This window comes from Haemorhous mexicanus, chromosome Z (assembly GCF_027477595.1).
Source record: "Haemorhous mexicanus isolate bHaeMex1 chromosome Z, bHaeMex1.pri, whole genome shotgun sequence".
Lineage (NCBI taxonomy): Eukaryota > Metazoa > Chordata > Aves > Passeriformes > Fringillidae > Haemorhous > Haemorhous mexicanus.
In genome coordinates, this window is record NC_082381.1 from 63,596,555 (window position 1) to 63,740,733 (window position 144,179).

At 38.4% G+C, this 144,179-nt stretch overlaps 3 protein-coding genes across 7 annotated transcripts; all 3 read left to right on the plus strand.

Annotated features, from left to right (window-relative positions):
* The first annotated feature begins 1,062 nt into the window (after positions 1–1,062).
* FCHO2 (FCH and mu domain containing endocytic adaptor 2) lies at positions 1,063–83,660 on the plus strand. Of its 4 annotated transcripts, none has more exons than XM_059836901.1 (26): positions 1,063–1,219; positions 10,080–10,171; positions 15,993–16,067; positions 17,274–17,415; positions 17,507–17,659; positions 22,425–22,529; positions 24,444–24,542; positions 25,559–25,655; positions 41,164–41,208; positions 43,369–43,441; positions 46,404–46,428; positions 53,917–53,971; positions 56,309–56,487; positions 57,070–57,084; positions 57,484–57,508; positions 58,195–58,237; positions 59,177–59,271; positions 63,644–63,747; positions 66,600–66,729; positions 72,006–72,117; positions 72,697–72,852; positions 73,768–73,900; positions 76,748–76,947; positions 79,041–79,105; positions 80,960–81,124; positions 81,352–83,660. In XM_059836901.1, exons 1-26 carry the CDS (start codon positions 1,193–1,195, stop codon positions 81,372–81,374), a joined length of 2,433 nt encoding a protein of 810 aa, XP_059692884.1. In that variant the 5' UTR covers positions 1,063–1,192; the 3' UTR covers positions 81,375–83,660. The 4 variants fall into 4 exon arrangements, with proteins under 4 accessions (XP_059692884.1, XP_059692885.1, XP_059692887.1 ...); XM_059836902.1 differs by having other exon boundaries at positions 57,073–57,084; XM_059836905.1 differs by lacking the exon at positions 1,063–1,219 and adding an exon at positions 6,967–7,077.
* A 14,499-nt stretch (positions 83,661–98,159) lies between these two features.
* On the plus strand, positions 98,160–111,482 carry TMEM171 (transmembrane protein 171). Of its 2 annotated transcripts, XM_059874210.1 has the most exons (6): positions 98,160–98,270; positions 98,560–98,743; positions 101,960–102,088; positions 102,559–103,252; positions 104,305–104,443; positions 111,095–111,482. In XM_059874210.1, exons 4-6 carry the CDS (start codon positions 102,622–102,624, stop codon positions 111,321–111,323), a joined length of 999 nt encoding a protein of 332 aa, XP_059730193.1. In that variant the 5' UTR covers positions 98,160–98,270; positions 98,560–98,743; positions 101,960–102,088; positions 102,559–102,621; the 3' UTR covers positions 111,324–111,482. The 2 variants fall into 2 exon arrangements, with proteins under 2 accessions (XP_059730193.1, XP_059730194.1); XM_059874211.1 differs by lacking the exon at positions 101,960–102,088.
* Positions 111,483–111,694: 212 nt separating this feature from the next.
* TMEM174 (transmembrane protein 174) lies at positions 111,695–121,883 on the plus strand. Its single transcript, XM_059874213.1, has 2 exons — positions 111,695–118,517; positions 119,928–121,883. Exons 1-2 carry the CDS (start codon positions 117,823–117,825, stop codon positions 120,028–120,030), a joined length of 798 nt encoding a protein of 265 aa, XP_059730196.1. The 5' UTR covers positions 111,695–117,822; the 3' UTR covers positions 120,031–121,883.
* The last annotated feature ends 22,296 nt before the right edge of the window (positions 121,884–144,179 follow it).

A 144,179-nucleotide genomic window follows, 5' to 3' on the forward strand; every position in this document is an offset into this window, starting at 1 on the left:
CAATGAACTGCAGCCCCTCACATTGCTGCTTAGACCTGGCCCCTCTATTTTTAGTCAACAATGAAAACATAATTGCTACCTTGGGCAAGGAATCACCCTAAGGAGGTAGAACAGGAACTCTTTGGAGTCCCGCAAATAGTCCAGTGGTGCTGACTCTGCAACAAAGACTATATATATATATATATATATATATATATATATATATATACACATGCACTCACATATATGTATATATACACACACAGAAAAGGAGAACTCCAGGTACAGATTGGCCACAGGTGGCACTTGAGTGGCCCTATGTTCTGGACCAATAATTGGCATCACCTCTCCTGGCTTATACTCTATATTGAGTCAATGAACGGACTGCAGACTGAACCGTCACTGAAGAAGGTGAAGACCTGAATTAATCAGTTTCTCCAGACACGTTGGCTTTAGATGAGGTGCATCTTGGTTAGGAGCATGCCACTGGAACTGTAAAATCCAGTGGGACAATGCTGTTAGGAGGGCAGACTATGCTTTATCAGCAAAATTCCCTGCAGGATTAGTCATCATCAAGTACCTTGCTTTCAAGGACCTTACCCTACTTGGCTGGAATAAGACTTGGTTGTGAAGCCACTTCACAGAATCACAGAATATTTTGAGTCGGAACGGATAGAAGGATCATCGAGTCCAACTCTTAGTTCCATAAAGGGCATCCTCAAGAATCGCGTTGTGTTCTCGTGACACGTATTGTCCAAACGCTTCTTGAACTCCAGTCAGGCTTGGTGCTGTGACGACTTCCCTGGGGAGCCTCTACCAGTGCCCAGCACCCTCTGGATGAAGAACCTTCCAATAGCAGGCCACTCGTCTCCCCCGTGCGCGGTGTCGCTGAGCGTGGCGACACCCGGCGCTCTCTGGCGCTCACAGCCTTTCACCCGAGCTACCGGGGCGCGCCTTCTGCCGCCGCGCCCGCACCGCTGCGGACCTGCGGCCCCCGCCAGAGGGCGCCCGCCGCACCCAACGCTGCCGGGCCTGCGCAGCAGCGGCATAGGCCGAGCGCAGGCGCGGGGCCGGCCCGGGGCGGGAGCGGCGGCGGCGGCTGCTCCGTCACGGGAAGGGCGGAACGCGGCGGCGGCGCCCGTTTCCTCCGTCGCGTCTCGGCGGCTGCGGCGGCCGCGGCCGAGCTCGCCGGTGGCCTGGCGGCGGAGGAAGGATGGCGTACTTCGTGGAGAGCTTCTGGGTAGGGCAGCGCCGCGGGCCGGTGACGCCGCGCCGTGGGCAGAACGGGCAGGGCGCGGCGCGGGGCAGCCGCAGTCCCCGCTGCGAGAGCAGCCTCGGCTCTTACGCCACCCCCGGGACTGGGCCGGGGCCTTGCGGCCGGGGGTTCGTGCCCGCTGCGCCCGCCACGGCGGGCCGCGGTGAGAGGGGTACCTGCAGCCTGCGGCAGGGCAAGAGGACCGCCGGCCCTGCCCGCGCTGCCGTGCTCGGGCTCCGCTGCGGAGAGACGGCGGGAAGAGGGATGGGGTGGTAGGGATAGGATAGTATGGGACAAAATAGGATGGGGTGGGTGGTTGCCATGAGGCGCTGGGCCGAGAGATGCGCGGACGCCCCTCTGTGCACAGGGGTCCGGCGCTCGCAGTCAGCTCGGCGCCTGGGGGTGGCTTGGGCTGCAGTGAGTCTTGGTGCTGTACGGGAGAACAGCACGGGCTCTCTCAGCTTCACACTTGCTCCACTCAAAGGCAGAGCCGCGCCTCGGCGCTGCGCGCTTTTGTACCGGTAGCTCGTCTCCGTGTGCCCGTGAGGAGATACAGCCGAGCAGCCGCCGGCTTAGGGAAACAACAGGCTTTCCAGCTTCCTTTGGACATGCGATCTTAAAAGTAATCTCAGCGCATATACCAGGTTTTTGAAGTGGGTAAATGTGTAAGGATAAAAAAGTTAAATGGATTGAATTTCGTGTGAAATGCAACTAGTTTTCATTGTGACCTTTGCTAGTTTGAAACATTAAAATAACTGTTCTTGTAGTCACCAGACTGTTTACAAAGTTGCTTCTCTTTTAATTTTTCGTGTGCCTCTCTACCAAGAAGTAGCAGAAACACAGAAATTGTAATTGCTTGGGACTGAAGTGAAAAAGAGACAAAATATCTTTAGACTCATGCTTTTTCAGTTGTAACAGTTGTGCTTAAAGTTCAGGAAAAAACTAATTTCACAATCACACTGTTCTTGAGTATAAGGCATAGCTCAAGTTTATGTTTTGTTTGCAATCTTATGTTTAGTTTTGACTCCTTTGCTTTCAACATACTATTAAAATTTAATGTCCCAAGATACTAAATTTGCTCTCTTGGCATACAAACCTGCTTAATTTGAAGCCTCAATGTGGGAGATCTGTATTAGACTAACAGGTGGAAGAATTTTACCTTTCATAAACATAAGATTAAAATTAATATACAAAGATGCATTTTCATTAGAAAAGCTTCTATCTTCTCCTAAGATTAAGGCAAAACAGAGGTTATTTATTCGGCTGTCATAACTGAAATTGAGCTTTTCTATTAAGCTTTGTTATGTACTGTGGTATGTTCATTTAACTGTCTGAACAGTTGTGTTTTCTTTTGTTAGTAAGTCAGTTACACTGGTGAAGGCAGTGGGCCATTCCTGTATGTCCTGTTTCCATGTCTGTGTCTTCACAAATGCTTCCAGCAAGTATGAGGTGGAAGATATCTGCCTCAAATTCCTCCTTCTCTCTGCTTTAGAGTCTCTACCTATAGCTTTGTTAGCAAAATCCCTCATGTGGGTTACCAATGAAGTGCCAAGACATGGGTAATTCCTTCTGTTAGTACAGGTTTTTCTCATACGTCAGAAATTACACAAGGTAGGACAAGAAGTTTGTTTGTGTTTGTCTTGCAGTGATGGCAAAGACATTAGATGGGGTCTTAACTTGCAAAGTTTGACCAAGAAATTTTTGTGATACTATAGACAGGGTTTTATTTTTTATGGAAGTAAAATTAACAGGCGTAGGGAATGGTTTGTCTTTCCTGCTGTGGGTGAATATTTTCCAAGATTAACTGTAATGATGGATTTGTAAAATCTGAAAGTATTGAGTTTCTGTATATCCACAGACTTAGGCATGAATTATAGGTTTGTGCATTTTTAATCATTAGTCATCTTCATTTGCACTAACATTTCAGAATAGGTCATTGTTCAGAATTGCTACTGCTTTGGAAGACTTGGGAAGCAATCTGTGTACGCTATGAATTGTGGTGAGAAAGTTAAGATGGGAATTAGAAGATACATGAAAAGGCATTGAATGCATAATGACTAACAATAATGAAGAGAAATTTGTAAGGAGAAAGGAAGGTGGTAGTATGTAGAACTTCAGAAGTATTGTCTTGTCTTTTCTTCCTTGCCCTTCTAGGTAACCCCAGACAATTTTTGGAAATATGAAATAGGATAGTTATGCTTTTTAAAACACTGATTTAAAAATGTATCCAAAACATAATTAATATTCAATTATTTGACATAGGTGCTGTCATAAACTTGAAATTGTGCATTGGAAATGGAAGTCTGGATCTTAAGCTGTATGATGCTCTCTCTTGATTTAGTAATTTGCTGTAAGTAATAGGAAAAGAGATCAGAAACCTAAGGGACTTAAATGATTTCTCCAGCAAGGGGGAGTGACATGTGTATGAGTGTATCAATTTCTTATACACTAATTAAGCTACTGTTTTCCTAAATGTGCTCATGTAAACAAAACAAATCTTACCTTCTTTATTGTAAAGAAGGTAAGATTTGAAAATTTCCTCTTGCACTGCTTTAGAAAGCGTTCGAATAAATAATTGTGCACTTTGGTTTTGTTGTTAGAGGATGTAGGAAAATTGGATGAGCGTGATATGCCTTCAGTGTCCTGTAAGAGGTCAATGACAGATAAATAAGACTGTTTTCAGGATGTGGAAAGCTAAAGTACAGACACCTCTACTGTCACTTTAAAAATTTACTATCACTTTAAAAATGTAAGGTTCTGCTAATGCAGCATGACGTTCTAGAACAATTTTCCAAGCCAGGAGGATATCAGGGTATCAAAGTTATGAACTAGTAGAACAGGCTGTAATTGGCTTTGATTCTTATGACTGAGTTTTATGCATTCAAGTCACATGTCCAAACATTCCCAACTCCTAATTAGTATTGTCATAAAACACTGTATGCTTGCTGCTGTGTATGTGCTACATCAAAACAATGCCAATTTAAAGGGAACACTATCATAAACCATTTCAGTTAAACATAGCTGCATTTTGTCACTTCAAGTACACTGTTACTGGTATAGGAGTATAGAATGTGTTGTTTATCGCTGACTTATTGTTTTCTTAACAGAAAATAATGCTTAGACTATGACGTTGTATTTCAACTGACCAGAGCAGGTGATTCTTATGACTTAGTTTAAAGGAATAACTACTGACAAGTCAAGAAAAATAAGCTCCTTCCAAACCAGTCAGTGATTGTTTATGAATTGTTTAAAATTAACCAAATGAATTAAACTATTGGAAGTTCTGTGAATAGCTGAAGCTGGTTTCTGTGTAACTCTGTGCTTGGTTACTTTGGAAGTTCTGGCATATAAAAACGTGTATAAATTGGATTTGACAGTTATAAATTTTTTTTAAATTATCGCTTTACCTGTAGCTTTTGAAAATAGCTGTGTTGAAGATTTGGGGTTTTTTCCCCAAATACTTTTTGTGTAGCATAAAGGTTGGCAGTATCCCAGTTTAATAATTATAGCTTTGTGAAGAAGCTTGTTCTATTAAGGGTATGAAGTACTGTCTTAAGAACTTGTGAAAATATGAGTGACACAGAGACTTGCCATGCTGACATCTGGAGTTACATTCATGTGTCTGTGCAGCACTACTCTTCTGCTGAGCATACAGCTGGATGCTCTGTGTCAGGAGAGTTGTTGTGCAATATTTACTTGGTATCCTCTCTGTATGTATGCATGTAGTATGAGTTGGCATCCTTCCATCTGTTAGTTTAAAAATATTTGTATTTACCTATATATGGTGGGAAATATCTGTCCTTCCTCATATGCATACAGCTTCTCCAGAGCTGATCTTTATTTGATATGTTGAAACAGGAAGGTGAAAATTGAACTTGACAGGTTGTTTTTGTGTCCAGTCTTCTCGAAACTTTCAGAACTGAAGAAGATGCATTACCTGTGTAACCATCAGGTGACTGCTTTTCTTCCACATTTCAGTGCTCTCAATTTTCTACAGCTCTTTCAGATACTCAGAAATTGAAACTTATAGATGGGTAACTTTCAAAAATGTAAGACCATAATATTGATCACATGAGTATTTTTATGTATTCAGGGCCCATTAAATGAAATTATTTTCTAGGTAGAAAGCATGGAGTACATGTTATTTATTTGAAACTGTTACAAGGATTAACAGTTTAAAGAACAGTGACAACAGTGTTTGTCAGAGCATCTAAAATGAGTTTACGTAGTCCTAAATTTAGTATCTGACCAGAGGCACCATAATGTAACCATTTATTTGTAAATAAATTTGTAAAATTTGGGTAAATTGAAAATGGTGTAACAGGGTACAGCCTTTTTACACTAATAGATATTAATGTTGAACAGTTTTAATCCAAAGGAGACGGAGCTTGCACTCAAACAATTTGATTTGAAATACACAAAATAAATACTGATGCAGATTGCCTAGAAATTTCTGGCTATTTTACTAAATGCAGATTTTAAATTCAGAATTATTTTTATTGCAACAAACAAACTTATTCTCAAAAACGTGAAGTATTTTAAGTAGTTCAGTCCCACAGAGTTCCTGTAATGTGTTTCCTGTTATGCACAAGTCATGGAAATGCTGATTTCTGACTACACATTTGCTGACAGGGCTACTTTCATTTCCATGAGGAAATCTTTGCAACCAGTTCCTGATGAAGGGAAATGGAAGGACTAGTTGCTCTTGCTTTCCATGACTTAATTTGTTTTGTATACAAAGTTGGTCAGTAATTCTTTGTTGTAGGCTTTTTTAAGTGTTTACTTGTATTTGAAGTCTTGCTTTCTCTAATGGCTTGCTCTTGGAGGACATCTATGCTGTAGATACAGAAGAGATTTCTTACAGTAGTATAGAATAGGAAATTTCAGAACACCATCTTCTGAAGAGAGTTTTGTTAGCTCTGAGTAAGAAGGAGAAAACTGCTAATGGATTTCAGGGTAATTAAATGGTGCCTATATAGAGAGAGGACCACTTACATTTTGCACTCTCGTACACAGTTTTACATTTTTTACACATTTTTTATTGAGTAATGACAGGATCATCCTCAACAGATGGTGGTTTACCTACAAAATGACACTCAGAATGTTCTTTTAAACTGATCTTGAAGTCTGTTACCTAGAGCCTGATGTTTGACATAACAGCAGAAGATTGTCTTTCTGTTCTGTGCAACTTGTGGAAGAAGAATCTGCATCTGACTTAACTGTCTGTTCCATCAGTGAATGGTAATTCCTTATGAATGGGAGAAGAAGGTTTCATCAGTTCCCTCTGCTATATGCTGCATTAATTTACTTTTAAGTAGGCCAGTACTGGTCTTGCAGTGATCACAACTATCACTGTTGCCACTAGTAAGGAGCAGGTAAAAACACCCAATGAAGAAAAAGTGTCTAAGACACAAAATTTCCAGGTACAGAATTCTATACAGTATGTGTGGGAAGAAGAAATGTTGAGAAAAGACAACCAAAACACACACAGTGTTGCTGGCATATGTGCATGTAAGAGGATAAATACTTGGCTTTTGTGAATTGAACAAGTTCTCCTTTTCCCACCACATACATCTGTCTCGTTATGCTAAATACTGAGCCTTAACTCTGATTGCTGCCCCTCATGAATATAACTATGGAATGGAGAAGTTGTGGAAAGGCTGTATAGCTTTTTCTAAAGCAGAACATCTACTCTCTGCGTTGAGCCACTGTACTGAAATTGATTTGGTTATGTGTACGTCTCCAAACATGAGCAGAAACTTTCATCAGGTCAGTCATCTGAATGGTCATGTGAAGAGTTTTGAAGACTGGATGTTTGTGCTTTTAGATAGAGCCTGATACAGGTAATATGTGTTATACTTCATATTATATTTACAAGTGAAGACATGTCTTTTAAGTGTGCCAGACTTAAATCAAATAGGCTTTCAAATCTGTGAGCCTGCTTTTGACTTGCTGCTTTGTTTAAACTTTATTGTCTTTTGCACATAGGTTCTTAACCTCTGATAACCATTGATAGTGTATAAGAGGTGAGGCTTTCAGGGGACTCAGTTGAGGAAAGTATCTGTTCTGTTTCTCTGTCGTGCTTGCTACTATTCATTGTGAAGTCAGGAAAAATAATAGAACTGATTAGAAAACCTAATTTAAGTGGAAAAATTATTTCCTTTGCAGTAACCTTCAGTTACAGTTAGAGAACAAGATAATGATGGCAGTTGGTTGTTCAGGCTCATTTCATTCTCTAAAGATTTGCGTGGTTACATTTCTGACGGTTTATCAGGAAGGCTGCGGAGGCTGGGTCACGGCTGTGCTACCCTTCCTGCATTTCTAAATTGGCAGGAAATTTATGGAACTCCAGTGTAGAAAAGGCCCCTTTAAAAGCTTCCATTATGAAAAGTTTAGAAGCAGCCTATCTTCAGCACATTTTGGTAACGTGTTGGTTTACGCTGGAAGAAGCGCCTTAAAGCAAAGAACATTTCACAAAGGAGAATATTAGTTTTTCAGGAAGAAATGCCTAACATTTATTTGTAAATGTTTACCTATAAATTTGGGTACAGTAACAACTTTGGAGAAGTTAAATAAGAATTAAATTCTGTATTCTAATTGAAAATACCAGTGAAGTCTTAATTATAATGCAGCGGCATTCAGGGTTTATATTAAGTAACTACCTAAAGTTAATAAGTTAGTGCACCAGTATTCAGAGTTATTGTGGGCTTTAAACTACAAAGAAAAATGTTTAAATAGAGGTGAAAGAAGAAAGAAACTAGACTGATATTTGAGTACGACTGCATTTAAATAAAGTTGAATTTTTTACTGATTGGTGTTCTTATCTTTCTTTTACTTTCCAAGTTTGCAAAAGCCTTGCTCTGAGAGTCCTTTTAGAGTTTGCTGTATTTTCATGTGTTCTGTTTAGTTTTGTTTGTACTTTCTATAGACTGTAATTGCACTTATACCAAAGTAATCTGAATTTTGGTGCACCTTTTCAGGTTATGGCTTACTGCAACTATGGAAACTATGATTTTTAGGGTGTTTTTTTTCCTTTGGTTTTGTTTTTCCCAGTGCTTGGAAGAAGTAAAGCAAATAATCCAGACTAGTAATCTGTATCAAATTACCTTCAGTTATCTATTATTTGTAAATTATGTGTCTCTCTATGGTGTCCTATAAGGCAACTTGAAACTTAGTGGAAGTGGTCTTAATACCACAGCTGCTGTGAAGTTTTTCCATCCACCCATGACTACTTCTCCTTATTTAAGACGGCAGATACATGCATGCCTTCTCCTCCTAGCCGCCCCCCCCTCCTGCTGAGCAATACAGCTTGTTTCCTTGCAGTGATCTGGATCAGTGATTCTTGGTTTTATTTGCCAACTTTATTTTTCAGCTGTATAATTTCCCTGATAAGGCTTGCTTTATGGCTGCACAAACAAATTTTTGCAGAATTAAACAGGCAGAAATATTTGGAAGGGCATAAGACCAAATTCTCAGGCTTTTCTCACTGCCAGTATAGACCTGCCTTTGTTAAAAGTTCAGGATTTTAAGAATGATGTGAAGCTATTTGAATGCATCCAGAAGAGGACAACAAGGTTGGTGAGAGTGCTGGAAGACATGTTCTGTAAGGAGCCACTAAGGACTTTGGGCTTATTTAGTTTGGAGAAAAGGAGACTGAGGGGTGACATCATTGCTCTCTATAGCTTCCTCAGCAGGGGAAATTGGGAGTGTGATATCTGTCTCCTCCCCCTGGGAGGTAAGGATAGGACATGTATGAGTGGTTGAAAACTACAGAGGAAGATTCAGATTAGACACTAGGAGGCATTTCATTACTCTGGGAGGGTGGTCAAACACTGGAATGGGGTACACCTCCAGATGGTGATCAGTGCCCTGAGCCTGTCAGTATTTAAGGGACATTTGGACAATGCCATCGACATCATGATTAAACTTTTGGTCATTCCTGAAGTGCTCAGTCAGTTGGGCTAAATGATTGCTGTAGATCCTTTCCAGCTGAAATAGTCTATTCCTTTTCTATGCTGTACCATCCTGTTCTTCTTTCCCTTCCACTCTTAACATGCATGCAGTTTTCCTGAGGGCACACTTCACACCTTACATAGAAGCAGGATTATGGATCTGAACCTTTTGTGAGGGAGAAGGGGAATGGATAGTCTGACAGGAAAACTTTAATAGTAGCAGTGCTATTATGCTGTGTCTTGCCTTTCTTTCTGTTGTTGCTTTTTGCTGTAAGGAGGAAATTCATCATAGTGCCAGAGGTCATAAGCTGGCTGAGTTTACTAGTCAGTGCTTAGAGCAGTGTCTCAGTTTTAATAGTGAGGTGTGCCTTACTCACTGGAAAATGTCTTAAAACTAAACTTAAGAATTGACAGAGAAGCTATGAGTGAGAAGGAAAAGATTAGTGATTATTTTTTTTACTAGTTTTACAACAAGCAGGGGAAGAGAAATGAGCTGTGAAGGGTTGGGGAAGTAGGAGATCAAGTAATCCTAACTGAAATTTAGTTCGTGTAAAATAGTGAAAGAGATGAGAGAATAAATGGAGAGTACAGTATTTAGTATGTGTTTAATATGATGGAAAGTGAAAGAATACAAGACCCCTAGAAATCTACAACAGAAATGTCTTTGACTATAGCCTAGAAATATATAGATAGTAATGGTAGTGGTAGCAGCTGAGGTGGTCTTAGTTTAATTTACACATATGGGATTCATGGAAACTAACAGCAATTGCAAAAAAGCAGAAGCATTAGAAATAATTAACTTCCTGATGAAGTGATTAAAATGAAAAGCAGTTATGAAAATGCATAGGTTCAGCATGTTGTGTTTCATAGTTCTACTTTCTGTTTATCTTTAGGGAGAAAGGAACAATGGCTTTGATGTCCTCTATCACAATATGAAACATGGACATTTGTCAACAAAGGACTTAGCAGATTTTATTAGAGAAAGGTAAGTATTCATCCTCTATTTTTAATATAGTATTTGTGGGTCTTATTGTTTGCCATTGCGTTTAACAGTAGCGTGCAAAATATGTAAACAAAATTAAATTATCATTTTAATATACCCCTCACATTCTGCAGGAATATCTATACTTATTCCATGAGTTTAGAGTGGAATAGGAACTCTCAAGCATAAGTTAATAACAAGCTTCTAATTTTTCAGGTTTCATTTAAAAGATGAGAATGAAAATATACAAGTGTCATATTGGGTGTCTGGCAGTTTTTTTAAATTAATCCAAATTTTTCATTTGGAAGAAAAAGGAAGAAAAATGATAAGTTAAAGTTGCAAAAATTATTAGGCTTACAAAGTTTTTACTATAGATTTGGAATTAGGCTATTAGCAACTGCTGGTATAAACTTTAAAAAAATTATACTTTCAGAAGCTGAGACAGGTTTGTTAAAGAGAGTAATACATAGGGATGAGAAAATAATATGCAGAAAATAACACAGGTTCTTCTATATTGGATAGAAGGAAAAGGACTGAAATCTGAAAATATGACAACTTCCAAAACAGGTGACCTAGTGCTGCATTTAGTTCTTTGTGAAAGAAGACTGCTGCTACTACATTGAACGTATGGATTTCCCTTCTAAAAACAAAATTACTTATATGCCTCCTTCAGAATTTTGCCTTTCCTCAGTTCCTGACACTAGATAACACACGGAAAATAGTTGCAGGGTATTGATTGAGGACCTGTTTTGCTGCTAGCTTCTTGCAGCAGAAGCTGTCAAACTGGAATTCTTCAAAATTTAAGTTTTGGCCTCAAATAGATCTAAGTTTAAAAAGTACTTTCAAATTTCCACAAAATATAACCACTGCAAATCTGACAGATACTCCATTGCACTAACATCAGCGTAATTTCAAAGTGAACTGGAAAAAATTACAAAAAAACCATTTTACTAAGTAGAAACGGGTTAGTTCCAGAGTCCAAATGTGATGTCTCCTTTCGGAAAGACTGCACAACCAAGGAATCTTCCTTTTTTCAAGTCCCCAGTTTCAGAAAATGAATTATGAAGCCACAGAGAGTTCTAGTGAAATCCTGAGTTGGATTGAGCGGAGGGATATCACACTGTTCACTTTTAGTATAAATGCTTAATACTTCACAAACTTGCACTTTTAATATTTGCCTTTTATTATCTGAGTTCCTGAATCTTTCCTTTGATCGTTTCTTTAATTTTTGGAATCTTTCAGTTTTTATACCAGCGCATCATGGACCTAAGCTGTACCTTACCTGGACACATTTAAGTTTATTGGTTTTACAACCTTTGTGTTTAGATTTACCTCCATATTTAGATGAGAAACCATCTCACTCTCTCTGCGTCTTGTCTTCTGTATGTTGTATTCTTTGGGCATGCTCCATTTTATTCATATTGGTGCTAAGGTGAAAAGTCTTACATAAATGGGTAAAAAATAACTTGCTGCTGTATCTGACTTGGTTTCTTTGCTTTATTATACTGGCATAAGTGAAACTTGACAGTTCTTTCTTCACAAAATCCCTAGTAAAAAGAACGTGACGTTCTGTTTTTTTTTCTACCTATAAGCTTCTGCAAATTAAATTTTTCATTTCAATATTTTAAAAATTAAATTATTATTTTTACATAACTTTTAAGTTATGTGCCTTTGCAGTCAGTAAAGAAAATCTTTGAACCTTTTTTTACATGTTAAAATGTTTCAGCTCAGGTTTCTGCCAATTATTTCTAGTGTGTTAAATTACATTTAAAAATTAATGACTGTGTATGAATACATGAGGATCCTCATGAGTACTTTATCCTCAATAAGAGTTCAAGAAATGCTTTTTCTGTGCATGGATCAGGATGTGCCAAAGAGATATGCAGCCATCTTACAGCATCTTTTATAAGATCTATGAAAAAATTCAGTTCTCATTAACTCAATAAGATAGAATCTGAGTGCTATATTGCAATTTACTTGACAAAGCTGCAGTATTGTTCCTTAAGGGTAAGTTGCCCGTGTCAATGATGCAGATCAGCTGCACTAAATTCAGTCCTTTCTAGTGACTTTCTTCCATCAGGATATTAAACCTGCCTTGTGTATTCTTCAGCCCTGTTTTTCTGCTGCCTCTTGATAAGCCAGGCTGCAATTAACAAAAAGCAGTTGAGGAACAAATTGATACTTCTTTTCCATAAGGGTTGAATGATCAATCACAGCTTAAGCTAGTAGTAGTTTGTGACATACAGTTTAGATTCAAAGAAATAAGAGAGACTTCAAATATTAGGTGTCCTTACTTAGATAAAAATATTTGAGAGTCCAAATGTGTGCAGTGAAGCCCTTTGCTGCTGTTGAGAAGTTACTGTGGGATGTCATTCAACTTCCTGGGAAATAAAAATGGTTCAGTAGAACACATTTTTTCACATGGGTCCACTTCTTGGTCTCAAAAAGAAATTGGATTAGGCAGTACTTGAGCAGTATTTTACAATGGTTCAGTTGTCTTGTCCATTATCTATTTTGCATATTTGTTAATTATAAAGAAGTTAAGAGATGATGCATACAGTTATCTGTTCTCCTCCTCATTCTAGAATATAGTTTGAATATTGTTTTATGGTACTGACTTCTGCTGGAAATATGTTAAGTGGATGAGCAACATGTATTAGGAGTCATCTAGATATAGTGTTTTTATGCCTTGGCTTTTGTGTACCTGAACACTTCCCTATGAAAACTAAATTTACGTGCATTTGAATTTCGAATCTGTTTTTCCATTTCTTTTTACACATTGGCCGTTTTCTGTCTTTTTTTTTTTTTTCAGAAGTGTATACAAAAGAGAGTGGAAACTGAAAACTATTGAATAGCTAGAGACAGATCTGAGTTGGTGGTAGTACTTTTAACAAGTTGGAGTACTTTTCCGTGCTAGGTAAAGCAGTCGTCTGGTCAGCTGGGTTTTCTGGAGTCTCCAGACTAATCAGAAAATATACTTTTTATAAAGTGATTTTGCATGGAAAGGAGAGATAGGTCAGTGTATTTTGGATGTACAGACTGCTTAGGGCACAAAAGACACGTGTCTTTGTGAAGCCCATCTCTGTTACTTGTGATGTTCAGAATAGTGTTTTAGTTGTATGTAGCCTAATTGGGGAAGAGCATTGTTTCCTCTTCTCTAGACTTAGAAATGGTAATGAAAAAATGTGTAAGATGTAAAATAACTTTTAAAATTATTGTTATCTTGACCATTTCTTAAAAAAATATTTCAAAATTTCTGTAAGAACATTCTGAGATTGTAAAGTTTTTTGCTGAGAAAAACAAGCATTTGAAACATATTAATTTTCAATAACATTTCCATGCTGTATCTGCCATTCCTGCTTGATATCCTAGAAGGAGCAGAAGTTTTCCTCCTTGTCTGTGTTCGGTGACACAGTATTGTTCCTGATCACATATTAAAAGAACCAAGAGCCAGTTGGATCTGTGGTTCAGAAGTTTGTCATCTGAAGGAGTGAATTTTCTGGCAGGCAGTCTGCTTAATTTTGTAAATCATGAGTGGGACAGGTTATCTGTCTGCTGAAAGGTTAGACGCCAGTTCTTAAAATCCTCTAATCATAGAATGGTTTGGGTCTGTTCTTAAAACCACCAAATCATAGAATGGTTTGGGTTAGGAGGGATCTTCTAGGCAATCAAGTTCCAACCTCCCCTTTTGTGGTCAGGGACATCTTTCACTAGACCAGGTATCTCAGTGCCCCTTCCAGCCTGGCCTTGAATAAAGGCCGTGCTTCACTTATAAAGCATGTAGAAATTTTTGTTTGTTAAAGAAGTCAAAATAAGAAGGTTGAGCTGCCTGCATAGTCAGTTTTTTTCTTTATATATGTGGAAGATTTTGTAGGTGAACTGTCATGTGTTTGCATGCATTTAAAATCTAAACTTTTTGTGTCTAAGAAGTCACACTGCTTTTCTAGGAGAAAAGTAGGTACAGAAATGTGTTGTTTTTCTCTCTAGGAATCTTTCTAATGTTTTTCTGCACCAATTGCCTGTAAGCATCATAGAATGAATCTTCTAGATCAGATGAAACTAGTAATGCATATGTTTCCATTTAACTTTTAAGTGTTTGGCAGATCCCAGGCAAAGACACACATTCAAATGGATGAAAATTAATTTGCTAAGAAAATCATAGTCTGTTACCTGTACAACAGAGTGCTCTGTGAAGTCAGTTGATAGGACAAATGTACTAACTGGTCATCTTTGGGTTCTTAGTCTTTTTTTCTAATGTATGTTAATACTCTGTGGTGATTTGCAGAACTCCAGTTTTGTGTACATAGTTCAGGTAAGTATGCTGTAAATTGGTTCAAAGAAAAGGATATGTATTTTGGTCAAAATTATTGTGTTTAAACAGGAAAAATAAGTCACTGAGTTATAAAATCTGGAAAACTTTGATAGACTATACAGATGATTAGTCAAAAAATATTGTTCATCATGGTAATTTTTAAAAAAATAATAATTGTCTATGCTTGGTGCATGTGTGCTTGCCATTGTGCAGTGTACAAGATTTCCAAGCCTTGGAAAGTCAAACTTTTTCTTATTATCTAAGATATGATCATATGTGGAACAAGGATAAAGGGAATTTACTTTCTTTTATGGTGAATAACTTTACAGTAGGTAATATTCAAAATGAAATTTATCTGTTGCATGTTGCAGTTTAATCGCCTTCTCCAAATAGATTTCCAGCTAACTAACTGGATAGTTATTTTGAAAGTTCAGTAGGTTTTAAGATACGCTCCTCTGTTTCAGGTGAATACCCCTACTTTGTTTTCATATTTTCACAAGACAATTCTTTTTGCTTGTAAACTGTTGCTGTACAGGAGAAATGAAAACTTCTGTCTCAGGTTATAGTCATGGTATAACTTGAGAAAGGGATGAATTCATCATGTGCCTTTTTTTCTTCTCTTGTGTCCTGTGCAACGGTATTACAGAGCAGGAAAGAAATTGCTCCAAGTCTTTCAAGAAAAGACAATTACAGTATTTACTCATATCTAGGATGCTTCTAAATCTAAGTTGATACTATATAGTGAATATTGTTTAGGGTGAAAAATTAAAATACTGTTTATTTTTAATAATGGGAGGGTGAGAAAGATTAATGGAAAAGGGCTTGCACAGAGTCGCTGCTATAGTAGGTGATTCCATGGCAATTGCCCCTGCAGAGGCTCTAAGGTTGGAATCCTGTGCTGACCCTTGGATTTTGCATCTCTAAAAGACAAGTGAAACTGTGTGTTAGAGGGAAGGAGAATATAAGAACACTTTGTGTAGTTTCTAAGCTCAAATATTAATATGTGAAGAACTTAAAGGAAAGAATAGCCTACCCACCCCCAATAATAATACCAAACAAGACCTCATTTTGTTTTACGTGATTGCTCTGTAAATATTTTTTGTCTATTGTAAAGTTTTCAGAATAAATACATTTTATTCTGCTGCTTTGTAACATTCTCTTGCTTAGACAGTGCTGGATAGATGATTGTTGTGATGCTTTGTTCTGTCTGTTACTAAGGAATATTAATGGCAGTTGAGAACAGCAAACAGAAAGGAAGGAATTGTCTTTTTCAATCTTTGAGTTCCTGTGTTTAACTTGTTCTGCTCCCTGCAATGTGTTGTCACAGGGTTCTTAGATTATTTTTTTAATATATTTATGTGATCTCTTTTTTTGTACAGCTTTTGAGAGATCATTTAAGTGGAATAATTTTCAGCTCACTTAAAAAGTCTTCTGTTTCGTACCTTTAGAATGCATATTCAGTCTTCTTACCTTCAAAATTTTGATTGTACTTTTGATGGCTGTCTTTGGCAGGGCTACAATAGAGGAGACATATTCAAGGTCGATGACAAAACTAGCCAAATCAGCAAGCAATTACACACAACTTGGGTAAGTAAGTGTACATAAGAGAGAAATAAGTGACTGTATACATGGTAAGAATCAAGTCTGATTCTGAATATTTTATTGATGATGTTGAAGGTTAGTTAACTTTACCTTTAAAAATAGTTGTTAGGTCTTTAGTAGCCATGCAAAAATTCATGCAGACAAAGAGAAAGGCAGCTCAGTTCTTTGAACTGAATAAAAAAACCAAAGCCCAAACACAGATAAACCGTCTTTTCTTCTGTGTTTAAAGCAGAGTTCTTTTCAGACATAGTTACTTCTATTATGTCCTCTCAAGCCTATGGAAACTATTTTGAAGGGAGAATACATGGCCTGCAAATGTGGCGGTGAATTTATTTATTTCTATTATTTCTGGTTTTTGGAGTGTTACCTGTTCTCAGAGATGTTTGAAATGAGACTTTTCCATAGATTTATTCCATAGTTGAATGGAAGTTTCATACTCTGGGTATGTTTTTAAAAACTAGAATGATTAATGGATACTTTTGCATTAGAAAGATTAGGCCAATGAAAACTAAGACTTCTGAGAAAAAAATTGATTCTTTTTTAAATTTATGGTAATGTAATCTAGAAGTGTGGGGAGCTTTCATCAGTGAATAATTTGATAATAGTTGTTTCTGCTCTTTAAACTAACTGGAGGATACAGAACCTTTGAACATAAGAGCTTTAAAGCCTATAGTTATTATTGATTTTTGGCAGCATTAACCAGAATAGCAAGGAAAAGTATGTCTTTGGAACGCTTGGAGAAAGTCCATTCAGCACAGAAATCTGAATCTGAGATATGATCCCACCTCTTTGTTCATCTTTGTTAATCAGTAAATTCCTTTTTTCCTTTTTTCCTCTATCTTGTGGCTGCAATGATGTAAGACAACTAGAGATGTAACTAACCAAGAAATTCCTCATTTGTTGACACTGTTCAAGTATACACATAATAGTATTTACTACATGTTAAATTATTTTAAGCTGTTCTTGCACTGTCTTGATGCTTGGCGTTACTTTGCTCTCATCATATTGTTAAATGAAATTTGTGGTGTTTTACTTATTAGAGCCAATACAAGTAAAACATTGGATGTTTTGTTTGTTCAATTTTAGGAGGAGACGTGAACTGTAAACTTACTGATTTTTCTGTAGCACTACTAAAAAAATTGCCAACTGAAAATTGCCAAAACCAGATTAACATTATTTTCCTCAATCCAGGACGTTTGCACCAGTTTGGGATGTTTTCAAAACCTCAACAGAAAAACTAGCAAGTTGTCATTTGGATCTCGTGCGGAGATTACAAGAGCTAATAAAAGAAGTTCACAAATATGGAGATGAACAGATCAAAGCTTATAAAAAGGTTATTAATTCTTTTTCTTATGTATGTCTAATGACTTGTTAACACTAAAATTAAAGTGGTTTGGTTTTGACAACCATATGATATTTCGCAGACTAAAGAAGATGTTTCAGGAACTTTGGAAGCAGTGCAAAATATTCAAAGTATCACTCAGGCCTTGCAGAAATCAAAAGAAAACTACAATGCAAAGTGTGTGGAACAAGAACGCTTGAAAAAGGAAGGAGCAACACAGAGAGAAATTGAAAAGGTAGCTGTCACATCTTACTTTAATTGTGCTATATTATTATTGCCACTTTTAATGAAGGAGTGGGACCACCATTGACCTAAGAATGATTTATTGCTCAGATAAACATCAGAGGCCGTGAGATTTTAAGGGAGCAAGCCATTGGCCATAGCTCAAAGAAGTCACAAGTTCTTTGTTACAAGACAATGTATAACTTTCTAAACCAACAGACAGTGGACACAAGGTCTATTTTGTTTTTCTAACCTATCACCTTTACTCACTTCTACTGCACTGCGGATACTTTTACCCAGTGGGTTATCACATGTATACACATATACTTCCATTATAACTTTTAAACTCTTAACTTACTTATACAATTACATTACTATACTACAGACCCTTCACCATCTTACCCAATAGTTTCTTTCTTACTTAAGGTATTCTTACTTACAACTATAGAGACATAAGTTTATGATTTTTCTACTTAATGTCTGTGTACTTTATTTTTACATCAATCCAAACCCCCCGCATTTGTGGAAGTTTCTATCTTTCCAGTTCCTACAATGCTACTAATTGTCTTACTTGTTCACCTTATTTTATTAAGTGGAATGCTCAGAAAGAGTTAAAGATAGTTGAAAGTTGTGACTATTTTGCAATACGCATGATATCATGAATATACTTACTTCCTTGTCTGTTGTTACTGTACTGTAGTTCTAATTCCTCACTTTGTAAATACCTGCATCAAGTGATAGTTTTGTGTAGTGTCTTGTTGCCCTGATTTTTTATGATTTTCTATGCTCTCTGATGTTTATATTCTTGTAGCAAACTTTCTCAGACACTTTCTGTAAATAACTTATTGTTTTGCATTCTTTTAAGGAGGAGGAGAAATTTGATAGACTGTTAGTTTGTCCAGTGTCATTGGCGAGGTGGCACTTTCACCCTCCAATCCACTGTCACTTTTGGAAAACTACAAATGTTAGAGTCAGAAAATAAACTTCCCCTTTTCTTCACCTTGAGAGCAGCGGTGTGTGCGCTTGTGTTGTTTTGTGTCCTGTAGTGACGGTGTCTTTAACAGAAATTGTGCCCAATTGTTTTAGCAACTTTTGCATTTTTTAATTTATTTCCTTATGTGAATGCTCAATGCCCTTGTAACTGAATTCAGGAGTAATTGTGTTATCCCTTCAAAGATATAAAGTAACTGAGCACATGAGTATTTGAAGTCTGTTCAATAAAGAAAAATGTTATCAACGCTTTCACTGCTGTTTTAAAAGGTTCCACTCTCATGGACCATATATTCAAGGGATCTTGAGTCAATACAATTAGTATCTTGAGGTGTATTTAGTACTGTCCTTGGGTTGTGGTGGGGGATTGATCCATTCACAGAATCACTCAGTATCTGGGGTTGACAGGGACCTGTAAAAGTTATTCTCTCTATTCCTCATGCTCAGGCAGGGCCATCTAAAGTCAGTTACCCAAGACCTTGTCTAGATAGCTTTCTACTATCTTCAGGGATGGAGATCCCATGGTCTCTCTGGGCAGCCTGTGCCAGGGCTCAATCACCTTCCCAGGAAAAAGGTATTTCCTGCTGTTTAGAGGGAGGGAAGCCTTTGTGTTTTCTGTTAGTGCCCATTGTCTCTGGTTTTATCACTGGGCACCACTGAAAAAAGCCTGGCTTTGCCTTCTGTGTAGCCTACCTTCAGGTATTTATATCTATTGGTAAGATTCACCCTCAGACTTCTGTGCCCCAGGCTGAACAGTTCCAGCAGTCTCAGTTTTTTCTTATGGGTGAGATGCTTCAGTCCCTTCATCATCTTCATGCCCCTTTACTGGACTCTCTCTTGTACGTCCAGGTCTCACTTGCAATGAAAATTCCAGAACTAGACACTATTCCAGGTGGGGCCTCACCAGTGCTGAGTAGAGGGAATGATCCCCTTCCTTGACTTGCTGGGAAAAAAGTAACTTTTTCCTCTTTTCAGGAATCTAATTAGTAGAGGAAAGAAGTCACTTTCCTTGTCTCTAGTTATAACTTCTCTTATTAAATCATTGATCCTCTATTTCCATTTCAATTAACTGGTCTATGTAGGACTTTGTTCTTGATAGAATGATGTTTTTGCTTTTAGTCCTGCTATCTTGATGGAGAAGATAGCTTTGGTTTTTGTCTTTTTAATGATGATAAAAGTTATTTTGTTGACTATGTTTCAATTGTTTTTTCTTGGTATAAATCTAGCTTTTTTTCCCTTCAACTTCTGTCTCAAATGAGAGTTCATGCTGGATTCAAAGTATAATTTTTCTAAATTCTTGTAAATAGAATTTCAGTAGGAAAGGTTGACTTGAGGGAAGGTTTTTTAAGATGTAGCATTATCTTTCATTTGGAAACAAAAAAATATTCAGCATGACAGATGTTTGCATGAGAAGGGGGAACAAGAAAGCCCTAGAGGCGGAGGGTGATATTTTTACTGTTTTTTGCATCTTCTTTAGATACAATTATGTCATTGAATAGTACTTGAATGCAAGTACTTAAAATATGTTTCCAGTGGGAGTAGGTAACTGACACTGTCACATCTCTTCAGTCATGCCTCTATTCAAATTTACACTTGTAGTTTTTTAAACAGAGTGACTAAAAATAGTATTAATTTACTTTTTCTTTGGTAGAAAATAGATATATTACTTTCAGTGCAACATGAAAACTATTTACTGGCAAAATTGCAGATTCACTACTTTCTCAGAAAACAAGGGATCTGCACTAGTATACTAAGAGTTTATCTCAAAGCCAAATGTTTGAAGAGATACTTTATTGAGGAATCTAGGGAGGTATCTGAGACCTTGCAAGTCTCATTGCAGCTGGAAGTTAATACTAACTTGCATAATAATTTCCTGTTTTTCTCTGACATGCAAACTTCTCTATTTAAAGTGACTTAACAAAAAATCAGTTGACTGATCCTTATTCTTTCACATACTGTAAATCTGGTCACATACTGTAAATACAGTTCTAGCAATTGCTGTGCCTGAGAATAGTCACATCCTATTTTCAGAAGATATTACTAGTTAATCTTACAGTGTCCATGTGTCCTTCTGAGTACTTAGTTTTTAATTGCTCTTCAACATGTAATACTGGCGTTCTGCTCATCATTGAAAATGATGGGAAATGGAGAATGTTCTTGTTTTGTCAAACTCCCTTGCACATAGGGTTCAATTAAAAATGCTTTACAAAAAAAACCACAACATTTTTACATCTTTTAGCTTGACATTTCCTTCCTTTTCTGTGATTAAATTTGGAATCAACTTCAAAGCAGCCATAATTTTAAAAGCAAGATTTCAGGGAGCATGTTGTATTTTCAGCATAGTAAATGGCAGTTGAGAAACATGATAGCACTCTGCTTCTCAGTGATTTTCCTGTGTAAATGTGTGAGTGAGAATCATGAAGTAAAATTCAGGATAATAAACTGATAGGTTTGGTACAACTTTTCTGAATAATCCATATTTTTGTTACTTTAAGTATTTTCACATTCGATTATGCTGAGTTTAGAAGACCTTATGACTAAGAAATGCTTAGGCTTTTTTTGTAACTGGACAAACAACTAGTTTTGATTCCTGTTCCTTTGAAGTGCTAATGGTATACTGTTACTCATGATTATCAGTTCTTTTTCTCTTGAAAATGGCAGAATATCTATCTCTCTCTCTCTCTCTCTCAGAGTCTCTCTCTCTCTCTCTTGCCAGAGGACATCTTTCTATTAATTAATTTGAAATTATAGGTAGCAGTCAGCTTTACAAATCATTTTAAGTAAAAAATAGTTTCTGTTTGACAGAAGAAATTGATTTGCAAGGGGGAGGAGGGCTACAACTAGAACAAATAGAAAATACACAATTCTCTTTACTGATCTTATTAACAATTCAGGAATACTTCTCTGTTTACAAATGATGGGAAATTTCAGAGAGATAGTAAGCATGTTGAATAAAAAAGCTATGAAAGAAAATGGTTTTCAAGATGATTTTCACTGGCATTTAATTTTGAAATACATTATCAATGGTTTTGAAAGACTTCATCTCATGCATCATGCTGTAAACTTTGAAAATAACTTTTTCTCTTCCACAATCAGTCACTTCATTTAGTTTTGCTGTCCATGTAATACTGAGATTTTCCTGTATTTTATGTTCTTCTTAACTCCCAGAAAGAAGATTTTGGTTTATTAGCAACAAATAATGAAAAGTATAAATCTTCAAAGGACTATTAATAATAACACTGGCCTGCCTAAATCTGACCTTCACTGTTTTCTGCACTAGCTTTACTTTCAAATATCTGTTAATCCATTGATGTAACTCTCATACTTCTGAGTTTTTTTCTTCATTTCTAAGAGAGCTTCAGCATCATGGGTTTTTGCCATTGATTCTTTCAGAATTGCACTTGTAACTGCTCTGTATTCTAAGCCTTCTTTTTTTGCTATTTTGCTGTTGCAAATATAAATTTGTTGTTCCTGTTTGACAAGAGCTAATCTTCAGCGATAAAAATTTGATTTAAAAATAAGTTTTATTATAAATATTCTAATACAATTTTCATTGCTTATAAGGGGAAGGGATTTGAGTTAATTTGTTACACTTGTATGTGATTTATATATAGTAAAATCTCTAATTGCTCTTACCTGAGATATTTGGTGTTGAAATTTTGTTATGATATGTCTCTGTTTTGGTATGCCTCTGATAATTTTTAGAGATCATCCTAGGCTTTCTTTTAATATTAACTTTAAAAAAAACTTGTATGTGACATTTGCCACATTTTTGTATTGATCTATAGGCAGCAGTTAAATCTAAAAAAGCAACAGATACCTATAAACTGTATGTGGAGAAGTATGCTGCATTTAAATCTGATTTTGAACTGAAAATGACAGAAACAGCACAGGTAAGTGTTGCATTAAATGAGTTACTTTTGAAGTGGCTTAATGTATTTATTTAATTTCTAGAGCCATCTGAAATTAAAGATTTAAAAAAACTAGTCCCTTTGGAAACTGATTTGTTTGAAAGGCAAGCACTGACTATGTGCTTGTGATAGCACTGTCCTTCAATGACACTGTGCTGGCACACTAGGAGGTGTTTTGACGAAACTTTTTGGAAGAAAGCAAAATTAACTTCTGGAAGTATTGTATATGCATTGTGTTTATGTGGAAAATCCTCTGAATTGCTGGGCACCCTGGACTCATTTACAGGAATTTTAATATTGGGATCCATTGTCGCTTTTCATTATTATTCCATCGAAACACTAAAATTACAATTTGTTCAAATGCCTAGCCAGGATTTACCTGAGGTTATGAAAAGCCATTACAGCTGTTCAAGTTTCTGGGATTTTTTAAAAGACTACGTTCTGGAAGATTTCTGGTTCTCTGTGTCAATGCATATGCCATTTCTTGCTACGTTTTAAACCATATTTGGCTAAATGTCCTTAGATCCTTAAGTGTAGCTATGTTACTAGTGTTATTATGGACACTTGCAAACTTTTGTCCATATTGGAAATGAAATTGTCATTCTGCCAATTAAAGATGTACGTGTGGAATTCATTTTAAGTATAATGGTGTAGATGCATTCACAGTTTGGTTGCACAATGGCTATTTTAATGATGTGATATAAAAAATGACATCCATGAATATGGAAGCCCACTTCTATGTGGAGAACATCCTGTGTTGTCTTAATTCAGCATACATTTCGTTTCAGAATATGCTGATTAAAATTAAAGTTCTCAAAATTAAACCAGTGAGGAGTCTGTCTATTTTCATTTCTTTCAGTGCAAAATCAGTTGGTTTAGCTTAAATCTGTCTTACAATGTCCAGTAAAAGAAGTAAAATCATAGGTTACGCTACAGAGGGTGACTGTATCTTCTGTAATTAGGATGAAGGCTGCTGAAGAAAAAGAAAATAGTTTTAATCTCCCTGAGTGATGACTACAGAGGTACATAAGTATGGCAGAAGACTGAGGGTCTAAGCTAGAGATATGTGTCTTGTATGCATGGAGTCATGTTAGAGAATCAGAGTAGCAGGATGTTCAAGATCGGATTTTCACAGAATCCTGTGCAAATTGGAGAGAGGATTAAGTGGTACTGAAGTTTGGACACACTTGAAAGGGTAGTTACAGAAATAGGCAGAGAGCTAGGAAAGAGCAGAAGTAAACAAAGGTCTCAAGACTGTTATGGTTGACTGTTGGGGAGGATGAGAACATTTTTAGTTCTGATTTTTGGCCAGGAAGGGGCCATTGAAAACTTTGGAAGTGATTTTAAAATGGCTGTCAGCTGACAGCCTGGGTAAAAAGGAACTAACTGTAAAAATGATGTATGATGAGTTTAAAGATCAAACAAATCATATTTAAAGAAGCAAAGAACATAGATTTAACTAGAGAAAGTGTGTGTATGTTTACGAGTGTTCTAAAAAGGAAGTGCAAAACAGATCCAGACATAAGATTTCTTGGTTTTGATGAAATAACAAGACTCTTCAGTTATGGAGAAAAGAGGAAATTTGAACACCTTCTAAACATATTTTGGTAGAAATAGATCAGATTTTTTTGAAGGGCTCGATCAAAGTTCAAAAAGTAAATAGAAAAAGTTCAGTAATGATTCTGAAATGATCACTTGCTTTCTAAAGTGGATTATTTCATAACTCTGAATTCTGGACCTTACTGTCTTACATGTAACTATTAGGTTTAAGATGTGGAGGAAAAAAGAGGCTGATTTGTTATTTTTTCATTTTTAGTGTATTTAATTAGTGAAATTTAAGATATAGTGTTTCAGGAAATTTTTTCATTATGATTAATTGCTCATATTTGTTTGCAGAAATTTCAAGACATTGAAGAAATGCACCTTCTTCGAATGAAAGAGATTATACAGTCATTGTCAAATACCATAAAAGAAATTCATTTACAAATAGGAGAGGTATTTTTATACTATATTTAGATCATGCTTTATGTTTTTCCTTAATTGTTAAATGGAATATTTCTTACTTTGTGAAATTCAACATTATGTCAGATTTCCATGGCTTCCTGTTGCATTTTTAAGTTCAGTGTTTACCAAAGTTTACCAAATAAGACTGGATAAATTTTGTCTTCAAGGAAAAAATGTTCGGACAATTTGAAGAATTCAAAAGTTGAAGAATTATTAGTGTGTTTCTAAATTCTGCTTCCTGGATATTAATTTAGCACTCATTTCACACAGATTTAGGAAAATGCTTTTTTAATTAAAACTAGAAATTATATCACTCTGAGAAGTTTCCAAATATTTCATACTCTTGGATTTTAGGAGCAAAAGATATTTAGTAACAGAAGATTTTATATCTTTTGTTTACATATAAGTTGATTTATTTAATAATCTTTATAAGCAGTCCCTTTTTTTTTTTTTTTTTGAAATGTCACTTTATTTGCTTACACTTTAGTATTGTGGTTTTCTGCTAATAAATGATTATCACAAGGGTGATGCTGTTTATTTCTAAAGTATATACACATCCTGCCTGTTGAAAAAACCTATTAACGGCATGTTGTTAGACCAAAACCACATGTTGCTAGACCAAAACTATTACAACAGTAAGGCTTTTTACTCAAGCAGGTGGGAATTGTGATAATACAGTAGTAACAGTTCACACCCTAAACTGGTGCTGGCTGAAAAAACTGCCTGTCTTCCTGACATTATAGTGGGATATGTTGCCAAGAAATGAAAAAAATATATATACTGAAGTTGTTTAACATGGAAGAAATAGAAGTAAAACCTAGATCTGTCATTTCATTTTTTTGTCTGTAGTGTACCCACACTTGCTAATACTACAGAAAGGAGCAGGTTTTTCTAGATAAAATATCTGTTGATTTTTCTAAGTCCTGTAATGTATTTTAGGGGAAGGTTTTTGAATTTTAACTACTGCAAAATCTACTTCTTAAAGTTAATCACTTTTTCTCTTGAAGGTGCATGAAGAGTTTATTAATAACATGACAAATACTACAGTTGAGAGTTTAATACAGAAATTTGCTGAGTCAAAAGGAACTGGCAAGGAAAGACCTGGTAAGAAATTAAAACTAACAGAATAGGAAATGTTAGCTTTAAAACTGGAAATTTCCATTCCTAATGAAATGTCAAACCCATATTTGTTGATGTGCTGTATTTTTAACATATGTTCTAATTCTTAATATTTGTTAACTTTGATGTTAAATGGTTCATAGAAATTGGTAATACAGAATTCATTATGTGCATGTAGTATTTGTGTTCATGATGCTTGGTAGTTTATTGGTCTGTACTGCTAAACTGTGCAGTTTCCTGGAACATCATGGAAATTGAACAAGAAGCTGTAGTTCCTGGTACAAACTATGTGTTGTCTGCCATGTGTTTTTGTACAAACTGTGATTCTGCATAAATTGTACTTCAGAACTTCATTGAATATAAACATATTAAGAGCAGATGTCTATAAAGCTGCTTATTGAACTATTGGAACAGTTTTATCAGTTTGTTCAGCTTACTAAATTATCTGTTTAATAAATACACAATATCTATTTTTTATAAAATTTATTTTAATATACAATAATGTGTATTGCTTCTTTAGTAAGAAGCAAATTGAATAGTACTTTTTGAAGGTGCTCTTGATTTGGTGTGGTGAGACTTTGCTGGACTGGCATAAAAAGAAATTCTCACAGTACTGCCTATATAGTGGCACTTTAATATTGGCATGAATATACAGTCACTAGGTGTGTAAACACAGGAATTAGTAGTACTGTTTTCTTCAGTGCTAGGAGTCCTTACAAGCATCTCTGTCTTCTAGTAGAGGCAAACAAAGATGGGTTTTTTTTTCCTAGAGCAAGAATGTACGTACCAGAGTAGATAATGAAAATTTATAATGAATTGTTAAATATTATTAGGTATCTTGCAATGTGTGTGTGAGGTGTTTTTAACATAACATTGTTTCATATTCTTTCTGTGATCCTGTAATGCTGATTTCCAAGTGGGCTGAGGTAAGATTACATATGGAACGATTTTTGAAAGTTTCCTGTGTATTTATGAATTTCTCAGTAAAGATCAAAAAAGAAAATGTGTCAACTTCAGGGTATCAAGTTCAGTTGGTCTGAAACGGGACATGTGACAATTTGGTGTTCAGACCTCTTGGATTAGCTGTTGCCAAGATGTCATGGCAAGGGATCTCCATCTTACGTTTAAGGTTCTGACTGCCTGGGTTACAAAGACCCTTGCTAATTTGTCCTAGAACATTGCACACTTCAAGTCATGCCATCTGGCATGGGTTTTCCCGTACAACATTGTAATTTTTAGAGAAATAATACTTCACTTTTTAATTTAATGGAGAATTTACTTACGTTTATACTTGCTGCTTTACAGTTCTTCAAATCCCATCTGTGCTCTCTGAGGACAAATAAAAACTTACCCAAATATATTCTAAGAAAGTTAAGTAAAGTATTTTAAGGAACAATCGCACATTTAGTGTGTAAATGTATGCACCTTGAATTTTCTTTTACAGTATTAAATTTTTTCATTGATGTGAACTTTATCAAGCAGTCATAGTGCAGGGAGAAAGCATAGTCAAATTCAGCAGCAAAAGAATATAAATTCACAAGAAGTTTTGAAGTGTTAAAGACTAGCAATACAGACTTCTAATGACATAATTATGCTTACTGCTTCTAATATATTTGTGTTATTGACTTAGCACCATAAAACTTTGGTAATTCAAAAGATTTGGAAGGCAAAGTGAGGTATCAGTCTTCTGAGAATGAAAAGGAAACAACCACTGTTAAGGACTGCTTTTTCTTGATTAAACTTCCACTTTTTTTGCATCTGTGAACTGCTCACGATGCAATGAAAAGATAATTCACAGAACAAATGTTGAAAGTCTGTGGAATGTATTTATTAATTAGGTTGAAGAAGGACATGGCTCCTCAGAAAAATCTAAATATTCACTGTAAAAAATTACACTGACTTGGCTTACAAAATAAATGCAAAAAACCTGTCTTCTGGATATCACTGTTGGTTGTAACTTAAATCTGTTTAAAGGCAATATTTTTAAATTCCCCAGGACTATGTAAGCCTTTCTTCATCATTTTCATATTATTTGTGGGTTACTATGATAAGTGAGATGGTGGGTACTTTCAGACAAAATAAACTAAAAAGTCAATGCATAACAAAGTATTTTAGTTTATTTTGGTATATTCTATCTGTTTATAGTTATTCACAGCAGAGTTCAGTTGCTTTTATTTATATCTGTAAAAATAAGAATGAATCTGAAATGAAGAACTGATGAGAACTACAAACCATTTACAGTCAAGTTAATTGCGTATCTGAAGTGTATCTGTGCAGTGATGTCTGTTTTACCAGTTTATATGGGCTCCCTCTGGTGGCTAATTTCTGTCACCTGGAGTAAGAATGTACAGGGATATCTAGAATTCAAGTCTTTCTTGTACAAATTACAGGTTTTCTTTCAAACAGTAATGCTTTGTGAGAGTTTTTTAATTCACTCAGGAACTTCTTTACAATGGCTCTTTTGCACTGCAATCTAAATAACTTATCTAGTCAGCTTTTTAACCTGATTCTCACTGAATTTAATTTTTTCTTTATTAAATCAGTTTAGAATTTAGAGTTTTTAAGAACACAATATTTGAAGAAGTAATAATTTTTTCTTTTCTGACTTCCGTTCAGTGAAAAAAAAACCCAAAAGACCAAACCACTTACATCCAAAGTTGAAAATATTTAGTTTTAACTGAAAAGAAAGTTAGTGTAAAACACCAAAAAACAAAGCTATCAGGACCAGTAAGGCTTCATATCAGAATTTAATGTGTTCCCTGAACTGCCTCTTACACCCAGAGGAGCCAGGATGAGGTCAAGGAATTGGGCCCATGGAATTCTCATGAGGTTTAACAAGACCAAGTGCAAGGTGCTGCACCTGGCTCAGAGCAGCCCTGGTACCAGCATAGGCTGGGGATGAACAGATCACAGCAGCCCTGCCCAGAAGGATTTGGAGGTGGTGAGAGGCTGGACATGACCCAGCCATGGGCACTCACAGCCTAGAAAGCCACACGTGTCCTGGGTTGCATCCAGAGCAGTGTGGGCAGCAGGGCATGGAGAGGATTCTGCTTCTCTGCTCTGCTCTGCTGAGACCCCAGCTGCAGTGCTGCATCAGCTCTGGGGTCTCAGCACAGGAAGGACATGGAACTGTTGGGGTGGTCCAGAAGGGAGACACAAAGTTTATTAAAACACCTCTCCAATGAGGACGGGCTGAGGGAGTTAAGGCTGTATAGCCCAGAGAACAGTGGGTTCCAGGAACAGCTGATTGTGGCCTTCCAGTACTTAAAATGGCCTTATAGGAAAGATGGGGACCAGAAATTAGAGCCTGCAGTGATATGGCAAGGAGTAACATTTTTAAACTAAAAAAGAGTAAATTCAGACTATAGATATAAGTACGGCATTTTTTATGATGAGGATGAAGAAACACTGGAACAGGTTGCTCAAAGTAGTAATTTTTCCATCCATGGAACCATTCATTGTCGTGTTTGACAGGACTCTGAGCAACCTGATGTTGTCAAAGACGTCTCTGCTTATTGCAGGGTGATTGGACTAGACGATCTGTAAAGATCCCTTCCAACCCAAAACATTCTAGGATTCTATGATATGTTCCTGGTGTTAGGTTTAATAGCAGATTTGATCCCATCAGTTGGAAGGTGCTTTAGTCGCTCATATGGTCCTGCAATGTTCATCAAAACCTAACCACTTCTGATTGATTGGTTTTGTTGTAGTCTGTTGCTTCATATTCCTTGGAAAATTATTTTATTGTATGGCAGAAAAATCTGCTTTTCTTCCAGAGTTTATTTAAATCAATAATGGAAGTGATACCAGAGTAATCTTCTTCCAGATTAATGAGATACCAATGAGCTCTAGCTCTAGATACTTTATCTATTAATCTGTTAAAAATTTAGTTTGTTCTAGTGTGCAATATTGATGCACAAGACATAGAAGCTGCTAAGAAGTTTAAGCTCATGTTCTTTTTAGTTCTTATATTACTGAAATTTTCAGGTTAATATCAAATGTCTTTTAAGAGGTTAGTGAATGTGTATGTATTTGTAGTTGATAATGAGTGATTTTTAATTTTAGTTACTGAATTACCATGTCCACTTCTCGTATATGGGGAACTAAATGTGTGTGGTTATTCATGTATTAGTTTTTGCCCACAACACGGTTTACTTAGAAGATTCCCTCCAGCCCAACCTTGAACACTTTCAGAGATAAGGCATCCACAGCCTCTCTGGGCAACCCATTCCTGCACCCTCACAGTAAAGAATTTCAGCACCTTCACAGTAAAGAATTTCATTCTAGTATTTAATCTAAACCTGTCCTCCTGTTAAGGTCGTTCCCTCCTTCCTATCACTACATGCCCTTGGGAAAAGGCTCTCTCCAACTTTTTGTGTAGGCCCACTGTAAGTACTGGAAGGTGCTCTAAGGATTCAGTTTGCTTTCTGGATTGTGAGTGCCTATGGCTGGGTCACGGTAAGCCACTTGTCCACGAACACCACCACATCTTTCTTTCAGAAGGCTGAAACCTTCTCAACCCATTCTCTGCTCAGCCTATATTGGTTCTTGGGATTGCCCTGACCCAGAATCGTGCAGTTGGTCTTTTTGAATTTCCAGAGGTTAGCACAGGCCCATCTCTTGGGCCTATTCTAGGTCCCTCTGAATGGCATTCCATCTCTCTAGTGGTTCCACCATGCCACACAGCTTGGTGTCATTGGCAAACTTGCTGCGGGTGCTCCCAACTGTCCATATCACTGACAGAGATGTAAACAGTACCAGTCCTAATACTGTCCCCATGGGAGCACCACTTGTCACTGCTTTCCACTTGGACATGGAGTTTTTGACGGCAGCTCTTAGAGTAGGACCATCCAGTCAGTTCCTTATCTACCAAGCAGCCCATCTGTCAGTTATGTCTCTCCAGTTTACAGACCAAGATATCATGCAAAACAGTGTCAAATGCTTTGCAGCAGTCCAGGTAGATGACATCAGTTGCTCTTCCCTTATCCACCAGTGATTTAATCCCATTGTATAAGGCCTTTGTCTTCATTAATTTGTTGTGGTATCATTGTTAGTGGTTGTTGGTAGTTTGTTTGTCTATTTTTTTCCTTTTTTCTTAAAAAATATTGAAGATGAAATCAAGACTTTTACTGTAATGCAGATTGAAAAATGGAAAGCCATAATCTTGTTTGCTCCCTTTGTTCTGCAATAAAACAATGATGTGCACATGACAATTACTACATATGCTGTGCTGTTATTTACTGTCAGTGAGAGAGCCATTGGGTCATTTTCAGCTGTAGTAATTTTTTTAAGGTATTGGTTTTGTGCTAGCTTAATCCATGTTTCAGAATCTGAGAGCCTGTAGAAATACTTCTTGGCTCTTTTCATTATCCGTTCAATAAATTTGAGCTTTTTACAGGGCCTGAAAGAGGTTTGCATTTTTTAAAGTATTGAAAATTTGTGCCTGTAATTCATCTATTCTTTGGATTAAATTATAACAGTAGTTTACAATGTTTATTACCAACAGTTGCTGTTGGTCAGCCATCACTGGCTCTTGCGTATATAGTAAAGTATTTGACTTTTGTTTCTCTTGTCATTTTAGATACCAGAAATATAGTATGAATATTTTCAATAAAATGGCAGTTCCACAGATAACAAGATTAAGAAAGGACAGATATATTATTCCCATTCTGTTTCTTCTCTCCACCAATTGCAAAAATTGACAATTTGGTCAGTAATCTGTAATGCTGATTTTAAAAAAAGTTTGGTTTTTGATTTTTGGAGCTGTTGAAGACCTGTTTCACTTTATTCCATGCAGAAGAAATAGTCTCAAGGCTCCTAGTAAACTCCAGTCATGGAACAGAGTAAGGTTGTGCATGTCAAGTGGAGACATAATTTCAAAATGACAAAAAAATTCCTGAATTACTTTCTGGAAATGGTATAAAGTAGACTAAGTTGATACAATTTTCAGTGAGTTAGGGCTGCTATAATGTCAGGATCACTACTTTTTCACAAGGTAGCACATACTAGAAAAAAATATCCTGGCATCTTCTTACTTAGTGTGCTGGTGATCCTTTTCTGTTCTGAGAGAACACATTTGGGAGCTCTGCCTGTTAGCAGAGATCATGAAGCATTAAATCTTAAAGTTAATAAATATCTAAACTCCAAATTTTACCTAGCCTTTAATTCAACTGATTTCTGACTCTGTGAACTCAACTGAATTATTGCTTATTTGGTTAGAATAATGTTTCATGTGGCTGTCTGTTGGGGTGGCATTAGTAAAAAGTTTGGTGTGAGTTTATCACATGCTTTTAGGCCTTTTGTAGTTGCATATTGTGAGCACTTTAGTCCTAAATGTCCCTGAAAAGTACTGCTTATGTGTTTTTTCCAAAACAAACACAAGAGTGTAGTGTGAGCTGCACCACATCTGAAAGGTAGTCCTGGTAGTGTTAATGCACAGTTGTGCTCGCTCCATGTTAATAATTCTGTTAAGTGTGTTGTGTTAAATGGCATGTTTTGTATCTAATGAAGAAATGTACCAAATGAACAAGATTAGGCAGTGGGGAAAAAAAGAGGGTTAAGAATAAATGTATTGCTGCTAGAAATTTTTAGAAACAAGTTAATCCTTTCCCAGACTTTAAGAGGCAAAACAAGGGCCACTGAATATTGAAGTTTGCTTTGATTAGAGCTTACTAGCATTTTATGTGGTTAAATAATGAACTCTGTTTTGAAAGAAAGACTTTAAACAGTGCTGGGTGTGGCATTTATTTTTTTCCATGGGTTTGTTTGATAACATAGTAGTTTACAGCACATATATAAATACTGTTCTAGGACACTAAACAAGTTACAAAGTAGATGTAAATAAACACTGAAAATGGTTAATACTGACTTTTGAACAGCTCTGCAGGACATCTTTGAGCTTCTTTTCCCCAGAGAAGGGTAACAAAGCAAGTATTTATTTTATGTTCTTATAAATTATTTTCTTTGTATTTTCTTTAAATACTGTGAATACTTTAGTGCTGCTGACGCTTGTGGTTAAATGCACAAATAGCTTGGAATGTCACAATTTTCAAAGACTGTGCCCACATATAGTTCTACACAGACGACTGACTGAGGAATGAGCTTAGTTTATCAACACTGACAGTGTCCAGGGGATTCAGCAAAGTATTCTTTGTAAAGGAGAGCAGACTACTGCTGTGTTTCAGAAGTTAATTAAAGAAATTAAGTGTAAATATTTTTGAGGATTTTATGAGAAGCTGGGCTTAAGACAGATAGAAAAGTCTTTAAGGGTCTTATGCTGTAGAACTGATTTTGAGGAGGATATACAAGCTGGAAAGCTATACCAACAAATGTCTTTTAACTGCTGTCCTAGATGTCTGTTTTATTTTGCCTGCAAAAATTTGGTCCTTTCAACAAACTGCCATAGCTTCTGTGGGCTTCTAGTCTGAAGATCTGCCAGCATAGGTTTTTAATAATTACATATCTCTAAATTGTAAACTTGTTTTAGAATGCAATTTATTGATTTTAATGGTCTGGAGAGTTATAAAGGAGCAAGTTTTGTTGAAAGAAATATTTGAATGCAAGTGGAAGAATCATAGCATTGATAAAAATATCTTGGACAACATCAGTAGACAAAACAGGGCGAGAGCTAGATTGTGAATGATCTGGAACATGAAGTGAGACAAAGTACTGTTGGGCGCACTCAATTTTTTTTTCTTACAGGCAAACAATTCAGTTGCAGCCTGACTTTTAAAAGAGATTTTTGGGATTGCAGGAGCAAAGCAACATCCATTTCAGTAACTTAAATAGGAGGCATATATTAAGTAGGTGACAGTCATCACAAAATGCAGTCAGATGTATGCTGGATTCTACTATGAGCAGAAAAATTGAATAGCTTTAAAACAACTGAAAACAGAAAAAAGACACTGAAATGCGTTTTATGCTGATAAAGCAAATAAGACCTGTACTTTACTTATATAAAAACATAACTTTATATATAATTAATAGGTAGGAATGGTTTGATATTTTGAACTTATTTATTTGGGGTATATTTTTCTTTTAAGATAGGAAATGTTCTTTGTTTTCTAATGGGAAAAAGATCTTTTTGTCTGAAAGTTCTGGATGCTATAAAATATATTACCCTATTTTGCTCCATAGGGTCACATTAAACATCTTAACTTTAGTGGATTTCATGGGCTTAAGTTCAGTACTTCAGTAAGGAACCATACCTCTCTTCATTTCAGGGAGAATATGTGAGTTTTAAAAAAAGATGTGATTCTTTGAAACTGTCTTTGAATATGTGGTCTATAACTTGACATATTTATAGTGTCTAGTGTTCCAGAATCTTAGCTGAATCTTCTTAAAAGTAAAAGCGTCTGTACATTTCTTTCATCACTGCATACTTGTGTGGTCTGTTTTCAGCAGGTGCATCATGCACTATGTAGACAGGCAGAGCCTTTTGTTACAGATGCTTATATTTATAGACTAGAGTTGTGCTGTTGTTAGTACTTTTTCCACAACTCTCCTTCAGTTTTCACTAGACTGCTACTTTCTACGCAATTTGATGGAAAAGGAAAGTGTAGAAATGAGGAGGTTGCTAGAGGAAGAAGAAGCTTCCAAACTACTAATTTAGAGAGTCAGCAGACAGCTGAGTATATATTTGTATGTATTTTGTATGTTGGCCTGCCACTTAACTTATGAAAACTTAAAACCAGTCATACTTCACGTCCTGTTGTTTGTGCTGTCAGAGAGAAAACACGAAGTGAAGCTGAAGCAAAAGCAGGAGTAGAAGAAGATGAGAAAAGGGGTTGTAATGCTCTGCAGATTGGTGTATTAGCTGACATTATTTTGCTGCTCATAGACCTCACAGTTTCATAGATCATAGCTTTTGTTGATCATAGCAGTGTTTGTTGTCACACTCAGGTGTTGCAGGCTAGACAGATCTCTGCCTTGAATCATTGCCTTTGGTACATGTTTTCTGTTTCTTTTGAAAACTCTTGTGTTATCACAACAATTAAAAATACTTTTTTACTGATGTTTGCTACCTTTTTATTTTAGAGGAAAAAAAATATGGTCTTCCCTTCTGATGATAAACATCCTAATTGATAATTGTATGACCCTTTTCTGCTTTATTTTTGGTCTATTTTCTATGTGGTAAGCCACATAGAAATAGTGTCCCTTAAGTACTTGCTGTATTCACATAGTTTGTAGCCAGAGGACCAGAAAAGCCTGAGGTGGATAATGTTGCCTTTGATCTGGTAAACTGAGTGTAGGGCTGGAAGCCTAATATCAGAATCAGAGTAAAAATTCTGCATCTGAAAAAATTCTTTCCATGGAAGTGGTTTATGGTTCTACTGATAATTGTCATTATTTCTGGTGCCAGTATCACCTCTACCTTTCCCTTTTTTTCCCTTAATTGAATACTATTACTGTGCTATAGTTTTCTTTTTTTAAATTTTTTTTTTTTTAGAGGAAGATTTGATGAGGCATTCAACATCTCTAGAGGCTATGTATCAGCTAGGCTGATATATCATTCTGAGTATATAACAACGAGTAGTCAGAAATTCAGTGATTGGTGTGGTGGAATGGTATTTATCAAATTAGATTAAAGGATAATGTTTTGCCAGTACTATTTCAGTGGTTTCCCTCAGACTGACCTGTTAGCAGGCCAGTTTTATTTTTTTGTCCCTTATGCTCTTTTCGGCAAAGAAGAGCTGGCCAAATCCATAAATTAAGATTTGCTTGTAGCAGTTTGGTACTAGCATGACAATTGTATCACATGTATGAAATTTAGCTCAAAGAAAACAGCTGCTCATCTTTACTCTGCATTCCTCCATATAAGATAGGCTTTTATTTGGTTTTTTCCTTCTTTTTTTTTAATGTAGAATAAAAGTTCCTTTTCTAGGAAAAAAACCGTTCTTATTGTTTATAAAATCATTTCTCATGTATGGACAGGCAATAAAAAAGGGAAGTTAGTGTTAGAAACACTCATGTTGATGGAATATGTTCAGGCTTCCTGGCTTCTGAATTTGAAAGCTTGAATTTTTTTTGCTAAACATGTCACAGGATCAGATGATGGCAAGAAAAAGATTGCTTATATGTTTGTGTACATACAAAATTGACCTTTGTGATGCAGCTTGACATCTAAACACGAAAAGCAGTCATTTGTTTTGACAGCAGAATTAATTGAGGCTAAAACAGTCGAAATTCCACTTGTATCAAGCTGTTCATTAGGAACTGCTGTCTGGCTTTAGTGCTGTCAGAAAAATAACCTGTTCTGCTATGATTAAATAGCAGAATGATGGTCGGTCCACTGAATTTGAGAGAGAGGTTGAATAAACTTTCTACTGCGGAAACAATTCAGAAGTGACACGCTGCAAGGGGGGTCAGAATGTGCATTGATATCCAGCTGAGCTGTCAACTGGCACTGAGCCAGGCACGCAAAGCTTTGCCATTTGAAGCAGCATGTGAAGCATATGCAGTTTAAAAAAATTGTCCTCCTTTCATGCATGATTTACACTCAGAAACAAACTTTTATTTTTGTTGAAAACAAGAATATGGTTTGTTATTGCATTTGTAACTACAGGTACAGATTTATGGAGTATTTTTAGAAGATTTTGCCTGAAACGGATATATTAATGTTTATGTGTGTGCATGCATGCCTCAGGCTACAGGGAAAGGCAGTTTTGGGGGGTGTTCTGAGGGTCTGAATGTTTCTAGTTACTGAGAATTATGTGAAGTTAATACCAGTGTAATGTTTCTTTCTGTCATGCATGCCCCCCTTAAGATGGAAAGGACACAGTTTTCAAAAGCAGATGCAAATGTAAAGCAGTTCTTATTTGAATTGTTGACTTCTTGGTTTGTTTAACTTTTTAGCTCTGTGGGATTTTCCAGTTCATTGATATACTTACTGAGGGCACTTTTTCAGGGTATGACATAATATTATGTTTTCATTACTAGTCATGTTGGTTGGCTTTTGCATTTGACTTGTTTATTTAAGAATTCAAACAGTAAAATTTTTTTTTCCTCTCAATTGAGAAAGTGGGAGTTATTTTTTACATTAGCAAAACATTCTTCCAATGTCTCCCTCACAGAGGTTTTATATAAAAGTTATACAGACAGGCTAGAAAACCTGTATCTAGGATTTTGTGGAGAGAGGTTTTGTCTTGTTGTTTTTTTTTTTTTTTTTTTTTTTTTTTAAGTAGCAGGTATAAGATAGTGGTTATAAAGATAGTTTCTGTAGTTGCCTTGAATATACTCTGAAAGTACTGTTCCCATAGATGTGAGCTAAATACGTAGGCGATTCTATAAGATAATGTACAGTGCAATTATATCTTCTTCATTTGTCTATCAATAAGAACATTATCTTCTTATTGCTAGCTGTATGCTCTACATTTATGGGCATGAAATCTCACATGCTCACATGCCACTTGTAACAAGAGAAACATTTCATATAGTTACTGAACAGTCCAGGAGATGCATTCTGAGATGCATCCTTAGTCACTGTTGCCTAAATTATGCAAGTGTCACTTCTGAAATTATGAAATTATGAATTCAGTAAATTATGAAATTAATTAAAATAAAAATTACACTTTATTATATTATTGTATGATTTATATTTATACAAATTACTTTTTTCTCTTCCAGCAAACAAAAGCTGCTTTATTTTCAAGAGCCTAAGAACTGACCCAATCCTGGTGTATTCGCTTTAGTCTCTTGTCAATTAGCAGCTGTCTGCCTCCATGTGTTTGTGAAACCATACTCCATTTGCTTTCTCTTCTTGTCCTTATTCTGTCCCCACTGGTAGAATACTGTGAGCATTCAAAAACTCAGTGCAGCTTGCAGTGATGCTTGCTAGGAATTTGCATGTACAGTTAGAGGAGCTTACTGTTTTTTAATGTCTTGCTTCCTTTGTAGAATACTACTATTTCTCATAGCATCCGGATAGCAAGGTATATATACTTAAGTGACTGAAATCCCACTAGATACTCATGTCTCTTTCTATTACAAAGGCTAACCTTCATTTATGCACTGTATTTATTGATTTTTTTCTATTCTGTGTGTCTACAGTATCAAATACATGCAAGTCTATATAGAGGTATTTGAGGTGTTATAGCCAGTATTACCAAAGTAAGGATTAATATAGCAGCAGGGAGAGTAGACTTCTGAAAATTGTGGTCTCCTTGCAACAGAACATTAAATCAGAGACCTTAGCAAGGATGGGCCTGGAGCTCAGCTATAACGTTTTATTTACTCTGAAAAAAGTCTTGAAATGTCTTTTTCTTTTTTACAGTACTGCTGTAGTTTTAGAATTTGGTTTTGTGTTCATATGAATGCTTGAGAATGGGCTTCCTTTTCAATTTACGTTATTGTCTTGTTATGAGAAGAAGACCAAAGGAAATTTTAGTGCTTTGATTGCAGTACTGCCAAATAGCTGTGTTTTCAGTATTATCACCTGCACTGCAGTATGGCACCATTTCGATGGTTCTTTCAGTGCATTAGGCTATCAGGCGGCATGGACTCTAGAGACTGCTTCAGGGAATGACTTCAGTCCCCAACATCAATATTACTTCTTAAATGTGAAACAACTGATTTTCTTTCTTTTAATGCTGCAATGGACAGTGAATCTGTTTACTTGCACAAAAAATTTTAGCCAGTGTAATCATCCAGATTTTGAGCTGAAGTCCTTGTTGGTGTTTAGCCTTTGTCTACAGTACAATTATTGGGCACAAGTCTGTTCTGAAAACTTTTTGCCTCCTAGAGGTAATGCATCCACCTTAAAAACTTCATGTAGTTGTTACAGGAGTTATTGAGATACCAGAACATCAGTTTGCATGCTTTGACTTCTATTTGTGAGTGTAGAGTGCCACTATAGACAGGAAATGTCTATTCCTGAAATATTACTTGGATTAAAAATACTATGCCCAAGGCAAAATATGGTACTCTTTATGGCAGACATATAGGAAGCAGAACTGTTCAGAGGTCTGAAGTTACAGAACAAAACATGTCAGAAAATATAAAACTGTTAAAAATTTCACTCTGCTCCACTCAAAAAGGCAAATTGGATGCACAGAATATTCTTAGTTGGAAAGCACCCACAAGGATCCTCAAGTCCAACTCTTAAGTTAATAGCGCTCAGTGTTAATAGCACCATGTAATAACCTTAGTGTTAATAGCACCCTGTAATAACCTCAGTGTTAATAGCACCATGCCCAAACCAGCTGAGCTAATTAGAGACAGCCACTGGCATGAATTTCTGAAATTCCAAAGAAAGAAGGGGCCTATATAAATTTGAGTAGGAAAGGTAAGTTGTTACCAAAATAGGTTTTTGAATTGTAACTGGTTCACATGATATCTATGTGTTTCTGTAGTAAGGAAGAATGTGTCTTCAAGTATAAAGTCTTACAAGGCATAAAAAACTCACCTTTAAAGGCAAGTGTTTTAGGCAAGCATAATAAAAAAAAATAGATCAACTTGGATGTCTTGTTAAAGAAAATCTTTCCTTTCTGGAAAATAAGCATTTTAGAAGTGGAAGTTAAGATACTGATCTGAAATATGAATAAGATATATTTGAGCCTTCATTATTTCTTTTAATCATTATTGTAAAAACTTTAAAATTAAGGGGATCGTTCTTAAAGCGTAAAGAAATGGTTGAATTCTGAAAAAGCCCGAGTATTTTATTCCTCTGAAAATGTATTGGTAAGTCTCAGTGTTTACAGGTTCCTTTCTTTTGCTGTAGGGATGAGTGTTTATGGTTGTTTTGGCTTTTCAAAAATTTTTCCTAGCAAAATAAGAATATGTATAGAAGCAAGAAACAGAAGTAGGTGAATCATTAGCAAAGTGATGAAAAATATGTGATCTGAAGTGTAGTTCCGAAAAAGTAGTGGTTGTGTTTTTCAGCTTCTACATTTTATGGCGTTTTTATGAATGTCTTGCTTAATATCCTGTGAACAGTAGAGTTTATTTTTGTAAAATAAAATGTTGATTAAATCAATATGGAGATGTAGACACGTACTGTTCTAAAAATCAGTTTTCCTGGATTTTCTTTTCCTGTTCTTTTGTCTAACAAGATACTCATGTTTGCTTCTTTTTGGAGCATGCTGATTTTGTTTTACTGTAGATTTAGTGAAGAGCAAAGGAGAAAGTATTGCAAGACCAGTGTAAAATGAGCATATATTTATGACATGTAGCAATTTGAGAAAGCTGTAAGGAATTTGCATCTTGTCTTTCTGTATTGAATAATTACACTTGCATTTGAAGTAATTTACTAATTGAAATTTAAATGTCTGTTAAGAGTGCTATTTGAGATTTGTCTTTTAATATTCTGCTTTCAAGAGCATCATTTGGAGACCACAAAATTACATTATGATAAGTGAGATATTGATGGATTCTAGTCCAAAATTCTGATCCTGCTGTTTTACAAACTTTTAAATTTGTTTTTACTGACTGGGAAAATTTTGCAAACTCAGTCTTAATTACAGTAAATATAAATTAATACTTACAGCATGCCATAATTAAAAAAGAAAAGTCATTAGAAGTATATTTTTCCCCTCTATCTTATCTGTAACGTATCTCTATATAAACTTCTGTGCATGCTATCAAATGTTTGTAGAAAGGTAAGTAATAACCCCTGTGGCACAGTGATAGCATGCTAAACTTTTTCTTCTGTGGATACAGATACAAGGTAATCCAACATGGGCTGGAAGAAAAGGTGCCTGCCTGCATGTGCTCTCTGTTTTCATTGCACTTCCATAAGTGCTGGTATGATTCTATCATTCCCTGAACAAGATCCTACAGAAACTCACGCTGTTTTCTGTACACATGCTTCCTGAAATGTCTCAGAGTGGAATTAAATAAATTCTAGGTTTAAGAATATATAGGAATAAATGAGGCTTAGAATATCAATTTGCAACGGCAACTGACTGTTAATTTGTGGCAAATGTAATGTGAGGAATTTCTTTAGATACAAAACTTAGCTAGTGTTCTCTTTTGGTTTGGCCTTGTGGGGTCTTAATGATTTTTGGAAAAAAATTATTTATTGCTGTGTTTAAGGTTTTACCTGTCACTTCCAATTGTATAAACTATTGGCTGTGGAGAGGAAACACTAGATTTAGCAATGCAGGGTTAGAAAAAGTGTGACTTTCAAAATTAGGGCTAAGCTTTTCCTTTTTCATTTTTACTTGTACAGTTCTTGTTCATTAAAAGAAGGTAAATTGAAAACCTTACACTGATGCTGTATTATAAATGCTATTTTGAAAGAGGACACCAATTAGATGTAGGCAATTGAATTGTAGTTAGATGATGACTAGTATTTTAATTTTTCAGTATGAAGGAGTGAAAAAACTGCTTTACATATGTGATTTTGCAGTATCTTTGGCCACTGGCAGAGTAATTGTGCTTTTCAGTTACTACCAACATTTGTAATTCGATTATCTCATATTTTCAGGAAATATTAGTTGTCATTAAAAGAGATGAAATTTGACCTAATGTTTATCTTCATTGTCATTTCTTTAAGGCCCTATTGAGTTTGAAGAATGTAACACATCCAGTGTGGCCGAAGGTGAGTTGCTGTAGCATAGCTATTTACACGAGAATGCTGTGCATTAGGACCTGAACTGTGAAGCAAAGGGTACTCATCAGTGTGTGAGTCTGTATAACTTTAAAGTGCTCCAATAGACCAAAGTGCCATTTTTCTTTTGAGAAACAAATGTCAATGACAATAAGACTGGGGTTTTAGCTTTTATATTTTTCAGATTCTTTGCTGCCTGGTATGTAACTCTGAAACTTCATATTCGGTATTAGTAGGTTCTCTTCACAGGGTAGTTAGAAAAAACAATTCCTTCCCAAGTAGACAATCAAGGACAACCATTACCCCAAAAAAGCATAAACAATGGGGAAGAGAAGAGTGCGAGCCAGGGAGTTGAGTGAGACTTCATGACCTGGAGCTGAAATTGGACAATTGAACCCAATATGTAGATGAACCAAAAGTTATAAGAGTATAAAAACTCATGACCGGGATCTATCTTGGATTCATCCTGGGTGTAGCCCTGGCCAGGCTCTTGTAGTGTCCAAGGTGTATCCTTTTAAGGCCTTTCAATAAATACCTGTTTTGTCCACTTAGCTCTGTTCCTAGTCTCTGTTTTATAGGCATCAAGGCCTATAAAACCTTTATGAGACTAATGCATAAAGGTCAGATAATTTGAGTGTTTCCTACAAGTATACTTTGGCTAATGCTTTGTCTTTGCAGAGGTTTGGATTTTATTCAGTTATGAATGTGTTGTAGCTTAATTTGCAAGTTGCAAAACAATGGGCTCTTCCCATTGTTACTGTGTCAGTTAAACTAAGCCTAATGTAGTGTTATGGTTGGAAAGACTTTCTTTGTTGGTGCAGCTTTTTTTGCTTAGGGGATTGTTTAAAGTGGTTAAGAACTGCTTTCTGTCCATAAGCTATGTCTTTACTTGTGGGACAGAGGAGTCAGCAGTATAACTTATAGCATCCAAAAACTTTTTTAAGTTGCCAAGATTTTGGCTGAGACTTAAAATATCTTCTAACTGAAGCAGAGAAGATCCATGTTCAGAAATTACTCTCATACTCCATTTGCCATTATTTTGGTCTGCATAAGACACAGAGGAAAAACAAAGCCCAGACATATAATAATCTTGGAGAAAATTATGTTCCTCAGTTTTTATTACTGACTCTACAGCTACCTGATTTGAGAAGTTTGGAGTTACTGAAAATTTCTAGGAGCGGAGAGGTTCCTTATGCGCTGTGTAATGTATTTTTTGTAAAGGTAAATATAATAAAGTGCTTGAATTAAGAGAGGTTTGATTTTGGAAACCAAATTATTTCTACCACTCTGCTCAAAAGCATGCTGTCAGTAGTATCATGCATCAAAACCAAATTGTAGACTAGTTGGATCAGATGCTTGCACTTAGTCATTTTGTTTGGCAGTCTGCTTTGCCTCAGCAAACATTGTGAAGAAGCAGATGTGGCAGTAAGTCTGAGGAAATATTTAAGTGTATTTTAGTTTTAGTACATTAAGTGGGAATGAAAGCAATGAAAGTACTTTTTTCAGTACTTTAGCTATATGTATCCAGTGCTAAAAGCAGGGAAGAAACAAAAGGGGAGAAGTGTTATTCCAAACTCAGTGAGAACCAGTCTTGGAGCTGGATACAGCTCTGGGAAATTGTGAACTCACATCAGCTGGAAAGCCAAGAAAAACTCGTAATTTTAACAGGACCAAGATCCTACTTTTGAGGAAAGACAGGAGCTTGCAGCTCCTGGGAGCACACAGGGCAGAGGAAATAAAAACAGGGTAGCTGTTGAACTGCAGTAGCTGGGGAAGGCAATGTTCAGTTTCTCATCCATGACTATTCAGGATCCCCTGGAGCAACAGCTCCTGTTGAGATTTTGTGAGCAGAGTCCTCTTCCTCAAAACTGTCTATTAAAGAAAACAGAGTTTGTATACCCAACCTCGAGATCCAAGTCACTTTTTAAAGAATTTCGTTACTAATGTGTTGAACCCTATTTTGATTTTTTTTAAATTGGTATTTCACTTAGAGTAAATTGGAATAATGTTCCCTTAGTTTGGTTCCATACCTGTCTCCACTGTATAACTGTGGCAGCATTTAAAACTTTGGATTCATATGCATCTGTGTTTAACATTGCTAAATATGCCTTTACCTCTTTGATCTATGAATGAAAAGCTTTTGTTCCATAGGAATAAAACCACGGAAAAGGAAGCCTTTTGGTTTATCGGGAATAATGAAGAAAGAAAAAGATACTGAATCTGTGTAAGTATATTTTCATCCTGAAGCCTTGTTTTGTATGAAAACTAGTAATAGTTTTCATAATACTATTTTTTATCCCTAAAATAGCCAGTATTTAAACCAAAAAAAAAAAAAGGGTTTATAACAGCCATTTGAAGGAATGCATTGAATACAAAAACATCACAGTTATTTACAATTTTTGTGACCAAGGATTTTAACATAAATAACAACAAATAACAAGTGTATTCACAGTAGTCAGCTCCTGTTTCGTTCTTTCCTGTGCATAGGTAAGTAGTTTTCCATTCTTCTACATGTCAGCATTGTAGATAATATAATTCACATTAATCCTAGTAAAATACGTCTGTACGTGGTAAAAGTACTTGATGGCAGAATTGAAGCTTCAGGTATTCTTCGGTTAGAGGAACTTCTACATATACTGTTGAAGGACAGAAAAATGCAGTATATCATGAGCACACTCCCTTCTCAAACACCTTCATTCTAGATCAGAACTGATGTCCCTATGCCGTGTTCTTTGCATGTACTCAGTCTTCCAGGAGTTAATCTGTGCAAAAAGTGAATTTGAATAACAGTTTTGAGGTGAATTAGTCACAGCATCTATATTAGTATCTTTGGTCAGTGTATTTTTTTCATAATTTTTACATGTATTTTCTCAAGAAGACAGCTTACAATTTGACAAATTAGACAATACAGAAATATTCCCAGAAGCAACATCTGTACTTTTTAAAATTAGTTTTTAAAGTATTTTACCAGTGTTAGTTTTTTTGACATACTGCTGAAAAATTCATGACCTAAGGACAGAAGGTGCTAATAGTATTTTGTTTCTATATTCGCACACTCTACAAAAGTGTCATAGGCATTTACAGAGATCCTTGCATTAAACTATAACTACTAGATTAACTGGAACATCACAAATAAATAACAGAGGATTCATTATGTGTTTACATAATATATTCTAATACTTCTTTTATGATCTCTTTAGAGATATAGATTGCTAGTCTGTATTTTGTCTGATTTAATCTTCAGGTGATGATCCTGTTATGGACTGGAAAAGGTGAAACTGTCATCAGAAACTTCTCTGCACAGAGAAGTCTAGTCCTCCCTTCGTGTTGTGTTTTATTAGTCTGTAAGCTTGTTTAGTTTGTGTAGGGCAAGTTTTCTAAAACTAGAAAAACTCTCGTGGTTAGTAGGCTTTTTGGTTTGTCAAGATAGTTTTTAAACTGTTGATGCCTGAACCAGTGTGTCTAGTAATGATTTTATTTCAAGGAAATATCACACAGAGTGCATTCTCTTACATATTACTGTAGTTTAGCCAGGGATTTCACTTCTAACCACTGCTTTACATGATTTGGTTGTTTCACTTTCTATCTACAATCCTTAAATTCCATTATAAAATCTCCATTTTCTTAAAAACTGGCTTATAGCAGAAGCATAACCCAGTTCTTTAATTTAAAAAGAATGATCTAGTAAATCTAGTGATTTAAAAGTAGTTTTATCTACAGCTTGATGTCCTCATTCTCCACCTCACCAACATTTGTAAACTGCTGTGTTTTCCTTGCATCTATAGAACAGATCCTGAGAGATGCTGGTAGTACTCCTCTGAGTCATACTAGACCTGCCGTTTCTGTTTGAGATGTTTTACCTCACTAATTTTGGGAATCTTCATTGTGGGCTGAAATATATTCATTCACTTGCCTCATATTTCACATTTCTCAACTTTTATGTACCTCAGGCTATCTTGTTTGCATACAGACACTTTTTGAAACCACATCTCTCAAGGGAAGAATATACTTTGTCTTTTCAAGCAGTAAAATATCTTTCAGAACAGCTCTATTGCTATGAAAGACGTAAACCAAGTAGAAATTTGATCACTTCTTCTTTTGTGTCAGGCCTTTCAGAGAAGATGGAGTCCTTCATCTCACTGTCATTTCCTTAACAAGCTATACTGAATTTTGTATTAATGCTTCCATGTTAGCAAGTTTTTTGCACCTGTTTTTAACACTGTTGTAAAAGCTACATTTTTGCTGTTAACCAATTTATTTTTTCAGAGAAGATGTTTTAGATTACAATGCATTTTATTTTTTCCACGTTCTTTTTTCTATACGTGCATGTGTAGGTTATTCAAACTAATGTTATAAAAACACTCTTGTTTAGTTGCACCATCACGATGTGTCAGGGTGGAAATTAGAGAGGACTTGTATGCTACTCAAGTATTCCCATGTTCTGTAAATCTAATTGCTTCTGCTTTTTGAAGACATCAGAGAGAATCAGTGTCATTCATTATTTTAAGTACTACTACTCAAATTGAAGTTGCAGTGGAAAAGTGTAACACTTGTGAATAATGTGCTTGCAACAACTGCCTTCTTGCAGACAACTTTTTTTTTTTTTAAGTGCTTTTTAGGAGGGTACTCAGTTATTTTGTTCAGCATCTTCTAGTACTTGACTGCAACTGTGCTTGACAAACACAAACTAAGAATGAAACTATAAAAGAGGAAGCTCTGAATTCCTCTGAAGAAAACCTTTATTTCTTTGTGAACTGGATGTTGTCCAAAACATTTTGCACTTGCAGGTAGACTTTCATTAAGATTGGTGACTTCTACTTATTGCACCCATCAACCATGAAGACCTGAAACTTAAAGTATATTCATCCAGAACACAGTGTGGTAGTCCTCACTTTCCTTGATTTTTTGTTATTATTTTTAATTCTTTTCAGTAATATGTGAGTTTGATTTTTCATAATTTCTTCTGAGTTTTTCTTCTGCAGTGTGTTGAGCATAAACTGTCATCTGTTATTTAAATCTTATTCAGTTGAATGTGGATTATTTAAAGTAAAAGTTTCGAGAGTCTGAGAGGCAAAAGGGTCAAATGCGCTGTTTTAAATTATTGAAAATATTGAAGGAGACTTTGTGTGAATAAAATAAGTTGTGCGTTCTATAATTGTAAATTTTCTTTTTTTTTTTTTTAATAGGGAGTGTCCAGATGCCGATTCAGTTGTAAGTAGACTTATTTCCAAAATAAATGCATATGCTTATACTATCAAGCCCTACAATCTGATGAAAGTTAACTTACATACAGTCCCTGCAATACATAATTTATCTGGTAGAGGATTTAGTATTTTCATAGCATACTCAAAGTGTTAATTTTGGGCAGTACATGATCTTCAGCGGTTCAGCAGTATGTACAAACAAGTGTCAGTAATACATTTTTGTTTCCTAACAATATTAGGTTTTAAGCAAGGTGTTTTCTCTGCAAATATATGTTGCTTTATTTTTCAGCTAATATTTTTATTATTATTTTTATTCCTTGGCTAATAGATATTACGAAAGAAAAAATATTTATTTTATTGTGGACTCAACTTTGTGTCATCATATTCCTCTGCTTACTACTGTTTGTTTTGAGAAGTCCTTCTAATATTGACTAGGTTCTGCTTTACCACTGGCAATAGAGTGTGGGAATATACTGTTTAAAATATGGCTTTAAATGCAGCATTTCTAGATGCACTTTATTAATGGTTCTAGTTTTCATTACTGTTAGATCTGTGATATGTCTTAGAATTTTTTTTTAGTCAATTCAGGTAAGTGACCATTTCAAATTAAATTAAATAGGTTAATGATTTTTATTTCCTTAATTTAGTCTTTTCTTTTTATGCAAACATGTATGTTCTCTTGAATTAACATATAACAAAGATTGTTGCTCCCTGTAGCTATGTTTGGGAAAAATTTACAGAGTAATTTAAGTGATTTTCTGTAGGCTTATTTATTTTTCATTCATACATTTAGGTGCAAATTGTACTACACAATTTAAGTTTTCAAGTTCACTTCTTTTGTGGATTTTCTGATTTTTATTTGGTAACTAGGAGGTTTTAGTATACCTAATATTAAAATTTGAGAAACTTGGTTTGAAACATCTGGTAAAACTATCCTTCTACATGGGGAAAATTAAGTTTTGCCACATAACAGAGCTGTATGTGTAAGAACAGATGTGTAGTTCTTGCCAAGACACTTATTTTATATTGTTCAGTCATCTTGACTTAAAGCAAGTTCCTTTCCTTGGGTGCATTTAAAAGAAAGTAACAATAGAAGTATCCTTGTAATTATCAAGCTTCTTATGTGGCAGCTTCTCATGAAATAAAATCATGTGACAGTTCAGGCTGAGTCATTGGAGTGAACCACAACTGGATTTGACTTGCAGTGTTTATTTTCTATGCTTATATTGGTCTCCATATATTTTGAAAACAATTAGTTAAAAAAATTCGAGTATAAATTGGTTTGGCATTCTATCTGGCTGCATGAGGCACACCATATGATCATCTAGGTTAATTGTTGATAGTTTTGTTTTGGTTTGGTTTTTTTTGTCTGCTCAACATTTTATGACTGCATTTGAAATTTAAAATTTGTTCTGTGATTTGTGCTTGCTTTTTTCAAGCCACAGTAGTGTTCTGTATAGTCATTGAATGCTTTAAAAGCAGAAGTCATTACTCTAATTGTAGTGAAAAAATGATAGAGATTCATTTAACCCCTAACAAACAAGCAATCCAAAGTGCTTTTATGTTTTAAGGTTGGTGTCCTGTTCTGAAAGGTCTCATTTCAAATGCGTTTAATTTTTCTTGGCTTTTACTTGTGGGTTTCCTTTCTGTTTAATTTTTCAAAACAGAATCTAAATACTTTTAACAGTCTCATCTCTAGGAGGATTTGTTTTGTATGGATATTTGCAACAAAGTAGGCATTTCAAGAAACTGAACTTGGAAAACTATTATTAAACAAAAAAGATTAAAGTAATATTAATTTGTGTTTGATTGCTTAGAAATACTGGGGAACAGACTTCAGAAAATTCAACTAAAGATGTCCCAGTTATTTTTTTGTCAATTTTGGTCACTCACAGAAAACCTGTCTGGCAGATATATGATTGACTTGATCATTTTTTAAAAGGTGGCTTTTGTTTATTTGTCAAGAATTTTAATTGTGTGAAAGGAATGTATGAGATAATCAGTCTTCAATTATATATAAAGATCAAGGTAAAAATATTGCAAATTTTCAAGTTAAGGATGTAGCAAGAACTGATTTCTATATATTGTCTACCAGTTCTGTGTGCTACTGTGTATCTTTGAACATACTATGTAGTAAATATCATGAAGGCCTTCTCACTAATGCAAAATGTGTAACACGTCTGTCAAACTTCTATTCTGTTTCCAAAAACAAAATGGTGAGATGGGTCAAAAGTGCCTTTTGTCCCAAAATCCTCTCACATTTATATGTGGTGAGACAGATGTGCTTATGCTCATCCTTTTTGTAGCTGCCAGATGATATATACCAGAAAATAAACTAATAAGACGTTCATTCCAGTAAGTATTTTTTTGTAATGGCTGTAAGAGGTTTTCGTGTGCTCATTAGTAGGCAGCTGTGGACTGAGAACTGGTATTTGTTAAGAAGTTGCCCACTTCAATAAGCAGTCTCTGTTTATATATAGGTGACACTATCAATTAGATTTAAAATTCCTGAGTTTTTTATATGTCAGTCTATAGTGTAACTTCTATTAAGCTAAACTTTGATAATTAAGAAAAGTGGAAAGTCTGGAGTAGGAAGTGTATGCCCTGGAAAGAGATAGCAATTGAAGACTGACTCTGTATGGGGGTTTTGCCTTAGAACGTTTTTCTAAAGGCTGAAATGTCTTGTTTCCAATGAGTTTGCCATGTCTCTAGAGATGTTCTCTAGGAAGATATGAGATCTAAAAGAAACTTTCATTTCAGGGAAACATTCCACTTGTGTTCAGTAAGATCTGAATTGGGATTCCAACGCTTCCCTTGGTTAGGATGCTTGCTGATCTCCTTCTTCTACTTCACTGCCTATTTTCATAAAGACTGTAGTAATGTAATTATCTTTGAGTTCTCTGTTCTTTCTGTCAAATCCATTTGAAACTGTCCAGTAAGTTCTAAAGTAATAAGTTCAAAAGTAATTAAGAAGGGAGTCACCGATGTACAGAATGTAATATTGAAAGTTTTTTTTTTCATGGGAAACTGAAATGCAAACATGTATCAAGACATCCAAAATTTTTCATTAACCTCTTCATATGTGAGATTATATAGAATTATAGACTGATTTTTTTTATTGCTGGGAACTGGTTGAATTTGGAACCATCAATTTCTGAGAAGTGGAACACAAGTGTAATTAATATTTATTGAAATTCAAGTATTTTTCCTTATTTGCATTTTATAGCATTTTGTTCTGGCATTTTTCAAATAGTTGCTATTGAGGACAAGGCTTTCTATCACAGCACAAGACAGGGGCACTTTGAATTCGCATTTTTCTTTCTTTTTACATTTCTAATAGGAGAAACTGACTGTCTGCTCTCTTCTTCTGTGTCTTTTGTGTTAATAAGCACCCTAAGGAGAGGAGGCCAATATTATGCCTCTGTCTTAACCTAAGCCTATGCCAGAGTCAAATTTACCTCTCAAATATATCAAAAGTGGAGAGCCTTTTTGTTCTCTTGTTCCAACCTATGTGCTTCAGCTGCTTACTTTGAGTCCACATCCAGATTACAGGAAGCCATTTGAGTTCTGGCAGAAAAAAATAGAGTGAGCTGTTCAACTGCACTGCATCTTGAAGCATACCCTCAGGAAAACTTGATAAAGAGCTGCCATACCCACTGTAGTTATCCCAGGAGAAGAGAAAATATAAAGAAATCAAACTGGTGCATGGTGAAGGTTCTTTGCTTCTTGACAGCTGACCAGCCTGTCAGCAGTGCTAGTGTTGCAGAGGAAGGGCCACATGAAGTAGCTAGACTATATATGGTCCTCCCTTGTCCTTTTTATGTAGCCCAGAGACACAAGTGACATGGTAATGGTGTGGCTTCTTCAATCACTTTTAGATGACAGATGGGACAGAGCAAGGAAACTGAAATAAATTATTCACCAAAGCTAAAAAATGTGTTTTGTTATTCTTGATCCTCAAGCTTCTTATGCAGGAAATATTATTTTATTTATCAAGGCCTGATGTTTTATTTCTTTGAAAATTTATTAACCCCAGAAAGCTTGTAGAATATGCCACGGCAAAGACAAAGGTATACGACCTAAGTCTCTGGAGGATGTTTAAAGCTATATAACATCTCAATTAATACATTACATATGCAAACACAGGGAAAACTGGCTTTTATAGCTACATGTTTAGTTGCTTAACAAAACCTCAGAAAGGCTTCCTGGAAGTCCACCACTTCCAGTTGCTTTTGCAGTTGTTTTCTTTCTAGTTGCTTTGCAGATTTCAGTTCACATGCATAATGAGGTCGTTGGGAGTTTTTTAACTGCAAAGAAACTACACTACACATCCCCATTGTATTAATAATAACTTTTCCCAAAAGCCGAAGGTTGCAAAGATCATCATCTTGTGTGTTGAAGTTCAAAAATTATACAGGTAGGTTGTGAACTTAACCTGTGATCAGCATAGTAGGCAAATCAGGTTTTACCTGTGTTGTGTGCTTGATATTTATGATATGCTGTTATTCATGACATAATATGTACTCCTGTAATTGTAGGAGTGCAGAAAAGGGAGTAAAAATTAGTCAAATAAATGTAAATGCCTTCATTAACATCAGATCTGTGAGTTTGGTCTCTCTCAGGTTGCTGTGTTAATCTACTGCTGTTATTAAATGTAGATTTGCAAATGAAATGTTGGTATTTTAGAAAGCACATTCATCGGTTCAACCATTTGAAATATTGAGAACAGTATTTTGAAATTACTACTCAACTTGTAAGATTACGAAGTATCATTTTACTTGTGTAATCCATATTTAGACACAATCTGCCTTTGTCTATACAAAGGTATATCAAGTCTCTATTCTACCCATTTTTTACGTTGGTTTACACAAAAATATAAATTCATTATCTAGTTAATTAAAGCAAGTGTTAATGGTCAAAGATTGGCACAACATCAATCTGGATTGCTGACAAGGCTGGAAACACAAAGCAAATTATCTATGTGTATATATGCTGTTTCATGTCAGATGTTTGAAATTATTTAAATTTCAAACATCCGTGTATTTAAATTTCAGATATAGGAAAAAACTACAAATTAAGTTTTCTACACAGGGTTTGAAAAGAAGTGGTAATATAGACTAGCTGAAAGAGAAAGAAGGAATTTTCTTCTCCTATGTTCAGAACTTAAGCTGTAGAGTATTCATCTCTGTTATATACATGAAGTTGTGAAAACAGACTGCATGCTGAAGGGCTATTTCTGAGGAACAGATGATTCAAGTATATTATCAAGATCAGAAATAATTGTCATGAAAGTATTAAGAAAGAAAGTTTAATATTTTAAGATTTTGGTGCTTTCTTCATCCTAGAGATTATTCAGTAAATTAAAAATAATACAATGAAAATAACTTCTACAAACTTAAGTTCTCTCACAATTTTATATCAAAATAGTGAGTTTTGACAGCTACAATTTGCATGCTGTATCAGCCCAGTAATAGTATCCTGTACATATATGGCCCAGTTGTAATAAAAAGTAAATGTTGTATATTTAAAGATTTTTGTTGATTTTCAATTCATCTTAACCATGAATGTCCCTGATCTATGGAAAATCACCTGGTGTGACAACTAAATTAATTTTAGAATTCAGAATTTGTAGTATTACAAGAAAATAAACTTACCCTGTAGCTGTATGTTTTTGTTCTGTTTACTTTGATGTCAAGTTCCATTAGTGGTTTTTGGTGTATAAACAAGGTCAGCTTGAGGTCAAGCGTAGCTAAGAACCCTGATTTGAGCAAGTAGAGCTAAAGTATTGGACCGTGTGATTGTACTGTTATTACTTTTTTGTTGTTGTAATTATTTATTTATTTATTTATTTATTTATTAATCAAAGAGCACTGAAGTCTAGATCTTGAAAATATTTCAAGAAATTGCATCTATATGGTCTATATTTTAAGGTTAGAGAGCTTCAATGTTGATTTTTGGCCTTAGTTTGATGCAGTATTTAATTTGGTATGTCTTACATCTGTACAGGACTGAATTTCTTATACTTTTCTTAGCAGAAAGTTTCAGCTATGTGTAAATTCCATTTGTTTCAGAAGTTCTAAATTTAGGGAGCTGTACAGAGGAGACTCTTTCTTAGTGAATTATCAGACATGCCATTTGTGATATCTGTAAAAGACACAGAAGGATAACTACATTTGAATAATTTTAATGTTTATGTTCTGTACTTCCAAAGCTATTCAGAGATATTCTCTTTAAACTTGGCTTCAAATTTTATCCGAAGTCCTGAGGTTACTTTCTTGTCCACTTGAAATCACCAGCATACGTAATTTTGTTATCTCTCTTGACTTCTAACAAATTACGTTTTGGCCATATTGTGTATACATATCTATATCTGTTGGTCAAATTGCTTCCCAGTACCTGTTTTCTGATAGAATGTACTGATGGTATGCTAGAATAAATTACTTTTATATGTATACATTTTCTCATTTTTATAGCATATTAGTAACTACTGAAATCTGCATTTTGAAGACACCTTGATTGTGGTTTTTTGTGATGAATTTACTGAGACGTTAAGCAGTTCACATACACTGCCTATGCATACAAAGTTGTGAGCAGATTTTTTGGCTTCTGAGTGGGGAAAGTATCTACGTATCCACGTTTCTCCTGTATATGTAACACATGATGCAGCAGTTTTGTGCATTTTTAAAATTTAGATTATCTTTGAGACTTGTTTTGCTCGGCCTCAAAGTTATTTTAATGAAACTATATGCTTAGCTGAGCATTCTAAGTTATTTTAAAATCATTCTTTTCAATTTCTGTTTAATTGCCTGCAAGAACAGAAAAACAGAACTTGTCTTAAGTTCCCAGATGCTTATTGGCTTTGAAGATTCTGGATAGTGTTGGAGATGTGTAAAGGAAAACTTGGGAATAAAATTTTGAATATCTACTTGTGATGTGGATATTCTCTTCTGAAGTAACAGTGCAGGCATGCTGCCCTTGCTAGAGGAAGTGGAATTTGCAAGCAGTGCTTTGGCTAGAAATTAAATACTTAAATATTGACTAGTACTTAGGAAAGGTTTTGCCTCTCTACCATCAGAACATCGTCTTAGCTGAAAGCAGTAAAAATTGGGATATTTTTCTGGGGCCAAGAGAATTATAGCCTAATTTAACTCAATATCAAACCTAAATTAATGTTGCTTTCTGTCCTTTTTGATAAAGTAATTGATTAATAATTAATCAGTCATTAGTAATTACAATTAGTAATTAAGTAGTGATTGATTAGTAAAAGCAGATGCACTTCAAAATTGCCAGTTTTCACAGGAAATTTAGAGCTTGTTTTGTTACATTTTGTGGTGAGATACCTTGTCACACAACTTCAGATAAATTGTAATAATGTTGAATAAAAATCACTTTTATGAGTTTTTGCGATTTTGTCAGTGATGTAAAACTCAGTCTGATATAAGAATGACTTGGTTTTTTAGTTATTTATTAATAGCATAATTTTTGTTGTTTTTAGAACTTTCCTGATGTAGATGATGAAGGATACAGCATTAAACCAGAAGCAACACAGGATATCCTTTTTACTATTATTGAGCCACATTATTTTTTGCTACTATAATTCTATGGAAAGAGGAAGTACTGACTAAAGAGTTAAGGAAGATGAATGACATTTATGCCTATGTTGCAACCTTGTATTCTTACCTTCATAGTTTTTGTAAAATGAACCAATTTTTTTCTTGGATGTGTGTGTGCAAATGTTAACGATTAGATTAGATCAGATCAGATCAGATCTGATCTCTTGGTAACTTTAAAAGGACAGTAAAAATGAAAAGCAAAAAATAGCCAGATCCATTGCAGATCCAAAATTCCATGCAGATCTCTCTCCATGAAAAGTTCTCAGAGAGTTTATAAAGTTTGCAAACTTTTTAAAGCGTATTGAATGGTTATCTGTTCTATACCTCTGCCCTCACTTTTTTTTTTTTGTAGCACTAAAGCAGTGTAGAAATAGAATTTCTGTTACTTAGTGAAGTTATTACACTACGTGCTGTTTCCAATTTGTGCTTTTAGCTTTTTCTGTCTTTTTAATAGCTTCATATTGAAAGCTTTAGTAGCTTTCATATACAGAGCAGATTTTGTTCTGAGTCACCTTTATTGAGGCTGAGGATTTTTCTCTGCCGTTCCCCTATTGCTTTGGAGGAAAATTCTTGCCCACTTTTTTTACTACTGCCACAGAGGAAAGTTCTGCTTAAGAGCTGGGAATAGTTACCATAGAACTAAGCAAGCTTAGTATGTTGGCAATACGGCTAATTTTTGAAAATGTATTAACTGAATTTTCTGGGTACTTCAGATAAAAGGTGAATTTAGGCTGTTCCATTCCCTTAAATTGCAATAACTTTTAAGCAGTTAACAGCTTATTACAGTAGCCTGGTCATCATAATAACTTCTTTGTTTTCATCAGCTTTGCAGAATATTCCTCTAAAGCCCACATGGAAGAGTCCTGTAACAATAAAAGTGGTTGGTGTAATCCTCTGTTTAAAAAATTGATATAAAAGTGACAGACTTTTATCCAGTTCTAAGAAGAGTATTGTTTCATGTTTTGCATGTATTTCTGAAAGTGAGAGAGAAGTGAACAACATTCATGTTCATGATAAATGATTCATTTCGTCCTATTTTTTATTATCTCTTTTTTGTTGTGAAACAAAAGAAAAGGCATACATTCTGTGAAAAATATCCATGATTTGCAATCTGTCATGAGATAGTACTTCAGCTGCTGAAAATCTTGACCAGCTTCAGGAACTTATCATCTCCCATTCTCTTTTCCTCCCTTAGGCTCTAGAAATTTATTTTGTTGATGGGAACTCATGAGATAATTTGTTGGAGGACATTGTTTTATTATAATGACAGTCAATCGTAGTAAGTCTGACTTTAATCTGCATTGGCCAAACACTTTGCAAGAACTGTCTTATTTGTAGGAAATGAATCTTGAAGGTCAGTGATAATGTTCAAGACAAGAAATCTTTTGATGAAATTAGAATTTCTTTGAAACCTTTTCTATAAATGCTTTCTTTTGAAGGAGGAGAGGTGTAAGTTGAAGATACTTGGCATTTCACCACAACTTTCAGATCTTTTCAACTGAAAGGGATTTGGAATGTCAGGTTTAAAACTTTGTTAGGGAATAGTTTGAAGGAATTTAATGCAAATGTCTGTCATATCTGTCATATTTTCAGGTGAAAATAACAGAAGTGGCTTAGAGAAGATGTACATGTCTTCAAGGTTGTACAAAACTTTTGTGTTTCAGTAGAAGGAAATTTGAAAATTTTTTTTTGTCGAAACAAATGCAGGTTTTAAGACTTAGCTTGGGTCTTTCAGAGCTTTTCTTCAGTGCAGCTCCGGTGCATATAAAGTGCGGTTTATTTTCCTTATTTTGAGGTCTGGGATGGTGGCTCCTGCTCTTTCCTTCACTGTTTATGCTAGGTAAAGGTACCATGGGCATTTCACTGCTCATCAAAAAACCTAGGCTTTTCTTCATTTGATTTAAAAGACTTCTACATTTTTCATACATCTCTTAGAATCCCTGTTGGAGTCTTGCAAATTATGATTTTACATGTGGAAGTGTTACTGCTTTAGAATCATAAATTTAACGTCATGCCTTCAAATAGGCAGCTATTCATTTATATGACAGATACTGCCATTCTTCAGGTATATGACATCATGTTTTCTGAACAGAATCCTCATTCTGAAGATAAATGGAATAAACCCCTAAATTTTAACTCTGAACTCTGCATTTTGGACTGTGGATGTATATAAGTGCACAAAGAGGTCACTTAAAATGAGCATTTTGTAGATCAAAATTATAAAGTAGATTAAGCAGGTGACTTTGAGGTATTTCCACCTTAACTGAGACAAACATACCAAAGAGAACCATTTCTATTCATCCAGTGAGTCTGACTCTGAAGATGATGAACCTAGGAGGTTCCATGTGGAAATAAAACCTGTCCAGCCAAATAACAGCTCTCAATACACTATGCCTTCTTTGGATGAATTAAAAGTATCCATAGGGAACATCACTCTTTCTCCAGCGATATCTGTAAGTCTTTTGTTCCTTGTATTTTTGATATGTAGAAAAGTGGTAAAAAAACTGTAGTGTAAACATATATTATAATGGTCAGAATTTTTTCTAGGTTCAGTATTCTCTTTTTTTGTGCACTGGGTCATTTTTGGTACATTTCATATTCCAATATATATAGATTGCACTTTTATATTGCAGTATAACATTAAGTACTTTTATAATATTTAAACTCTCCTTTGAGACTTTTGAGTGCTCAGTTCTTGTGTTTGTGCTTGTGCCATCATAAGACATTAAATTACATCTTAGAGTTAGCTGAGCATGTCTTTTAACTTAATTTGAAAATTAGTTTTCAATAACATACAAGTCTTTTAAAACAGATCATATAATGAGGATACATGTAACATTTGCAGTGCTGCTTTATTGATTTATCCTGCAAGTTCATGGAATAATCCTTTATACCACCAAATGATAAATAATGTTAGGGTATGCTAGTACAGCATTCAGATCAGAGTGAGACTGGTTCTGATTTTAAGCAAAATAGTGCGCATAACGTATTAAAATAATAATTTTTCTCTTTTTTCCCTCACCACATTTTGAAAGCAGAGGCACAGTCCTGTAAGTAGAGAATGGCTTTTTATTTGCATTTGTAGTTAAAACTAAGTAAGTGTAGTGTGTGAGGGGACTTGTTGGGAAAACATGAGGAATGTTTCATTTAACAGATATGTAGGCTGTTTAATTTTCTGTCCCAGACAGTAAAGAGATTTTAAAATGCTGCTCCCTTTGTCAGCTCTACAGTATTTATTCCTGCGTTTTCAAACTGGTATGGCAGATGTGCTCTGGTTGTGCTGTCCAGACTCATGTTCCGTGGTCTTCCACAAGCTCATTACGTTTTTGCCTGGTACTGAAAACAAAATATCTCATAGGAAAGTTGAGTGGAAATAAGAACTCTGGGACTGTTAAGTGGTTTATTTCAAAGTAGAAGAACTTACTACTATTTTTTTTTTCCTGTTGCAGGCACAAATGAATCAAAATTCATCCAGTAAGTGTGAATCTTTTAGTCTGTTAGTTTTTTAACATAGAATGAAAACAAATCATTTTTTTTATTGTTGGAGACATAAACTTCTTAAATATCTGCATTTTAAATTGAACAAAATGTTTCTCTTGTTAATTTTATGTAACTATGCCTTATCTATGTACTTTGATGTTCCCTATTGTGGGGACCTATCTGACAGTAATGAAGTACAAGTCCAGCTGCTAAAGGGGTTGCCCCATAGGAAAAACTCATGTGCAAGTTCCTGAAACTCTTCCACCTGTTCAAGTTTAGTATGCAAAACCAGCAAAACACACCATGTTTATGATGTAAAATGCTGACATAGAGGAGAGAGCATTAGCTTCTGTTATTCAGGGTTGTGTTTTTGTTTTCTTTGGCCAATGCAAAACCAGTCCAGATTTGCTGAAGAACAGTGTTGATGTAAACTATATAATTCAAGGAGGAAGTTTTAAGCAAACAACACTTCCTTATGAAGTGCATTGGTCTATGCAGTCTTCTCATAGTTCAGGAATATCTAAACTTAAGTTATCAGAAATTATACATATTCTTTTTTCCATTTTAATAGTAATTTGTTTGAACTGCCAACATGAATATTAACAATCTTTTTATAATGAAAATGAAATTTTTATTTTATATTTCACACTTTTAGTGATAGTATGGTATCTTTTTCTTAGGTGAAGAGTTAACAAAATCAAAACTTTCTGCTCCAACTACTGAGTAAGTTCAAATTTAAAATTCTATCAAATGCTGTTTTGCAGGAATTTGTTCATATTTTTCTAAACACAGAAACTCATTGGAAATGACAGCTTAGTCCTATCTTAAGTTGTACATCTATTGTGTTGTTAGCCTAAGTGTATCAAGGAATATGTCCATTCATTTGTTTACCCCTTCTAATACATTTGATTTTTTGTCATCAATCTCAGTTGGTGTTTATAATTACATAGCTACACAATGTTTTTAAATAAGCCAGACTCAGTTTCTATCCAAGAGTGTTCCATGGTACAGTGTTTAAGATTGCATAACCCAAATTTACACTGATCTGCATACATTGCTTCTGTGTATAAATGCTGAAATGAATTAATTTGAAGATGTAGGTCTCAAAAATTACAGTTATTTGACTGACATTATGGAATATGTCCATACACAAATTTTCACCAAAGTTTTGGCTAAGACAGTCTCCTTATGTGTAAATCAGATCTTTGACCTGCAAATTTTGACTAATTCTTTTCTTTTTAGATGCAAAGACTAATATAGACTAATTTGTCAAAAGTTTTTATCATATTATTGAGGGACTTTTTACAAGAGTTATGTAGTAATAGGACTAGGAGGAATGGCTTTAAACTGAGAATAGTTTTAGGTTAAATACATGGAGGAAATTCTTTACTGTGAGGTCTGGTGAGATGTGGAAACAGGTCACTCAGAAAAGTTCTGGATGCCCTGTCTCTGGAAATATTCAAGGCCAGTATGGAAGGGGCTTTAAACCATCTGGAGTAGTGGATGTCAGCGTGGTTGAAACAGAATTTTCAAAGATCCCTTTGAAGCCAAACTATTCCTTGATTTTTATAATTATTATATCATCAAACTACTACTGAAGTTTGTGATTTTTATGAGTGCATAAATCTTTCATTTCTATTCCAATTTTAACTCTTAATATAGAAAGGGGAACAGTGACTTCCTGGCATGGGATCCACTCTTCAGCACTTCTCTTGAATCTTCCTCTTCAGCTTCTTTGGCATCCTCGTCTTCCTCAGGTAAAATATTTCATCGTAGATATGGTGTTTGCCATACTTCTGGATGTTCTGGTGTTGTTTTTTCAGTTATTGCAAGGTGGCGTGCTTTGATGCATAAATTATAGAATTTTATAAAGCAGTAAATGGTCTTACAAGTATTACATGACTGAGAAGGCAGCATATAAGGCTTTCAAGCTAGAGAGCAAGAAGGAAGAGGGAGTGCTAGACACTTTAGGAAAATTCTGTTTTGCTCCTGCCTTTTTTTACTGCCTTCTCATACTTACTGAATAATTGCTCACCATATAGAATGTAATCCATTTTATTTCAGCTGGTAAGGCTGGGAAATTAAATGGAGGTTGTTGCAGCAACTATGAGACAAGCTGAGCTTGCATGATGAATAGGGATGGGTTTCTTATTTCCAAGAAAGTTGGGTGGACTTTGTAGTACAAAGTCATTGCAGAGCTTTGCTGTGAGGAACTTCTTTCCTGGAGGAAAGTATGATTGTGTTAGGAGTTGTGAAGGCATAATTCAAGGAGAGATGGATAAAAATGATAGGACTGAGACACGAATTTAGCTGATATCCTGAAAGCAGAGATATTGCAAGGAAAATAATGGTGTGTGGCATATGGGAGGTGGAGGGAGAGAGCATGTGTTGCTTGGGAATTTTGGGTTGCAGGATATTAGTGTTGGTAGGACACTGGCAAGCTTTCCTGAAACCTGGTCTTTGCAAAAAATAGTTCCATACTTCTTTTCAGTGTATCTACTGTGTATCTTTACACCAACATCTTGATTTTTTCTTAATGTAGACACTTTCCTCCTCCCACACACCTGAGAAAGGAAGTGTGTTCGCTGATTTTTTTTTAACTAAGTACTTGTATTCCAAAAATAGTCCTCACTTCTTTGTTCATTATGGCTTTCTAGTGGTTTTCTTCTGTGCATAATCATGCAGATTGAAGAACAATAAGGAAGATTACATGTATCAGTAGGAGAATTCTGAAAAACTGGTGTTATTTCTTGGCTTAAGTAATGTTCTTTTAGCAACAATCAACATTGCTTTGCAACACTTCAGATTTTAAGAACTTAGTCTTTCACAACAAATTGGTGTTCCTTAAAGGTTACAGTTTTAATAAATCTGACTTAGAGAATTCATTATAACTCTCTCATCCTGACTTACATAATCAGTCAGTAGTATTGGCAAGTGAATCCACCATGTGTGGTAACACATTTAAGAATAAATTCTTGAGAGACATATATTACTGGAATACTCTGAAAAGAAATGGTGCTTTCTTAAAATACTCTGTTTTGATAATTTTGGTCTCGTGTTGGAGTCTGAAGAGAAAGGCAGAGGATACTGAACTTGTGCTGGTGGTTGTAACTGTATTCAGGTGTTTATTGTTGTGCTTGGATGAGAAATTAAAACAGGTTAGGAAGTCGTCATACAGTTCCTCCTGACAGCAGAACTGTGGAGAAAGTAATCTCTGGCTGATGAGTAATGGCAGAGGTCCATAATGTCGTCTGTAGCTGAATCTGGCAGGGAGTCATCTGCCCTAGTCATAACCATTAGGCTTTTACACAGAGCCCTGCAGTTCTTTGGTGCAATAGAGGGTCTTGTGGGCATAAATCACATTTAGATACATCTGTGCCTTGGCAAACTTTATCTGATAAATAATTCTTTCAAGGACTGTCGTTCTAGAAGTTCACTAAAATATTTGCATTTGTGAAATAATCTGTAGAATTAATTAGAAACTAAGTGTTCCAAAGTATAACATTTCTGATACATTTGGGGTAAAAAAGAAAACTGGATCAATGTAAGTCATGTTGTTTAAATTGAGTTCTAATGCTTGCTAACTTGCAAATAAGTTTTTGAAGTACTTTTAAATACTTATCAGATGGTATTTTCCTCAAAATCAATGTTTTATCTTCAACTTGAAGGTTAGTAGTAAGCTGGTGATTAAAGTTTTTGAAAATCTCAATCCTAAACTAAAATTACATACATTAATTGTGTGGAATACAGTATATGTCCCTAATGGTTTAAACATTTGTTTAACTATTGTTTTATAACCATGTTAATCATTGAACAGTTAAATTACCTTGGTATTTGAGCAGACAGTGGTTTATGCAGTGCAGAAGTAATCTTTGGTCATCCATGAATAATCGCACTTTATTATAAGTTTAAGCTAACTTTGTTATCTTGAACAAACACAACAGACATTTTTTACCTAGTTCTTGATATTTAAAAAATGCTTCTATTAGTTATCTTTCTTATTTTCATCCATATGTATTTTTTAGATAGTTCTTAACATGTCCACATTGCTTTAAAACAGGATTTATCGTAGTATTTTAAAGCTTTTGAATGATAGTAAAATATCTGCTTGAAAGGGAAAGGCGTGTTAAAACTCTTAATGTCTAGGTGGACTTAGAGAATGTATTTGTTTACGGCAAAAGAACCACTGTAGAGAGGACAACTGTACTTTTGATCTGAACTTTTAAATGTGTTTCTTTTAGGAGCAACTTCTGTTGCCCCTAGCTCTGTCAATCTGCAAGATGTTGAGAATTGACTAACCTTGCATTTTCGGCTTCTATCGTCATCTAGAGCAACAGGCAACAGCAAGTGCAGGGAATACTTGTGGAAAACTCCTTTTTTCAGCAGTCAGAAGATTATAGGATGAGAGAGGGGAAAAAAACTGAGGTGGATGATGCCTCATCCATTTGTTACTCACTAGACACAGATTGATAGACAGAATAACTATTGGACTGAATCTTGTGGCTCCATTGTCTTCATTCATTCACCTGGAAGCCAAATCCATTGGACCGTCCTATTACAAATATTAGGACTAAGAGGACCAAAGTTTTTGGTAGGAACAGGATAGGTTTGATTAAATAAAGAACGAAATTAAAAGCAGAAAGCTGTGGAGAGGAACCATAGATGGAGTAGGATCCAAGAAAGAAAAGACAAAGATGAGAAAAAATTAAATCACAACAGGTAGGAAGTCAAAGGAATAAGAAAAGTTGTGAGAAATGCAGCAGAGTGGAGACATACACAATAATTTTTTTAATATACTAAAAAATGGAAAGGGACATGGTTGGCAGTGTGTATGAAGTACATATGATATGTGACTGGCTTTTTCTTCTATTTGTGAGTTGTTACTTTAGTAGAGCAGTTATTTTTCATACTGGCTAGTAGTCCTTGTGCAGTGGATATTGAATACTTTTTTGAATATTGAAAATTTTATCTTTTCATTGTTGGTCCTAGTTTCAATTCTTCCCTTTTCCTTCAGCTACCCTAACAGAGCACAATAGGAGCTCCTCATCATCTACCACAGATTTGCCTGGGTGTAGAATATCTCAGTCTTTGCTTGGACACCAGACAGATTCTGGGTCTACAAGCCCATCCTCGCCAGGCTTTACCATTAGCACTTTGTGCAAATCTGGTGTTACAGCAGCGCCATCAGGGAGTACCAGTACTTTATCCTGTTTTTCACGGTCTCAGAGTCAGTGGATTTCCTTTGCTGATGAACTTCTTACAATTAGACACACAAGCACAGACAAGAAGGAGCCCCAAAGATTGCATTTTAAAACTGAAAATGCCTGCCTTGCCTCTTCTGCTTTGCTTGGGAATTCTTCCAACAGCTGTGCTTCTGAGGATCAAAGTGACCTTTTCAATAACTCTATATGCCATGAACAATTATTCATTGAAGAAACTGGCACTGCTACTGAAATATCTTCTGCATCATCTTCAGCACTACTGGACTATAGTTTAGTGTCTTCTTGTGCTCATACAAATAAGGGTATGCCAAGCATGCATTCTGTACTGCTCTTTGCTAATAACTGACTCCAAAAAGCAAGCTTTAGATTCATTTTTTTTTTACTTATTATTGCTCAACTGATATTAAAATTAACTCATCTTCTTACTTAGGATGCACTAAACTGCTTGTTAATACCAGTTGGGACAGTGAAGTAAATATTCAACTTTAAATAAGAAGAAAATTCAAATTATTCATTTAAAGGCATTGCTTTTTCTAACTATGCAGTGTTGTTTTTCTAGAAATGGGAATGTATTTTTGTGGGATGTCAGATAGCAATGAGATCTCAAAGATCATGTAATTACACTTGTAAAAACAATTCTTTTTATGTACAAGCTTCCAAGAGTGGTTGGTATAAAATCACTTGAGAGTAATGAGAAAGCCCATGATGCTGTTTTTAGATGCACTTTTCAGGGTATCACGTGGCACTATTTTAAAAGCACTTATGATTTGTGGTAACTCTTTAAACATGGCACTTGTACAATAGGAACCTCTAGTAGAAAGGCCACTTCTAGATATTCTGCTCAAGTAAATAACTATTTGTGTTCAGTGTGATCTTCTAATATTTTCTTAACTTTGCTTTCTTTCAGCAAGGCCCACCACTCCTCTTTCTGTGGGCACCATTGTACCCCCTCCAAGGCCTGCTTCAAGACCAAAGCTGTCTACCGGGAAACTTAGTGGGATTAATGAAATAGTACGTATTGATTTTTTTTTTTTTTTTATTTGCCATTTTGACTTGATTTCAGATACACCATTCATTTTCTCTGTTACAGTAGAGTTACTTTCTAGCCAATGTTCAAGGAATCACATAAGCAGGTTTTCAACATTGCCAAATAGGCATGATAATAGCTTATGGTAACTATCTCATTATAACAAATAATTATTAATACAAGTACTAAGGTCCAAACCATAATTTTTGCATCAGCTGAATGTTTTTTATTGAGTAAATCAGTAATTTGATAATGAAAAACAAAATACTATTGAAGTTATTAACAAACCTCTCTTGATTTAGGGATATCACCGAAGCTCTGGGAAATTAGTGGGGTTTTTTTCAAATGTATGTTGACAGAAGCAGCCCTGTTGTGACTTCTCCCTGTGCTTGGTGGTGCTTTGTGGAGAAGGGAGGTGGTAGATCACAGCAGTTGCCCATGAGGATAGTGAGAGGTTGCACTCTGTCTGCACGTACCTGCAATGCGGGTTCACCTGCCGATAAGGAATGTGCTAAAGAATGCAAATAACCCAACAGCCTATCAGACTAGGCCATGCCTCATTTCTTCTGTAAATATTAGTATTCTGCAGGTTTCACTTGACTTCCTGACTTGGAAAAATATTCCTGTGGTAAAATCTTCTTATTGTTTTTCAAAGTAGCAAGATATTTTCACCATATTCTGGTACAAACAAAATTCTCATCTTATGTTTTGACAAAACTGACAGACTATTTTCAAACTGTTTTGCTTTTCTGTAGGATCAGAACAGAGATCATTTTGAAATACTTTTTCCAATATAGAATTGTAGTAATTGCTCTTAGCCCAAGGAATCTGTTCTTCATGTCATTTATCTGTTCTACTATAAAGTATGATCCTGAACAAAGCTACATTCATTTTATGCTGTTGTTTTTGAAATTTACTTTTATCTGGATACAAGTAGAAGGTTATCAGTTGTCTTCATTATATGTTAACTCCTTTTACAATTCTCAGTCACTATCAAAGGCAAGAAGTGCAATAAAATGGGGGGGGGGGAAAAGTTACTGTGACATCCTGCTCTTAGGGGAAAAGAAACACCCAAGATTCACAAATGCTAGTGGTCAAAAGGAACGACTAAAGTCAGAGGGTCCACAAAACTCACAAAGCTTTATTATTAAATTATTCACTTGGCATGGAAATTGGTATGTTAGTCCCTGACCTACTATATATGCACATGACAGTGCATTCTGGATAAAGAGGTAAAAAGGAAGAAACAAATGAACATATGAAATAAATAGGAAGAGAAAAGGAGAAAGAGAGTTCACCAATCCTGGTTCCAGTGTCTGTTCAGCTGATGGAGTATCCTGGAGGTATCACCTAGGCTTGTTGGGAGTACCGTTTTCCCCACCCTGGAGCTAAGTTTCTTGTTTTCTATGCAAATTAGTCATTATGCACAGTTCATTCTTTCAGACCTTTCTGGAATTCAGTCAGAGGGCCCTGGAGTCCTGGGTGGTCTTGTTACCCCCCCCCCCCCCATCCCAGTCCATACCCACTTCTCTACCTCATTCCTACAATTTAGCTGTACCTGTTCTTGTGCTTATCTGCAGGAGCTAGAGCAAGATGTCACAGAAAAGTGCTGCCTACCACTGCATAGCACCTTCTCCATTCAGATCTTGTTATTTTTCACTTTGTTTTTAGCAAAAATCCTTGGTTATTATCAGCAGACATCATCCTTTAGTGCCAAAAGTCCTTGGTTATTAACAATGATCTGTGGTCATTACCAGCAGGCCTTGTCTATTAATACCACCAATCCTTGGTTATTACCAGCAGTCCTTGAACAGTATCAACAGCCCTTGGTCATTATCAACAGTTTGTCTATTATTACCAACAATCCTTGGTTGGTTCCACAGTCATGCAGCTATCAGTGTTTCAGACATACACATTAGCCCCTTATCTTCTGGGATTCTACAGTTATCCTGCAAAATGATGCTTCAGGGGTTTCAGTACCTTTCAGATAGGTTAACCCCAGTATGATCACTGGTTAAATACCTTAACAGTTAGGTGTATCCTAAAACCATCTAGAGATTTAGAGTGAAAGAGACTTCTAAGTTCTCTAGGCCAACCTGCTCAAAAAAGGGCCGACTTCAAAATTGTATCAGGTTGCTCAGGACCATGCTGAGTTTTGAAAAATTCCAGAGTGGGAAATTTTACAGTCTGCCAATCTGGCAGCCTGTCTCAGGATTTTACCAAAAGGTTGCAAGAAGGACTCTTTCCCAAAGTCTGGCTGGCATTTCTTCACTGTAGCTCTTGCATCTCTTAGAAGAGCCTGACTGACTTCTTTGCGTGCCCCTTTTTACCTAGTAGGAGCCAGCTAATAAATCTCTTCTTAGGCTTCTGTACTCTGGGCTGAAAAAACCCTGGTCCTACAGCCTGTTCCTCTCTTGCTCCTGTACTCCAGTCACAACTATTTTAGTTGCCCTCTGCTGCTCTCACTTCCAATTCATTAGTAGCTCTGGTTTAGCTCTCTAAATCTATGTTTTCCACACACTCAGCTCTGTAGTTTTAGTTTCTGATACGTGTTCTGTTATTATTATTGACAGGCTGTTGCATAATCCAGTATATTAGACTTGACTACTCTGTCAAAAAAAACATATAATCTATTAAATAATGGGATGTACTCCAATGGAAAATGCAGGTTCTCTGTTTTACACTAAAAACTAGGGTAGATAAAACATTAAAGAAACTATGTTGAGAAACATTATGAAATTGATTGGGGCATGAAATAAGAACTTTTCTATTTACAATATTTTTGTCATCTCTTTGAACCACTTTGTGTTATATTCTTGTGATCTCTTTTGTTCAGCCTAGGCCATTCAGCCCTCCATTGACCTCTAACTCAAGTCCACCTCCAGCAGCTCCTTTGGCACGTGCAGAGAGCATTTCTTCTATATCTTCTTCTGCTTCCCTCAGTGCAGCAAACACACCTACAGTTGGTAAGTTTAATTAACCATTTTATTTTACTGGAGAAATAGGACAACTCAGCCACTAGGCTGCACCTGCTGCAAGAAACATTTGTTGGAGTTAGTTGTTTCATTAGTTGAAGTCCAGGTACTTAAGCATTCTTTGCAATGTCTGCTTCTAAATGACACTGAGACACAGGAAAATAGATTAAATTAGATTAGGCCATAGATCCAGTTATGGCATGTTCTTTAGAGAAATATTATTCACAATTAACATTCCATGAATTCTTATTTGGTATGCTTGTATATCCATCAAGTACAACACATTATCATATATTTGTTCAGAAGATGTTATTGTATAGGTGCAGAAATACTTAGGTATACTGAAAAATTTGAATGAATACAAATGTTCACAGAACTGAGTTCTTTTATGTTCTAATGCTTATTTTTCTGCAAGTTAGTTAAGAATATAAGCTAAGCAGTAAAAGCAGAACAAACAATTAAACAAGAAAGATTAAGATGGAAAGGAAATTAGTCTTCATGTGTTGCCACTAATTTCAGAAGGTTTTCTCTTGTTTTTAGAAGGAGGAAGGCACTTCAGTTTGATATTTGATTATAATAAATCAAAAGAAGGCATTGGGGCTTTTTTTTAGTTATTTGGGGGTTTTTGTTAGTTTGGGAAGGGCAGGGCCTAAGACATTTTAACTTGTTTATTTAGCAGTATTGAACTATTTAGTTTCCGAACACAGTTACACCTTTAGTCACAAGTTAAATCAAGTTGTCAAGTTATCATTCAGTTTTATGCAAATGTCATTGATGCCAAGGATTCCTCACTCAGGCTCAGCAGCTCTGAAGAGCATCAGTGCAGCATCTAGTGGGAGTTCTGCAGTTTAGTCGTTTCCACCCTGCGCAGAAGCAAAGCTACTTCTGCCCAACCTTAGCTCTTGCAGTTGTGTCCACCAGTTTCACAAATGCTGAGAAGCATCACAGAAACACAACTAATATTTTGTTTGCCAGAGTCTATCCAGGCTCACTTCCTCAAGTCTCAGCTTTGGTGTTGAGGAACCAAAAATTGGTGGCAAGAGCATCAGTATTCCCCAGCTCTGGGGAGATATGTATGTATGTTGTTGGAAACAGTGGCAGAGTGAAGTCATGAGGTGAGGCAGGAGGTAAGGAGGTGTGTGCTGACAGTGGAAGCTTGATGTGGTTATTATTCTGGCCTAGGAAAAATAGATAAGGCCAGTTCCATCTGCACCAACTGTATGAATTAAATATTCCTGGGAAAATGGGAAGGGCAGTACAAAAATCTGAAATACTTTGGCGCATAAGAATATAGTTCGCAACACATTCTCTATTCTTTGACTTTTGCACAATCCAGTGTTCCCCTTACCCCATTTGTTCCGAGTAATTGAGATTTGACTCTGATTATCTTCTTCCAAGTGAACTTTCAGGGATGCGTAATTGAGTGCTGCTTTTATGCTTTTGCCTAAATTTAATTTGCAAAATATTTTTTAATATTAATTTTCAACATCTATTTTTGCTTGAAATATTTTGTTTTCTTGCAACGTTTTGTTTCATTTAAATATGATAGACGATGATCTTTTGATTTGAAATCTTCCTACAATTGAAAAGCTTTGTGAGACAACGCCAGGTATTGTACTCAAAGCACATTTATGTCTTAACTAATCATCCTAATATACTACATTTAATAAAATTGTATTTCTTTTGAAACAAGTTTCTCCAGATATTTCTGGTATCTGGCACATACAAGTTGCTTGACATCTCAAGTACATAACAAGTTGTATGTTGCTGAAATGACCAAAACTTGACATAACCACTTTTTTATAATGTTATCTTCCGTCTATCCACTTCTCTTCTCCATAAACAAGCTGAAACTTGGCCTTGGTTCTTCAGTTTGTCATTCCTACTTTCTTTCAAGTAAAGTGAATATATTTTTACATTGACAATCCTAATTGTCCTAACACATGTAAGGAGAATGTTTCTATACTTACATATAATACAAATCTTAGAAGACAGATATCATAAAGACAGTGCTTTTTAAAATAAATTTTGTTTTCATGACAGCTGTTTTGCCAGTATTAAAACTGTCTGGATCTTTGTTCCTAAACTGAACTAAAGCCATTTGATCAGCTTTATTCAGCTGTCCTTTTTATGACCAATGATGGAGTCTTTTGTTCTGCAGTTTTGGTCTGCACTTTGAAGGTGTCAATGCAACCGTTTGCATGGTTATGTTACTAGTTCTTGTGTCAGCACAGCTCAGGAGCTAATAGTGGTGATCAGGGTGAGAAAAGTAGCAGGGCATTTAAGCCAGGTTTGCTATCACTACCAAAGGTGATAGACCTGGAGCCTTGATCTGGGCTGCAGCCTGAGATGAAGTTAGGATACCTTTATGCATCTCTGTCTCTTCTGTCTGAGACCTCACAGCAGGTGTAGAAAACCCTGAAGCTGAATGTTGCTGCACTGAATTGTACTCTCAGCAGCAAGGCAACAAAACTGTGACTTTCAGCATCAGGACAAGCAGTTATATTCGTTTCATATGATAGAATGACAGAATCATGAAGTATGGGAAAAGACTGCCAAGATCATCAAGTCCAGTCATTGAACGATCACCACCTGGTTAACTAAAGAAAAGCACTAAGCACTCCAGTCATTTCTTGAACACCTCTAGGGATCATGACTCCACCACCTCCCTGAGTAGCCTATGCTAAGTGAATAAATTCTTGCTGTTGTCCATCCTGGATTTCCCCTGGCACAGCTTGAAGCCTTTTCCACTTTTCCTGTTGCTGATTGTCTGGGAGAAGGGACTGTCCCCTACCTTGCTACACCCTTTTTCAGGCAGTTGAAGAGAGTGATAAGGCCCCCCTTATCACTCCTTTTGTCCAGGTAAAATGTCCTGAGCTCCTTCAGCTGTTTCTCATATGACTTACTCTCCAGACACTTGTCTTGCTCCATTCCGCTTCTCTGGATGTGCTCCAGCACCAAAATGTCTTCCTTGAGTTGAGGGGCCCAAAACTGGACACAGAACTCGAGGTGTAGCCTCACCAGTGCTGAGTACAGGGGAACAATCCCTGCCCTGCTCCTGCTGGCCACACCATTGCTGGTACAGGCCAGGGTGCCATTGACCTTCTTGGCCACCTGGGCACACCCTGGCTCATGTTCAGCTGCTGTCACCAGCACCCCCAGGTCCTTTTCCTGTGGGCAGCTTTGCAGCCACTCTGCCCCAGCCTGTGGCACTGCCTGGGGTTGTTGTAACTCAAGGGCAGGACCCAGCAGTGGGCCTTGTTGAATGTATAGTAGTTTATTTATTTTTCAGTTTATTGGTTTCTAGGAGAATGCATAGATTTTTGAGTCAAAGGGTGATAACAGTGGGAGCAGAGCAAAGAAGAGAGACATGATCTCATTTGTGGTTCCCCAAATAGGTCTCAAAGGAATATATAGACATACATATTTGCTTCGGTGTTCCCTGGAAAAAAGTTAAAAGCATGTTATTTTTTCTAATAAATTTCCCTTTTCAGTCAAGCAAACAGTATTTATCTTTTACCAATAGGAATGTTAAGAATATGTTTGCATTACTCTGCATAATTTTTGAAATACTGCTATAAAAATGTACATAAGGCCATTAAGTAAAAGATTTTTAAAAAATTGATACACCTGTATACAAGGTAATCCTTTTGCTCTCCAATTGTTTGTTGTTCCTTAGTAAATTGGCAGAAAAAGACATTAAAACAGCTCAGCAGCTGTGGTGACACATTCATCAAAGGTACACTTTAGTTTTAGTGAAGAATAATTCTGGAGTTCAGTATTTCATCAAAGAGAATTCCAAGTAATTGACAACTGATTATTTTGTCGTACATTTGCCTCTTGAAATAATGGTTTCTGGATTCCTGAGACTGTTGAGAATCACGGCTTTTTATTGGTAGTTTTCAGGGACAGAAAAAACTTTGGAATCTTGATCCTTTTATTGTCTGAAAGAATAAAGAAAAACAACCTACTGAAAAAAAAAAGAATGAATCAGTGTTTTTTAGCCAGAATCATTATAATTAGTTCATTTAAGAATTTTTGATTTTCAACACTTTTTGACTAGATCTTTTGGATCTGAGGAGGCCTAAGTGTTGCACAAATGTTTTTATGGCACTGAGAAGAATTCTGAACATTTTACTGCCTTATGTGAAATATTGTAATGGAGAGATAAGTATGAGGTAGCAGAATTAGACCAGCTTCTGTCTTTAGCTGTCTTTCTTTCACTACTTCATTCACTTATCTCTTAATTTAAGGTCTAATATGAGATATTAGGTGCTCTGTGAAGAGTAAGGTCGCAACTTTCTTTTTATTTCTGAGAGAGCTCAGAAAGGACAGCCACGTAGAGTAAATAGGTTTAATTTGCCATGGGCAATATTATACAGAAGCATTTTGTCTCTGCTTTGTGGTATGAAAGAGAAATTTTTCAATTTGCTTATGAAAATATAAAGACTGTACCTCCTTTGTGATAGGTAATACTATGTGATGCAGACCATTTCTTCATGGTACAAAAAACATAAGATGCTATCTACTGCTGCACTAAGAAAAAAAAGAAGAAACTTTCAGTATTGTCTTTTGTATTCCATACACATGTAGAAAATTTGTGAAAAATGAAATCCCATGACAACCTGTTTCATCAACTGTATATGTGCATTTCAAAAAACCTTCACATGAGGTCTTGTTTGATATGGCTCTGTATTGGAATTGTGTTGTGTTGGCACAAGCAACAAGTGAAGACTTCTCCAACAATTTCTGCGTGGGAATTGCAATGTTTGTTAGCTGAAAATGTTAACAGAATGTTAAACAGTTCACTTATGTGGGGTAATATTGATGAATTTCAGTTCATTTTTACTGTAAGAGAATTCTTTGTATTTCTGTGACCATTTTTTCATGCATTTTTCCATACAAAGAAGCATACAGTAGGGATTTTTTTTTTTAAGCATTCAAGTCAATTTGCTTTGGATCTGTTGACTTCACCGCCACCCGTAGCCATTTTTATGCAGTGTTCCTCTGTCTCATGTATCTCCTTCTGTCTGTTTGCATAATGTCGTACCAATAGTCATACCTATGTTCTTATGCTGCTGAGCAGCATTTTAGTGGTAGCATTGTACTGTACTATGCTTATCTATTTTCTACACACTTTACAAGTAATACCTCAGTTGAGACTGTGATGTTGGTGTAAACTCTTGTGAGAATTACAGATGAAGTCAACCATTCTGAAATCTATTAAGCTTTTTGAAAATTAAATTTATACACTGTATGTATTCTAGGTGTTTCACGTGGTCCCAGCCCTGTCAGCCTTGGAAACCAGGACACCTTGCCTGTTGCAGTAGCTCTTACTGAATCTGTTAACGCCTACTTTAAAGGAGCAGATCCCACAAAGTTAGTTGAATAGTGAATTGTGTTAAATGTATTAAGTTGCAATGGGAAAAGACAATGGGTCTACTTTTCTTGCTGGGGGAGGGGAATGAGTATGCAGTAGAAGGGGAATTCAAAGGGGTTTTTTCCCAGGGTATGAATGGGGCTTATTGCTCTGTAATGGCCTGCATCCTGCCAGGAATTCATATATACCTGCTTTACACAAATATGTTCAGTGACAACACTGAGAATGACAAGGATTGTTGGATAGGTATTACATGTAATTTTGTGCAGTGCAAAGCATTTTGTTCCATGTGACATCCATTGCTATGCTACTTAGGCCTTGCCTAGGTAGAGCCATTGCCATGTTTTCAAAGCTTGAAAAATATCCAAGACTACTGTATGCTTAAGCAGTTAAAATTTTTTAATTTCTTATCTCATCTTACTTCCAAGCTGAAAGTGGCAGTACATAGTCACATTGCCCTCATTTAAGATTGATTTTCTGTTTTAAATTCGGTTCATAAGGTCACAAAATTACAGTGGTTGCTTTAAAATTAGGCAGTTAATGAGTTGCAATGAAGCTGATTTTTTATTCTCTTCTAGATGTATTGTGAAGATTACTGGAGATATGACAATATCATTCCCAAGTGGGATTATTAAAGTATTCACCAGCAACCCATCTCCTGCTGTGCTCTGCTTCAGGGTGAAAAACACAAGCAAACTCGAGCAGATTCTTCCAAATGCACAACTTGTATACAGGTTTTGTATTTTTTTAACATAATTGTAAGCTACATAATTTGTAGAATTGTTGGGTATGTAAACCAAAATTCTTTGCAGTCTGGTTGATTGAATTACATATAATTTAATTTTCTGAATTAATCTTGTTCAGCTTAGTTCTCTCCACTGCCACTATTAAAAATCTCAATGATTATTGGACTTAAAATATGTGCAGAGTATAACAGGAGCCATAAAAAATAATTTGTAAATGTGTCTATGTTTTCGTATGCATTTTATAATTCATTTCTTTACACAGTAGTAATAATGATAAAACTAAATTATGAAATAGTAGGCTTAAATGGAAAGCAAGTAGTAGGAGATTCATGTAATCTCATTTGCCACCTACTAGTGTATTTTGAATCCGAATCATTACACCAATCAGATTCTTTACATAACTATCCCTCAGATGTGTAGCAGCATGCTTGGAAGAATCTGTAGGAAAAAAAGGTTGCTGATTGAGGAGGATACTTGTTGAAATTGCACTTGGAGATATTGTTTTTAAAAAAAATAGAAAAGCTGGAAATTTTTTAGCAGAAATCCATTTAAGTTGAGCAGTTTCTATTTCATTTATTGGAGAAATTATTTGAACACTAAGCTAAATTTTTTTTAATGCTGTATTTTTTTTAATTGCTGAAATAATAAATCAAACCATATGCATGTATTCTTTTGTATTTAATTTAATTTTGTTCGTTCATACTTAATGTAGTGAGTAATTAATACAAAATTAAGTTTAGTCACTGTTTGACATGACAGTTTATAACTGAAATGCTAGCAGAGATGTAACTGACAAAGTGAATTATACTGAAAAAGCATATTTTGCAAAAAAAGGTTAAATGTCTGGTATTCTTGAATGTCTGGTGTAATATTTCACCCCTAATTAGTGATCTTTCTTTGTAGTGATCAGTCACAAAGTGACTCCAGTACTAAAGACTTTTGGATGAACATGCAAGCTATAACTGTCTACCTCAAGAAATTATCAGAGCAGAATCCATCGGCATCCTATTACAACGTGGATGTTTTAAAGTATCAGGTAAACACTTTTGAGATAGATATATATAGATATAGATATATATAGATATATAGATAGATAGATATATATATATATATATATATATATATATATATAGTGTGTGTGTATATATATGTGTGTGTGTATATATATATAAAAAATATATATAGTACATGTATACTTATATATATAAAATATATATATACTCAGAAATTAAAAGAATTATTCTTTGTCTGCCAGCATGGAGGTGAATTGTTACCCCTCATCTCTACTTACGATTCGTAGACTCTGCCCAGGCTTAGCTATGCTTGCTATTCTTGCTATGCTTCATGTCATTCCCTAAGATACAGGGCTTGTTTCAGGTTGCTCATGCTTCAGGTCAATCCTACAAGCAAGCTTCAAACACTGCTTTTTTTGACATTTGTCAGCAAAGTCAAATTCTCCTTTAAGAGATTTTATGGGAACTTCTTGTCATTTGCACTCGTACTGTCTTTGATTTTGCAATTGCCTAAGTTTTGGATGCTGTCATTGATTAATTTTAATGCGTGGTTCTGGTTTGCAGTTGAAAGAGAGTAGGTTTAGATTAGATATTAAGAAAAAATTCTTAGAGGGTGGTGAGTCACTGGCACAAGTTGCCCAGAGAAGTTCTGTATTCCCCATCTATCCTTGACAGTGTTCAAGACCAGACTGGGTAGGGCTATGAGCAACCTTGTCGAGTGAAAGTTGTCTGTTCCCATTATGAGGGTGGATTGGAGCTATATGATCTTTAAGGAGGGACCTCCCAACCCAAACCATTCTGTGATTCTATCTGAGAATGTATGACATTCTGATTTCTCACAATGAGAAATAGAACAGTAGTCAGAATGGATTTACTGAGTGTAAGTCAGGCTTGACCAAGCTGACAAACTGCTGTGGTGACATGACTGCCCCTGTGGAGGACAGAGAAATAAATATTGTCTGCTCAGACTTCAGGGTGCCTTTCCACACCATCTACCACAGAATCCATATAGAGAAGCTGGTGAAGAACACACTGGTTGAGCAGACACTGAGGTGAACTCAGTGACTTTACAGTTTAATAGCTTCATTAATGATCTGAATGATGGGATGGAATGTATGAATCCTTGGCAAGTTTGCTGATGATACCAAATGGGGATGGCCCTCAGGATAAACCAGAGGATTATTTTGCCCTCCTAAAGGGGCTCAACAGGCTGCAGAAATGGGCTGAGAGGAACCTCATGAAGTTCAAAAAGAAGCACACTTGAGGAAACCAAGTGGACATTATCTTGGCAGAAAAGGACATGAGGGTCCTGTGGGTTACCATGTTGAACATGAGCTAAACAATTCGCTGCTCATGCTGCAAAGGCAGCAGATGGTCCCTGAGCTGCATTAGGCAAGGTATTGCTAGCAAATGGAGGGAGGGGATCCTTCCACTTAATACTGGTAACACCACACCTGGGTGCTGTGTTCAGTTCTGGGTTCATTGCTAGTGAGACTGGATAGCAAAGGGCCACAAAGATGATGGTGGGAATAGAGTATCTGTCCCATGGAGAAAACCTAGGAGTGTTGGTGCTCCTAAGCCTGGAAAAGGGAAAATTCAGGGAAATCTCATCAATATGTATAAATACCTGAGAGAGGGCACAGAGAGGACAGAGTCAAGCTGTTTTCACTGTTGCCCAGTGTCAGAATCAGAGGCAATGGATGCATGCTGAATCACAGGAAATTCCCTCTGAACAGCCAAAACCGCTATTTTTCTTGTGACAGTGGCTGAGCACTGGGCACAGGTTGCCTAGAGGGGTAGTGGAGCCTCCATTCTTGGAAATGTTCAGAAGTTGTCTGGAGCTTAGTCAGCCTGCTAGAGGTGGCCCTGCATGAGCTGGAGGGCTGAACCAGACAGCCTCCACGAGGTCTGTGTCAACTTCAGCTGTTTGGTGCATCAGTGAGATGATGTTCTGTCTGTTAATAAAAAACCTTCATGAATATTCACGACATACTCACCTCAAAGGGAGAACAGAGATTTTTGAGGCCTGCCTTGAATGTCTGAACATCTGAGACAACTGTCTTCACAATAAAAAAATCCTGAATATTACCTGTCAGTCCAGCTGCTCATACCTGTAGTTTCCACATCTGCCTAGCTTGTTTTAAAATCCTGGCATACTGAACTTGCAAAAAGCATGGCACACAAATTTCTTGAGAAAGGTGGGAGGCAAAAAACATTTAGTTTGCTGAAATGAATACTGTGTATTCTTGTAAAAATGAGGCATTGGCACATGGAAGCCCAGACAGATAAAAAAGGTTTTTTAGGGTCTGACAAAAAAGGCAAGAGTGTGCACTAGGACACAGGAGATTCCTCAAATAGATTGAGAAGGTGGTTGAGATGCATCAGCACAGTAGAATGAGCTCACCTACAGAAGCAGCATTCAGACCTCCTGCAGCAGGAAAATAATGCTTTGAAGAGGTTAGAACTATTCTGCTGGCTGCCTGCCCCACAATGACAGGTATTGTTCTCCGGTGCTGGCTTGTTTGGCAGCTGAATTGGCACAGCACACAACTGCTAAGGATGAAGTCATTTTGCTGCAAGCATGCATCTTGCAAACGGCAGAACACAACAAAAACAAACCTTACAAAAAGTTATAAAAGAGCAGGAAGGAGCCTCATAGGCCAGAGGGAGTTCAAACCTTTTCTTCAAGTATTTTAATTTAAAATTAAAATAACAGGAATTCCTTTAGGCAACAGTCTTCCAAATTCTGTTATTAAGAGGTCAGTTGTTCTCTTTTGTCAGCACTGAGACTTATCTTGATTACCATCATCCCCTAATTCTGCCCAAAAGGTGGATATCTTAATTGTTTTCAATGGTTTATTCTTTTACAGGTATCTTCAAATGGCATACAGTCCACTCCCTTGAATCTTGCAACTTACTGGAAATGTGATGCTAGCACTACTGATGTGAGAGTGGATTATAAATACAATCCAGAGTCTATGAATGTGCCTTGTATGCTGTCTAATGTCCAGGTTGTGGTACCAGTAGATGGAGGAGTAATAAACATGCAGTCACTTCCACCTGCAAAATGGTAATATTAATTCTTTTCAGCATTTTTTCAGATACATTTCAGTGCATTCTTTAGTGTCATAGCCTGAAAATTTACACAGGAAGAAATAGCAAAATGTGTAGTATCAGATGTCTAGATATTTTGTGGTCTAAAACAGAGATCATATGCCTCCAATTCACACAAACTGAAACAGTCAGTGAGTACGCATCCCAACTGTGTAATAATACAAGCCTTTATGAATTTTCCAATGTTTGCTTTCTTTTGTCTGATAGAATAGACAATTTTAATACAGTAATTTGAAATGGTTTTAAAGCCATTTTCTCTCTATGTGTAACAATGTATTCTTATAAGGCGATTATATAGAAAAAGTAGCAGAAAGTAGGTATTTTAAAAATTTCCAGATTGTTCTAACATAAAAATTAACTTCTAATGGAAATAGTTTTAAAACAAACATGAGTAACTGAGGAGCTCTCCATAAGCCAGGTAGCACTATCTCTCAATTTAAGTGTCATGCAGATTATTAGACTAGCAGCTACCTGACACCACCTTCTGAGCCTGCATTTACAGCAGCAGTTCAAAGTGTGACATAGGAAGAAGGAAATTATGTTACAAGTTTGTGGAAACAAGGAGAGGGTAGTGAGACTAGACAAAGTAGTACAGCCCTGGAGCAAATATGAGCGAATTCAATCACTGTGCCTGTGCAGCATGTACATACTTGTCCAGGTGTAACATAAATCCTGGACTGTTTACTCCCAAAATGGTCTTTTTAGTGTGAAGAGGGCAAAGAACACCAAGTTGAAGGAAGTTAGGCTTTGTTAACATTATTTCTTATAGATCAGTTTACCTTACAAAGCAAGGTTTAAAAGAAAAATAAACATGATGCATTTATTGGGTAGATTCTGATGTTTCTGGAGGCAATACTGTTACAGGTGTTTAATGGACAATGTAGTAACAGAGTATAGTTCTAAGTGGAAAAAATTCCTTACAGGATTGAATCCTTCTTGACTTGGTATTTTAAGGAAACAGTACTTTTAACCAAATTGTAAGATGTTTTGAACAAGAACATGTTTAGTATCCTATCTGAACAACACTACTACATTACTACACTGTGGTGAAGCTAGTCTCCCTGCCTAGGCTTCTTCCACAAACCCTCTGTAATGAAGCCGGAGTAAAAGCAGGAACACCCATCCAGAACATGCAGTGTTAGCTGGGAAGGCTTAGGGACAGTTGCATTAGTGAGTTCATGTAGGCAACTTTCAAGACCCAGAATTTTGAGCCTGGCAAGGTGACCAAAGAAAAAAAAATCAGTTATGTCCCAGGCAGGTATAGTGTTTGTGATATACTACCTGTTCCATTTAGTGGATTGGGTGGAGGGCTTTTGGTCTTTTTTTAGGAAAAAAGACCTCTATAACCTGACTTCCTGTGAGTAAATGCTACCATATATGCTACTTATGTGAGCATTTCAGTCCTGCTACATCAGTTGCAAGAGCAATTTCAAACCTATCAGCACTTCATGCTGCTCGCAGCTTTTAGCTGTTGACTTTCCTCTAATGCAACTGCTAGAAAGTCCTCCAGGAGTTAAAATGCCCTGTCAGCTCTTGGTATGGTTTTCTGCCCTTTCCAGTGTCTCAAGTTAGCTTGGACAGAGTGTTACTGATGCCAATTAGTTTTACTAGAGTGGAAATGGAATAAAATTCATGCTCTCAGGACTCTCACTTAGGAAAGATCAGTCAACATTGCTCCCCATTCTACCTTCATCATGAATCATCAAGGCATAGCTTCCAGACTGCTTCCAGAGTAACTTACCCTTTAAGACTGCAGAGGGGTTTGGATTTTGGAGCCATAGGTGGGGGACACAGGACAGTGTTAAATGTGTAAAAAATTACTGTGTAAAATGTGTAATGGAGTCTGTTCTGACCTCAGTGCTCTGGAGTGATGCAGACACACCCTTCTCTTTTCCTCTTTTCCTCCTGTAGTTTTCCACAGACTTACCTTAAAATATGCAAATATTTTTACAGCCTTCCATTTAGAGATGTTTGTAATATACCAGTCTGAATTAAGGGAAATAAAGTTCAAAACCTAGTAGTTGTAACTAACCTACTATTCTCTTACAGGAATGCAGACCAGATGAAAGCATGTTGGAAAATATCTAGCATTTCAGAGAAGTCTGAGAATGGAGGCAAGTTGAACTCTTTTGTTTTGCTTTCTTGTATAGACAATTTTTATCAGTAAACAGGTGATCATTTTAGCCTCTATGCCCTCTTAATTCCTTTTTACACATTTTCTTATGCTGTAACCTCTTTACTAGTTCACCTTCTTTTCAATTAATTGCCTCCTGAGAGATTCCATTATGAGTGAGATGTCAAAATATAAGTTTAGTTATTAGATATATAAGGGAAAATAGTGAAGTACCCTGAAAACAGTTAGTTGTTCTAAAATAGAGTTTAGATAGGATAGGAAATTTTTGCATTCATGCAATTTGGAAGTGAACAACTACTCAAATGAAAATAGGTTTAATATCTGTGTCTTTCCACACATAGATAATTTAAATACATTAGAAGGAGGTAAGTGGAAGAACTGGGGGTTAAAAAAAAAAAAACAACAAAAGTCCTGAGTTTAGATATATTATTCTTGACCAACATTTTGAGTCTTGGTTTTGACCATAATGACTCCAGGAAAAGACTTAATCTATGCACATCTGCTCAGACTGGCAATTTATACAATATTGCATAAGGTAGCAATATTGTATAGGTCCTCTGCCCCCTGCGATTCTCTGAGCTGTAGTTCATGTCACAATCTCTGCAGTCTCTGCAGGTGCAGTGTTTTTGTAGTACAGCAACTAAAGCATCTCATCCTCAAAGCCTCTGTGGAGAAATGAACTGCTAATGTAAAGGAAAGGCCTTTAGTCCTGTTAAGAATTTAGTGAAGAGGATTGTGAAATTACAGATTTGCCTGTAAACGTGACTGGTTTCATATAGAAACCACAAGCACAGAAAGAGAAGACAACTTGGTGGTCTCTAAGTACTTACTACCTTCTATCTTGTGGTAGATGGTATCTGATTGATAGATAGGAGATATTATCTGCCTTTCACTAGCAGAACATTTAAGAGTTGTCATGATCTATCTGGATGAAAATACATGAACAAAAACATTGGAAGAAATGCAGTTCTACAGTAATGTACCCAGATGAAATAAATTACTATGTTTCTATAAAAGAAAAGGTCTGATTAAATATTTCTCTCAAAGTTCAGTTGATGTTTTCAGAGACAGTGGTGAAGTGGCATCACTTTGATAGTATTATAAAGCAGTAATAGTTTAAAATTACTTTAAGTACATTTCTGTAGGCAATGAAAGGCATTTTCAAAATCTCCACATTGCTACTACTTTTTAGTTTTAAAACAGGTCTTTTTTTGCTCTTGCAAAGTGTGCTGGGAAAATGAGATTTAAATTAAAATTAATGGAATAATTTTACTTTAAAACAGCTTGCTATTCCTATCAATAACAACTGCTAAATTACAAGGAAAGTTAGTAACTGAAATGGTAGTGAGCTAAAGGCAGGAACTAAAAGAAATTGTTTCACACAGTGGCTTGTTCTTGATAAATTTAGCTTAAGATCAATTTAATTTCTTCAGTAGGTCTGCCTTATTTCAGTAAAGTGGAAGTTCTTTCTACTCTAACTATGGAAACTCATATAATCTAGTGCTTTGAAAGTTTGTTCTGTGTTTTATCTCTCTCCAGCTGACAGACCATATAATGATTATAGGGACCAATCGGATAAGTAGTAAGTGATTACCAGGCTGATTTTGGGTACCTACATCTTGCAGAAATTTATATTGTTTCTCTTTAAATCACTCACTAGTCATTGTCTTAAACAGACTTGTACTCTTACCTATTTTGAAAGCGCATGTAGGACTGCCACTGGGAATAGATGTCAGAGGTTACCATATTAGTTTCACTTCTTACTACTAAAAATTTGGGGAGATCCTTTTGTTTTTGCAAAATAATCAGCTTCTCAGTTTTGTTGTTTTTATAGGTTCTGGATCCCTCAGGGCAAAATTTGAGCTTTCAGGAGGACCCAGTAAACCAGCAACACTTGCAGTGCAATTCATCAGTGAAGGAAGCACCCTTTCAGGAGCAGATGTGGAACTTGTAGGCACTGGCTATCGGCTTTCCCTTCTTAAGAAGAGATTTGCCACTGGTAAGACATTGACATGCTTATATATTCAAATTAGTCTTATATATTCTCTAGTGTTAAATTCTAAAATATGAAACTGTTAAATGAGTGATGTATAAATAGTTACTCTTTATTGAAACACTTACGACAAGTCAGTTTGTTTTTCCATAGTTTTTCAGACTGCTGCAAGGAAAATATTGATAAAGTCTGGTTTATCTATTGACAGCAAAAAACTTGCCTTTGTTTTTCAGGACGGTATATGGCAGACTGTTGATGTACCTGTGAAAGTCATTGGATCAAGAGTGCAAGAAACACTTGTGACGATAGGAACTCTGCCCTCTCTATTTTTCAAACACTATTTTAACATGCATTAATTTTTAAAAATATTGACGTACTTTGAGGCTAAACTACATCAAGTAAATGCACTTTTAAGAGTCATTTTGAAAACTTTTTATTACTTTACAATAGCACTGAAGTTAACTTCAACACTGTCTGTAAATGATCAACTGCAATACTTGGGAAAATTTGTTGAAAAATTAGTAACTTTATATAGATGAAGTCAAAGTAGTAATCCACAGTTGTAACGGAAGTATGAAATTTTATGTTGTACTGTAAACATTAAACCTAAAATGTAGGAGATCTAGTAAGAAATATTTGAGCTTTTCATAATACTCATTTTTCAGATTCTTTAATTGCCACCTTTTAATTGACAGTTTATAAAGATAGCAGGGGCTATGTCTTGTGTAGTTCTTCTTTCCATTCATACCACAAGAACAGCTGAGTTAGACATGTATAAAAATAACTTGATGCCCATGTATCATATATTATTAAAATGTAAGATGTTTCATATAGGATTTTTTTTTAACTAAGTGCAATGTGTTACAAATTGCAAAACACAGCAGAGATTTACTTCTGCAGTTGGTAAAATTTTTTGGGCCTTGTTATTGTTTGAGTTAATGCAGTAGATTTAATTTATTTTTATATTAATTGCATAACTTTTGTGCCTTTTAAAAATGCCTGTGCCTATCAAATTTGATACTCATGTGCCTCACTTCCTTTTTCAAAGTTTGGCTCTTCATCAAGAAAGCATGGCGTTTGTATTACGCACAGAACTTTATAAAAATTCTTTTTACTTCAATTTATTTAGAAGACAGGTTTGCAAAAACTGTAGTTTGTTATAAAAGAAATTTAAAACACTGAATTATTTCCTCGATGAATAATTGCAATTAAATGTGGTTTTAGTAAAGGGAGCTGCATCATGCAGTACTCAGAAACTTCTTCATTAACTAATTTTAATGTCACCAAAGAAAAGAATCTGAAAAATCAGTGAGGATAGGAAAAATAAACTTCTAAAAGCAAACAGCATTACTCTGCTTTGGCTATAAGCCTTCAGACTTTGAGTGGTTTTGGGGATGTTTGATGTGAATGTACACATAGTACTTCAGGAGACATTGTAAAGGATATTTTATGGCTGCAGGATGACAAATCCTGTAATGTGTTCATTTTTTTATAGCTACCAACTTTAATATTTGTATTGTAATCTAATATGCTTGCTACAGCCTAAGCACAGGGAATTGACATATCAGTAACAATTTTTTAAAGCAAGTCACTAATTTAGAAAATTTTCTATGTATTTGTATTACCAAGCTTTTTTTTGTAATGTTGAAGTGATAAGCATTGGGGCAAAATAATTCAATGACCTGCATGGGGCAATTTCAAATGAACATTTAGCATACCAGTATCTATTTCAAACTCTCTATTAAAACAGTAAAACATGCTTGAATTAATTCATGCAAAGCCAGTAATGAATTGGACTGCTGAAGCTTTACAAGAAATTATGCCTTTGTAGAAGCTGCATAAATTGTTGTGTACACTAGACACTTTTGCTGGTGAGAGTTTCATTGTTAGTACTAAGAACATAGTGTACTGTAGATTTGATTGGAAGAGTATATTTGGCTCCTATATTTTGCTAATCTTATTGATGATAAATTTACAACTCATAAAATGGTGGTCTTTTTATTGGAATTTTAATTGTAACCTGCTTTACAATCAAACTGATTAACACAACAATATTTTATTAATGAAAACCCAAATCTATTATTGCTATTTTTAATCAGGTATTACATTAATTTCTAAGATAAATGAAGTAGTTAATGTTTCAGCACTTTTAAACTAGCCTTCATTCTGGTGTTTTTCATACATTTGCTTTGGGTGCAGGTTACAATTTTGAAGCCATACAAGTTTATATAGACATTTTGTAAAGAAACTCAAAAACAATGTAAAAAGTATGTGTAGCTATCTGATTTAAAATAAAAAAAACTTATGTAGCAAGCTGGTTCTTGCTTGTGTATACAGCAATGTCCCTTGTAGCTGCCCCCTAAGAAAATTAATTTGTAAACACAACTCTAAAGGATCTGAATTTTTATGAATTGTTACTACGTTAGACTGTAAATTAGAACATACAAGTTTATCTTTCAAAAATTGTAAATACACTGAATTTTCATAAAATGTAAATTTTAAAAATTTGCACCCATAATAAACATGTAATATATAATTTAAATACTTATTTATATTGCCTGTACTTTTGCAGTTAAGTTCTTCTAAGCAATAAGGTAATAGAGAAAAACCATGCCTGCACTGAACATTTGAAAATATTGATTTTTAAGTGATAAAGTGTAGAGATCATTATGAACTCTTTTGTATATTTAAAAATCATCACAGAGAAGGTGGATGGGAAGATGACTTCTCTAGAACATTTCATCTTTACTAAACTGTAATGTCTGAGATGTCTGTAGTGCCCTATACCTTTACTAAATTGATTTGCTTCACTAATAAATTAGACTAGGCAAAACTGTGGATATGTTTATGAGAAAAATCTTGACTCGTGGACATGAGCTGCTGTCTGTAAATAGTGTTATCAAATGCTGTGCATTAGTGCCTTCTGCACACACAACAAGCCTATATCTTCTTGTGTGTGCAGAAGAAGAATTAGTGACAAGATTAAAGTAATTCCTTCTGATATCTAATGTTTCACCAGTCAAAAAGAGTAGACAATTTAGTACTTCTCAGCAGTCTGAATGGTTTAGTCCTTTTAAGCTTTGAGCACAGAACAGAAGCTGAAACTGAACAAATGTTTTTGAATCTGTTTCCTACTAATCTCAAGGCCTGCAGAAGCTTAGTAAGTAATTACTTATTAAATTCACTTTCTCAGCTGGTTGGATATGCAATAGAGGTACCATTCTTGTCATGCAGGAAAGCAATAGTCCAAGGGCTTGATTCTTATCTTCTGCTGGCAGGCAGGAATGAAGAATACAAGTGGTCAGACTGAGTGGTCCATCTAACATGGTAGTCTGGTCTTCAACACTTTCAAAAAAAAGGCTAGAGCCTTGGAGAGCTAATGTGTCATTTGCTTTCTGATCCCCCAGCACCTCATTTATTGGTTAGAAATGTAAAAAGGTGCTGCTCAGTTCTTCAAGTATTCATTGAACTTAAAGTGTAATAGAACTGACTGAGGCTGCTCTGGCACATCTTATAACACTTGACTTGTACCCACATATTGCTCACAACTGCTACAAACTGGATCTCTACTGTCCAAGCAGGTTTGTGATTATCTAAGTACACAATCAGGTAGTTTTCAGGGAAACCTATCTCTACCACTGCCAAATAACATTTATGTAGAGTATTTGAAGGAGCTAAGGTATTTGATTATGAACTGGAACAGCATGAGAGTTACAACTGTGGCAAGTTTTGCTATCTAACATAAAACAAGATCTTGCATCATGGCAAAAAGTATTACATTTCAAGTCTTGAATGTTTTCAAAGCTTAAGATACACAGATGTTAAGATGCCTATCTTAAGTTTTGCAATTGCTACATAATTGGTTTCCATTTCAGTTGTTATGAAAGGGAAGTTATACTTAAGAGCATGCAAGGAAGAAAGTCAGGAATTCTTCCAAGCATAGCATAAGCTAAAAACAGTTCAAAGTACTAAAGCATCAGATAACACATCTAGTGTTGAGGTACCATTGATTGGACTGATTAAAAAGTCTCTCAACTGAAAACATAATTTTTATCTTTAATTGTACATAATATTACACCAGTATATCCTGCTCAGCCCACTTTGACCTCCGTGTTTACTGACATTCTTGATTTTTGGATTGTCCCTTAGTTTGTTCAATAACCAATATAAGGAATACAGTCTTAAAAGAAGAGGCCTCTTCTGGATTACTTATTGAACATTTAGTACTCTAATTCTGCATTTTCTATAACTGCTTTTTTTCACTTCCTTTGGAATAAATTCTTTTTGTTTTTCAATCTGAGAGGGCTGTTTTAATTACTGTAACCTAAAATATCTTTGTTTATCATTGTCCCAGCTGAATTTATTTCTAACGATCTTGTTCTGGAACTTAGTTATTATTACTCAGGAGATCTTTTTTTTAAAAGTTAATAATCATAAGCTGTAAATCATGCCCATTTCACTACTCTGATTATTCAACTTTTCCTTTTATCATGTCACAACCTGTTTTCTTGAAGTTCTCAGTTCTTAAGTCATGTTTTCTACTCCAGAAAGTTAGCAGTGATAATGTGTTCAGCAATGGCTCAAATCTTTCTCCATCCTGGTTGAGGAAGCAGCTCATTTTTATAATAATTGTTTATTCTCTTCTCCAGATGTCCCCTCCTGCTTTGCTACTTGATAAGCTCCTTATAATATCCAAAGCCTTCCCTTCTGTTTCCCACTCTTGCCATTGATAAGTTATATGAACAGTTATCACTGAAATGAAAGAGTCATAACAGAAATGCTAAGGCTACCCCAGTGTTAGTACCAATAAATTGCGTCCAGGTAAGATGCGCCAATGCAGGGAAGGAAGAAAACCAAAACCCAACTCATAAGTTCAAAAACTGTTGTTCACCTTCCATCTCTGTTGAACTCTCTTTCTCTGGCACCTTACAGGACCATGCATTTAGACAGAGAATGAAAGACAGAGAACAGACAGAACTTTAAGCCCCTAAGCACCTGACCTTATTCTTCAATGCAAGTTTCTCCTTCACAGGTGAGAATTCCTTGGCCTGTGTGCATGAGTCCTTTCTCCCTTCTGAGCCGTTCCTAGATTGACAGCACACTCTAAGTGCCTGGGTACGTGAATGCAGGAGGACTGTTCTAGTCTGTGATCTGCCATCTCTGCAGCTGTCATCCCTCTGAAGTCTCACCAGTCTGTTCCCATGGGTGGGCCAAGTGTAGCCACACCTTTTGCCCTGCTGAAATCACAGTTCCATGCTCTGAGTCACTTGATTGAAAACAGTAGATTGGATGCCTGCTTCTAGTGAGATTACAGAATAAATTTAGTTTTATTTGAGAACTAAAATGCAGAAGATTTCTCAATGTAAAAACTGCATCTTGTACATCTAGCATCTACATTTCTCAATGTAAAAACTGCATCTAGCACAAGAAACTCAGCCCTCAGATGACCACTATTAGTCTGGCATAATTTATTTAGATAGAATAGAATACTATAGAGCAAATACTACACTCACAGGAGAGAGAATAGGGAAATTACAGGGAAAAATTTATGTGGGCACAAGCGTTCCCTACAGATTAAGGGAAGAATATGTATTTGCCACAATTTTCCCACAGAGGAGTTGAAAATTTAATAAAATTCAGGATGATGGGCCATTAGAGCTACTTTATTGGCATTTTGCAAGATACTTGAGAAGACTATCAAACTTCTCAAAATAGTAATGTCTTTAATATGATGGGAGAACATGGAGGATGTGTTCTCTGTCTACCTGGCTATGAGCTAGAACTTGTCAATACTGCACTCACCTAAGTACCAGCCTTTGCTTACAGGAAAGTTTCCCAGTGAGAGAAATATGGAACCTGTACCCCCATTTTCCTCAGCTATGACCTTTACAGATTGCTTAAGGGGACTGCTTTTGCCAGCTACTCCCCAAGGCATGCCACAAAAACACTCATTAGAATTCAAGAGGTTTTTGGCAAATGTTTTTTGGCAAACACCATTTTGTAGTCATTCCTCCAAGTGATCCTCCAGCTCAAAACAGTCCTACAGTAACATGGTTTTGATAAAGAAGTGTGAAACCTACAAACAATCTGTGTTTCAGGAAGGAGTTCATCCTTCATGTAGACAACAACAGTGCAGTCTATGGCTTTTCATGCTACTTATGATTAGGAAAAAACAGCTGTTGTCACAAGTTGTAAAAGACGCTTTCAAAAAAGTGTTACACTGTTCTTGAAGTGGTAACTGTTACCTCAGCATCAGTTTATAAGCAAACAATGTTCTGAGTTTTACCAGGTTAGAGTCTTTCTGGGCCCAGGAACATGGACTCAGCTATACCTTCTGTCTAGGTCCTCAGTAAAGGTGTTTGTACCAACACACAGGAGGAGCAGTAGTATCCATAAGATGTTCATTATTTCAATTACTGACAACAGTCTACTGTTGCCATTATTTTAGTATGTGGAGAGAAAAAACTTTTGTTTGTATGACAAGTAGCACCATTGTCCTGCTATGCCCTCTTCACAGAAGCTGTAAAGTATTCACAGCATATGGTGCCATACACAACAGAGTCTGAACAGAAGACAGATTTTTGCATCAACCCTGTAAAAGCTAAGCGGTAACTTGGTATCTCCTGCTACTCCATTCAGTGATCTTTTCAGTTGAATCTTTCTGGAATTGTAAAATATTGTAGAACAATAAGAATATTGTTAAGACCTTGGTTGGTGTTTGTAAGGAACAATATCTTACTCATCTGTTCAAAGATTGGTAATAGAATTGTTTTAAAATTCTTGTTAAGTCTCTTTTGAACACACTTGCCTTTAGTTAAAGGACCTTCTATTCTCTTCCACATTTAAAAGTGTTCCATATTTGCTCTGTATTTCCATTAAAGTTTAGGAAGCCCTTTTTTGCCTCTCACCCAGCAAGGCAGGTGTTTTAATGGTTATTGCTGCCACTATCTATATGTAAAGACACATGAATTGTATGTTTACAACAGATACACAATCGGATCTAACCAGATGTTTTCAAGTAATGATTCAAATGAGTATTAGATCACATCATGTATATCTTTCATTGTTCTCCATATGTGTAACTGGCTCTATAGAGAATAGTGTTAGCATATACTCCACTGTCATCTCTATTACCCAACCACGGTAGTAGTAGCAATCTTATGAAGGTGAGGAACATGTTAAAAATAGTGTGGGATTATTTCTGTGGTGAAGAAACTGATATAAGCCTCAGGAAATAAGGCACACTGCATCAAACCTCCTTGCTATAGTCAGTATTCATTCTTAAATCAGAACACACAGCTGCTGGTAAGGATCATATTGGAACAACTTACAGTCTGTTTGCACCTTGATTTACACAGATACTGTTAGCTTTCAAGTGGTCTTCTGTCATCCGTGTCTAATCTTGGAGAACTCCTTTGGAACACTTGCCTGAGTTAAGAAAGTCAGTGCTCTTGTGGAGCAAGCTGTTTTCTTCTAGGAAGGTCCTAGACTGCAGAAGCTGCCAAACTTGCTGGCTGTCAGCAGGTTATGGGCAATTCATTTGTAGTGCCAGAATGAGCTCAAAAGTGGGGGTGGGAGCATAGCAGTTGTGGAAAGAAATTAACATAAACGAAACTCTGATGCAGTTGACCAAAAATCATAAATAACACCTCATCTTAAGTTGCCTACATGAAATGCACAACCAAACATTAGTGACAACCAAGTCAGAATTAGTTGATTGCATTTGTTGTTAGTAATCAGATTCAAATATTATGGCCAGGTGCTACTACAAATGGTCAACTTTTTTATTTTTGGATGCGCTCATAATGCAATAATCATTTGATTGAGATGCCTACCATAACTGAACACTACCCAACTGGTTTCCACTACAGCTTCATGATGTGCCAGTTTCCTCAATAGTTCAATATTGTCAAAAGGCAGGGACCAAGCTGTCCATCTTCACTCAACACCCCTTGTATCAGCTCTGTACCACCTCTGCACACATCTGCTTGTGATTCAACTTACCAACCAAATAAAAATCAAAGCCAGAAAACAAGAAAATTCTGTTCTAAGTTAAGCCAACTGAACCATCTTGCATGAGGATCTGGCAAATAGGGATTCCTGACCTAGGAGTAGAGATGGAATAGGGAATGAGATCTCCCAATATAGACAACACATCACTAGCCTAGGCCTACTAAATCACAGTCAGAGATGGGAACTAAAAGCAGCTGGCTCCAATGACATAAGGGAAGACTTCTCTTAATAGTGGCATTAAATCCTGAAATTATAAACTATACAAGATCGATAAGAAAAGCAAATTAAACACAGGGGTAGGAAAGTCCATGGAAATAGTTTGACTGAGGGTGAAAAATAGGTGTTTGCTCTAAAAAAACAACAAAAATGTTTAACTTCCACTGTGCTATGGGATCCATACTAGCTGGAAATGCCAGAATTGGTAAGAACAAAAAGAGAAAGATAAGTATTCAGTAAATATTTTGCCATATCTCTTAAAGGCTATCTAGGTCATGAAGTCACATGGTGAAAATACTTTGCAATCCAGGAGTATCTAAAGAGAGATATTAATACATCATCTACTAAAACTAAATATTTTTAAACCAGGCATATCTGATAAACAACATCCAAGAATTTAGGAAGTTGAATAAGCCATACTATGGATCGTTAATTTTTATTTCAGTGGTTCACAAATACTGGAAAGTATTAGAAGATTAAAAGAAAGATAACACCTTTACAGGAAAAAAAAAGGGGGGAAAGAAAAAAAAGGTGTCAATCCAAATACCTGTAATATAGAACTTGGTGAGAAAATTAAAAAAACATTTAAGATCATTAGTGGATGTACCAAATAAAGGTCTTAAACTAATTTAGGATTAGGTTGAAAATCTGGATCATAAGAATAACAGGGTCAAAGGAAAAAAGGATTTATGTAAGATGCCTGATTTAGAAGTACACAACATTGGGTTTATAACTAGAGCAATGCAAGAACATAATTAAAAAATTAGTTTTAAGATGAAACTGAAGAAGGAATCAACTTTAACCACCATTCTGGTGGATTCCTGTAGACTTCATAATATCTAATATTTTTCCAATTACTGATTTTAAAAAACCTGAAACTTTGCAGACGACAAAAGGTTGGAGGACAAAAAAATAAGCTAGGTCTCAAGTGCAGTTTTTAACTACTTCACTGTCATCCAAAATGGCAGGAGGATGCTATAGTATCAAATAAGTAGGGACAAACAAACATCATTTGGGATTACTAAGGACTTTCCTGAACTATTTTTAAAATGTCATCCAGTGCTAGATCTTGTGAAAAGTCTGTAGATCTTCATGGAATCACAGAATATCTGAGGCTAGAGGAAACTCTGAACATCACCTAGTCACTTCCCAAGCTCAAAGCAGGGACGAAGACCCAAAGTTTTACAAAACGTCCTTTAATCTCCACCCATTTCATGCATCCATGATAGATCATATGAGTCCCTTAAAGACAATTAAGATGTCTGATATGATTCAGGCACATATTATGGACCAAGTCAAATGTTCTTATCCCTCCAATAAAAGCTATACCATGAAGCTGAATTCTATACACTATAATAGTTGTGTACTGTGCAGAGAAGACACAAACCTTGGTGTAGCAGTCTCCTAGGCACCTTTTTCTTATGTTTCTGAAGTCTTTCCTCAGATAATGCAAGACGTATAAGTGATTCCCTGTTGGTGTGTAGTATAAAAAGGGAAATAGACCATTTGTCAGAAAAAAAAATATGACCAATATTAAGAAATTTTCCATGGCACATAGACCAATTCTCTCCCTTTGTCTCAAGGCTTTCAGAAATTACTTCTGGCTACAAGTTTCCTGAATAAGTAAGAGAAATCTGAGTTTGAGAGAATTCAACAACCTGTAGTGCCACGCAGACATCTAATATCTTTTAAAACTGGGCAGCAAGTAGCTTAGGTGTGCTGCAATAGCATCCTATAGGTACTATTAGTTAAAAAAAAGGCTTTCAGCTCCTTTGTCTGGATACATCCATGCACAGATGTGCACCTGCAACACTCCGAAAAAACAATAACCTGCCTTACTTCTGTGATGAATTACTCAATATGGGAAAACAAACTTTGAGATTGCATGGAAATTAATTTTCATCATCTACAACAGCAAAATAAATAAATAAATAAATAAAGCAAAATATCAGCAAAAAATCAGGTTAGACAAGGCCCACATAAAAAAACAAAACAAAACAAACCCACAAAAAACCAACAAAAAGCAACCAAACAAACAAAAAAACAAAAAAAAAACCCCACCCAAACCAACTTATATTGCATTTATAATGATGTGATGAAGTGTGAAAGTACTGGTCATGAATAAGATAAAAAGCCTTCTTTCTTTTTTCAATTTTTAAACAAAATGCACTAACTTGTTAAATGCAAAGGCAGACATGTTAATATTATTCATTTACCTTCCTTTAAAATCAATATGAAGGCTATTGAAAAAAAAACAAACTGTGGGACTTGCAAAACCAGTGGAATAGAACACCAGTGATTTGATTCTATTTTATGCTATCAAACCCTAAGGAGTTACTTCATCTCAACTGATATGAACCTAGGTAGCAAAATAGTATTCCATGTATGGCAAAAACACTGTCGTCAGAAAAAAAGTTGTCAGAAGCTTTCCCCATGTCCTTTAGAGCCAATGCCAGTCAGCTCTGAGATGGACCTGCTACTGGACAAGGCCAAGGCCATCAATGACTGCGGTGTTATTGCACAGAAGAATGGAGGATCTCAAGATCCATACTCCTGGAAGGACTTGTGACCCTGCGGAGAACTCACACTGGAGAAGCCTGTCCTTGAAGAACTGCGTGCTGTGGAAGAGGGACCCATATTGGACCAGACCCGGAGAGCTGTTGCCTGTGGGATGGACTCACATTGGATAAGTTCATGGAGAACTGTCTCCTGTGGAAGGGACCCCATGTCGGCATGGGAGAAGGACTGTCTACCTGAAGGGCAGGAACAAAGCATGACTGTAATCCTCATGCCTCTTCTCTCTGCACTGCTGTGAGGAGGAGGTAGAGTCCGAGAGGAAAGTGGTTTTAAGATTTACTTCTCATTCCTCTGCTCTGATTTTGAGTGGTAATAAATTCAGTTAATCTCCCCAAGTCAAGTGTGTTTTGCCCATGACAGTAATAAATGAATAATCTCTTCCTGTCCTTATCTCAATCCATGAGACTTGTTATATCCTCTCTTCCCTGTCCAGCTGAGAAGGAGAATTACAGAGCAGCTTTGGTGTGTGCATGGCTTCCAGCCAGAAAGGGAACAAAATATTTATCAAGCCAATAATGTTTGCACACAACCTCATAGTTCTGCCCTATACTTTAATAGAGATATTCTTTTCTATTCAACATGTCAATCCAAGAGGGCCAAGTACAGCATCCTTAGGTCTGATAATAGCACACTGATGGTAGTGGGTGGCCATGTCTCTTGTATAAACATTGATCCTTTCACTAAGATAGATGTAAACCAGCACATTTTGACCACTCAACTCAATCATTTTTGGTAGTGCAAATATCAAAATGATAGATCTTATTGTATACTTCCAGACAAATCCTCACCTCCCTCACAGCTGAGACTTGTTCTTAGTCCAAGAATTCAAGGTCTTGCTTTTATTTAAACAATGCTGTAATTTGGTCAAGAATAAAACCAGCGTCTACAGCTCTGTAAAACAGATTTGGGTGGGAGCACAAAAACATCTGGATGCAGATCTCTAGCAAACCAAAATACAAATGTCCCAGGTCACACAAAGTAAGCAGTCCGACCTTGTAGGAATGAGCAATAAGTCCCCAGAGTCACAGAATCACAGGATTGTTTAGATTGGAAAAGACTTAAGGTCATTGAGTCCAACCACTAACCCAGCACTGCCAAGTCCACCATTAAACCATGTCCCAAGTGTCATGTCTGCATATCTTTAAATTTTCTCCAGGGATGGTTTCTCCACCATTTCTCTGAGCAGATTTTTCCAATGCTTGGTAACCCTTTTGGTGAAAAAATATTTCTTGATATCTAATCTAAATTTCCCTTGTAACAATTCAAGTCTTTTTCCTCTTGTCCTATTGCTTTTCACTTCGGAGCAGAGACCGACCCCCACTTCCTCACTCCTTTCAGGCAGCAGTAGAGAGTGATAAAATGCCTCTGAGCTTCCTTCTCTCCTGGCTAAACAACCCCAGCACCCTCAGCTGCTCCTCACAGGAGGTGTGGTACAGACTCTTCATCAGCTTTGGTGTCTTTCTTTGGACATGCTCCAGCACCTCAATGTCTTTCTTGTACTTTCTCTGACCTGGTGCCACATACTTATTTACCTTTCAAAGCTAAGAGAACTCAGTCAATGTCATACAATCAATGTGCATTTTTTTTTCCTGGTTAAGTGTATATCCAACCTACAAGTCTTGTAATCCCTTTAAAAAAAGGCACCTATGATAAAATCTTGAACAGAAAATTACATGTGTTTTAGGATTTTGAAAATGCCTTTCTAACACATAGAAAGATTTTCTCAAGTCCAGACTAGATCTCTACCTGCACTGGATGAGAAGTAATAGAAGACTTCTGCATTCCTCTTTCCTTCCTTCCTCTGCATGACCAAGCTGCCGTTCTGCACGATTCAATTCCTGACTGCGAGAAGCAGCATAGCCTTCAGCCAGGGAAGGTCGTCTGCCCCAGACCCCTGTTCTGATGGGTGCAACATGTTGTCTTAGGCTCACTTCCTCATTCCAGTGTCATCATAGCACCGTGCAAGACAGATTTCCAGTGCCAGCAACTGAAACAGCTATCATGCCATTCATTTAAAAATCAAATCCAAGCAAAATAAGCAAACCCAACAACTTAAGATACACATTTGAGATATGGATCTACCTCTCCTGGCCAAAACAAAGCTATTTGATTTTTATGAGGGTTAATGCATAATCTCTCTGAATTTCATTAATTTTTAATCACTTCTCTCTCACTTCCTTTCAATACTTACAGGGGGCTTATAAGGAAAATGGGTATAGATCTTTCAGCAGGGCCTATTGCAATAGGATGAAGGGTAATGGTTTTAAATTGAACTAACGGTAGACAGAGAGTAGCTATAAGGAAGAGATATTTTATGATGATGGTGGTGCAGCACGGAAACAGGTCGTCCAGAGCGGTGGTAGCTGCCCCATACCTGGAACCATTCACAGTCAGAAGTGACAAAGGGAGCCTAGAATAGGTGACCTTTAAAGGTCCCTTGCAACCCAAACCATTCTGATTCTGTGATTCTATGATTTACTAACAGGAATACTGACCGAGTCTGTTGCATTGACACACCTTTTAGATAGATGGAGCAGAGAGTTTTGGAAAGATGATTTATTAAGAGAAGATGGGTACCATCAGCCAAGTCATAGTCACTCCTGGTATGCCCAGGCTCTGAAGAGAGCAGTCAGCTTGGTCTTCCTATTGGGTCTTTCTCTGTTGCTCCTGAGAAGGGATCATCACAGGTCACAAGGATGCACTGCCTGACCGTACAAATGCCACAGACCCAGGCTGCTGCTGTTTTGTTAGGAAGGTTGAGTCCCCCATTTATCCTCCCTTATAGTATAGCCAGAAACATACTCTTTCCTGTGGTTCTTTTGTAGCTATCCGCTGAAGAACACAGAAGAACTATTTCAGGATTAATTAAATTTGGTTCCAAAGCCTACTGAATGTAGGCAGCAAAGCTTTTGTAATTTCTAAGCTTATAAATGGACAATTTTAATAAAATAAATGTTCTACAGAGTTGTTTTTCTAAGTGTAGATCTTTTCAGTCTACCTGACTGTGTTTTGGTTAAATACACCAAAACACACAGTTCTTCACTATTAAGTCAAACTTTGCACTTTCTGTGCACAACAACTTCTTAATGTGAACTGGCTGCACAGAACTGGGTGGGAGCCGCACAGAACCGGGTGGGAGCTGGAGAGCTGGATGACTCTTGACTTCTTTATCATAATCTCATTTGTACCATACCATCACAGCAAGCAAATAGTGATTATAAAGTGAAATTTACCATGCATTTCCTCCATGCACTCTTCAGCAGCTCCTGCTTCAAAGCATACTAACAAAAGGTCAGCTGTCATTGAAACAAAGCAAGTAGCATCAGCCCTGCTGATTAAAGGATCTTCTACAAAGCTTCAAAGTGTGCTGTGAATTCTAAACACTAGATATTTCTATGATGGCTACATTTTCACCAAGACAGTTTAGGACAGTCTGGATTCTCTCTCTTTGAAAACATTCTGCAGATCACACAATGTTTTGAGCTGAAGCACTGTCTAAGCACATCCAGTATTTCACATGTCTAATTGCAACAGCTGGGTTTTATTGACCCATCTTATATTGCACACAACATATTAACATCTCTTCCATATGGTGGAATTTTAATCTAGAAGTGACCAGCATTTAGTCTTACTTGCTGCATTTGTGCCCTTGTTTCTAGAGACTGTCATCTTTAGGCAAATAATTCAAACCAGCTGTCTTTGACATTTATAAACATGTTTGCTAAATTTAAAAAAAATTAAGAGGAATACAAAGTTAGTAATTTCATTTATATTTCATCAGATTATTGCTATAAGTAGTGGTTTCCATCTAAATAGCCTCAACTAATTCCCAATAAATAAATCATGAGCACATATTTCTCTGCTCACCATCCCAAATGGTAATCTTCTTGTCAGCGTCTTCATGAGCATTACTGACTGTAACCCCAGAAAAAATGTCAAAAGCAGTGACTTTCTGGTAGCTCTGGGTTCCCTGACATACTCGAGCTGTGAATGCACTGCATTTTTTCATAGCTCTAACACTACTTTCCATGCCAATCAAAAATACTTTCTCTACTAGCACTAACGCCCAAAAACTACTGTCATACAACTATGTCCGGTCTTAACATAAAAAACTCTCTCAGTACCTTTCTGTATAGTAAAAACCAATATGGCTCTGTTTTTGCCAAATAGTATCACTTACGGTGCGGACTTAAAATATGCATTACTTGTAGTTCAACTGTTACTATTTCAAAAGTTTAAAAATTATAGTTTTAAAAAATTCTTATCTTAAATCACAGTATATGGCTCAAGATTACAGTTTTATGACTGCAGTTTTATGGCAGGAATCAACAGCCACTAAATGCACTGAAATCTCGTATCAGGCTGAGTCAGAATCTTAAGAACTGAAGAATTATATTCTTTCAATCCCTTCTTTCATTATGGAGGTCAAGTCCTTAAGCTCAAGACTATGAGAAACCCAAATGGTGAATGGTGGGGAAAAGCTGATGACAGGCTTTGTAGACAGAAATAATTTTTAGGTAGATGCTAACAAACAAGCTTGGTAACTGTTATGACTAACTTTTTTTTTTTTTTAAGTGAAATTCTTGACATGTTAGGTTTGGTACAAGAAGTATTTACACAAAATAAAAAACTATTGATGTAATGGGAAAAGAGAACATATATCACAGCAGTGGTCCAATAATTTACTAGTATCAGAGAACTGAAGAAAGCTTAGCCTGACAAAATTCTTCATTCAGAAATGTGCTCCACATATGTGTTTTCATTAATTATTTAAGCTCTATGTTAAAAAAACAATGGAACCAGAATCAGGTATTAGAAAACTGATATATAAACATAACTAAATATCTTTGTGTCACTGTTGTCCGACTTCACAAAATAGTCTGATTCTACCAATGATGCTCTGTCACTCTTGGCAAGAATTAATCTTCAGCTTGTGTTTTTAAACAAGCACAGCTCATTTTCTTTTGCTGTCTTCAGACTTTTAAAAACCTCTTTACTGGAATATTTCCCTCATCATAGAACATAGGACACGTTCCTTCCCAATCTCCTTTCCATGAGACCCTTCACAGTAGTACTGTGAGTGTTATACAACTGAAGCCCTTGCAGTCAATGGAGTCAGGATGTAACGCAGTTGAGACAGCAAAGGGTCATTAACACTCTGGAGCTTACAGTTCTGGAAACCTCAAAGCCTTCTACCCCCTGACAAGCTCCTTCCTACACCTAACATATATTTTTATACACTCTTTGGTTATCAATTCAATTCCAAATTTTCCTTGCTCTCTACCCAAATGCAGATTGCCTGTGAAAAACTATATAGAATTTTCACCCAATCATACTGTCTAACCAAAGTATCTCGCTGTCAAGCAAGACTTTAATCACCCTCTTTTCCTCCTGCCATCTATTTTCCCAGCATTGCTCCATCCCTGTTCTGGCTCATCTTGTTTTGACTCACATAAACCCAAACGGATTCACCTACACCTCACTGGCTACCAGGCTGCTGCTAACCACCTGGGCAAACTTCAGTCACATTGTCTTGGTCCTGCCACTGCTACAGCATTTACAAATGGCCCATCTTGATCTTCCTTCCCTGCCTCCTTGTCTACTCATGCCGCTGCTTCTTGCACGTCTCAACTCTCTCATCTCAGCAGCCAAAGCCAGCTTCTTCCTCCTTCCACTGCCTGTACCTGGCAAGCACCTTCTTCCATTTCCACCGTCACTACTGAAGCAGATCTGTCACATCTAGGCTCAGCCTGTGTTTAGCTTGCCTAACAAGTTCCCAAGTGTGTGGAGTAAGGCAAGTGTCGTCCAGGGACTACTACAGGCTCCTGAAACAGAGCCTGTTTCTAGTAATGCCAAGGCTGTGAGCTCAATCCGTGTGTGGGTCATTCACTGGAGAGGTGCACCCGATGATTCTTACGGGTTCCTTTCAACTCAGAATATTCCGTGATTCTGTGAAGTGGGAAACGTGGCACTACCATCCTGAGGGGGGCTGCTCGACTGCCTCACCTCGAGGCCGCGGTATTTCAGGGGCCCACTTGACTTTGGCCACGTAAAGCCGACTCCAGAGTTGCGTGCCACAGCCGTGCCCTGCGAACTGCACCGACACCGACACGGACAGCAGCTCGGCGATCTCCCAGCGGGGCAGCCACGCAGCCACCCCGCCCGGGGCCACCGGGAGCCGCGGGCAGGCCGGGCCGGGCCTCGCCGGGCGGGGCGCTGGGCATGGGGGCGGTGCCGCCACGCTCGCCCGGGGCTGGGCCTGGCCCGGCCCTGTCCTGTGCCGCCGGCCGCAGGTGCTTAAATAGCGGCGCCTGCCGCGCTGCTGTGTCCTTCGTTCCGCCGCTAGGTAAGGGCTGGGTGCCTGGAGCCCTTCGGCGACCGCGCTTTCTGGCCGCGGGGCTCTGCGGCTGTGCAGCCGTGCCGTGGCGGGGCGGGAGGGAGCGAGGGAGGCAGCGAGAGAGAGCGAGCGAGCGGGCGGGCGGCCCCCGGCCGGTCCCGCGGGGGTCGGGAGCGGCCCGGGCGGGCGGCTCGTCCTCCGGCTGCCCCCGCGAGGGGCCGCCGCCGCCGCCGCGGGCGGGGTCGCGCCGCGTCTCCTCGCAGCCGCCGCCATTCCCGTGTTTTCCCTCTTATCACAGTGTGTGCGGGAATTATCCGGGGTTAAGTGTCCTGTCTTCTCCCTGGAGAACCCACACTGCTTCCCCTCTGCAACCTCTACGCCATCCCTGAAGGGGGATGGAATATCTCTGAAGGGATTCTGCAGTCATTCTGGCGTGCGGTACCCCGGTGGCTGAGGCTGGCGTGCAGCTTGGGACGGCACAGGTGAGGAGGTTCAGGTGCTGCTCCGTCACGGGGAGGTGATGGAGAGGTTGCCCTGCATCGCTCCTTGCTCCGACATGATGCATGGCGGCTTTTCGGGCATAGTTCATCTTCTTGAAAATCTTACTGTGACTAAGAAGGCCAAGTGACTTAGAATAGACTCTGCCTAGTGGGCTGGTGCATGAGGAGGGGTGTGCCATGGAATGCTGCTTTTCCTAAATGGAGTAGAGCTTAATTGCTTGTCTGTTAAATTGCCTGGCTTAATGCTCCAAGCTAGCCTCAGGAAACTGGGACAGGATGGCTTTAGGTATCTTTTGGAGCCCTGCATGTCCCTGATGGTCACCATGGCCTGTCCTATGGTCATAGATCTGTTAATCTTTTTGTCTTGTGCCTTTTCCTGCTTTGAGATATATCAGCCCACTGGGGTTGCCCTTCCTGTGAATTTCTGGAAACTGGTCTGTCATGTGTTACCTGTTTGAAAAACATCAGCTTTGGTGTTAGCAGTATCTCTCTGCTTTCTCCCGAATACAGGAGCTGCTCTGCCATAGCTCTTGTGTGCCTCTAGTGTGTCATGTAAAAAGCATCCCACCAACAAGCATGGGACCCTTCAGAGCTCATTTTTTAATCTAGGTGCTGTCCTAGTTGCCTGAATGGCATCCAGTCAATGCCATGCAAGCTCCTTGCTGTTTAAACAGACTTTTGGGGTCCTTCTGTCTGACTGTGGTGTCAGTATTATTCCTGATGAAGTGAGTGAGGGACATTTGTGGACCATCTTTCAGTGTAGCTGCTTTTCTCTTGTCCCTGTCTTGCAGGGACATGAATTGCAGAATGCAGTTCTGTCTGGCACAGTCAGAATCCCTGATTTGTGCTAAGAAAGATCCCTGGTGCACATATCTCTGGAGAGTGGCAGGATTCATCCCACTTTCTGGAATTTCCTACTGCAGCTGCTTTCCCGTACTTCTCCAGGTGGCTCCTGCCCCACCTGCAATGATCATAAATAACTGCACAACATTACTCTTCCTATACTGTAAACTGAAAAAAATAATTTTCTTGACCCCTATAGGCAGAATTCCTGTGGCATCCACTCACAGCATAGGAATCTTAATGCACACTGTCTAAATCCTGAAATCTTTTATGATATCTGAGTCTTATGTTCTGTGAGATAAGAGCACTGTCAGGTACATAAGAGACCAAGATGCACACATTTGGCATCTCAGAACTTGTTACTGCTTGTAGTTTTGTTTCTTAAAAGTAGAAAACTGGAAGTACATCCTCTTGGGCATTTCCCACTAGCTCTTCAAATAAGTGGTTAAAAACACCATGGGGAGGGAAGAGTGTTGGAATGAAGGTTGCACATTACAATTTTGTTTAACCAGCTGCACTCATGGATGAGTGTCTCTGAATGCTAAGTTAAGAGTCCAGTCCAGGTGGAAACTGGGATTTAATGAAGAAGATGGTGTGGGTACAGAAGCAGATATGAACAAAGAAGAAAATTCAGACATGAGGAGGCATTAATGTTTTTATATGGAAGTTAAACTGAATGAATTTGAGAGCATTTTTCCTTACAAGCAGCTTGACTAATAAGGAGTCATGGTTTTATTTGAAACCTGGGGAAAAAAATAAAATATCACCAAAGGAATTGCACAGTGGCAATGGCAACTTCCCAGTAGTGGTTCAAAACTTGGAAGCCTAGGTGCAGAAAGGGAGAAATTTGAGTCCTTTAAAAGGATGACTCATAAATTCTAATGGGATTTCCGTTGTGGACTACAACTGACAGAATATGTAGTTTTTGAAATAACACAGACTAGACCTGAAACTTCTGCATTAAATTATTTGTGTGCTTTTGCAAGCAACAGCAAGAAGAGGGGGAATGGAACCTACTCTGGGAAGGATAAAACAGAGGGGCAGTAGTGTTTTAATTGTTACAATGCTTTCCTTTTAATTCTCTTCCTGAATTCATAATGTCTGCATGAAGCTATCAAATTTCATAAGATTCAGAGTGAGTAAATTCATAGCCCTGGTGTTTGCAGTGGAAATCTTGGAAAATGTGAACTTTGAAGGCTCAAGAAGGATTGTAGTGGAAGTATTTTTTTAGTGGAGTTGTCCATAATATGAAAGTTGTAATACAAATGTTACACAGAAAAATGACAAGGAATTGTGAAGTTATTTCCTGTTCTATATACCTGGCATAGGCCTGACTTACAAAAAGGTAAAGAACTACATGATTTGAGCTTATAACCAGACTTCTTTATAAGCTATGTTTCCAATTCCCTCTTCCCGTCATACTTAACAGCTTCTACACTACTGGACTATGTTATAATGGTTTCTGAGCTGTTATTTTCATGTCTGCTTTCAGACTTGAGTTTAATATGAAGGGAAAATTCCTTTACATCAGTATGCCTATGAAGATATGAGATCTAGTGGCAGTATTTCAAGCACATAGGCAATAAAATACTTGCCTCTTTGTTAAAATACTTTTTCTTGAAACACAGGAAATAATTTTAGTCTTGCTTTGTTTTCTGATAAAATTTCATGGTAGTATAAATGGAAATTAGTCCTCCATTGGATTTTTCCAGCGTAAAATCTATGGCTTTCGTCTTCAAAGCCACAACAGACTGTTCTGAATATTCCTTCTTTGAGCCTGAAAGAATGAAGAAAATGTGTACATGCTTAATTTCTAATGTGTGTTTTAGCTTAATCTCATAACAACAAGATTGGTGGAAGAGAAGCAGGCACTGTGTTGGAGTCAGGGGGACAAGTCTCTAGACTTTTCTTTGTAATGGATATATATTTGAATTTAATTTTTTTTCTTTTTGCCTTCACATTATTTTATTTTGTTTTAATTTGCTTGTATTTAAGACCATGTTTTCTTCCCTACAGGGAACTGGGAAGAAAGGATTCAGGGCTCTCTGTAGAGCATTGGTGTTACAATGGTTAATGTGCCTCAGCAGAAAAGTACCTCAAGACAGTTGTGTCTGAAAACAGGTTTTGCTGGCGTTTATTTTCGTATATGTGTGTTTCAGAGGTGTTTTACTCAGCTATGTACACTTAGTAAGTTGGGAAACCTGAGCCAGCTCAGATAATTTATGAGAATGTTCTCAGAAGTAGGGGGAGTTGAGAGGAAATGTAGGAGCACTTATGCTTACCAACTCTAACTATGAAATCAGTGAGACTTGAACTGGTCTTTAGAAAGTTTCTTTTTTTGTTTTGTTATTTCAGAACGGAACCAAAAATCATCTCAGTATTTGCTTTTGCAGTAGTGTTGGACAGGAAGCTCATTTAATGAGAGAAGCAGATGGCTTCTCTTTGCCTGTGGAAAGAGAAGCAAAATTTATAAGCTTTGAGAAGGTATGTAATAGAAGGTTTACTTGGTTTAGAAGTCCAGTAGTCATTGCTTATTTGCATCAACATAGTATCGCTCACAAGCTGTCACTTCCTGCAGTTCAGCACAGAAATTTCCTGTAGCTTTTTCTTTTCATGGGGAAAGCTAACTTGTCCTTGTTCCAAATATTCAATCTTTCAAGGTAAGGTCCCGTTGATCATAAGACTGTTTCTCTAAAGAAACAATTAATTTAGCTGTGCAACAGCAGTTACAATGTGTTTAAGTTGACCTGTAAAGCAAGTTCTGTCTTTCCGTTGGCGTTTAACATCAGCAAACCTGAGTAGGCCCTGTAATCCATAGTGGAGGTACTGCAAACAGAAAGTACAGAAACATACACAATAAAGGCTGAGTGACAAATTTGAGAGTAAGAAATATAATGTGGCTAATCTTGCTGGGTTGTTTTCTTCTTTCAGTTTGTGTATTTTCATGTTCACAGATCTACTGTAGTTTGCTGCCATTTATTTCTAACAACTCATCTGCCTGAGGAGATTCTGTTGTAATGTATCCAGTGGCTGTTCCTGCACCAGGAGGTGAAGGAAGTAATGGACAACATGGGAAACTTATTTTTTTCCTTTTTGTTTTTGGAGCTGTGTTGCTCTGTGCTGGATTCCTTCTTTCAGTCTTTATTCTCCAGTCATGTCCATCTGGAAGCTTCAGTGACTGTAATGAGCTCCTTAAGGCTGCTGGGCCAGTGCTGGCTGTAACTGGACTGATTTGTGTTTTACTGGCGCGATCAAGGGCCAGGATGTATATAAGACAAAGACAATTGCAAAATGAGCAGGTGTACAGCCTTGTTTTTTGTCGTGGGAACTGTCAGTTTGCCCAGTTTCTCATATTTGGATTCCTGTTTTTAACTAGTGGAATGTTAATTAGCATCCTGGGCATTTGGGTTCCTGGTTGCAGCCCTGGCTGGCATACGATACAGCTCAACCACACTGGCACTTCTGACATAGACCTCCAGGGCTGTGGATTCCTGTCACTTCAAATCTTGGGACCTTTGATTGTGCTCACTGGGTTGTGTTTCTTCGTGATAGCTCATGTTAAAAAGAAGCAAAACTTAAATCTCAGCCAAGAATCCTGTGAAAGTGAAGAACATCCTCAGAGCCCTGAATCTTTTCAGGTTACAGTAGGTGAGTAAAAAATGTTAGAACTTTACACTGGGAATTAGTGGAGTTTTTTTCAACTAATAATTTATGTCTGGGTATAACTTATTTATTTTTATTACTTAGTGTGAGCTCTAAGTGCGTCAGTTCTGCCATGTCAGGACAGCCAAAATAGAATAATGTTACTTTGTCTCATCTGCTTTCTGTATGGTCAGTTCAGTTACCTCTGTCAAAAAGCAGAAAATCTCTCTTTGGCATAAAAAGTAAGGTCTGACTCTGTAAAGCAACATAACCTGACACAAATGAATCTAACCCCAATTCTCTTCTCAAACTGTCTAATTGACACTGCAGAGGAGACTTCTGTGACTATATTTAAGATATGTTTTAGCCTTGAGCTCTGACCCCTTCAACAGAAGATTCTGATTTGTAACCAATGTACTGCATTTTTTAAATTGTGGCCATATCCTTAATCAGTAAGAGATATAATTACGAGTTTTAAACTCTCTAGTTACAAAGTGGAAATTGGTAGATTTTTTTGCTGTATGATATATTGTTGTAGTGAACTGTGTATCAATAGGCTTGGTTAGCATGCCTTGAACTACAAGTATCTTTGTAGAGAAACTGTCACAGCGCTCAAAATCAGTTCTCAGAGCCATTAATGACTTCTTTTACAGCACTGCAGTACTTATGGAGAAACTTAGAATGACTTATTTTATTTTTGGGAGGGAAACTAAATACTTTCCTACCCTTAAAACATTTCAACAGTAACTGTTTGTTTTGCACTTTGGCTTCTTGTAGACAGCTAACCATATTCGTGGTTTTTAGCTAGATAAACACTCCCCCTTGTCAGCTGTATTGTCTAAATTAAATCCTTAATTTATAAATATGCTGCATCTTTATTTTGGGATTATTTAGGTTTCGAATGTACCTCCAACCTACTCCAACAGCCTAGAATGCATCAATTCTGTATGTGGGTTTGTTTATCTTAAAAGCTAGGCAAGTAAAAATTATAGGATGCTGTTAATATAACCAGAGGTGCTCAGTTCTTCAGAGGTGGTAACTGGTGTTCCTTCCCCTAGGTGATGCTGTGATGGTATTCCCACCCCCACCACCTCCTTATTTTGCTGACCCTATGTCACCAGCTGTGACTCATTTTATGTCAAGTGTTTTGCCTACAAGTGAAAATCCACCACCATACCACTTTATCTTCAGTGATCGGTAAGACTGTTCATCTCTGACTTTAGAAATCTGAGCTATTCAAGAATTCTTTAGGTATCCAAGACCCTGTTCTTATATAATCATTGTGAATTAACTACTAGGCATGACAAAGTTTACTATTGCATAACTCAACTTACTTCAGATACTTTACTTGAATTGGCATTTAAATACTGTTGTACACTAGGGGAACTACAAAGTGCAGTGCCTTTATGTGGATTAAATTTTTTTTTTTTTTTTTTATTACTGGAAAGAACTTCAGAAGTTCTTAAATCAATGCCCCATAGTAGATTTCTTCCACAGATTGTCCAAGAGAGGATGCCACTGACAGCAGTGTGATAGTGACATGATAGGCATATTGCCAGATTTTAGGAGCCTCTGTAGAAACAGCTGCAAGTATTTTATGACACCTAGCCACAGACCTTGGGGACGTTGCTTTGTCTGCCAATGTGTTCAGTTCTCCTGTATCCCTTATCTCTGCCTTGAGGAAGTGAGACCTGGGGTGCTGGTCGACCTTGTTTCTGCTGTGGCCATGTCTTGAGATTAAAGGATTCCTTGATGTCACAGAAGGCTCCAGCGTGCTGATAAGGGAGGCTGCAAAGCCAGTTTCATTTCAAGATGTTGTACCTTACCCTTGCAGGCATTCCTTACATACATGGATTATAACAGAATTGCCTGATACTGACACCGCCAGACTCGGGGAGGAAGAGCTGCCTACTTACCAAAGTCTTGCCTGTGCCACAGGAACTTGAAGGGTTGTTTATCCCCTCTGGGTTACCACCAGGAGGCTGCTAACTTGAGGGTAAAAGAGGTCACTGCAAGGGCCAGATACTAGAAGTCAGAGCTAGATGTCACGTGTCAAGAGTCCCTAACTTATTTTCAGGCCCTTAATTATTCAGAAGTGACTTGATTTAATATCTTTAGACAGGTCCTACATCACCCTGGGTTTCAGCTGTGAGTCAGTAAGTTCTGTTGGACTATTATTTAATTACTTTAGTTCACAAGACTGTGCGTGCAACATTGTGTTACTGGAAACTGGGAAATAAATCTCCGACTAATTATTAGGTTACAAAGCCGGCATTAGTTATTAGCAGTGCTTGTGGCATGGGTAATTCTCCACATAACATGTTTGCTCAGTAATCTAACCGACCTGGTTATATTCCTGAAACTAATACATACACATCACATTTCCTGAATATATATATATATTATATATATATATATGCTAACTATTTCCATGGACTTGTTTGTACATGGTTCCAGATCTTCTGATGAATCTTTTCTCCTTGAGAGTGTCTCAAATCAGTCATCAGGTCATAATGTACTTCTCTTACTGTTCTTTGCTCTGGCATACAGTCCTTTTTCTCAAAACTAAGATATCAGCTACTACGTATTAGTCACTGATATAAGGAAGCATTAACTGGAGTAAGACTTAATAGTCAGAGATGTAGGGAATTAACACAAGACCACAATAGTTTCTGTATTTGTACTAAGCACTGTATGGAACAAAACTAAGCATTAACCATGAATATAGGGATAGTACATTTATTGCGCTAAAGTTAAAAGACTTTTCCAACATCTTCCCCTACTGCTGCGTAGACCTTTTACAGAAATATGACTGTTTTGGTAACAGTTGGAAGCACCATCACTGCTGTTGGTGATGAGTGTGTGGAAAGTTGTCTGGCAGGAAAGTACTTGGGAATGGTGGTCAACACCAGCTAAACATGAGCCATCAGTGTGCCCAGGTGACCAAGGCAGCCAGTTGCATCCATATCAACAGTAGTGTGGCCAGTGGGACCAGGGTGTCTAAATCCTCTGTTCAAGGGGAGGGGGACAGTAAGTGGCTTGTTCTGGCAAACTGTGGGATGGGAGGCAAAGATTAGAAGAACAAGATGCTTGCAGGGGTCCTCTGCTTCTCAATCTGGAGTCTGCTGGCCACACTGGTGCACGCTTGCAGTCTTTCGCAATTGAGGCAAGGGCTTCTAAGGTAACAGAAGCCAGGAGGAAAACACTGGAGAGCTATCTCAAAGGAACTAAGGGATGTTCCTCTAAGAAGGCAGCGTGGCCAGCATCTCAGCTAAGGTGCCTTTATACCAATGCACACAGCATGGGCAACAAACTGAAGCAATTGTAATGCACTGTGCTGCTGGAAGGCTATGACTTTGTTGCCATTCCTGAAACTTTGTGGGATGAATCCTGTTTCTGGAGTGTGAGTTTTAATAGCTACAGGCTGTTCAGAAGAGGGAGGAAAAGAAGTAGAGACAGAGGGATTGCTCTTTACAGCAAGAGGTGGATTGAGTGTGAAGCGCTATCTCTGAAGAATACCCATGAGCAGGTAGAAAGCTGTGGGTAGGAGTCAGAGACCGAGGCAGCAAAGGGGACCTTTGGCTGGGGTCTGCTACAGCCGCCTGACCAAGGGGAGCCCACTGACCAAACCTTACTGCTCCAGCACAGGAGGCATTGTGCTCGAGGGTCGTGTCCTGCAGGGCAACTCAGCCACCCCAGCAGCTCTTGGGAAAGCAGTTTGGAGGGCTCTGGCAATCCAGGAGACTCCTGGAATGCGTGGAGGATAACTTCCTGAGCCAGGTGACAGACAGCCCTGCCAGAGGGAATGTGGTACAGGATCTGCTGGTCACCAGTGCAAGTGAGCTAACTGGGACACCAGGGCTGGAGGCAGCCTGGGCTTCAGGGATCATGCACTGGTGGAGTGTGCAGCTCTGAAGGATAGGGGTTAAGTAAGGAGTAAAAGCTTAGCTCTTGAACTTCAGGAAAGTAGACTTCCAGTCCTTTGGGAATCCAGTCAGTGGGATCCCCTGACAGACTGCCCTCAGGACAAGGGAGTAGAAGAGAGCTGGCAGATCTTTAGGCAGCTCTTCCACAGAGCATGAGAGCTGGCAATCGCCAGGAGCGAGAAATCAGACAAGGAGGGTGAGACCAGCATGGCTCAGTAGGAGTTGGTGGTCAAAGTTAAAGGAACGAAACCAGGACAGGTGACCTAGGGAGAGTTTAGAGATGAAGCACAGTTGTGTAGGGAGACCGTGAGGAATGCCAAGGCAAAACTGGAACTGAACTTGGCATGGGACACAAAGAAAAACTGGAAGGGCTTCTACATTACATTACATTAACCAGTTACAGTACTTTAACCAGAAATGGGAGGTCAAAGAAAGGATATCCCCCGGTTAAACAATGCTGGAAAAGTGGTGACAGTGAATGAGAAGGCCAAGGTACTCAACAACTTTTTTACTTCTGTTTTGAATGGCAACCTCTCCTCCCATTCAGGGGTGGATGGACAGCAGGATGGGGACTGAGGGAGCAAAGTCCCTCCCACTGTAAGAGAAGATCAGGTTAATGGCTGTCTGAGGAACTGGAATGTACTTAAGTCTGTGGGACCTGATGATCTGCATCCCAGAGTCCTGAGGGAATTGTCAGTAGATGTCAGACATACGTAGTTGCCAAGCCATCCTGCCTGATATTTAAAAAGTCACTGCAGTCAGGGCAAATCCCAGGTGACCGGAAAAAGGTGAAAACATTGTACCCACCTTTAAGAAGGGTAGAAAGGAGGAATACTGAGAAATACTGACCTATCAGCCCCACCCCAGCCTGGGAATATCACAGAACAGATGCCCCTAGAGCTGTGCACATATGGGACACGGAGGTGATTCAGGACTGACAGCACAATTGCACCAAGGGCAGATCCTGCCTGATCAAGCCCGTGGCCTTCTGTGATGGGGTGATGGCATCAGTGGACAAGGGAAGGGTTACAAATGTCATTTATCTGTCATTTTACTGTAAAGCCTTTGGCACAGTCCCCCACAACATCCTTCTCTCTTGACTGAAGAGAGATGGACTCAGTGGGTGGACTGTTTGGTGGATGAGGAATCGGTTTGACAGTCACATCCAGAGGGTGGTGGTCAGAGACCCAGTGAACTTCAGTGAGAAGTCCCTCAGGGGTCCATATTCAGACCAGTGTTATTTAATATCTTATTAATAACATATACAAATGGATTTGCAGATGACACCAAGTTGAGTGGTGTAGTTGTCAGGTTTGAAGTATGGGATGCTATCCAGAGGGACCTGGACAAGATGGAGAGCTGGGTCTGTGGTAATCTATGTGTTTTAACAAGACCAAGTGCAAGGTGCTGCACCTGGCTCAGAGCAGCCCCAGTACCAGCACAGGCTGGGGATGCACAGATCACAGCAGCCCTGCCCAGAAGGACTTGAGCGTGCTGGTGGCTGAGAGGCTGGACATGAACCAGCCATGGGTACTCACAGCCCAGAGAGCCACACGTGTCCTGGGCTGCATCTAGAGCAGTGTGGGCAGCGGGGCAGGGAGGGGATTCTGCCCCTCTGCTCTGCTGACCCCACCAGCAGTGCTGCATCAGCACAGAAAGGACATGGAACTGTTGCAGAAGAGGCCAACAAGATGACAGAGGTCTGCAGTACCTCTCCTGTTAGGACAGGCTAAGAGAATTAGGATTGTTCAGCCTGTAAAAGACAAGGCTTCAGAGTGAACTAATTGCAACCTTGCAATACCTGAGGGGAGCCTACAAGAACGAGAGGGCCTTTTTACAAAGAGCATGTCATGACAGGATAAGGGGATTGGTTTCAAACTGAAAGAAATTTTAGAGTTGATACTAGGAATGATTTCATTGCTGTAACAGTGGTTAGACACTGAAACAGCTTGCCCAGAGAAGTTGTGGATGTCCCATCTGTAGAAGTGTTTAATGCCAGATTAGATGGGGTTCTGAGCAACCTGGTCTAGTGAAAGATGTCTCTGCCCAAGGCATGGGAGGTTGAAAATAGATGATCTTCAACATCCTTTCTAACTTATAGGGTATTCTATGATTCTGTGGTTCAGTTTTGAGTCCTTCTTGATGAGAAAGAAACTGAGGTTCTGGAGTGTGTCAAAAGAAGATCAGCACAGCTGGTGAAGGATCTGAAGCACAAGTCATGTGAGGAGTTGCTGAGGGAGCTGGAGTTTTTCAGTCAGGAGAAAAAGAGGGTTGACCTTATTGTTCTCTTCAGTTGCTGGAAAGAAGGTTGTGGCAAGATGGGGATTGGCCTCTTTTGCTAGATAACAAGTGGCTGACAGGAGGAAATGCCCTAAAGCTGTGCCAGGAAAGGTTTATCTTAGCTATTAGGATGGGCTTTTTTGGGGGGAAGGTTTGTAAAGCATTGGAACAGACTGCTCAGGAGAAGTGATGGAGTCACCATCCCTGGAACTGTTGGAAAATCAAGTGGATATGGTTTAATGCTTGTGTGGATTTCTTTGTCTCTTACACACTGCCTCTTACACAAAGAGGCAGTTTGTTGGGATAATATCTAGTGGAGTGGATAAAACACCTCAGGCTTGGATACAGAACCCAGAATGCCTGACCTTGCCCTGTGGTGTTTTCGGATGGGGATGCTCCAGCTGGTGCCCTCCCGTGCTTCCCAGCATCCTCACAGAGACCTGCTGAGTTGATACCACTGCTGGGTGTTTCACTCAATCCTGCTCTCTCATGGCTCAGCACTTGTTGGCAGTTAGGGCATCTTGACTTGTGCAAGTTGCTTGCTGAGCACTTTCATAGAAGAGAAGCAATGGCCTTGTTGTTCATAACACTGCCGTGGTTGAGGATCCCAGATATGGCGGGGGATACACTTTTCATATGTTGGTGACTACTGGACAAAGGTGATTTGCTTCTTCAATCCATTGCTCAGTGTTCTGTCAGCAAACACTGTGCTGCAGCCTGTGCTGGATGAGAGGGCTGTTAGTAAGCTGAGTCGTGGTCTCATCCCAGAATTGGTTTTTTCCTGCAATCTGTTACATAGCACCTCAGCATTTGTCTTGTAGTATTTCCCTCTCTTTTGAAAACCCTCACAGACCAGTAACACAATAGAAGATGAAGTGACTGTGCTCTGTATTTGTGCTCCTCACTCAGTATTTATATGGATACAGATGTATGAGTTAGCTCTGGGAGTGAATCACGAGGAGCAAGCAGGCCTTCCCTTTCCTTGGGAAGCAGCTGAAGCAATATGCTGACAGTCAGCTCCAGGGTGAGATGGGCAAAGTACAAGAATAATGTGGGTTCAACCAATTTTGATCCAGTTATGATGGTTAGAGGAGGACAGGGAGTACTTGACTGTTCACCTTGAATGTCACTGGGAACTTTGCAATCTGGTCATGTTCAGTCTGCCATGGATTGCTAGTAAAAGTTTGATTGCCTTTCATGCAAGATCTCAAAAGGCTAGAGATTGTAATTTTTTTTTTTTTTGGATGCAGTTCTAAGTCTAGTAACTGTCTTTCATAAAGGAAGGGGACTGTGTATATGATACACTACAAAAGGGAAGGTACATTAGGAGCTAGGGATCAGAAGATTTAGTAAGATTGTGAAACAGCACAGCCAAAAGCAGCTAATACCCATAAGCCAGGCTGTGAGGGTGACTGGTGATCTGAAAGGTTAGAAGAAAGCTTGTTTTGCCCTTCCCCTCTGAAATTATAGACTTTTCATATGAAGAGTCATAATGTAGCCCACAGAATGAAATCTTAATGCTTATGCAAGTTCTTTGCTTCAGGGATTTTTAGGAAGTGTGTGCATGTTTATATAAATCAAGTCAAATTTCACTCACTGTAGATAAATGAATTATGCTAACACATAGTTTTGTGTTTTATAGAGCACAGCTTGCTGATGATGAAAGAACAGTTGCTGTTAGAGACTATGAATCCATATATTCAATTTCTGGAAGCAGCTCACCTTCAGATATTTTACCAATGCTATACCTTTCTTCTGAATCACCACCAAAATATGAAGAGAAAGCATCAATAACAAATAATGAATATTCACCATCTTCTTCTTTATCTTTTTCATCTGTTTCCTTAACCACATCTGACACCAGCTCGTAAAGGACTGACAGTTCACTTATTTTTTAATATAATGTACACAAAGATTTACAATTTTTGAATTTATTTACATTTTGTAATAAAAGCAATATTGTTGGCTGTGTCTAATTTTTCATCAGGAAGAATAAACAATGAACTTGGATTTCAAGAAATACTAGAGAAGGCTGGGCCTCTGCTAAAGTAGTCTAAAGGGAGTCCACTGCAAGAACATTAAATGCTCATCTTGTTCTGTTACAGCTTCAGTTTCTATTTATAGCTGTTCTTTTTATAAGAGAAAAAGTAGGAACCAACTTTTTTGATTATTTTAATTAAATTTGTTTGGAGCTTCAAAGAAAGAAATAATTAGGAAGTGGTTTTATTTTTATTTTTGCATGACTTTTGTGGAAAATACTTATTTGCAAAGTTATGGCCTTTACAAGTACTTGAGGAGCATTCACATATAAGGATGTTAAGGTTGCTGTGAAGATGCCAAAGATGCTACGCAGAGCTTCAATGGTTACCTTTTGGTCTGCCTGGTAACAAACACTCCATATTTAGGCTATCTCTGGTCCTTATGTAAGTATAATCCCTAGGAAAATCAGTTTTAGCTGCAATTAAGAGCCCAAAGGCAGCCCTGAGGATAGATAATAGGCTAACGGTTTAACTCTGGTAACCACTGGTTTCAAGGGGATTATTTTGCCATTTTATATCATTATTTATGGATTATACAAGGAGTGTGAGAGTGAGTGCCACAAAGCAATGGTATCTTTGAGGTGCAGACATTATTTATCAGCAGCTGCAGGAGAGGCAGTTTCGTGGAAACCCATGCAACAAATCTTTTTAGCTGACATAACACTTGACAAACCCTTCAGAAATACAACCCTCTTAGCACTTCCATTCTGCTGCAGCCCTAGGGTAGTGGTAGTGGCCTGCCTTCAGGGTGAAGGTTCTAATTCTGTTTTGTGTTTGTTTGCACCTGTTCCCAAACTGAAGGATTAGCTTGTAGTAGCTAAAGATAATTAGGAAGAACTGAGTTGCTGCTATCTTTGACATCCTACAATGCTCTGAAGTTGTTTTGCTCTGATTGCTGTTTGAGGAAAACAGGTTGGATTCGGTGCCCAGAAAAGTGGCAGGGCTATGCTTTGGGCTTGGTTCAGCTTGGTTCAGCCTGGTGAATTTGCCAGCATTAAAAACTTTTTGCAAGAGTGATCTCTGAATTGTTCAGCTGTGTCTCTGAACAGATGTGTGCCTTGGGACCTCAGTTGCATCTCCACTTGTCATCTACTATGCTGAATTTCAGAGAACTTGACTGTACAGGATGTCAGACTATGAATTAAGAATTTAAATTCCCTCCTGTGCCTAGGGAAAGGTGATTGCCTTTTTGTCATCTTGCTGTGAACGTGCCTCTCGCCTGCTGACTGCTTTAGAGAGATGTTCAGGAGCTCCTGCATTTGCCATTTATTTCCAATTCTGTGCCATTCCCTCAGTTACACCAGGACAGCTCTTTGTGCAGCCACACAAAAACAAACCAGCCAGGGGGGAAGTATATTTAGCCAGCAGTAGAGCTGAGGGGCTTATGCATGCAGAGTAATGAGCAAACAGAGGGGGATTTACTATGTAGGAGCTGATTAAACTGGCATGACTCAGCCATTGGAAATGTCTGTATGAAGAAAGGGAATCCACAAAAGCCAGTAGGCATTTTGTCCTCTCTTCACCTAGTTAGCTTTTCAAGGATGTTTCTCCTTATACGCAATCTATAGTACAGGCTGTAGTTTGCCATCTTTGTGATTATTTTTTTAAGCTTTTGCTCCTACTGTTTAAACAGTGGGGCCCACTGCCATGCATGATTCATGCATACATAGTTTTGCAAGTGTCTAAGGAGCCTGTTTCTCTCTCAAATTATCCTTCTATCATATAACAAGAACAAAGCTGGGGTATTTTACTGGAAGTATTCCATGCAACAAAGCCCATGTTAGCTTCATCCTGTTGTTTAGAACACTCATTTTCTGAAAAGGCTAACTATCAAAATGTGTTTTCACAAATCTGGAAATATTTCACCATCTTAAAAAAAAATAAAAAATCAGTTGCATCTGGTGGTAAACTGAAAAAGTATCAACCTTTTCTTCTGCCTTCAATTTGCTCAGTTGGTTGTTCCCAAGATGTACCCAAGAGACCAGGCAAATCAAGCAGAATATGTTGATTCATCTGAGTTATCTGTAACAGAAACATCATCTTGTTTTCCTTCAAGGTTATTGTATTTTGATAATCTACTGCAGCGTCTTTGATGTGGATCACTTTATTTCTAAAAAAACTGTCTTCACATGGTTCAGAAAGCTACTGACCTGACTTCAGATTCAGCATCCTGAGAAGGATTGGTGTTACCACTGAAAACAAGGATTGAATTTATCTCTCTATGATTTTGAGAAGATGCTTAGGAAATAGATCTGTTTACAGCTGTATTAGCATCTTCTGTTTTTGACTTAGAAAATCATTACTTGAAAACTCAGTGGATGTTCTCCATAAGCTGCTCAGCACTGAAGTAGTTAACATAGCCGGTGCAACAGTATTTGCCGACTGCTGTTGAAATCTGTTGCAGCAAGGTCAGAAAAATGTGAGTAAGAGGCTAGCAAGTCTGCCCTCACCACTGAAGGCTGCCTCTGGGTGAATGGCAGTAGAAGGAGGAATTTTTCATGTGGGGAGTAGGAGTGAAATGTCCGTATTAGAAAGGAAGCAACACCTTGTAAAACTATAAAAGTAGCTTAAAATAATACAGAATAGCATTTTTATTGAGGAAGTGAGATACTTTACTGTCCCGCTAATGGTGCTATAACCCTCTTTCTACTCTAAGGTTAGCTTAAGTGTTTGACATACAAATGCTAGTGAGCAAATCAAGTTGGTTACTGATTCACACTTACTTACACAGGCAAAGTGGGAGGTAAGGGTTGCTTGCCCTCTCTAAGTGAAGGTCTTTTTTCCTTGCCGCCTGCACTGACACTGCTCTGCTTCTAACTGCAACACTGCAATCCTTTGCCTATGAGGGATTCACAAAAATATAAATGAATACCTTTTCTCTAGGAAAATTCCTTCTTCCTACATCAACAGCAGCTAAAAAAATGAACAGTTAACTCATCTGAAAAACTGAGATTGCACAGGGTTTTTCAATGTTGCTATGTTTTTGCGATAGCAGCGCTTCCTATCACAAGAGGGTGATTACACCCACCCCATCTTTGCCCTTTGTGGTTAGTGTTGCTGGATTAATTTATCCCTTTTCCATCCTATCTCTTCAGAGTCATGACTTGTAGTGCCAATACCCCCACATTCTGCACTGAACATGCCGGATTTCAGTGCTCCCCCATCTATCACATATGCATGTATCTTAACACTTAGTCGTGGAATACCCTTCATTTTGGTGTGTCTGCTCAAAAGACAACATTTTCCAGAGCATATAAAACCACCTTGCTGGTAAATGCGGTTGTGGACAGCTGGCTGAACCTGCTCCTCACAATTTATTTGTGCTTTGAGGCTGGCAGTGCAGTAGTTCAGGGGTGAAAGGCCCACTCACAGTGGTTCTACATGTACTGCTCTTACACATGTAATTCCTGTTTTCCTCTAAAGACACCTTTCTGTAGGAAAAGGTCCCACTAACTCAAACCACTGACTCCTTAATCTCCCTAAATTATGGACTGATAATTTGTACTTACTTATTTTAAAACTGGTCAATGTGCAGTACCGTGTATTGTGCAGCTTCTTTCACATGTTCTTTGACTAAGTCCCTGCTTATATAACTGGTGTGTAAGACCAGACCTTCCTACAAGAGCCTGATGATGTGAACAACTGTGTAAAAATAGGTAACACAAGGAGAAGAAAAAAGGGTTAAGTGATAGCCTGTCAATGTTCACTAGGATGACTCTTAAACACGTTAGAGAACTGAGGGGGTGCAGAGCACGTGCTTCCAGCAGCAAGCGCTGCAGGGGAAGTCTGCACTGGTAATAGAAAATTAGGTGGAGGAACAGAAAGCAAAGCAGTGCTTGTTTTCAAGGGTAAGGTCTGAAGCAGATGAGAACAAAACTGTATTGAGATCTGAAAACAGCACTCATTCTAAAAAACCGCACTGACCAATTTTCCTTGGTTTCACAAAACTCTTTTGCTTAGGAGTCATACCAGGTAATAGGGATGAGTTTAGTATGTTGACATTTTTAAGTGAGTCCCCAGAACACACACTTATTTGCAAAGAAAAGCACTGGTCTTAAAAAAATCAGTGTGACCACTAATCTCTTAAGACCTTGACAGCTGCCTGACTGCAGCATTACCATTCTCTGGGCAAATAATTGGAGAAATATGGGGATGCATAGAGGAAACTATCTTACAGAGAGGGAACTGTTTACAGGGAAAGGAGTAATTTTAGTTTAGAGAGTTTTCCATCCTATTTTAAAAGTTCAAGTGGCGTGTAGGTTTGGAAGGAAAAAAAGAGAAAAAGAATACTGTGTTCTTCAGCTCTACTGTGCCCTTGCTCATGAAGTCATGTCCTAGACCCCAGGAAAAGAGACGGCTGTGGGATGACACAATGCCAACCTGGAAAATTCTGATTCCAGACAGGATCTAAGGACCACTCTGTGGGATTGAGGAAGTGCTCCAGCACGATCCCATTGCAAATAGCAGTTGCAGAGTTCTTGAATGAATGAAAGGAGCAAGGTGACACTACATCTGTATAAACTATTAGCTAGACAGCTATTATAATATAGTGCTGCTTTTAAAAGGATGTTGGAAAGCCTGAAAGATTCAGCAGTGGCAAGGATGATTCATAGTATGGAAAAACCTGACTTGTAAAGAGCAGTAACAGTTCATTCCATTAAGTTTAACAAATGTAAGGGTAAAGGTGATTTAGACTTTGGCTATAATTACCAGTGCAAGGACAGTTTATCTAGTATTTCAGCACTTTCTAGTTTAGTTGTCATCGTATAAACCACTGCATTGCAAGACTGGTCTGTTTGCTCAAGAGGTGCAGAGAATCCTGACCAGATGTAGTGTTGTGGGAAAGGCTGATCTTGAATGTATTTGTCAGAAAATCTGTTAACACCCTGGGTAACAGGGGTGACTTAATAATGCTGCATTTGGAAGCTTCACAGCTTTTTTTTTTTCCTGAAAATCAGCACTAATATTCCTCAAGGTCTATGCACTAAAACTTGAGAAAGACATCTGCAATTGCATACAGCATCAGTTCTAAAGGTGCCAAATTTGGTCAATAACCCTTTCCAGGAAAGAGCTGTTGTCACACAGTGTGATGTGAATGCACAGTAGACTAAAGGCACATTTACTGACTTTGAAGAAACAGTCTTAAAGGTAAATTTTCTAGTTCTAGAGCTATTTCTAATATTACAAATCTCAGGATAAGCTTGCTTCCCCAGAGCTGCTGGTAGCAGGAAATAGCATTATGTGTTCTACTGCCTGAGCAGTAATCAATGTCCTCTGTGTAGTACCCTGCCATGCTAGTCAAAACAGGCAGAGTAGTTGGAGATTTTTCCTCCTTAAGGAATTACACAAAGACATTCTACCAGAACCTTTCAACAGCAATTACTTTAGTCAGAAACTGTTAGGAAACAGAAAATTTCAAAATTCAATAATCTGTCTGTTTAATATATGAGACATGAGTTCAGCAGAACAGTTCATTGTGATATGAAGAAGTATCCCTAGGTACCTGTGAGTATGGGATAAGATTCCTCACTCTGTCAAGTTTAGTGTTACAGGAGATGCTTTCTCTTTCCTGCAGTGTTGTGCTTTTCGGGGTACTTGGGCATTATTCTCTATAAACCTTAAAACCTACAACAAAAAATGTCTAGAACTAAGGGGAAATTATAGGGTAATTTTACTACTTCAACCAGCTGGAAAGCTATGGCAGTCTTGAAATAAGGTTTCTTCCACAGCCAACAGTTCTCCCAGGCTTCTGAGCACTCACCATTCTGTGGCCACTTCCTCTCCACCTGCTGGTTGCCCCAGAAAAATATCAGAAAGCGTACTTGGATATTTTTTTAAACCATGAACTGCAAAATGAGCTGCAACAGAGGTCCAGGCATGACTATAAATGTCACGCTTCAGAGCATGGAAAAGCATTCCTAGCAATGGCCATGTAGAATTTTCCTGCAGAAAATTGAGCAGGAAGTGGAGAGCAAGGATCTCTTCACTGCTGTTGACTAAACATATGCTGTCCATATGTTGGATGCATCAACTAGCTGGGGCCAAAGAAAAGCTGCAATAGCTTCAGCTTGATTTTTCTGCTATCCAGAATGAGCCCAGTATAATAGGTGCTGAATTAATGAAGAAGAAACATATGGAGACAGGCAGTCATGCAGGGGTGAATCCATTTCGGAAGTGATAGTGGTAATTCAAGAAATCTTTAGTGATGGTTTCAGGCTTCACTTCCCAGACCTTTGTTCTTTCAAGCAAAGTTTATTCTTTCACATGATGGACTCTGTTAACCATACACACACAAAGTTCTTCTATAACTAACCTGAACCTTCGACTTTAAATGCTCTGCCAAGTCCTTTACAAACCCCTTTCTCTTGAAGGAGAAGATACATTATACTCAGTAATGGAGCGAAACAACAACAATGTAGAAGATTTTTCCTTGAATGTTTTTTCTGTCACTCCTTGCCAGCCAAACAGATCTGATGCCCTGGTGTCAGATGGGGATAAAGCTGGCACCACTCTGCTCTTTTCAGGTGTGTTTTTGGGACTGGTGGGGATCACTTTCACTGTGATGGGATGGATAAAATATGATGGCATTACTCACCTGGAGTGGACTCAGTTACTAGGGCCTATTCTGCTGTCTGTCGGGGTGACTTTTATTCTGATTGCTGTTTGTAAATTTAACATGCTTACATGCAAGCCCTGTAAAGAAAGAGAGGAAAATACGTCGGAACTTGACCAGGCTGCAAGTGGACAGTCCTTTGTCTTCACTGGCATTAACCAGCCTATAACTTTCCATGGTGCCACAGTGGTACAGTACATCCCTCCGCCGTACCCGTCCCAGGAAGGCGCTGCCGTCAGTCCCGGCTACCTTCACCCAGTGCTCAGCTGCTGCGGTGCTGCTCCCGCCAGCACCTCGCCAGTTCTCACCTCGGGTTCTCCTCACTTCTGCCCTGCCTACGCCCTGGACAACCTGGCTTTTACTGGAGATGAGAACTACACTGCTTATCCTGCAGAGAATTCCAGGAATCAGAGGTACATCTTCTGAAATGCCTTAGTGTGTTTGGACAGACACAGGCTTCTGAATGTTTTAAGTACAATGTGTGGTTTTCGTATGAAACTACAGCTCGTCCAGGGTATTATCCTTCTCAGACTTTGTTTGGTCTTTGTTAGGAATTTTTCTTGAGTGAGGAAACATACTTTTCCTACAAAGTGTTTTTATACAATTTAAATTCTCTTATAAATGCCTTTTGATTTTCAGTAAATGAAACATCTTGTTACTTTTTAACATATATGTGCTTCCTTTTGTTGAGGTTTTCTTATGTTTATCTTGCCACCTTTTGGTTATTATGTGTATGATAGCAAGATGATTTTTTGCCTTTTATTTTATATACCTTTTATATATATATATATATTTATATATATAATTCCTTAAGTCTGATAACTTAGCATAGCCCTAGTATTCTGTTAGGCCAGGAGACCAAACACCCAAAGGCCTTGTGGAAGGAGTCCAGAAAACCCTACACTGTCTTGGGAAACAAAGGTCCTCTCTAGAATACATCCTGTGAACTAGAGATTTGGCCCATCCAGGGGAATTCCACTGATGGGGGAATATCACACCATTCATCCAGGCCTCCCATTGGGGCACCCCTGTTAGATATGCTGATTTGTAAGGTCTATAAATTGTATACACCATCTATTGTGGGGGTGCACTGGGGTGCATCCCACCTTGGTGAAGTGGTGCACCATAAGGATCCTTACTAAGTACCTTGGCCCTTAGTGTGTCTGGCTCTCCATTTTTAAGACCAGGAAAAGGCATCATGTCGAGCCAGAGGCTTCCACTCAAACACAATCACAGCACATGAGTCAGCACACAAACAGCATTTCTGTAACAATGCAAGAATCAGTCTGGTACCAGATGCTCTCCCTCCTAAATACACCTGATCACAACATGCTGCTCTCCCACTGTAATAGTCTTCCAGCCCTTCCTCTTTTCCTAGTTTTGAGACATAAACAATATCAGTCATGATGCACAGCAGTATGGAGCTGCTCAAATTGTACACAAAATAATTTTATATAGTTCTTTCCTCCAAGGAAGAATATTCAAATTATAGGAATTACTCATAATTATATTCTTTCTGAAGCCCAAGTCACTGTTAGTTCATTTATCAAAGTATTTTTGAAAAACTTCTGACTGATCCATTGTCCTCAGCAAATATGAGTGACAGGCATAGGCAGGGTGGAGACAAAGGTCACCTCCTGACACTTCTAAACTTCATGAAAAACCACAGCAAACAGCTGAATCTCAGTAAGACTTCATCTCGTAGCATTTTCTCCATAAGCCGGGGAGTACTTTTCCCAGATAAAGCTGGGAGGATAAAACACTGAAATTACATGAATACTCTGGTAAATTCTTTTTGTATCTACTCCTCTTCCCCTTTTCAGGTCAGAAGACAGTTCTGATGAACCAGAAGGACTGCTGGAAGACTATGCCTGTAATAACTTGCCACCTCCACGTTACGAGGAAATATACCCTTTTTCTTTATAAAATCATCATGGACAAGAGACAACAATCCTAAGAGATGCTAGCAAGAATCCCAGAAAATCTTTTCTTTAAACACTTGTGTGATAAGACAGTGTGAGCAAGTTCTTGATATTCATACACAGTATCACTGAAGGTATTCCTTTTTCTCTGTCAAAATTCATTAGCCCTTTGCAATGCAGCTTAATTGCAGAGCTATTAATTATTCAATGGCTAAACTATTAATAGCAAAGCTATTAAACTCAAGGATCCAAATCCATATTAGGATTCCCCAAAAAGAAGCTTGATTTTCAGACTTGCTGAAACCAGGGAGAGCTGTGAATACACAAGATGTTTGTGGAAGATCATGATTGCTCCTGGACATTCAGCATCTTTAGAAAATACTCGATTTTTTCTTGATGTATTTTCATTCTTGATTGCTTGGGAAACTTCAAAAGTGCTCAAGTGTCTGATCCATTTAAGAAAATGCATCATCTTGCATTTTATGTCTTAATTTTGTCTGATTCTTTAGAAGAGCTTACTCATTAATAAGTCCAGTCTACAGATTAGACTTTCTCAGCTTGCTTTACCTAGACAGCCAGTCCTGTTGCACAACCCAGTCCTGTAGGCATTTTTTTGGAGCATCCTGCTTGAGCCACAGCATCTCAGAACAGAGAAAACAAATAGTGACTTATGACAACTTTTACATAGATTTCTAAGACATCCTGCATGCATCAAATTCAGTTCCCTTCCCCACCTGATGGGAGGCAAAGCACAGTCTCCCACCAGGAGTCCTAATAAGTATGAAGTTAATGTCACTAAAGAAAATGGCATCTTTCTGAAGCCTCAACAGAGATGTGTGATCCTACCACTGTTAAGGACTTCAACAGTCACAGCTGTTGCACCCCACTCTGTGGGAGGGCGAAACACCTCTGAGTTGAATGTGGTTTTAGGCACACAACCCAGGCTGCAGGTTGCCCCCAGAGTACTTAGGCAACTGTGGGCTGTAGTGAACTTTCTTGTTCAAGTTCAGCTTGGTTCCATGCATTGAATCCACAACAATTTGAGATAAGCTCACTTGATTAGAGAATGGTGTTGCTGAACACCCAGACTATGGGTTTGATCCCCGTATGAGCCATTCCCTTAAGATTTGGACTTGATGATCCTTGTAGGTCCCTTTCAATTAACAATATTCTGTGATTCTGTGAAATATATTTACAGCTGTATTTAACAAAAGATGAAATGTATTAGCTCTGAAATTTTGCAGTCCAGAATGAAGATCCAAAAACCTCAGAGCAATGACAATGCCATGAGTCCCTACATTTTTAATTTATTTTTCCACATATATTTAAGGTTCTACTTTTGAATGTTCCTAGAAGTGCAACAAGCCAGAATTTCCCTGCAATGATCCCATTAGGTTTGCTCATGTCCAGCAAAGCAAAAGCTGATCTCAGCTCTCACCTGCTGGAGTGGGCACCACACAAAATGCCCTGGAGGGCAATGGTCACTGTCCAAAGTAACCAAGCGGGGCACTGCTGGTGTGCCTGTGGGTCAGTCTCCTGGCACAGAACAGCTGAAAGCAGGCATGCATTATGGAATGCATCAACTTTCTCTTACTTGTCAATGCAGCTCTCTTGGCTCTTGCCAGATTTCATCCACCTGTGATTGATCTCATTCCTGGAAGCTGGAGAAGCTTGGCATTTGAGCACAGGCAGTTGCACACCAACCTGATGTACCTGACAGCTGGAAGTCTCGGAGTTTCTGTGCAGCTCCTCTAGCAATCAGGAGACATAGCTCTGGATGGACATGTGTATTCAGAACATTGTCCAGCTGTATGGACCTGCAGGTGCACACCTCCCTGTCCTGTACCCTTAGAGGTTGCCAAGAAATAAAGCATCTGGGGGGGGGGGGGGGGGGCGGGGGCGGGGGGAAGGCGGTGGGCACAAAACAGCCACTGTGCTCCACAGTGATGGACAAGACACTGACAGAGGTCATGTCTGGGATGCAACATTTAAACAGACTCAAAGCTGGATTAGCAACTGCAGCAGCAGCTACTGAACAGTGACTGCAAACTTTGTATGAGGTTTTTCTCATTAGAGAAATATGGAACACACTATTTTTCAGCAGCGATGGCCTGGTGTTAGCAGGTAGTTGGAGAAGGGGAGGCACGTGTAGCTGGAGAAGGGGAGACATGCTGTGTTCAGCATATCTCTATGGGATTGAGTGAGAGAACAGAGGATCTAAAAATAAATGCAGGTTTCTCTTATGGAAGTGCTCCTTTTCTGGGATTTACACAGAGGTGAGTTCATCCTCCCTCCACAGCAGGAAACTGGATGGTCCCAAATCCCCAGGTAGTTCCAGATGTACAGAGCCCTGAATTTAGCACATAGTTGTGCTGAATCCAGCAAGCACTGCAGTAGCACAGAGGTCAGGCTTGATGGATCCAATTGCAGGACTAGGGTCAAAATTTCTGCCCAGTCACCCTCCCCCACCACAAGAAAATTCCTTCAGTCAGACCCATAGATTTTTTTTCTGCTGCTCTTCCCTCCTTCTTCCCACCCCCCATCCCCTCCTCCGGCATAAGTTTCATGAGGTAATAATACCTTTATTTTTATTACATCAAATAATACTGACAGAGTAAATGGAAGAAAACTCAGAAACTCCGAAGGTGCACTGTGGACTCCATATTGCTTTTAAAGTTTACTTCCAGCTGCACTATATTCATTGTAAAGAATTGGGAGAAACCAATAAAGAGGGGAAGAAACCCCTCCTGGGTTTCTTTTTGAAGAGGATATTAAGTTTAAATAGCTGTATTGAAATTATCTTGACCCGTCAGATTAATTCTGGCTGAATTCTATGGGAGTCTTGAGAAACTCCAGGGTGGTGACAGTTCCTTGCTGTACTGTGTGCTGATCATCAATTTTAAGAACAGACACAGGTCCTATAAAGGCTTTTACTTCCTTCTCTTCCTTCCACCTTCTACTTTCATTCTTTTTTTCTGTTTTAAGTCTTTTTAACTTACAGCGTTGGGGGGTTGCTGAGTGTGTGTGTGTGTTTTCGTTGTTTGTTTGGATTTTGGAGGTTTGTTTGTTTGTTTTTACTGTGATATATAACCATCACATGAACTCACTTCTTAGCATTAGGAATTCTTTCTGCCCTATGATGATTGATAGAACAAATCTTTTTGGCCTTCAACCAAGGTGAACTGTCACAGCCCTTCTAGATTATACTGATGTAACTTCAGAAAGCACCTGGAAGACTGTATTTGAGATTTTGCTCAATCCATTTTTAATTCAAGATGGTGCTCTTTGAGCAAAATTGCATTCTCCCACTTTGCAAACCTGCAGAATATTAGGGGTTTAATAGTTTAAGGTGTCTTGCATTCTAGTCATAGTGATAGAATCTTGTATGTATTTTCAGCTATGTAACCCTGCGTGGATTCTTCCAGGATTTTTCCGAATATAACTGCTTATAAGATTTTGATCATAAACTAGTTAACATATGAAATCAGTAGAGACATGTCTATTGATATGAAACTGAGCATGATCTATTAATTTCAATTAAAACTCTGCACAGAGCTTCTCTAAGATCAAGGAGCTATTTCCAGACATTGAATGCCACATGGTGCAGCGTGCGAATTTCTTCTCAGATTAAATCCAAAGTCTGCTTTTTCACACCGGCGCTGCCTTATCTGCGGTCAGTGCGGGGATCCCAAAGAAAGGGTTTGGTGCTGTGCTTTAGCAGCACATTCCCCCAGCAGCCGAATTTCCCCGGCTGCTGCCGTTCCTGACGCCGGTGCTCCCCAGCGCACACCACGCACGGGCGGGGGCGCTGAAATCCTTCTGAGTGCTATTTTTAAACTGAATCGGGATTTAGGAAATCTGGGTCTCGGGGAAAAAAAATAAACCTGTAAGTAGGGCTCGTTCCTCTCCAGAGAGCCCTAGTGACGCACACGGCAGGCCCTCAGCACGGCGGCCGCTCCCCGCGGGGAGGGTGCTGCAGCCTCCATCCCGCGTGGAGCCCGAGCCCCGCTCCCCCGGGGCCGTGTCCCAGCCGGACGGCGGCCGAGGGGCTCCCGCCAGGCCGGAGCGGTGTTTGCCCGGCTGTCCCGCCGCGCCGGCAGCGCCAGAGGGCGCTGGGGCCGCCCGGGCGCAGCCGCGGCCGTGGAGATGCTGTGCCGGCCCCCGTCCTCCCCTCCTCTGCTCACCCTCCCGAGTTAAAGCTGTGCTGGTTTAAGGAGAATTGTTCCCCCCACTGACCCGAGGGGTGTCAGAGGCGCAGAGCCGTCAGTTTGTAAGCGGCTCCTCGTTGTGAGACACCCGGCATTTCAACCCGGATAGCCGGAGCTTTAGTCCTTAGCTTCGAATACTCAAGATGCCATTGAAAAGTACCCTGTGCTCTCTCACAGCCGAGAGTTGGCTTATTCAAGAAGAAAATACTCGTGGTGAAAGACCCGGTGAAATGGCCGAAGAGCAGGGTACCCATGCCGGCCCTCACAGCAACTCTCACACCCCTGTGTGAGACACAGGGCTGGAGACATCTGGAAGAACTGCGGCTTGGGGTTAGGCGCTGCACAGTGCACTCACAGCCACACCCGTCTCCTCCTCCTCTCCGCTGTGACCTAATGGGACAGTCTTCTGTCTGCATGAAGGAGCAGGGGGGAGTCCAAGGGTCATTTGCAAAGAACTAGGCCATGCTGTTTGTATACAGCACCTACGATAATCTGTGCCTGCTCCAAGTATCATTACTGACTCCACTTTAGCTGTCAGGGTGAATAGACATCAACAGGACGTGCTGAACGTCGCTGTTGCTGCCCCATCCCCAATGTGAATGAGTGTGTCTGTCAGAGAAGCATACAGCAGAGCCAGGTGGGATCCCATGGGCTGTGCCTGCATTAGCTGAGCAGCGCTGCTCAGCAGGAGAGGGTCTGAAAAGGGAAACAGCAGGTGCAGAGAACCCGGTAACCACATGCACTGCATGTTGGAGAGGTTTTTATCAGACTTACTCCTTTGGACTTGATGCTGATTAGCTGTTGAAACACATATTGTTCTTCTATGATGTATTTCCTGGTACAGATTCATCCAATAGAAATTATTCACCTCACACCTGTGATGTGATGCGATGTGATGAAAAGCTTCACAGAACAGGTGAGGAGTGTAGGGACTCTCTTAAATAGCACCTGATTTAGAGGCACTTGTTGCCCTGCAGACTGGGATGACTTGCAGCAATTGCAGGAGTTGCATGTTGTAGAGCAGAGAGGCTTCTCTCAGCTTCCTGACAGCAGTGAGCTCATGGAAGAGCCTTTCCCAGTCCTGACAGAGCTACTTTGAGAGATCTCACAGTGTACTCTTGCCACCTCCAAAAGTACATATAGTCTAATTTTGACATGTAGCAGGTTTGTGTCTTCCTGAACAATAATTTCAAAGTGATGAAGAAGTTTTCCCATGGGGAACTGGAAAAATTGCTCCCTAGCTCTTGTGTACCTCATTCCTTATGTGATAACAGCAAAGGGTCAAGGATAAATCAGTCGTGGCATGATTGTATCTGTGTCGTGTGCGGCATCTCTAATGAGCAATTGATTACATCTACACACGCTATTTAGCAAACACCATGGGACACGTTCTAGCAGAGTAGCTGCGGTACATCTCTTACAAAATCCTAGGATGAAATTAATGCTTTCCTGATTGGGTTATATCATGTCAGATTTTTAAAAATTTGTTTATTTTAACAGATAAATCATCAATCTATATGTAAGATGCTGTGCTTGCTTCTTAGGGAACAGGGCATGCTATTTAACAGCCCTGGATAGATGACCCAATAATTTCTTGTTTTGCATAGCTGTAGTGTCCTCTTTACTTACAGTTCAGTGAGTCTGCTCAAGAGCTTAGCTCTAAGGTAAAGCTTCATGCTCTGTCAGCTGAAGATATATCTAAAGAAATACAGAACAAAAATGCAGTCCAAGGTCATGACTTTCAAAACAAACTGACAAACAATCAAACCCAAAACAAAGAGGTATGCATTTTAAATTTCTAACCATGAAACTGACCGTAGCTTCCATGTTAATGGACACTGCTTGGGGTACCCTTCTTGTTCCTCTGCTGCTCTGCAGTGCAAACCCAGCCAGAAACAGTCAACACTGATGCTCAAAGCAGCATTGACTTCTCACATTGCCTTTTGTCCCTAGGCACTTGCCACGCATCCCTGTGGTCAGCTGGCAGAGCTTTGCTTCTCACAGAGGCCTGGCAAAAGCTGGCAGTTAGAGAAGGCTGTGATTTGCAGCTCTTTGCTATTTTTGTCACCGTTTGTTTTTCACCATTTAACATGCAAACTTCTGAATTTATGTAGAGCAGGACCACAGTTGCCACAGCACACGCATCATGAAAACTGTTTCATTATCTTTGCAAAAAACACACACGTTAGATAACCATTTGGCCTCTACTTAAACCCTATTAAGGGAGGGAAGAAAATAAACTAAGACTTCAGGTAAAATTAATCTCTTCTGAACTCTAGAGGTGCTGTAGGATTCTTTTTTTGCCACAAAACGGGAGTTCCCTGCAAAATGTTTCATGAAAATGTAAGGAAAGAGGTAAATGATTTGAAATATGCATATGTAATCCATCAATATGTAATCTTACTTATTTTTATAAAATATTAAGAGAAGATTATTTTTCCTGTATCACTCCAAATAAGGCATTATTCTTACTCTATTCCACTTCCCCAGATTTTGCTGTCAAACCAGAGGTACCTGGGTGTTTTGCAATGTGCCAGCACTGCACTATTGTACAGCTTTCTATGTTCTTTTGGTCTTTTGCAGACTGACAGGTGCTTTGTCCTCTTTCTCTCCACACTGACTGGACAGGGACTGATCAGGACACCTACAGACAGCACTGTGCTGCCAAAAGAGCAAACACAGATATACATGAACCCAGCACACACATGCAAAGAGTAGAATGACTTGTTTAAAATCAACTTTTTTAGGGCTGTGTCAGTGGGAACTGGACTAATGCGCCAGTTGATGAGAGAGTGCAGCACTGGGAGCATCAAAGTGGAAAAGATTTGTACGACTCCTGCTGTGGTAGGCAACTGCACAAGCCCTTTCATAAATTGTTCAAGCTCCATTTTAGAGTTAGTTAATATTTGGCCCTGCTTTTAATGGAAGGTAGGAGAAAGTCAAAAAGAGAAAGACTCAGTATGGCAGAGAACAGAAAAGCAGGTAATGGTTGGGGGGAAAAATCAGCTCCTTTTACGTATTATGATACCTGTTTTAATGCCTTTGCCTTCTCAGTCCATGCTCTGCATGTTGCTCTTGGCAGTTAATCAAAATCAAGCAACAAATGTGTTAATCTTTTATGTTTATTTAGCCACACAGACCAGGGTGGTGACCCACCACCTTGGGTAGCATTACTGAGACAGTTTTTTTTACATTCCGTGTTCAAGTATTTTATGTTACCTTCCTGGTATTTTCACAAAAAACAGCCTCTCCTCCATCTGTTTAGGAAAAAAAAATCCAAATGAGCTGCAAAACTATGTCCCTGCTTCTAAACAAGCAGTGAAACTTTAATGTGAATAAACATGCCATCATAATCAAAGCTGTGTTTGTGATCTAACTGGATAATAATTCACTTGTAATATCATCAGCTCAGAATGAACATCAGCGTAAGTATTGTTGGTGCAGGTGTAACTTAATGAATTCAGGCTCATTTTATCTGGCACTTAGTTGCTTATATTGGTGTTGGGAGCTTTAGGTCTCCCAATTTTTCATAACGAGCAACACCATTAAACTGTCACAGAGCAACATAAATCAGAGATTTTCCTTAGACCCCATAAAACAACTAACAAAAATGTTATGGTTGCCAGATTCACTGTGTGCTTTTATACATCCAGCAAAAAGAACTGATTATAACCCTTTTTCTCTGGCTACTATTTTTCCCCTTGTTTCAATAGTGTATGAAAATCTATGTGAAAATATAAGGAGCCTGAAGAACTCACTGTCAAAGGCATAGAAGTGATAGCAGGTTCCTGAACACAGCACAGGATCTCTGCTTGTATTTTTGTCTGCTGCACTGGACACATATTTTAGTCGAGTTAAATACACAAACAATGAGGTCAGAAGAAAGTATGTGATTGCAGAGTCGTGTCACGAGCCCGTTTAGAACATCTTGGGTTGTATGATTGCATGTAATTGAAAAATCACATGCGGACATGCCTAAAATGCTCCCCTCTTGATTTAACCTATTGACACAGGTCTCTATTAACTCACTGAAGACTGAAAAGCAAGAGAGGAAATATTAGGAAAAAGTATCCATTGGTGTTTTTCAGAAGGTGATGTTATTGTTCATTGTTCATTATTAGAGGATAAATTATTTTCATTGCTAATTTAATTGGCATCACAATACATTTTATAATAATATATGCAAAACATTTCATAATTTGTACCTTGCAGTTGAATTTCCCATCTTTCACTTGCTAATCCTAATTTGACACCCTTCAATGACAGAATATTATGTTACGCAGCTCTCTTTCCTCTCACCATTGTGAGAGTAAACTTTGCCTGACCTGCCACAGAAAACTGAGAGAAATCCATCTGTTTCAAAAGCGACAAATTACACACAGCTTTTCACGAATATGTTTTTTCAGCCCTCTGTAGAAACTTCTTAGATGCTCATTATTGGCAAAATGGGAATAAATTCAGCCATGGTTCCATAGGTGCAACCAATTAAAATAATGTCATTTGCCCACAGTGACATTAGACTAGGCTGATGCAATACTTCTGAAAAATAATTACCTTCATATCAGGTATTTGTTGTCATTTGCCAGCCAGCTATAGGATCTGAAGAATAGGATGAATGCTTCAAGCCAGTTTTAATCAAATGGCTGCCAGAAAATGCCCAAAACAGAAATCTTCACTGCTTTTATAAACACTTTTTAATTAACATATGAATAAACTGCATATTTGAATTTTCACCAACACAACTGTTTCCCCCAGGAAATCAGAGTTAAAAGCTGAAGTGAATGCTCCTTTAGAAAGTGCTCTTTGTTTATAGAAATAGTCTTAGCAGTTAATGGTTGGCAAGGCTTCAAACTTAGAATTACATTACATTGGTAATTTTAACTTTGTCATCTTAAATAGATCCAGTTTGGATGTATGAATACAAGCAATGCAGGACAGCCCTCAAAGAACTGCCTTTAAGCGGGCTTTATTCTATCCCAGGAAGCTTTGTAATTCCTTCTGTTATTATTAATAGCTGTTAAGTGCTGACAGCATGCTTGGCACTGAATGAAACGCAGGAGCAGACATGGTTCTTGTTAAGGGTGGCCCTCAGGAGGTCATTTACTGTGTGTAACAACAACAACAACTTTATTGGAGCAGTAACCCACTAACACAGCTGCAGCCTGGGTATCAGGAGGTGTCGCTGTTTAGACGAAATAGTGCTGTGTACATACATGCAGATATGACTTCTTTCACATGTTCAGATTTTCACCGCTAACAAGGTTATCAGCTGAGCAGGTAAGACATTCGGAGGCAGCCAAAGAAAGGTTGCGGCCCAGAATGCCTTTTTGCAGGGTTTCCTGCCTGCAGCCAGGGGGTGTGCAAACAATAGGGACAGGCCAAGCAGTCAGGAGCATGACGGGTTCGGGATGCACTGGGATGGAAGGACAATCCTCTGCCACTAGATCTTATGGCAGGTTCAGACACAGGATTAAAGGAAAGGACCGGCAAGAATTTCAGCCAGAGGGACCTTGAAGATGCCTTGTGTAGATGGCTTTCTTTTGAGCCAGGAACTGTTGAAAAATAGTGCTGAGGGAATGGTGTGGAAGACAGCTGCAGACCCTGACTCCTAACAGAGAGCTCCTGAATCCCTGAATCCTCCTAGGGGGAGCTGAAGAGCCAGAGCAGAACAATTTCTGCTCTTCTGCTGCAGGTAAATCTGACATGCCCAGCAGACACCATCTGTCTGCAGTCACAGAGACAATGCCCAACTCCTGATCTTCAAGGTCCTATTAGATGTCATTGTCCAGTTTTAGCTAAGCCAAGATGAGTGCTCTACTGCATCATCACATGTGGAGGGTACAAGAGAGGGAGGAGAGGCAGTGGCGCCAAAACTGACCAAGTTCACACTCCAAGATGTATGTGAGCCAGGAGCTTTGCAAGTGGCCTGCTCAGGTGCCTATGCAGTGCCCAGAGCAGAGGAGAAGGTGACTTACTCCTCCCCAAAGATGACTGACTCCGCAGCAATGTCACTGCTGAGTCTCCCCACTCCATGTGAGTAGTGCCCACATCCACCAGTGTGTCTGACCTGACACATAAAGGCCACAAAGGCAGGGCTGTCTGTCCTTTGCCGTCCTCTCCTTTGGATCTGTACAAATACTTTGTACCAGTGTCCAGGTAGTACTCTTGATGTTTGCAGCTGGACTCATGTTTGTGTCTTCTTCCCCAGGGCTCTGCTCTGCTACTCCAGCTGTGGCCACAAACAACCTTGCATCAAGTAAGGCTGGCTGGGGGTTTCTGACCCCCAAGCAGGTGGATAAAGCTCCACATGAATAGATGCTGCATCATGCACAAGGTAAGTTACCACTGTGTGTACAGATGCTGGTCAGTGATAACGGCAGGAGAAAGTAGGTCCGAACAGGTCAAATACTTCTCTCAAAACTGTTCCTCTTAGTTTCATTTGAATTGCCTGGCTGTCTTGTTTTGCTGCACAAAACCTTCCCCCCCAGCCGCAACATCACCTACCCTCGAACAGATACTAACAAGTCTCCTCCCCTCTTTGCTGCCTGCCTCCTAATACTAATTTTAGATGCATCTGCTTTTTGAGTACCCCTGCTGCAAGCAGAAAAACTGTCAGAAAATGCTCAATAACACTCTAAAAATGCATAGTTTAAAGGTCTTACAGCTGGGTACTCCAAAAAATATTAATTTAAAAGTCATTAGTCACTTGTGACTATTTCAGCTATATAATATATCAATTAAATGGATATTTTTAACTTCCTAAGGATCAGCCTTGCTTTTCATACCCTCATATGCAGTGTTCTCCATGCTGTTAAAATCTGCTTTTCTAAAAACCCACTGATTCTCTTGTATTAACACTTGAGTTTGCAAAGGCTGTTCCCTGCACAGTGTTTACACCCACTTGACTGTGATGTACTTTTAAGAAGAGCCTTGGAGGGGGTGGCACAGGGGGAATGTCTGCAGGAGCTGCATAGTGACTGTGCAGAATGGTTTCCATATCATTCGTCTGCTGGGAACGTGCCCTCAAACCTCACAAAAGGAAAGTTGTGACAGGGTGATTTGCTGACAGGCACCACGAGGTGGGCATTTTCCAATGCATGAGGGTGGTCTGAGATCATAAGTAACCTGTCCAGGCTGCTGGTCTCTGTGACTGCGTTAGAAAAGGGAGAAGTTCCAACAAGGCTAGAGCTAGTTGCCTCAGGTACTGAAATCATGTAGAGGGAGCAGCATGGAACAGACTGTTTGAAAAGCTAAGTAAATATTCAAGCAGTTCACCCATTGTGCTACAGCTGGACTATGAAGTGTGTCACAGAATCTTTTGGCTGGGCTGCATCATGTTGCAGTGGCTATTAAGCACATCCCACTGGCTTTTTGCACCAATATGGTGCAAATATAATCTTAGTCTGAGGAAAAGATACAAGATATAAAATGCTGGTCAATCCAAAAGTGTCTCATTTTCCAGAAGATTACTATAGCAACAGAAGAAACAATGCATCTTTTACAAGATAGTGAATAGCAAGCACTTCACAGAAGGGATTGTTCTCTACATTAAAATCAGTATTTTCATACCCCTGATTTCTCCTTTACTTTCAAATAAAAACTTGTGAATGCAGAAGGTGTCTTCCTCCCCCTCACTGCTTACTACTAATTACAGTGTGTCACGTACTACTGATCTTTAAACCCAAGGCCATTCCCTGTCTCCCTCCTCAATCACACATCTACTTCACATGTCACCTCTCACTGCTCCCTGTTCCCTTCTGAACTCCAGCACAGAACATGTTTGGTTCAACTGTTTTTTAAACATTAACTCTTCCACCGTCACACAGAAGAGAGCAACTTTGTGTATCTACCATAATAGTAGTCTCTTTATTTTTCTGCTGTGTTAGTAAATCAACCAGCATTTCACTTCTCCAATGCCATTGCAGATAAGATAGTCATAAGGGCATTTTCAAGCAGGCTTTCAGAAGAATTAAACATAGAGTTGCAAAGCATGGTAATTAAGGCCCAAAATAGGCCTGGCAATCTTTATAGTACTTAATATGTCATCTTCTTCCTATCTCTTAAACCCAATAATGTGCAAACCACCACTATATTGGAGCATTATATCTGCTATAACTTATGTCAACTTGGATCACACACCCCCCTCTTTCTTAAACAATGTTTGGCAGCCAACCGAGTGTGGAAACTAGACTGTTTTACGTTAGCCAAAAGTACATTTAAATCATTCTTACTAAATGATTTACTGTGGATTACAAATTCTTATACAGCATTTTAAGTTAATGATTAGGCAAAGTAATATATCACTAAAATGATTGGGTGCATATGTATTTAGCTTCTATGATTCTAAATTTCTTTTTGGTTTGGAAGAATTCCTTGAACTTATTTTCCCCAGCTGAAGGGGGGAAAAAAAGAGAAAAGAGTAGAAGAATCTAACATTTCTGCCTGTCTTCTTAAACTATTGATTAAGTCAAGAGGAGTTTTGTGCCTACAGAAGGGTTAGGTCATGACGAAGCACTAGCAAGTCGATTAGTGCTCTTCAGACAGATATTGGCAGGTGTCAGTATTGCACAGCATTTCCTTGCCCTATTGTGTCCCTGTGAGAGGAGGAAAAGCTGGACAGAGAGCGATTAAGACTTTATATCAAATGGAAAGTTGAATGAACCATCTACAAAGACAAGATGTTGTGGCAGAATATAAAAACTATCTCACAGGAAAACCAGAACAGGACAAAACAAAGCAAACAAACCCACCACCAACAAAAACAACAAGCAAAAAAACCCTGTACTCATTCTCCATGCACAGGCATTTCTGTGGAGTTCTAAAAATTGTAGGGATCTTATGACAGTGGAAAAAAAAAGGGATTTGCTGACTCTGTCTAGCAAGTGGACTTTGAAACCCAAGTGAAAGAAAGGCAAGACACACTAATAAAACATGGGCTGTTACACCAGATGCTCACAGGTGACTGGAATTCTTAAAAAGAAACTGTGACATAAAATAAATTATTTGTTTAATTTATTGCTGGGGGCCAGAATCCTGCCAATGCTGAAAGATAACAAGCAACTTTGCATTTACAACATAAATGAAATAAGGAAGACAATTCTCTCTGCTGCAGGGGTAATAAAAATAAAGGAAATCATTCACCAGTGCAAAGTTACTTGTGTGTGCAAATCAGGACTTGTGGCCATCACCGTCTGGTCTGTTGCATGCAAACAGCTGCCCTGCTGGTTTCACTGGTGCTGTGTGTGGCTGCAGTGATTCATTCATTCATATGAGCCTTGTTCTTGGCACAGCAAAACCAGGCCAAATATGCATGCTCATTTTGGCATCCATCATATCTTTCATCTGCAGTTTCAGATTGCTGACAAATAACAAACGGGATTATTGCAATATTTATTGAATTTATTAATGCCCTTAGGTCTTAAAAGCATATAGGGAATAAAAAAAGAATAAATGCCAGGCATGAAGGAGTGACCTGATATTCATTATCAACTTCTGCTTGGATTTCCCTAGCCAGTCCTCAAGTTTTCAACACATTCTGTAACAGATCAGGCTCCAAACACTTCTCAGAGAAGTCTACCTAGAGAACAACCCAAGGGCAATTTCTGCCATCATGATTCTGAACTAAAAGTTTTTAAATAAAGGTACCTCTCTCTTCTTGCACCAAATGTAAAGATGCTGGGTCTTCTTCTGCAGCCAATGCCAACACTCAAGAAGTGACATGAGAATCTGGGACAAGATTTCAACTCATCACACAAAGTCAATGCTACGTGTTGGCCCTAGGACAGAACTGAGAATAGCTGTCAACCATAAATCATAGGCAAAAAGTTTTTTGGTGGAGAAGTAGATTGAAATGTATGATGTTTAGGACAAGTGTCCAGGAAGAGGATTCAAGAGAAATCTAATTCTGAAGTGAACAATGTGCAGGGATATATAGCAATGGGCAGCCTACTTGGGGTAAATAAAAATCACAGATTCTCACCAAACAAAATCTTGAGATTGCAACACAATAAAGAATGAAAGCTGTCAGAAATGAGGGAAACACCAGTCTGTCTGGACTAAAATCCAAAATTCAGCCTAAATTGTCCAGGTTTCCTCTACAGTGCATGTACACCTAATAAGAGGAATAAGAAGAGGATCTAAGCAGTTACAAGATGAGAACACTGAAGTGGCTGACAAAGAAGGCTAGGGACAGGGGAGCACCTGAAATCCTATCTAGCCTTTTGCTGTTTAAGCACCTGATGGATATATCTGTAAGAAACTGTCTTCACCTGCATAGGCAATATGGCCTAATACCTCCTATGGATCATATGGTACGTACACAGAGTATGAGGATACCTCAGGTGAAGAAAGTTATATTGTTAAAAAAAAAAATCTAAAGAAACAGATGCAGCATTTTCTCTGGAAGTAGGAAGGATGGCTTCATTTCCTTAGCACGGTGACTGTTGGCTCTAATCTGCGTCTGCCTTATCCATAAAAGTACCAACATTCCTTATTCTAACCATGTGGAGTGAAGAATGTAGGTTAACACAGTGAGTAAGCCCTGCTCAACCCTCCTAAATAGCATCACTTGGAAGGCATAGGAGTTCTGGGTCTTTGAGTCCTCTTCTGAGATATTAAAACCAAAAGCATTAAGTTAGAAATATTAGCAGAACGGGAAGCAGGTACCAGAAGCATAACTGAGTGCCTGAAAATAAAGGATCCAGAGCTGTACTCCCCTTGCACTGGCCGTGCAGGTCATATTAAGAAGGGCAATGGTTTAGATATTCGCATGACAAAGGGGAAACAGATTTAATTTTAAAATTTTCAGCCTCTGAGACTAAGAAGGACATTGAACTCAGGTATCTCACTTCTGTCACACTGTTGCATATATAATGAGTTACATCATTCAGTCCTGTGTTTCAAGCTGGCATCTGGCAATATACTTCATCCAAAATAAATAGATCCAAAGTCAGATCTTCCTGGTGTCTCCTAGATGAGCTTAGAATTCCCCTGTTCTCATAGGTCACATAGGAAAGTGCTGGTTAGGGACATAACTGACAAGAATTTATATTAATATTTCAGTGTGAAACTGAAATCTCGGGATTGCATTCATCAGCCCTTGGGGAGGGAAAGAAGAAAGAGAAAGACTGGGTAGCAACCTTAAGCGAAATTATACAGAGGCAGCCTTAAAGATGGCAAGCCCTCCTACACATCCAGGGAAGCCTGGTATGGGCCTGGACACTCTGGTTTCCGGATTTTCAACAAACTTATGTAAGAGTGATGATCTTAGGGCTTAGAATAAAATGATTTATAGTAGGCCTGTAAATTTCTACAGATGTTACACAGCAGCCTAGTCAGAATTTTGTGAGACCCAGTGGGCACTGAGTTCTTTCTCAGTCCTTTCTAAATAGCATTGTATACTACCCCAAGAGATTGCATAAATTGTCCAATGTTACACAACAGGACAGTGATGGTAAGACAATTCTAAGCACTAGTATGTGTTGCTTCGTCTTTCAAAAAGGTGAAGTCTGGGACATAAGAGTTTTGTATGGACTATATCTGAGCTAGAAGAAAAGAAATCTTTGCTAAGCAATTTCCTTATAAAGACCCAAGATAGAATCTTCATAGAACTTATTTTTTTCTTCTAGCTAAGACAGCAGGATTAAGCCTTAAAGTATCTTTGTTAAACTAGTTAATAGATTATTGTCCAAAATAAACATATTTCAGTAAGTGCAAGACTGTTTTTTCCTCCCTCTTTCTGTCTTTTGTTCAACTTCAGCTCAGCTATTTATGATTCATTTCATGAGCCACTAGGTTTTCTCTAAAGGCACTAAAAAGGGCCAGAGCTATCAAACAGTTTTAGTGACTAGTGCCAACAAGGAACTGTTTTCCTCCATGCTATAAAGCAGGCACTGTCAATAGACTACAACCGGCAATAAACTATTAAAAAAGGAATTTATGATGGCTACTTATTATCCTCCTGAAATAATGTTGTTACAAGGCTGCCCTTTCCAGTCCTCCACAAGGATCACATGGCAAGTGCCTAACAAAGGGAAAGGCCCAGATCTGCAGGGACTGTCTACAAAGAGCCCAGGAATTGCCCCATGTTATGTGGGCAAACACACCACCCCAGCGTTTCAAAGCAGCAGAGAAATTGTCCCACGCTGGACTTGGGCTTGTTAGAAATGAGCATTTGATTTAAGGTGGGGCCTTAATTAACTTATATCTAGAACATGTTGCATTGTTTTAAGAGCTAAATATCAAATTATGAAGGAATGTCTATTATTGTTTAGCGAGGAATTGGGAAACCACAAGGATAAAATAAGAAATGGCAAAATCTCAAATGCAATCAGATCTGCCTCTTATTTTAGATTTCTAAAACACCCCTAATTCTAGCTCTTTCCCCTTCCTCTCCAACCCTATAAGAGGCTTTCTTCTTTGCTGAAATGTCTGTCTCTGTTAAGTTGACATTTGACTATGACACTGATCTAATTGCTATAAATTGTGGTATACCACTTGCATTAATAGAGTTACCCTATCTTACTCCAGTTAATGAAATGTTGCCTTCAATAAATATTTTAGACACAAGGAAATGATACAATTTAAACTTCATTGTCACTTGGATTGATTCCTCCTGTTCTGGACCTTCATACAGCATGCCCCTTGAATCCTCAGTACATCACACTGGAGATGTACAGACTTTGGTCAAGGCTGAAGGTATAGCCCCGAAAGGATATCTCCTAATAGCAAGTGGGTCAGGAATGACAAAGAGGGTCCTAAAGGTGTGTAGAAAGAAGAAAGATGTGCTTTGAAGAGAATAAACATTTTCATCCAGAGAAGGGAGGATTAGGTTAAGCTGAGAAATAGAATGAAAACTGAGGTGCGGCAAAATGGGATGGAAGGACACCATTACTGAAATTTGGATTAAAAAACAAAGCAAACAGACAAAAACAACAGCACAACAAAAACAAAACTACCCCAGCCAACTACTAGAATACATTTGCAGCATTAAGATTTCTCAATGTCCTGATCACTTGCTGCAGAGTTAACGGGAGGGGGTGTTCTCCTCTTTCCCATGTTGCTGCAAAAGAGTACTTGCCTTATATTATGTTTCTGAACAGTGCATCTGGAGGAGAGATTATTTTATTTAGTAGCAGATTTTATTCTGAGAACACAACACTTATTCTCAGCAAGGGACTATTTTTAAATCCAGTTTTAATAATTTTATGAATTCCAAACAAAGAATGTACACAGCAGAAAGTCATGAAATACCATGTATAGAGACCTCAGATGAAAAATAACCATTTTAATAAGAGAGGTTTTTACAAATAGTAACTGTATGATAAAAGCAGAGGTGAGCAAGAGTTAAACTTCTGCTGGGACTATAACACTGGGTTTGCAATGTTTTCCTTTATTGTTTCTCAGCAAAAGAGACAGTCCTCCCTGTGATTGTCTCCCACTGGCTTATTGACTTTACTCAGTTATAATCAGTTCATGAGAAGCCATAAACCTGCAAAACCACTGAAGTTGCTCACTTCAATCTCCAAATGCCTGTTTATATAGAAGAAAGAAGAAGAAGAGGAAGAGGAAGAAGAAGAAGAAGAAGAAGAAGAAGAAGAAGAAGAAGAAGAAGAAGAAGAAGAAGAAGAAGAAGAAGAAGAAGAAGAAGAAGAAGAAGAAGAAGAAGAAGAGGAAGAATTTACATTCTGTTTCTACAGCATCCTCTGCCCCTTGTGACACACCCATGGTCTACAAGAATTCACCCAGAGAGCCTGTGGCTGGCCACAGAGAATATTCACCCCTTCCCTGTGAACCCCTGCCGTGAAATATGGTCATTAATCATTATTTGGTTCTTTTTTATCAGCGTATGAATGATCAGAAGTGAAACCATCACCTTTCACTGAGCCCTGAGAGGACTGCAGCAAAAGAAAAACAAAATCTTTAAAATTTATGGTTTGGCAGCATTTTTAAGCAAAAGGCTTTGGAGGCAAGTAAAAAAGAAAAGTGTTTCAGTGTGCACGAACAGAAAGAACCATTTAATTAAAAGCATGAAAGAAGACTAAAGACTACGTTCATTCCTGCTTTTTGGTAACATATGCCTATCCTATAATTGCCTGTAAATAGCCACTGCAAAAGCAGCTCGGATTAGTGGGTTTTCTGGATGAGGGATGGAAACTCTGGCGAGTTCAGCTGTCGAAATCTTACATGAACTAGTACTGTTATGGGGGGGGGAGCGGGGTGAAAAGGGGAGGGGTGGGTAAGGGAAATTAAAAACAAAAACAAAAACAACCCCCAAAAAAACCTAAACCTGTAGAAACTCCGGCTTGCAGGGATATTTTTCTAATTATCACCTTGGCAAGATACTGCTCCGTGCTTCCAAAGCCAAGTCCTCCCTCACCAGCACGGGTTTTGCACTCTCACAAATGTTCTCCACTTCCGTCCCTTCCTCTCTCGCTCCCTCCCTACTTTCCTCCCTCCCTCCCTCCCTTTCTCCCTCCCTTCCTCTCCGACCTTTCCACGGGTTTGTACAGATCACCCACAAAAATGCCCCCGGGTGTCGCTTCGCGGTGCTCAGAGCCAGCCGGCGAAGGGGACTGTACCGGAGGTATCCGTTCCCGCCGCTCGGCCACGGCTCCTCTGTGGCACAGACAGCAAAAACCGCTCTTTCTGGGCCATCCCATGTCCTCCACGGAGGCTTGAAACACCTTTTTTTTCCCTGTTGATAGGTAGCCCTCTGCCAGGCATCTCGGTAAGACGCCGCACATTTTAGGACAGAGCCGCAGAGCGGTCCGCGGGGAGAAAGGAGAGGGTCGGAGGAGGACAAAAAGCAGGGGTGTGCCCATTGGGACCCCTGAGGATACTCTCTCAAGTCCGCTGACCTCAGAGCGGACATAGCTGGAGCCCCACAGAGGCGAGGTCCCCTCCAGCATCCGCCGCCGCAGAGTCCGGGTGGAGGCGGAGAGCTCGGGGCTGAGGGTCTCTTTCCTGCAGCCACCGGCACCGGTGTCCCCGAGGGGCTGGCAGAGCCCCGGTAACGGCGCGCTGAGGATGCGAGCGGCTCCGCGGGGGTAGCGACAGCAAAGAGAGTTCCGTGCGCCCCTCGGGAGGGTGGGGGGCTGCGGAGGGGCGGCGTTCTGATTTCTCAGACGTTTTGTTAATAATAACGCTTTAATGCTTTGGTTACAGCACACTCGACCTTCACGGTATCTTGCGCCGGGCTGATTTTATGAGGGACTGAACCGCGATACGGGGATTTACACTGAATAGTTCTCATTGTCCAGTCTGATGTATTAAACCACGCCAAGTTTCATGGCTACATCGACAACTCGTTTCAGGCACAAATATTGGGATGTCAAGCTGTCAAAAATTCCATCCCCTTCTCTGACCTGCGTCCATGCTGTCGCACTGGGACAACGGCGGATGGTAGGGAAAATATTTGTTCCTGAAAATTCATCGCCCACACTTTCCCCTCGACCTCCGCCGGCCGCGTGTGAGCACCCGAGAGCGGGGAGCGCGGCACCGCCACCTCGGCTCCCCGCCTCCCTCCGGCACTGCTGCGACTCCCATCGGCTCCCCGCCGGCAGCCTCCGAGCCGGAGAGCCGCGTTCTCGGTGTGAGCTTTCTCCGCTTCCTGAAAGGCACCGCCGGGGCGCTTCTGCTGTACGTGCGGCACCGGGCGGACCGGAGAGCAGCGGGGCAGGCAAACCTCCTCTGTAGCATCCGACGGCGAAAATTTGGTTTTGAGTTTTCCGTTACCTGTTGACTGGGATCACGCATACAGGGGAAGCTTTCGATATAATGCTGCTTTCGCTCACTGTAAACCCCACATGTTGCAGTCAAACTCTTACCAGCTGGGAGGGCCAGAGCAGTAAAATCCAGCAACTCTGTTTCATCATAAATCAAATTTATGAACTGTAGTACAAGGTATATAACTCTGGAAGCTGAACTTTTTGGTGGTGAATGGCTGTTGAAATATTCGTTCTGACATTGCCAAATTCCCTTTTCTACCTAAAACCTGACATAAGCTAATTCTTACAGTTATCAGTGCATTCAGTGCATCTTGATTAATTTGAGAGAATACCACCTGGCATAAATCGAATTAAACAAACAGACAAAAAGTAAAAAAAAAAAAAAAAACAACCAAAAAAAAACTTAAACAAAAAAAACAACACAAAAAAAAAAAGAAAAAAACAAAAAAACCCCGTAAACCTCGCAGTGTTACGTTTAGAATAAAAACCCCAGGTACTGATACAGCCTACGTTTCTGATCCGCATATCTGTAATCAGATGTGTGCAGGAGCCTGGCCGTGACACACTGTCACGCAGTGGTAGTCAAAGAATAAGCGACCTCGTTTTAAAAGAAAATGTGAAAGTACCCATTCAAATTTCGTTTTTAAGGCCACTTCTCTATCCTTGCAATAAGCACAACAAATCGGAAGTATGCCCGCACAAGACAAATGGCATTTCAGTCTTATCTCCTCCTTGCTTTTAATTTCTTACTGATTTATTCTAGAGCTTCTTAGGAACAGAGAAGCTGAAGGAACAACCCCGTGGTGTCCTCACATTTGTGCTCTGATGCTGATTTGCAGTAGGTTGAGAGGACTGTTTTTCCTCCCCTAAAATTCAGAATAGTATCTACACCGAAGTTCAGGGTTTCTTATTTGGGGTTTGAGTGTGCACTATGTAGGAAGGCTGCCCAGCAATATCTGGAGAAAGATAGCTCAGTGCATTATTTACTGTCAGTGTCTTCATACCTATGGTTATGATTTCTAATTATTTTTCAGAACGAACTATGGCATTTAGCATGACACTGATGATTGTTACCATTACAATCACAACCACGAATATTGCACTCACTACCAATAAGATGTATCGATCCAGCAGCAGAGAACACAGTATTACGGCAGCATAATAGAAGATTCGGGTAGACTTCTCTGACTCCCGGGTGTCAGAATAGGGTCTCTATCACGGCTCTTCAGCTTGTCAAAACTTGTCTAATCAAAGCAAGTGAAAGTGAGGACGAAAAGAGTTGGGATTTCGCCATGTAACTTTGGAGATGGGAGACGGGTTAGGGATCGAATCACGCCTGTGAGATTGCAGCGGGTATTTGGGCTAGGAAGTAACACCGGTAAGCTGTTAATTTTTCTCCATAGAAATCACCAAAAAGATTCTTGTGAGAAACAGCTGTCAAGATTTTATCCCGGGGGAAAGGAAAAAAGAAACCACACTCCACACACCCACACACTACCGCATATAAATAGCGACCTGTTATGTGATCCAGGACTCCCGAAGAGGTGTCTTGTACACCAAAAACAATTTAGAGATACTTTAAATTAAATATTGTTTGGTTTAATAATTGTTTCATTTTCCCATCCACTGATACCTGTAGCCGATATCAAAAAATACGGATATGTGCTGCATCTCTCCCCGTGAGATCGGGCTTGCGTATTGTGTTGCAATGTACTTATTTTATTTCCTGCATTCAAACTTCCACTCATTATTTTTGTGCAGCTGAAGAAAGAGAACAATTTTGAAAAACCCCGACGATGCCCTCATTAGCATCCTTGCCCGTATTAATAAACCATGTTTCCCTCCAGAGTTGGCTATCCTGACTCTGTGGTGTTGCCGGTGTGGACGGCGTAGGCGAAGGCACGGCAGAGGCAGAGGCAGCCTTCCCAGCGTGGTGCTGCGCCTGCCTCGGCTTGGGGGAAATGGGAGCACGGATGTGGGCAATTTACACGCTTACTTGTTTTGGAGCTCTGGAAACAGACTGTAATTTTATATGTCCTTAACACTTTTAAATATGACTTTTTTCTTTGTCAAGTTCAGACTGTCTATCTATGAAGACAGATTTAGATTAGCTCATAAGAATGCATACAATCCGGGATAAATGGAAAGAAAAATAGCTATCGTTTGTAAGTTTGTCTTAATACTGTAAAATAAGATCGGGAGTTAAAACCCCTCTTATTCACGTGAATTCTCGGTGTATTCTGAAGTCGCCCAGGTTCCGCGTGTTTGGGATTTTGCAAGGAAGTAGCAAGATTTACTTTCTTTTTTCTTTTTTTTTTTTTTCTTTTTTTTTTCTTTTTGTCTTAACGGAGCTGACCTCTAGCAGTGGAGTCTGCTCTGCTGGAATTAGATATGTTACCATTTTCCATCCTCGACTTTTTTTTTTCCCGTCACATTTCAGACCAGTTTTGTACGATAATCCGTCTTCCAATTCAGCTTGCAGTTGTACCACATCACCTAATCTGTGACAGTTTTAAAAAATGTATCTTGATTTACGTTTGCAAGTGGCTTTGCCACAGCAGTGGTGCTGCTGCTTAAGACCTAGTTTACAAAATACTCTTGCGGTGCCTCATTTTTCTTCTGGAGGAATATAGCTCCATTCTTATTTCCGCTTCACAGACGAGAGATCATAACTTTGCTTTACTTCCCCAATGGAAAAGTAAAGCATTTGCCTGTTCTTTTATTGTTGACCGCCTTAATGTAGTGTACAGACCATTAACACACAAATATAATCTGTTCAGAAGTTCATCTGGTGCGATCAGGCCAGCAGAGTGCTGGCTGAGCCGATCCTGATGCCAGAAGAAGTAGACAGGACCAGGCGAGAGACAGAAGGCAACCGGGAATAGCTTTATTAGATAAATGTATTAATCTGGATCCCAGCTGTATCTGCAATGTTTTCCAAGATTCCTTTCAGAAATCATTCTAGTCGGATGTGGGTTTCCTTAATTAATCACTCATGCCGTTGTATACATTACAGCTCAAGAGTGTAATTTTAGTCAGTTGTTTTGAAGGGCGTTACTGTTCCCATCTGATCCGCATTTGTCGATTAAGCGTACAAGGAACGTAACACTTGTAGATAGGAGTCCCGATACGGGCTCCCCGCAGCACCCGGGCACCCGCCCGACCCCGCCGCTGCTCGGGGCCTGTCCCGGCGGGGCTGGGCCCGCCCGGAGCAGGGCTGAGGCCGCCCGGAGCCCGCCCGCAGCGGGGCAGGGGCCGCCCGGAGCGGGGCTGGCGCTGGCGGCGCCGCCTCCCGCCGTGCCTCCCGCGGGCCGCCCGGGCCCGATGCCGGGGCGCGGCGGCCGGTCCCGCCGAGCCCCGCGGCCACCCGGGCCCCAGCAGCCCCCGCGGGCGGAGTCGTCCCGGGGCGCGGCCAGCACCGCCCCGCCCGCCGGGGCAGGGCCTGAGGCGGGGCCGCCCGGCCCCTCCGGCCCCGGCCCTCCCGGGCCCGCCCCGCCGCGCCGCGGGTGCCCGGGGACGTCTCGCTTCATCTGTCACCAGCTCTGTTCGCCTGCCCAGCTGTCAAAACAGGGGGTGTCTTTTTCATTCCAGCTCACAAAGTACCAAAGGGGAAAGGGGCTTTAATGCCTGTGTTTGGACACAAGCAATTATCCCTAATTATTGTTTTTCTTTTGAGCCTGCCCGTCCTGCTGGAGAGCCAGCAGATGAGCATGCCCTAATCCTCCCCAGTCGGTTGATCTCAGTGGGTTTTGCGGGACAAACCGGGCGAGAAGGCTTCGTAGCTTTCATCTCGATGTGAGTTTTGAACTGATTGAAACTCATTGCGATGGAAGAATTAACCTCGGAGCCCAGGCTTTCAATGGCCCCTGATAAGAGATTATACGTGTTGATGGCAAGCTTTTCTTGGCAAAATGTTTTCAAAGGGCTCGGAGCTGTTAAATCAAAGCCCTATTGAATTGCTGGTAGGCCCCTCAGAGCTCTCCCTCCTTCTTCATTCCCCGGTACTGTGTGTTGGTAATTACTGGCAGGGGTGGGAGAAGGAAAACAGAAAATCCTCTCGGAGGTACACACACATGCGCACAAAGGTGATCGGCAACATCAGGCAGAGAACTATGAGGAAGACAGAGGAAAATTTCTTAATTCCATGGAGGATAACTCTATAAACAGGCCAGTGCAAGACTGATCCTTTTCTGCTGCAGTCTCCTCTCATATGTCTT

Excerpts from the sequence above, each read along its gene's own strand:
- TMEM174 (XM_059874213.1), top strand. The coding sequence starts at position 117,823 with ATGCTCTGCCAAGTCCTTTACAAACCCCTTTCTCTTGAAGGAGAAGAT. Across the intron at positions 118,518-119,927 it reads GAGAATTCCAGGAATCAGAG|GTCAGAAGACAGTTCTGATG; the intron begins GTACATCTTCTG and ends TCCCCTTTTCAG.
- FCHO2 (XM_059836901.1), top strand. The coding sequence starts at position 1,193 with ATGGCGTACTTCGTGGAGAGCTTCTGG. Across the intron at positions 59,272-63,643 it reads GGCATCCTCGTCTTCCTCAG|CAAGGCCCACCACTCCTCTT; the intron begins GTAAAATATTTC and ends GCTTTCTTTCAG. Across the intron at positions 79,106-80,959 it reads AGAGAAGTCTGAGAATGGAG|GTTCTGGATCCCTCAGGGCA; the intron begins GCAAGTTGAACT and ends TTGTTTTTATAG.
- TMEM171 (XM_059874210.1), top strand. The coding sequence starts at position 102,622 with ATGTATCCAGTGGCTGTTCCTGCACCAGGAGGTGAAGGAAGTAATGGA. Across the intron at positions 103,253-104,304 it reads ATCTTTTCAGGTTACAGTAG|GTGATGCTGTGATGGTATTC; the intron begins GTGAGTAAAAAA and ends TCCTTCCCCTAG. Across the intron at positions 104,444-111,094 it reads CACTTTATCTTCAGTGATCG|AGCACAGCTTGCTGATGATG; the intron begins GTAAGACTGTTC and ends TGTGTTTTATAG.